Raw genomic sequence first — 144179 nt, 5'->3', positions numbered from 1 at the left:
ACCTACATTTCTAGCACTTGTAGACTTAGAGAAAGCTTTTGACAATGTTGACTGGAATACTCTCTTTCAAATTCTGAAGGTGGCAGGGGTAAAATACAGGGAGCGAAAGGCTATTTACAATTTGAACAGAAACCAGATGGCAGTTATAAGAGTCGCGGGGCATGAAAGGGAAGCAGTGGTTGGGAAAGGAGTGACAGAGGGTTGTAACGTCTCCCTGATGTTATTCAATCTGTATATTGAGCAAGCAATAAAGGAAACAAAAGAAAAATTTGGAGTAGGTATTAAAAGTCATGGAGAAGAAGTGAAAACTTTGAGGTTCGCCGATGACATTGTAATTCTGTCAGAGACAGTAAAGGACTTGGAAGAGCAGTTGAATGGAATGGATAGCGTCTTGAAAGGAGGATATAAGATGAACATCAACATAAGCAAAACGAGGATAATGGAATGTAGTCAAATTAAATCGGGTGATGCTGAGGGAATTACATTAGGAAATGAGACACTTAAAGTAGTAAAGGAGTTTTGCTATTTGGGGACCAAAATAATTGATGATGGTCGAAGTAGAGAGGATATAAAATGTAGACTGGCAATGGCAAGGAAAGCGTTTCTGAAGAAGAGAAATTTGTTAACATCGAGTATAGTTTTAAGTGTCAGGAAGTCGTTTCTCAAAGTATTTGTATGGAGTGTAGCCATGTATGGAAGTGAAACATGGACAATAAATAGTTTGGACAAGAAGAGAATAGAAGCTTTCAAAATGTGGTGCTACAGAAGAATGCTGAAGATAAGGTGGGTAGATCACATAACTAATGAGGATGTATTGAATAGAATTGGGGAGAAGAGAAGTTTGTGGCACAACTTGACTAGAAGAAGGGATCGGTTGGTAGGACATGTTTTGAGACATCATGGGATCACAAATTTAGCCTCGGAGGGCAGTGTGGAGGGTAAAAATCGTAGAGGGAGACCAAGAGATGAATACACTAAGCAGATTCAGAAGGATGTTGGTTGCAGTAGGTACTGGGAGATGAAGAAGCTTGCACAGGATAGAGTAGCATGGAGAGCTGCATCAAACCAGTCTCGGGACTGAAGACCACAACAACAACAACAACAACAACATTATTTCTGATGGAACCTGGCCAAAAATTTGTAGTATACTAATAAGAGTACAGTTGTTACAGTTCCCTACAGCCTACTTTTGATCATACGACTAGTTTTACCTCAACACATTTGAAACAAATTGTATTCTCTTGTACTTTCGTAATCATTCTCCTAATGCCATGAAGAATTCGCAGAAAAAATTTTGTGGGATAGGGCTGACAAAGATATAAAGCATGCCTAATCATAAAGCCACGTTTGTGAATTCTATTTACTAGGGTACCGCGCAATGCTTCATTTCATATAACAAAAGAGACATTGGGTGAATTTTCGTACTACGAAGTAGCGGGAACAAGAGGTAAGCTGATATAGAGCTTTAAATTAGCGACTTCTTTTTCCCTGCACTTGCGACGTAGTATTGGACTTACTAACAGTTGGATAGGACCGATTTAATGCTAATTACGAAAACAGGTGTTGAAACTCGATACCGCATCAAGAACTGCGATATTTGCTTTCGCTACTAATAAAGAATAGCAGGCAAAAAACTGTTGTGCTCCCAGCAGCAAATGCTTTTCGACTCATTTAGCTTTAATTTGTTGAGATTTTTTGTTGCAAAATATCCGACATGTTCCGCTTGTAGCCACTGATTAGTCTTAGCAGTGCAATGGAGAGCTGAGTGTACTCCTTCAGTAAACACTGCTAAACACGCTGCAGCAGTTAATGTATCGCAATTCCTGACTTGACCCGGGGTCTACCATTCCGTCTGAGCACCAAGCTAGCGACCAATGAGTGTTCAGAAGTGGGCGAAACCGAGTATCCAATCAGATAGCGCCTTATAAAAGCTGTATTGCCGGGCTGGGAACAGTCACCGCTTGGTGCAACCAGTGGTTCCTCCGTGTTAATCCCTCCAAGACCCAGGCGATCATCATAGGCCGCACCACCCGCTCCTTCCGCCTCCATGATTTCTACCTCACCATTTATGGCCGTCCTATCCACCTCACTCCTACCCTCAAATACCTTGGCCTCACACTCGACCGCCACCTCACCTGGACTCCCCATCTCATTACCATCCAAAACAAAGCTCACAACCACCTCCGCCTCCTGAAACTCCTGTCCGGCCGGACGTGGGGTCTGCATCCTTCCACCATCCTTCACACCTACAAATCCATGATCCACCCCATCCTTTGTTATGCCAGCATCGCTTGGATTTCCGCCCCTCCCCGGTTCTATAAAGCCCTCCAAATCCTCGAACGCCATGCACTCCGCCTCGCCTTCCGCATCCGCCTTCCGTCCCCCATGCGCATCCTCTATGACCTCATCCCCTTCCCCCACCTTCTCCTTTTCCTTGAACATATCCGCACACTATATATTGTCCGCCGCCTTGATCCCCCTCACCCCCCGGTGTCTCCCTTCCTCTCCACTCCCAACCAGTTGCCGCGCCTTTACCGTTGAGTCCCTCCCTCTCTCCATCTCCACACCCTCCATCTCCTTTCCCAACACAACTTCCGCCGTCTACCACTCCCGGATGATGAGCTTCGCCCTGACATCTACCCTTCCTACCAACTCTAACCCCCTCTTCCTGCCTCCTCCTCAGGGCTCCCTCTCCTCCCCCTCCCTCCTTCTGAGCGGATTTCCCCTCCTACTCCCCGTCCATCTCTTGTGCCTTCTTTCGGTGTCTCTGCGCTTCCTCCTGCCCTGTCTTCCCTTTTCCTCTCCCGCCCCATGTGTCTCCTGCCTCTTCGTGAACCCACAGTTGCCCCTCCTCTCTTCCTCCCACCGCTTCCCCAGCTGCCCCATGCTCTCCCCTCCTTTTCCATCCTCTCTGCCCTTTCCCTCGGCAGGTCCCGCCTGGTAGTTTTACTCTTCGTCGTGTGTGCTCCAAGTGGGTTTTAAGTGTGTTGTCTTCGGAGTGTTTTTAATACTGTGGCCAACTTTTAAACTGTGCATGTGCATCCAGTGTCTTCTCCGTGTTTTAAGAATCGCCAACTGTGTTTTTTAACTTTCTGGTGACTATTTTAACTGTCCCCAATGAACTTCTACATGTAAGTGATTTTTACCTCCATTTTCTCCCCTTACTCTGTTTTATGTTCCCCTTTTTTTACCTCCTTATGTATGTATTATTTTATTCTTGTTTTAGTTGTCATGTCACTCGGCTGAAGAGCGGCTGATTGTGCTACTGACAGCCCTCCCCTGCCCATATGGGGCAGGGGCATGAAATCACAATAAAGAAGAAAAAAAAAAGCTGGGAACAGCTGATGTTTGTTGTAGCCTAGTAGGAAAGTACATACAAAGGCGTGGATATTTATATTTAGTTGTGAAAACTTGTTTTTTTTCTGTGAAAGTTATATTTCTTCGCGGAAATTGTACGTGCTTCTTTATGAATAGTGTGCTAAGATTACAAGTACGAATATGTTGTGCCTTAGTGATGATTATCCGCCGTAAAATCGGAGAACTGTCGATTTATCGCGTAGAAAGTAAAGCTTTTGGTGTGGTTGTTACTATAAACCATGAATGTAATTTACTCTTGATTTTGTATTAACACAGTGAAATATAATAATCATTCTACTATAGAACAATAAAACTGTCAGCTTAAGAAAACGTGACAAATCACAAATTTTGTTGCGCTAAGAGTTTGTTTATAAATAACTAAGCTACCAGTCACAATTTTTTCTGTTCTTTATATTTTGCACGAAGCGTTGTGCTAAATAATAACCATTATCAATTGCATTCTTCACCATCCTGTGCCATTTTTTCGTGGTGTTTTCGCTTGTAACCATATATGTGCGTTTGTTATTTTTTTTTACGTATGCCTGAATTGTGCTCAGAAAATTGGACCACAGAAGAATTTAAGGACAACAGAAGAACCAGAACCCCACACAAACACCACGAAAAAATGGCATAGTATACAGAACAATGCACTTCAAAATGAGAATTATTTCTCGAAACGCGTCGTGAAAAATATAAATAAAAGTAAAAATCGTGTGGTAGCAGTTATTTATAAACAAAGCCATTGTTTCCACAGTCGTTGCTGGCTTTCACACGCCATGTCTAATGCATAAAATCAAATTATTGCGGTATTTTTAATAATTTTTAAAATTTATGTGTCCGCAGAGAAATATTAATTAAATGGTACGTGTTTATTTTTTAAATTACACATATTACTAGTTTTGAGTCTATAAGAGTGCAAAGGATGCCACAGAACATTATTGGTGTAAATGATTCCCACACATTTGGTCAAAGGTATACAACAAATTTATTAACTAACATTTGGGCTACTGCACTGTAAATGAGTATTTGAAATACCTGTGGGCAACCACATATTCATCAGTACTATGTAACAACATGTGCCATAGTCAGGAATGCCAGCCTAATTACAGAAAACCGAAAACTGTAAGAAACTAGAGTCGATGGAAGCGTCCGATCCCACCTGTGCGCCTTCACTCGCAACATAAGGGTGTTGTGGTGTGACACGTCATTATGGCACAGAGTTATGAGCTGGTTTATTATGAGAAAACTAAGACATCCGGATCTATAAGAACATCATTCTATTGTCAGACATTTATGAAATATGGTCAAAGTTTTCTTAAATTTACTTTCTTTTTTTTAGGTGCCCATTTAAAAAAGTATTTTTCGAAGTTGCGTTTGTATTGCAGATGTTTTGATCTTATGACTCAACTTTTTACTGTGCAAAAGTAATCTCTTCAGAAAAGACTGACCAAGGCTGAATAAAACCATACATAGAGTTTCACAGCTGCTGACCAGTATTTTGGTGTATTACTCATACATTTTTTATTATTATTATTATGAATTTGGCCAGTTATGGGCCGCATACAACTTAAGACTTATGGTGTTTCTTTTTCTTCCGTTCTTCCCAGTACTTCTTCATTTTCTCGCCAACTGCTAGTCTCTGCTCATCTGTCCACACTCTCTTGGGTCGAGGTTTTGGCGCATCTTCTTCATAGTTTGCGTTTTCTATAAGTGGCCTAAAGTTATTCCTTTCATGTATTATTTCTTCTGTAACACTTATTTTGTTGGCGTCTTTCTTTACTGCTTCTATCCACCCTACACAAAAAAAATTTTTTTCCGAAGCACACACAACATATGTATGAGAGGTCAACATATGTAAGTATGCAACAGTACCTATGGGGATTTTTGGGGCATTATCCTGGATAAAAACGAGTAGAATATAATACAATACTTTTTATCCCAATTTTGCTAAAAATGATTCCATGGCAGCATCTAATTAGTGTATTGCTCTTTCATGACCTTTTTACAGTATTAAATGTTACTATTTAACTGTCTCTTTCCTCTTTAATTGTTTCTAGGACTGTACATCATTTTCATGCACGTGGGATGAAACGTGGACACATTAACAAATGTATTAATCTTCCAGTTTGTTAATATATCTGTTTGCCCCAATAGAAGTTGAATGTAACACAGTCAGCCATGATACATTAGGTAAATTGCCAGTACCAGACCTCAAAGGCTTTTAAGGCACAGTAAAATATGCTTACTATAGGCGTGTTGTGATGGAATCATTATAAAGAAGCGTAGAATGTACTTACCTTCAATACATTTTTTTTAGTCGAATCAGAAAATGACATGTGCTCATGTAATAGTTCAGGCTAAGCTCATAAAACTACATTCATACGGGTCCAAAAGTCTTACTTGTGTTATTTTTATACAAATTAAAGAATTTTACTAAATTAGTTTAAGTGTAAAGAAACGTGTTACGATAACACCAGTTACCTTGGATCTTAGCAAAACAAAATAGGCTAAGACTTTTCAAATGGTAACAACTTTGATTTAAAAATAAATATGCCAGACTGAGTGTGCAGTACAGATTAAGGTGTTGGGTGTCAGCTTTTTGTATACCCCCATTGCTGTTAAATGATATGGAGGTTTTACATCTGTCCATCTTTTGTCTTCCACTTTCTATTTTTACCTCAACTTTGAATCTAAAATTGGGCCCTAATATTTGTTTTCACTGTATTATACTACATATAATTTTAAGAACAACAGAAAATGTGGAAATATACTTTCAGTTGCTTGTTCCACATATTGTCTCAGATTTAAAAATTACATCTATCTGGAAAAAATTGTCTAGTATTACTCCATACAGTTAAAGATTTTTCTGTGGGCAATAGTGCTTTTTTCTGTTTGTGTATGCCTTGAAGACAATCTATACATTCCAAGCTCTGGTATCCTAAAATATTATCACATAACTGATGTTTGAATGTTTATTTACATAGTAGATCACTTTGAGAATTCTCAGAGTAGTGTAACATGTGCTCTGCTAAAATTTTCACATGTTCTCCTTGTTCCAGCTGGCAACACATTAATGCCCACAAATTTACTCTCACATGTTTTAATCGATCTTTGTTAACTATTAGTCAAACCTCACTATGGTTTTTATTTGAATGGAAGTTCGTACAGTTAGTTTTCTTTATGTTTAGGGCCACTTTGTCTTTATGTGATGAATTTTAACCATCTTTGAGACATTTATTTGATTTCTCTGTCAGCTGACTTGGATTTTTATTTGGAATTACTTAGTACCATTGTTAGTGAATGGAATTTATCCTCCATGCATGATAGAGTTTGTGGGAAACATTCATGAAGAAAAAGACTCTGTATAATATGGTCCCCTGAGTGACACACACCTATTTAGGTTATGCTAAATGTTTTACTAAGTTTTTTTTGAAGTGAGATATCTCAACAACTTGAAGCACCCTGTTTGACAAGTGTGATGGAGGAGTTTCATTAGGAAGACAGTGACCGAGACTTAATGGTGTAAGGCATAAGTCTTAAAAGTGAAGCTGATATAATATTAGTTATGGTTAATGCATTTTCCTGGGCAAGCTGGTATACCCCCTGTTGTAACTCATTCCAGTTTCTTTCCTGATACATACTGTTGTTTCCTGTGCACCTTAATGTCACAAGATAATGACTGAAGATTGTATATGTATATACATAAAGGAAATGCAGTGCGTCACTTACCTGAAAGCTGATATCTGGCAGTGGTGGAGAAGCATGATCTCCTCCTCAGATATGGATCACACAAACAGCATGCAATCCGTAAATGTGTGGTGTGCGTCTCTCTCTCTCTCTCTCTCTCTCTCTCTCTCTCTCTCTCTCTCTCTCTCTCTCTCTCTGTGTGTGTGTGTGTGTGTGTGTGTGTGTGTGTGTGTGTGTGTGTGTGTGTGTGTGTGTGTAAGTAATTGCAAAATTAGAAAATCAAAGTTACTTAGACATTACATGGCTCAGTTTTTAGTCCTTAATAGGCAATCTTTATGAAAAGAGCAATTAAAACAAAATTTGACTATGCTGAAGTCCTGAAGGACTATCTTGTGAACTAAATAGCCTGACAGTTTGTTAGTAATATGTTCCAGGGATTAATTTGCATTATAGATTGTAGTGATGTGCAACAAATCACAAATTAATTTGGACATATGATTGCATTCTCAACATTTTTAATTTTGCATTTTTGTTGATGGTAATACCACTAAAGTTGAACATAACTCCACTAGTCAAATGGCAGTGAGAGATGTACGTATACGCTTGCTGGCAATTTGAAGGCAGCACTGAGTGGGGTTTTAAGAGCACCAGACATCTAGGTCTAAGTGAGCTTGGTATGGGTTAGGACAGAAACACTACAGTACATTACATGAAATCCCAATTAGTTTAAATAACACAACAGTCTGTATAGCAATACAGTATCATTTTTTAAAAATGCTGTAATGTGAATAACCCCAAATTGTGTTTTACTGCCAGTGTTGTTTTGTGGCAGTTGTGTACAAATTGTAATCATTATAGTCAATACCTTTCTTAAATTGGTTTCTTGAATTTAGTAAATGTGTGCCAGTGCTATATCTATATTCTTAGTCTTTGTCATCGATGCATGCAGTTGGACATTAATACATATACAAAATTAAACAAATCATTGCTCTCTCCTGTCCAGTTAATAGCTCTCTGTAGACTAGGCAGTGATTTGAAACACACAGTTAAATTACAAGAATCTGGCTTTCATCCACCTACTCATGCCAACCCTCATCTGCAGGTTCTTTACCACACAAGCATAGGTCTCTTTGGACCCTGATTCTGTCTTATTACTTTCTCACATATTTCACAATTTTTCCACACTCCTTTGCTTTTCCCCTTTGTCTTCACTTACCAGAAGCAGAACATTGCGTCACCAAAAGCTGGACGTAAACATTCATGGCGAGTACACTTACCTAGTTCAGCTTTCTATCTGCTATTCAAATAAAAGTTTAAAGTGATTCATTGTCCTTTCATTTTCAGAATGAAGTCACAAACTGTGATATGAAGACATGCAGTCTGACTAGTTGGCTTGGCATTTAATGAAAAAATTAAGTTTTTTACAACATTAATGCATTTTTTGTTTAGTATAGGATGGTTGCCTGAAAGTGTGTTCTCCCAGCAAAAAAATAATTTACTTCCCTTTTAGTTAATTTGAGATGGAAAATTTTTGTTTAGACTCTACATGCCAGAGGAAGCTATCGTCATATGCAATTCCTTTATGCCAACCTTGGTGTAAATGGGGGCAATCTGTTCATAATTCCTATTTAAATGTGATGCTTATATTAACATTGCAATATATCTTCACTTAATCTTCTAAAATAAAGTTTTAATACCAATTAATTTTATAACACTTCGTTCCTGCCAATATTACAGTTTATTATTGCCAATATATATTAAAACGCAGGAAACATTTTTCATTATCAGCTGACAGAACTACTTCAGAAAGCAGACATAATATGACAAATTAAATAAGCTACATGTAACCTGAAGGAACAGATGTAAATAAAAAAGAGTCATATGCAGAATATAAAATGTAGTTTACATTTTAAAAAAAGATAATTCACATTTCCCTGAAACTTGTGCAACATACACAATAAGTATCCACATTGTTGGGATATCCCAATTTAAAGAAGAACTTCTATATTTCAATAGTAAGTTTGGTCTGAGCTTCAAGAAAAAACTTATTTCAATAATCGGGTTAGAAAATGGCTCTGAGCACTACGGGACTTAACATCTATGGTCATCAGTCCCCTAGAACTCAGAACTACTTAAACCCAACTAACCTAAGGACATCACACAACACCCAGTCATCACGAGGCAGAGAAAATCCCTGACCCCACTGGGAATAATCGGGTCAGACCCTAGCTACAACAAAAAAACTTAATATATTTCAGCAGTCAGGCTAGGCCTGAGCTTTAAGAAAAAACTTACTAGAATCATTCCCTTAATAGTTCCATTACGTTGGATCTCAGATTAAGAAAATCCTACACACTATGCTGCAGTAAACAGTCGCGCACCTTCAAAAGTCTGAAGCTGACTGGGATGACTGCGTAGCTGGTGGTGGAAAGGTAGCCTGAAAAGAAATTAAAATCCACATTAACATTACTGTAAACCTTTATTTCTAAATTATGGATTACTAAGTTTGTTGCACTAATACTGGGTTAATGTTGGGGAAAAATGTTTATGTAACATGGCTTTTCTTATCCATTTCTGTACCGAAATATTCAATGACGGAATGAAACTCAAAGTGGCTCCACATTTGTGTGTATTTACATCTTTATATTGTAATTAGCTACTTAAAGTCATAATATGTATATGCCACACCTTAAAAAAACAATTAGATAACTAATAATAAAAAATATAGGCCTAGTTAATTGTTACAATTTAGATGTCATGTAATGAGAATTTTACTGCACATGCAAGACATACTGGACCAAAGAAACGAAATGCCATGATGTTAATAACCTAACATCTAAACAAGATTAGCAAACAGTTTGAACGTGAGTATATTAATATGGGTGATAATACCAGATGTAATTTTTCTGCCTAGATGGTGTTATAGTCAGGACTGAGATTTTAAGCTATTGGGGAACTTGAGGCAACTGTCAATCAGGAAGTTGTGTTAACACAAGATATGAGCACTTTTACCCATCAGCAATTATTCCATAATGTACTAATGCCACTGCTTTGGAACAAGACGTGTTGTGAACTATGTTGGAACATTCACATTTGCATGAGAAAGTCACAAGCCAATGGAAATATGCAATGCTGCTGTACATACATCAATTTTTTTTTCGAATGAAACAGAATGTGTAAACACTTTATGACTGATTTGCAGTGTATCATTCAGCTGGCTTGCTGTGTAATGGAATTATCCACACCAAGTTCAAGGTGTGGAGTGACTTCAGTTTTTTCAATAGCAATGTCTACAAATTATTCCACGTGACAGTCACATCAAATCATAATTAAGTATTTTCTTTAATTATACTAACAGAGCTACCTTCAGATAAAATAAGAATTATTTTAAAAATGGTGCCAGAAACTTGCATGCCATAGCCTTTATCAATACTGGATGTGAGGTCAGTCTGGAGGCAGTTTTCAGTTGCAATTTCTTATTTCTTTTGTGGATTGTTTCGGTCTTTACGCCACCATCAGCACACAGTATTAAATTTATGCAAGTTAGCCAATAGCACTGTATGTCCAGCAGTGCTCCCTCAAACTTAAAAATGTTAAATAAATAATAATTACTTTATTCCTTAATACGCCCTTTGGGGAAAGGAAAGTTGCTAGATAAATTTCAAAATGCCATACATGACTTTAGACATGTAATACTTACCATTTCAGAAATTTCTACTGTCTTTACAAATTCCTCGCTTTGCTTAGAGTGTGGTGTTTGTCTTCCCCCCGGATGACATCTGCGACCTGCCAACTTGTTTTTTCTTCTGCTTATTGCAGTAGACTGAACGGGAATATAGTTACCGCGATTTTTTCTAGATTTTCCTGTAACAAAAATTAGAATTCATACAATATTGAATTACTTGCCATAACATTTATATAAAAGTATGTTTTACTTACCTTCACCAAAATTTGCCAAATAAGATGCAAGCTTTCTCAATTTTTCGCACATGACTTCAAGGCCTTTCCTCATTTCCTCAGGGGATGTATTTGAAAAATCTATGAGACGAGCTTTTATCTCGTCGATTAAATCATTATTTGTATTGTCTGGAACTGTCTCCATGTGAAGTGTCTCTGGCATCTCTTCTTGGCTTTCACAGAGCAAACCTGTGTCCGTTTGCTCCAAACGTTCCGAAGAACTTGAAGCCCCTGCATTCTGAGAGCAATACAGAGGCTCTAGCCACCCTTCAGGAGGCTCCTCATCTGTAGCAATAAAATAATACAGTCTACGTACACTGTCACTATCCGTCACCTCCCTGTAGTTCCCCAGTCTATATGTTTGCAGATCTTCCCTGTATTGCCTTGGCAACAAGTGCAAACAAGAACAGCCATATTAACAATGTAATAATGATTCTCCCTTTCTTCACTGGGAATGAGCAGAACATCCTCATTGACTTGTCTGATTTTTGCTAGAATCTCCTGTGAAGGAGCCTTTGTAGGCCTACAGAAAGACTTAGGACTTGCTCCATTAGCAGCATCAAGAAGTCTCCTCTGAAAATACAAATTCACCTTTGTGAGAAAAAAGTCCACCATCTGAACCACATTGAAGGCACGCACCCTCTCAAAAATCCTGTCCTTTAAAATTCTCGTGAAGGCCTCAGTTATATTATTTGTGTTGTGCCCTTCTATAAGCATACCTCGCTGATGTGAAAGGGTCCACAGTCCTCTCCTATCCCAATACCCTTCCAAGTATTTCAATAAATTTTGATTATTTTCACCGATGTTCGCTCTTGTTACATTATAGTTTACCACTGCTTCATTTTTTGTTTGCGCAAACATTATTTTTTTGAAATTCTGTAAGAACTCGCACTGTTTTTGCTGTGGTATAGCATTTTTTGCTTTGAGAAGCCAGCGCCACACTGCCTGCAGGACATGGAATATACACAACAAAGCTTTTGTGTTTGGGAAGCATCTTCTAATTGCATTTTGTTCTGACTGGCTGCCGTCAGTCAGAAACACACTTGGGCCATTGATGTTTCCCCCAAAATATTTTCCCCCACTATCTCTTTCAGCAACTCTAGTCCCATTTCTATAACTCCGCAGCTTTCTGAAGACATAATCAGAACTCCCAGTGGTAAACCTCCACACTCACTGTGAGTAAGTAAAACGAACACTCTGCTGCTGTCATGATCCAGAGAACCAGTGGAATCCATAAATACAAGTTTGGAAGCAGCTTTTACACGAGTATGGACTTTTTGCATCAGTGGTGAGCAAATGCTGAAAAACAATTATACAAATATTAATAGTAGCTAAATGTATATGCATAAAGTTTTCATCAGACTACAAATTTGTAAATATACTCTTACCATACTATATAATCATCATCTTACTGAATCATCTTGGCACACACAGCTCCAACTTCGCTGTTGTATTCCTCTAACCTCTGTTGTAACAGCTGCTTTCCATCTTTGTTCAAGTATGTTGGCCCATACTTTTTCTTAAAAACTTTGTTGAACAAATAGTGGCAAAAGTTGTAATCAGGACACCTGCTTCTGTCTGCAAGGACTAAAGGGTAATCTGAACAATTCAGCTGAATTTCAACCTTTATTGACTCAAGAGCAGTGGCTGGTGAATGACCTCTTTCAAACAGGGATATTAATTTTTCTTTGACATCACTTGATGGTTGTCTAAATCTTAAAGCAGCAGCACTGTCAACACTGCGGTTATGACCCAACACCAAGTTAACCTCACACGGCATTTCCTTGTAGAGCATTGCTTTCTCTACAGACTTACCTCTGTATCTATCATGCACGGCATGAATTGTCACTGTCATTTTTGATGGACAGTTAGTGTTTTTTGTTGCCCTTTGCACTGAACCATGAACTTTTATACTGCGAGTATTGTGGTGACAGACCAGCCTTTGTTTGCAAACAACATACTTTCCTGATGCAGGTTCAGTGCACCTTATTGTATAAGTTGTTTTTGTTATGTTTTCAAACTGTGCCAACCACTGTCCAAACTCCTCCCTTGATTTAACATCAACAAGGATGTTTAAAGATTTAATTTCTTGCACATTACAATCATTTCTGTGCAGCTCCAACACACGTGCTTTCCACTGCGGGAGAATTTCCTGTTAAGAGAGAAGAACATGTATTACTATCACTTCTGTACTTGGCTTCATTTAAATTATGTCAGAATTTTCCTCCCTACAGTAACATACATTTGATATAAGAAGTGCAGCAGGTATGTAGACACATGGTTGACCAGACCACAATTTCATAAAAACCACCAATAAGTACACATTTTACCTTGGGTAGGGAGTGGTAAAAACAAAATAATATTTAAACTTTCGAAATTTTGGGTGAAAAGCTTTTGTACTCGTCAGAATATGGTTAAAAATGTTTCATATTCACACAAACATTTCCCTGAAAAAAGAAAAAATACTTGGGGGGCACAAAAAAAGACCTAGTGACTAAACTGAAGAAAGTGCCTACACAGGTGACAGGACAATAAAAGTATGAGGCAAGATAAAAAGAATTCATATGATGGTCTATTAGACATATCTATGTCAAACAAATTAATGTAGTATAAGCTTTGAGGAAAAGGGTAGATTTTTATACATAGGAAATATTAACTATGTCCATTAATGTTACAAACAGTATTTAAACTAATAGTTTTGGCCTAAACAAATTTTTCTAGACACTTCAGTCTGATGGTTCCAATTCCAAATCTTAAGGGAAATGTTTTTAAGGGAAAGACAAATGGACATGTTGGTGTGCTCCTATAGATTATTTAAAATTTCTGAAGTTTCTGGGTGATTAGAGCTGGGTGTTTGGTAAAATCTGAAAACCAATCCTTACTGCAAAACTTCTTTTCACTGGTAAATATGCTTTCTGTAGTACCTGAACAAACTCAGCAACAAACTGTTTTACCTTGAATGAAGTTACAGGAAGGCCCATGTAGCCAAGCAAGTATATTCATCTTTACTGAGAACAGATCTTTGTGTATTCAGAACTTTTTAGTATTACTCTCAGATACCAGTGGTATGTTTAAATTACAGTTGAGTAACAGCATTTATTTACACCTGGCATTAATTTTAAACTACCACAGCATACTCTGTGTCTTTCTCTTAAAGGTTGCAGTTTAATGTAATTTCTAGGCATTCAACACCACTGACAGTCTAATGATTTCCAAATTGAAATACAGGGAGTAAACAAAAAAGTTACTAATTAAAAAAAAAAAAGCAAACACTATTTGTAATTAATCTGAACTTAGGACGCAGTCAGCTGTTCAAGATATGATTGCCTTCTGTTTACTCCACTTTTCCTCCACCTTTCCAAACAATGGAAAAAACAACTCACAATTTAGTATACAAATGTGTTTTATAATTCCAGTACACAATGTTAATAAGTTTTAGCTGATTATGAAACTTCTTACACATACACATGTTTCACATATATGTGAAACGTAAAGAAAAAAATGGCCTACGAAAAAAGCCTTCTTTTAAAGGATCACTAAAAGTCTATGTGGGTAACAAGAAACATAAAAACCAAATTCGTACAGAAACATGTATTAAATGGTAATTTTCCAGTACCGAGAAATGAAAATCTGTCAAAATAGGTATACCGCTGTTTTATATTACAATGTGCGCGCGCTGTTTCATACAGTTATTAAATCTCCTGCTTACTATCACACCATTTAAATTACTGGAGTCCACAGCAAGATTTTTAAATGAGGATTTCTGATCAGGTAAACAAGTTGGCTGTACCTTCATCTTATTTCCTTCCATAATGTACTCTAGTAATAGCTATTTTTACCCGATCGTGCTTATTTTATTTTTACCCTACCAATACCCTTATCTTTCATGTTTTATTTGATCCCCGTAATTCTATAATCTTAAGTAGCCAACATTACCAAGTTGCCAATAACAACTGTCAAGTGAGCAGTCTGGATTAATAGCTTCAAAAAGCAAGCAGAGAATACACCCACTTGAGAAATAGTATTAACTATTTCACTCTGCCTTTCGTTCGCCGACAGCATTATCATTGAAAGCAATGAATTTCAACGCTTAAAAAAAACATTAAGTGCAGAAAATTCATACTAGATATGGTAGTTACAAATACTTCAGCCTTTCGCTTGTACACAACACTATCTTCGAACGAAATCATTTCCAAAATACAGTACGGAGGACACGCTGACGCAGGAAACGCATACACATACAAACCGAGGCCAACGGGCTCGTTGGCCTCGATACAAACACAATAGTGAGTAGTGACTAACACAAAATTTCGCGCGCGCGCGCCTGATGCACAGCACTTTTTCATTGGTAGTCGTCTGGTGGCTCCTTATTGGTCGCTAGCTACAGTGCTCAGACAGTGTGGAGGGGAGATGGCTAGACCCCGGGTCAAGTCAGTACTCGCTTAAAGTATCACCATCGGCGCAGTCGTTCGAAAATGTCGCTCACTGGCAAGTTGGCCATAATTTCCCTTTACACAGATTTATGCACTGCAGTTCCACCTGTCATCTGTCGGTGGTAGTCCGTACTACGCGGGTCCGGCTACTCTGCTGCCCTCTCGCGTCACGACTCTACACTACGTGCAGCTGGCTGGGTTAGCATCGCCATTACATCTCTTGCCGTCTTCTGCTTGCCTGGACTTCCACTGGGTAATACGAAACGTGGGAAGAGTTTTTACGTGAAGCACATAAACCTGGAGACACTCGAAGTAAGACCCTATAACAGTAAGTTGGAAAGTATGCTTGAAATTCGATACAAAAACTCAGCTAATATGCAGCGAACAAATCGATAAAGTTGCGGGTTGGGCAGAGAAGAAATGTAAACGGGAAAATGGGCTGCTTTACTGTAAACTCGATATAGGTTTTCCATAACGGATTTTCCTGCTGCTTCGAAAGGCGAAGTTAAGAAATGTTAACCGTTTTGAGTTTCGTGTATGTATGTGTGTGTGTAGCCAAGCACATAGATGATAGATCATTTATCAACCGAGGAAGTTCCAGGCTGTAGTCGCAAGTACGGCTAACGAATGGAAAATTATGGGCACAGCAATTCCGGTGACGTATCAATTCCAACTGCGCGCTGTGCTGTTAAAACACGAACCCTTACGCCGCCGATACTATTGCATTTAGAGCATGTGCTCGGAGAATACTTCTCCGAGCCATTCAAAAATTGATTCCATCTCTTACCCAAATGATAATACACATCATTTTTTTTTCTTTATTGTAATTTTAATCACCTATACAGGCGGGCTGTCAGCAGCATAGTACGCTGCTCTTCAGCCTTAAGTGGAACAATAACATGACAGAGGTGATACAGACAATACAAAAAACGGCGGGCAAAAAATGGAGATACAAAAAACAATAAACAAGAAGCCGTTCACGTTGGACGATAAAAACGCTAACACTTGTAGACACGGCGCACAAAACACGGAGAACGGTGACGGCACATGTGAACAGTTGAGTTGTAACTGCACGAAACACAAAACGAAGCACACACACTAGACACTGATGGCGATGATCTCCGGCGCGCGAATGTTCACTGAGAGTGTACGAGTCCGGGGACCTGCCAAGAGAGGAGGTGGAGGAGGAGGAAGGGGAAATGGGAGAGGGGAGAGCAGAGATGCCATGGGCAAAGGAGGGTGGGGGAGGGAGGAAGGGGGAGGGGAAGCCCGGGGGAGAGGGTAGGAGGGAGGGGGGAAAGGAAAGAGAAGGGAAGGGAAAGGGGTGGAGGGAGGGTGCCTAAAGGAAAGGACGCAGGAGGTGGGGAGGGAGGATCAAAGTTGATAGGAGGGGTAGATGCAGGGGAGGGAGGGTGCCTAAAGGAAAGGACGCAGGAGGTGGGGAGGGAGGATCAAAGTTGATAGGAGGGGTAGATGCAGGGGAGAAGGACATCATCAGGGAGGGGGAGCTGGCGGAAGCCACCTTGGGAGAGGGTAAGGAGGGTTGAGAGATGGAGACCGGGTGGGACGTGGGAATACAGGCGCGGCAGCGGGCGGGGGTGGGTGAGGATCGGGGAGACGAGCGGGTGAGGAGGGTCGAGTTTACGGGAGGTGTACAGGATCCGTATCCTTTCAAGGAAAAGGAGGAGGTGGGGGAAGGGGATGAGATCATACAGGATCCGCGTGGGGGAGGGGAGACTGATGCGATAGGCGAGGCGGAGAGCATGGCGTTCAAGGATTTGGAGGGATTTATGAAAGGGAGGGGGGGCGGAGATCCAAGCCGGATGGGCTTAACAAAGGATAGGGGGGATGAGGGATTTATAGGTGTGGAGGATGGTGGAGGGGTCAAGACCCCACGTACGGCCAGAGAGGAGCTTGAGGAGACTGAGTCGGGAGCATGCCTTGGCTTGGATTGTCCGGAGGTGGGGAGTCCAGGAGAGGCGACGGTCGAGGGTGACGCCAAGGTACTTAAGGGTGGGAGTGAGGGCGATAGGACGGCCATAGATGGTGATACACATCATTCCAAGTTATCATATCTAAAGAACGCCTTACCAAGAAACTTTGTGGGTATGAAATATATCCTTCACAAATAATGAAAAGACGTTGGCACTTATTCCTATTTTGTTAGCAAACTGTAAATAAGAAATTGATATACCTGCAAAGATGTGTCTTACTTCCAACGTTTTCATGCTAAACTTGTCAATGCGAAGTAAAATACGCAGCGCTTGAGTAATGTAGTGTTGCTCGGTGTTGCCAACAGATGTCAGCTCAACACGCTGCCTCAGAACTGGGCTAGTTCGTTCAGGCGAAAACAAGGTCTCCCATCTTTTACCGCCATCTACAGTTCGTGATTGGCTGAAAACTTGTTGGATTGGCGGCGTACGGTCAGGTTCGTTCGAGCAGTCGCTGGCGGTCCCACGTGCTAGCGCAGAGCTGAGGTGAAATTTACAGAATGCTATTCTTTGTTAAATTACGGACTAGCAGCACACCGATTTTTTTTTGTCATTGTAGCTCCTCACACGACTTTACGTTGATACCTACAAAAGGGTATCCATATTCGGGGAAATATAACGTAGTCGCGTGCATTTCTTTAATGAAAATCATTTAAAAGGCGTTATTGTGCAGGTTTATTTACAGGACAGTGAGTGGAAGCCTTTATGGCTACTTACAAGACGCCATTTATATTCGAAGATACTACAAGTATTCCATACACCAAGGTCTACCCCCCTCCCCCCAAACTGTCATAAATAACTTATTATCCTTTGTTTTGGTATACATGAGCAACTGCTTTATTACATTGTTAATTATTGCTAGAATTTCGTATTCCTTCTTACTAGATTTTTGTAGCGTTGCGTAGACATCAACCCGACGGGTATTGCTACATAACAGTACTACACAGTAAGAATTTAAATAAAAGTCTATGTTAAAGTGAGCACAAAGCAAAATACTAGCGTACCCTGAGCAGTAGAGTAGGCGATGAATAGGAAGAAGAAACACGTAATGCTCGGAAACAGAATTAATAGTGTCCTGCTTGACACAGTCAAATCGTTTAAATATCTGGGCGAAAGCCGGTATGGAATGGAACGAGCATGTGGGAACTGTGGTAGGGAAGGCTGATGGTCGTCTTTGGTTAATTGGGAGAATTTTAGAGAAGTGTAAAGGAGACCTCATATAGAACACTGGTGCGACCAATTCCCTAGTACTGGTCGGGTGTTTGGGATCCGTATGAGGTCAGGTTAAAGGAAGACTTCTAAGCAACTCAGAGGCGGGCTGTTAGATTTCTTACCGGTGGGTTAGAACGACGTGCAAACGTTATGCAGATGCTTCAGGAATCCAAATAGGAACCACTGGAAGGAAGCCGATGTTCTTTTTGAGAGCACTGTTGAGAAAACTTAAGTACCTGCACTAGAGTCTGGCTGACGAAAGATTATAGTTCTGCCCACATACATTTCACAGAGGGAGCACGAGGATAAGATTAGAGAGGCTCGTACAGAGGCACATAGACAGCCGCTTTTCCTTTGTTCCATTTGCGAGTGGAACGGGAAAGGACATGGCTAGTAGTGGTACAGGGTACCCTCTGCTACACACTGCACAGTGGCTTTCGAAGTATCCATGTACATGTAGTGTTTGTGACGAAACTTCAGCTACAATGAAACACGTTGTTCACAGGTGTTAACCACATCCAGTAGAAGCCGTTGTGAGTATTATTTTTGAAGGCGAAATTTGTGGCGGGCAGAATGATCCGTGAAACTTCCTGGCAGATTAAAACTGTGTGCCAGACCGAGACTCAAACTCGGGACCTTTGCCTTTCGCGGGCAAGTGCTCGGTCCGGCACACAGTTTTAATCTGCCAGGAAGTTTCATATCAGCGCACACTCTCCTGCAGAGTGAAAATCTCATTCTGGAAACATTCCCCAGGCTGTGGCTATGCCATGTCTCCGCAATATCCTTTCTTTCAGGAGTGCTAGTTCTGCAAGGTTCGCAGGAGAGCTTCTGTTATCTTTGGAAGGTAGGAGACGAGGTACTGGCAGAAGTAAAGCTGTGAGGATGGGGCGTGAGTCGTGCTTGGGTGGCTCAGTTGGTAGAGCACTTGCCCGCGAGAAGCAAATGTCCCGAGTTCGAGTCTCGGTCCGGCACGCAGATTTAATCTGCCAGGAAGTTTCATATCAGCGCACACTCCACTGCAGAGTGAAAATCTCATTCTGGAAACATTCCCCAGGCTGTGGCTATGCCATGTCTCCACAATATCCTTTCTTTCAGGAGTGCTAGTACTGCAAGGTTCGCAGGAGAGCTTCTGTTATCTTTGGAAGGTAGGAGACGAGGTACTGGCAGAAGTAAAGCCGTGAGGATGGGGCGTGAGTCGTGCTTGGGTGGCTCAGTTGGTAGAGCACTTGCCCGCGAGAGGCAAAGGTCCCGAGTTCGTGTCTCGGTCCGGCACGCAGTTTTAATCTGCCAAGAAGTTTCATATCAGCGCACACTCCGCTGCAGAGTGAAAATCTCATTCTGGAAACATTCCCCAGGCTGTGGCTATGCCATGTGTCCGCAATATCCTTTCTTTCAGGAGTGCTAGTTCTGCAAGGTTCGCAGGAGAGCTTCTGTTAACTTTGGAAGGTAGGAGACGAGGTACTGGCAGAAATAAAGCTGTGAGCATGGGGCGTGAGTTGTGCTTGGGTGGCTCGGTTGGTAGAGCACTTGCCCGCGAGAGGCAAAGGTCCCGATTCAAGTCTCGGTCCGGCACACAGTTTTAATCTGCTAGGAAGTTTCATATCATCGCACACTCCGCTGCAGAGTGAAAAACTCATTCTGGAGTATGATCCGTGTTTGTTGATGTTCTCATCAAGGTAAGTAGATGCTGCGTTGAACTGTAGTAGTAGCACAGCAACAGGCTTAGCGCTGTTCCGATTTCTAAGACACGAAAAGCGGAATGCAAAATAGTTGGAGAGAGAATAAAAAATGTAATATACATTCATGTTCGGGATCCAAATTAGTTGATCGGTTAAAGTGGCTGTGGTTAGAAAATCGTATTTTGCCGTAGAATATAAATGCATAGCATTTATGTAACACTGTGACGTATGTACTCAAGCTGCAAGTGTAGTGTTGTACTGATGGACGTCATAAACTGCAGATTTTGTTTCGTAATTGTGTGCATATATGAAAGCTGTGTTGTATGCAATGTAGTACTGCTTTAAAGAGTGTGCAAGGCTTCTTGAAAGTTGTCTCTCACTTAAACATTCTGACTTGTTAAGTAATGGAGTTATTGAACTTCATTCACCAAGTATTTAACGATGAAACTCGCCAACAGTAGAAGGAGAGATGCAGCAGAACTGGAGATACTGTAGGAAATTTGCATTTTCAAAACAAGATGCTGAAGAAATAGCAGGTAAGTCTTCATACGAATGTCTCGACTGACATTCTGAAAATTCGTAAATCAAATCAGTGTGTAGTAAACGCACTCATTATTAATAACAATTACGATTAGGGAGTGAATGGTTTAGGGTGTAAGTATAAAAATTTCAGTGTTATAATGTACAATTTTGCATCCTAACTGTGGCACATAAAGAGAAAATGCCATAGGACAGATTGAATAAAATTATGCTGTCAGTCATGTTTGTGGGCCGTCATATATAGTTAAAAAAATATGGCTTCCCGGCCATCGACCTTCTTGTGCAAACGCACACGCTATGCCCGAACTCGTACGGGACTTGGTAGATTAATCTGCCACAAGTAATGAGAATGATGGGCAAACATCTATTATGCACACTACAAATGTAGTGGTGTGGACATGTTGGGAATGTGCATCTCATGGGGAGCATGCAAGGGATAAGTCCCTGCAGTCGCACTATCCTCTGTACCCGCGGTGGCTCAGATGGATAGAGCGTCTGCCATGTAAGCAGGAGATCCCGGGTTCGAGTCCCGGTCGGCGCACACAATTTCAACATGTCCCCAATGAAGTACATCAACGCCTGTTTGCAGCTAGGGTGTCCATTTAATTGTCATTTTATTTGATTTAACCAAAGCATTTGACACTGCCTCACATAGCATATTAATTAATAAACTAGAAAAATATGGAATAACTGAAACAGAACTATTACTGCTGAAATCATATTTGACAAACACAAACCAAATGATCTATATAAATTCAAACAACAAATCTGACCTTCTCAAGGTAAAATATGGAGTCCCACAAGGGTCTGGACTGGGACCTTTCTTATTCATTGTGTATGTGAATGACTTGCCCAACACATTACCATATAAATCTGTAATGTATGCTGATGACACAACTTTTATCATGTCACATAATGATGTGGATGTTGTCAAACAAATGAACAAATCTATGAAGGAAATGGCAGCTCACTTGTTCCATGAAAATAGGCTGTCGTTAAATAGAGATATTAATGATGTACCTAATGAAATCAGACATTCAGTAAAATTGCTAGGCATTTGTCTTGATACCAAATTGTGCTGGAATACTCAAACAGAAAAGCTGTGCAGTAGGTTGGCAAGATTTCTATATCTCCTTAGGAAACTGAAGCATTGTGTCAGTAAGGAGAGCATACTTATGGCATACCATGCCTATTTTCATACCCATCTGCATTACGGAATACTTCTTTGGGGAAACTCTGCTGGGGCAAAAGATGTTTTCCTCTAGCAGAAGAAAGCCATTAGATGTATTTTTGGTGTGAGCAATTTAACTTCTTGCGGACAGTGCTTCATTGAGCACAAAATTCTTTCAGTTCCCAGTCTATACATACTTAAAGCACTTATGCATGCCAAAGAGAATTCCCACATGTAGGAAAGCAGGTCAGATGTGCGCTCATATGAAACCAGACACAGGAACTTATTAGACATTCCTTGGACACGTTTGAGTTAAATCCAAAATAATTTTTTACATGCTGGCAAAACATTTTACAAAAATACATCACATGGAATGAGGGAATTGCATGAGAATAGATTTAAAATGGTAGTAGAGACATGGTTGAAAGGGAAAGCATTCTATAGCATAAGTGAATTCCTACATGATGAAAAAATATGATTCTCTATTATTATAAATGTGATTGTGATCAAAGGAACTGTAATTTATGTCATACAACCACACTGACCTTTTGTATAATCATATACCATATGTTAACTTTTGTGTAATCTTTAGTACCACAATCTGTATAACTATGTAACTACAGACCTTATGTATAATCATTTGTATAACCATCTGATGATGCCTACACAACACAACAGTTGTCTACAGCCAAATAAATAAAATAAATAAACACATTTAAGTTTCTTAATGACTGCATATGAGCAGTAACCACTTATGTAGTGGAGTACAGGCAACACATACTCATCCAATTCCTGTATATCAACATCTTCCACAACTACATTTAACTCTTCATTATATGTCACTCCTGGAAGGTTATGTATGTCTGTCTCGGTAGAAAAAATGTCATCCTTGGCAATTACAACACCACCCATTTTTGGGACTTTAATATTAATGATACATAGCTTCATACCTTCAGTTTCTTTCTGTCTCAAAAATCTGTCTAATTGACACATGGTAATTACCACCACTCATCTGATAAAATTTACCAAACCTGCTTTCCAGGTCATCAGTTGGAACCTTGCCTGTTAGAATGTATTGCTTCTTCTTCTCATTGAGCCAATACCTAGCCAGATCCACCAATGTGAGAGTGGTATGCCTAAGAGCTAAATGTGTTATCCTACTAAGACCAATTAAACCCTTAGAAATTTCCTTTATTAACCAATTTGCAAACTGATGTAGGAACTCCAGTATGTGCTTAGAATTCCTGGTTATTGGCTGTTGAATCCTATTTAATAACCTTTGACCTTTTAATAATGTTTTTACATTAACTGCATCCACCACTTGCAAATGATCTCAATGAAAGTTGCAGTATTCAATATTGTGTTTAGAGCCTAATTCTCTGAGAGCAATAGCTGTTGTATGGTCAAAAATATGGAGAGCAAGTTTTACATTCTGCCTTTCTATGGTTCAGGGATACAGTGATTTAAGACATAGCTTGTTTGCAAATGTCAATAAATTCGCCTTTTCCAGCAAATGAAGAGATTTCAAGCTGCTGAAAGACGCAAAACCATCACCCAGCTCATAATTAAAATCCGGAAGCTCTATAATCTCTTCTTTCTGATTCAGCCAGTTGTTTCTTATGCATTTTGATGGGCGCACACTATCGATTAGAAAATAATACGTAGGCTGCAGATGCAAATTCACTACTATTGTAGGCCTGGCCAACTATGTTTCCCCCTTTGTGACTTTAAATGGATTTCATGCACCGAGAGGAGACTGCCCGGTCTTCTTCAGTTAAAAATCTCACTGTCCTAGTTATATATCCCAGAAAATGTGCAGGAACTTGTTCAAGAGCAGTATTACTAGCAAATCCACCACATATTCTAGTCAGAGTAGCAGGGTTAGACATAGTTATTATACCACTGCTTCTTAAAAACTTGTAACACTGAGGAGAAATAGAATGAACTAATGACCACAAAACTAAAATATCCCACGAATATCTTGCATTTTAGCAATGGAATCTATTTTTCCATAAAGTTTATAATTTCATGTTTATCTGGCAAGTTTTCAGATAAATTATTCAAAATAGAGGTTATGAAATCAATACTCTCATTAGGTTCCTGATCTTCTCTGTTGCTAAATTTTAACTCGACAATATTAAGAATATTAGCTAACTGTGTTTTGGTACTTACGGTTACTAGAAACTTTATGTTCCCTATTTGACCAAGCTGTTAATCACTGACATGGACAGTGAAAGTTAGATTTGCGTTAATTGTAACATACCACAGAACTCTCAAAAATGGCATTTCACTAATTAAAAGAAAATACACACTACTCAACTTTTTGACACAGGTCCACTCATTCGAATGGCTACTATTAATTTTATCACATAATACCTTCAACGAAAAGAATGATATTTTCCTTCTTGTGGTGTAGATAAATAATCAGGACATTCTGGCAATAGTGCTGGTATTGCACCTATAAACAAATATTAATTCTCAGTACCTTACCATATAAACCAGGAGTGTAAGAGATTCATCCAATAATTATATAACCTAACTCAAAGTCCGTAAACGACCAACTTACCTTTCCTTAAACGTGGACGATCAAGAGGCGTGTAATTAATCTTCCAGTCTTAGCATCATATGACGATGTACTTCTTTCTATTTCGTGTGCATGGAAATACAGCTCACAAATCTGTTAAAAATAATGGATTACGTTACGTTAATATGAGAAAAGTTTGGCCTATGTATACATTTTATGTTTATAAATCACAATTAACACTCGGACCAAACAGAACCATTTCATAGGTTTATTTACTAAAGCTGCTACTTACCACACAGTGATCTGAAGGGATGAAATTATCACGGTGAACTGCTCTTATCCATTCTCTCCATGCATCTTCATCACGAGGGAAATGGAATGTACTGACTCTTTCCCGAGCAGTATAATTGCCTCTACAAGCAGGCATAAAGTCTTCTTTTTTCCTTTACTGCATTTCGATTCCCCCCCCCCCCCCCCTTCACCATCGTACGCTGCTCTGCAGCCTACAGACGTTAAAAACGTAAGAAGAAAAGAAACAAGAAAAACAGGTGATACAATGGTGACTTAAATTGTAAAACGGCGGAAAATTGTGGAAAGTAGTCATACAGCATCTACGTGGCACGTTTATATGTTGAAGTACTATGAACACTATTACACTAACATTTCAATTCACAATCATATAACGTCTACACAGGCGAATCAACCACGACAGCACATGTTGCCTTGTGTTTGTTATGACCCGAGTGCTTACATCACGAGCGACTCCAAAGACAGTGTAGCGGCCTTGTTCCTAGCAAAGCCATATCTTCTGTAGCAGCGTCTTGGGCTGACATCTGTTGGCGACACCGAGCAACACTGCAGTATTCAAGCGCTGCTAATTTTACTTCGCATTGACAAGTTTAGCAGGAAAATATTGGAAGTAACATACATTATCGCAGGAATATCATTTAGTTATTTTTAATTTTCTAGCAGAATTGCAATAAGTGGCCACATATTTTAATTATCTGTAAATGATGTACTTCATACCCATAAAGTTTAGTGGTAAGGTGCTCGTTAGATATGGTAACGTTACAGTTTTAGTTGCATGCGGCAGTAGCGATGATAATAGTTAAGAATTTTTGGAAGGCTCGGATACGTTAATTCGTGCCTAAGAATTGGTCTATACGAATAGTTTCGTCATCAGAGTTATTGCAGGTGAAGTACACAGCGTGGAGAGATGTACTCATAGTTTTCCGTATTTTCAACTACAGCCAGGAACCTTCTAGGTCGATCTATCGACCACGGCTTGGCTACACATACATATCTTTCTTCCAACGCATCTCCATCACAGCTGCAAATTGCGTCTTTCGCTTGTTGCATCTTGTTTATTTTTTTGTATCGAATTTCAAGCATACTTTCAAACTTGCTATTTTAGATCCTTACTTCGACTATTCTCCAGGTTTAGGTGGACTATATGTAAACAGCACGATGCTGTCAGCCCAAGCAGGGGGATTCACTCAAAAATTCTTCCCGCGTTTCGTCTCATCCAGTGGAACTATCGAATTATGACTCAAAATTCCACGGAAATGCCAAGAATATCAGCTTTCGTACCAACTGGGTCCGTATTAGTCTTCCCTCGCTCCTGTACTGAAATGACAATTTTTTCTTTCGCCTACGGCGCCAGTCTGTTCGTTGAGCACAGCTTTGGAAATCCAGCCAGGCAGAAGACTGTGATTCTAACTCGGCCAGCTGCACGTAGTGTAGAGGAGTGACGCGAGAGAGCAGCAGCCACCTGCTATGGAGAAAAGCCGGACTCGAGTAGTACGGATTGTCGCCGACAGATGGCATGCGAGAGCTGCAGAGAATAAATCTCTGTGTAGGTAGAGTAAAGCCAACTTTCGGCCCACTGCGAGTTGATAATGCATTGACTTCCGCTGTACATTTACCGTGTCTAATAAAGAAGTACACTCAACCGTCTAATGCACTGCTAAAACTGATCAGTGGCTTCATATGGAACATGCAACATATTTTGCAACAAAGAATTCTTTTTTTCTTTATTGTTATTTTAAACACCTTGTACAAAGGTGGGTTGCCAGCAGCATAGTACGCTGCTCTTCAGCCGTGAGTGATACAAAATATGACATAAAGGAGGTACAGATAATACAATAAAAATGGCGGACAAAAACTGTAGACACGGAAAACAATATACTCCAAGCCATTCACACTAGAAAAGAAAAAACACAAAAACCTGTTGACACGGCGCACGAAACACAGACGACTGCGACGGCACAGGTGAACGGTGGTGGCGTGACGGCGAAAGAACACTAAACACAAACACAAAGGCACACAAACGAGATGATCTACGGCGCGTGAATGTCCACTGAGCGTGTACGAGTCCGGGTACCTGCCAAGAGAGGAGGAGGTGGCTGGGAGAGGGAGAGGGGAGAGCAGAGATGCCAAGGGCAGCGGTGATGGGGGGGAGGAAGTAAGGGAGGAAGGGGGAGGGGAAGCCCGGGGGAAGAGGTGTGGAGGATCTGTATCCGTTCGAGGAAAAGGAGGAGGTGGGGGAACGAAATTAGGTCGTACAGGATCCGTGTGGGGGAGGGGAGACGGATGCGATAGGCAAGGCGGAGAGCATGGTGTTCAAGGATCTGAAGGGATTTGTAAAAGGTAGGGAGGGTGGAGATTCAGGGTGGGTGTGCGTAACAGAGGATAGGGCGAATGACGGATTTCTAGGTGTGGAGGATGGTGGAGGGGTCCAGACCCCACGTATGGCCGGAAAGGAGCTTGAGGAGACGGAGTCGGGAGCGTGCCTTGACATGGATTGTCCGGAGATGGGGGGTCCAGGAGAGGCGACGGTCGAGGGTGACGCCAAGGTACTTAAGGGTGGGGGTGAGGGCCATACGACTGCCATAGATGGTTAGATATAAACCGAGGAGGCGGAAGGAAGGGGTGGTTTTGCCTACAATGATCGCCTGGGATTTGGACGGATCGGCCTTAAGCAACCACTGGGTTGACCAAGCGGTGAACCAGTCAAGATAGGATTGGAGAAGGTGTTGAAACACTGCAGTGTGGGGTCGAGGGCAAGGAAGGCGGTTTCATCGGCAAACTGGAGAAGGTGTAGGGGGGTGCTGGCAGCGGCATGTCCGCCATATACAAAAGGTACAGAAGGAGGGAGAGGACGGAGCACACCAGCAGAGGGAGAAAAGGTGTAGGAATATGTGTTATGGATGGTGACATAGGAAGGACGGTGGGAGAGAAAGGAGCCGATCAGACGGACGTAGTTAATGGGAAGGGTGAAGGGTTGGAGCTTGAAGAGGAGACCGGAATGCCATACGCGGTCAAAGGCACGTTCGAGGTCCAGGGAGAGGAAGATTGTGGACCGACGGGAATTAAGCTGTTCGGAAAGGAGACGAGTGAGGTGAAGGAGAAGGTCATCGGAAGAAAAGGACGGCCGAAAGCCACACTGGGTAACGGGAAGGAGGCGGTACTGGCGGAGATGCTGGTGGATGTGTCGGGTGAGGATAGATTCCAGGACCTTGCTGAAGACCGAGGTAAGGCTGTTGGGACGGTAGGAGGAGATGGCGGACAGTGGTTTGCCAGGTTTAAGGAACATCAGGATACAGGAGGTTTTCCACAGGTCGGGGTAGTAACCGGTGGACAGGAGTAAGGAGTACATTGTAGAGCCTGGCCAGGGTGGAGAGAAAAGAGACAGGAGCTTCACGAAGGTGGAGGAAGGTGACACGACCGTGACCAGGAGTGGTGTTGCATTTTGTGTGGAGTGTAGCAATGAGATCCTGTGTAGTGATAGGGGCATTGAGTTCCGTGTGTGCAATGTTGTCCAAGTACTGGAAACCAGGTGCGAGGGGAGGGACACAGGTGTCACTTCGATCGCGGACATCTGGTAAGAGGGAGTAATCGAACTGGGAATCATTGGGGATGGAAAATACATCGGAGAGGTAGGAGGCAAAGTGATTGGCCTTACTAAGGGTGTCAGGGAAGGTGTGGTCATCATGGAGAAGAGGATAGTAGGGCGAGGGTTTATTTCCGGTAAGGCGACGGAAGGCTGACCAGAACTTGGACCAGTTTATAGGAAGGGTAGCATTTAAACAGGTGGATGTCTGTCGCCAGTCCCAGCATTTCTTAGCCGCGAGCAAGTTACGGATGTGTCGCTGGAGTTGCCGGTGGCTGCATAGTGTGTCCGGGTCACGTGTGTGGCCGAAGGCACGGTAGAGATGGCAGGATTCACGGAGGAGGAGGGCAGCCTGTGGGGGTAAGGTAGGATGGTGGGGGTGGATGGGGACAGTAGGGACGTGGGCCTCCATGGCCTCAGACAAGGTCTGCTGGAGAAAGGAGGCAGCATCGGTAACGTCATCAGGGTGGTGGTAGGTGAAAGGGTGGCTATCGACCTGGGTGGAGAGGGTATCCCGGCAGACATTACAGTCGGCATGGGAATAATCATTGACTTACTTCGGGGGAGTGTCATTACGAGGGTCGGGGCGGGGGTGACGACCGTCTGAAACGGTGAGGAGGACAGGGAGATGGTCACTACCAATGGGGTCCAGGACATCCACCGCTATGCAGCCAAGGAGGTTAGGGGAGAATTGGAGTTGGATTTGGGGCGGGTGTTTTGGGGAATGGAGATGACGTCGCCTTGGAGGGAGGAGAGGAACTGATGCCACCGCCGTAACTGGGCGGTGGAACGACTATGGATGTTGAGGTCAGCGGCGATCACATAGGAGGAGAAGGTACGGTCAATGTGGGAGAGGAAGTCGAAAGAAATAGGGGCGTTAGGGCGGACATAGATGGTCGCACAGGTGACGGTAAGGCCGGGGAAGAAGAGACTAAGGATCAGGTGTTCGGTGGGGTCGGGAAGGAGAGGTTGGAGCCGAACGGGGATCTGGCGGTGGTGACCAATGGCAACTCCGCCACGCGCAATCGGGAGGGGATTATCAGAGCATTGAAGGAGGTAGGGCGATGTGTGGATGGTGTGGTGGGGTTGGAGGAAGGTTTCATTTGGGAGGAAGGCACCCACGTGGTGGGTGGCAAGGGTGTGCAGGAAGAGGTTCTTGTTGGGAGGAAGGGAGTGGATGTTGTCGAACAGGATATGGTGCTGTCACGCTATGACAAGGATTTAAACGAGGGTGTCGAGACGGGAAAAGGTGAAATGGGCCTGGTTGTGAGAGTAGGTGGCATACATCTTTAGGTGGAAGATGGAACAGGCGGCAAGGGATATCTGTTGGAGGGTGTGGGGGTGCTGGAAAGGGTGAACATTTTGGAGGACGATGGTAAGGAATCTGATGATGTCCTCAGAGGAAGGGGGGGGGGGTGAAGGGAATTGCCAGGAGGGGTGAGGGCGTCCATAGGGCAGACAGGGACTGTGAGTTCAGGAGTGGCAGGAGGGGGTCAGGCCTTACATTTTTGGGAGTACATAGGATCAGGGAGGTTACAGGTGTTACAGGAGGGAGGGGCTGAAGGTTAGGGCACTGCCGTAGGAAGTGTGCTTGCTTACAGTGCAGGCAGGTGGGGGCATGGCGGCACTCAAATGTCGGTTGTGCATTATACCACAAGCACCTCTGGCAGCAGAGGGATCGAGGAGGGGAACGGGAGGGGCCAACTTCGTAATGTTGGTTGAAGAGGAGGGCACCCTCCTTCAGGAGATGGTCTATGGAGGGGGCGTGTTTGGAAAAAACCCGCATAAGGCAGGTAGGGCCAGCGGATTTGTGAATGCGCCGAAGTGCACCCGCATGCAAATGGGGATGCGCCTCGAGCTCCGCAAACATCTCCTCCTCTGTGATCGTCGGACGGAGCCGAGTGATCACGGCGGTGAGGGTCGGCGGGAGGGAGGTGGGGAAGGGGCAGGGGTGAGGGAGGCATTAGGGCCAAAGCGGGTGACGGGGATGCGGGAAAGGATATCGGTGTGAAGGGTAGGGCTGGAGGAGGAGATAAGGACCGAGTCACGGTGAGGAGTGAGGAGGGAGATGGGGGCACCAGGAAAATGTTGGCGAATGAAGAGGGTGAGGTTCCGGGCCTCAAGAAGGGAGGGATCAGGACGGGAGAGGAGATAGTGGTAGGAGGAGGGGGTAGAGGAGGAGGAGGAGGAGGAGGGGGCAGGGACAGGTGGGGAGACACGCATGGTATCACGGGCTCGGCACGGGGACGGGGCGGAGCCTTTTTAGTTGCAGAGTAGACAGGGGTGGCACTGGGGCGTTTGACGGTGGCAGAGGCGGTGTGGGGGCCTGGAGCAACTGGAAGGTGGCGTGGAGTGGCAGGTCCCGGTGCTGGAGTCGGCGCCGGATATGGTGAGGGCGAAGGCGATGGCGATGACGATGACGTAGATGACGAAGAGGGCGAAGGGGAGAGTGGAGCGCGGGCCGTAGCCCACCGGGCGACCACCCTGGCGGGGGCCGCAGAAACGGAAGGAGAAGAGGGAGGGAGTGGAGGGGAGGGATCAGAGGGCACGGGAAGGAGGAGCTGGGGATGGGGGGACAAAAAGTGAGGGAGATGGGAGAGTGAGGAGTGGGGGGATGGACTGAGGGGGGAGTGATGCGGCACACCACGTGATAGTGGCGGCGGCGGCGGAGGGGGTTGTGTAGATGATGGCAGTGGTGGTGGCTGTTGTAGTAGTGGTGGGTGTCGACATTGTGACGAGGAGAAAGACACAGGACAGGACAAAAGAACAGTGGCGAACAAGGGACGGGTAAGCGGACGAAAAACAGAAGGAAAAGGATAGAGAGGCAACGAAGAAGACTGGGGCCAAAGCCCCACTCTGCTGCTGCTAGCTGGCAGGCACCTGCAAAACCTATCGCTTCGATTAGTGAACCGAATGTCACAATCGAAGGGCGGTATTCTTTCGTATTACCGGAGGAGATGCAACAAAGAATCTGAACAAATTAGGGTAAATGAGTCGAAAAGCATTTGTTGTGGCGAGCATGAAACATAGTTTTTCACGTGCTCTCCTTTATTAATAGCGAAAGGAGATTTCAAAGTTCTTGATGCAGTATTGAGTTTGGGCACCTTTTTTCGTAATTAGCATTAAATTGGTCCTATCCAATAGTCAGCAGGACAAGAGGGAACCAATATTAGTTCGCAAGTGAAGAGAAAAATCAGTCACTAATTTAAAGCTTCATATCGGCTTACTTCTTGTTCCTGCTTGTCGATACTACGAAAATTCGCCCAATGCCTCCTTTGTTATAGAAAATAAAGTATTGCAGTTCAATTATATATACGCAGTCTCTTAGTGGCCTGCGGCTCTAGGTGCTGCAGTCTGGAACCGCGAGACCGCTAAGGTCGCAGGTTCGAATCATGCCTTGCACATGGATGTGTGTGATGTCCTTAGGTTAGTCAGGTTTGACAAAGTTCTAAGCTCTAGGGGACTAATGATCTCAGAAGTTGAGTCCCGTAGTGCTCAGAGCCAGTATCTTAGTAAATGGAACTGGTAAACTTGCCTATACGATTACGCATGCTTTATATTTTTTTTGTCAAGTCTATCCCATAAACTTTTTCTGCAAATTCTTCCATGGCATTAGGAGAATGATTACGAAAGTACAAGACTACACAATATGTTTAAAATGTGTTAAAATAAAATATTGTGTGGAACAAAGCAGATTTTATTATTGTGAGCATCCTAAGTATAAGTCTGAACTTCTCTCCACAGTCAATCACGTCAAAGTTCTTAACAGTCATGATAATTTTGTACTGTACCACTCACTATTTTTCGTTTTATGTGGTAACAGTGGCAGTTTTGTCTCTAAGATTTCTCATCCTATTAGCTCTTCTGACTTTTTGCCGTTTAAATGGATTGGAAACTAAGTAACAGAACTGTAAAAAAAATTAAAAAAACGACAAAGGGTCAGAAATGAATAAAATTAACTGAATGGTTAAGTCGAGTTCCTGCAACCTTTCCATTGTGATCAAGATAAATCCAAAAACAAGGAATTATAAACATCATTTCTGTCTCTACCAATAAGGGAACATGGTTCTAGGTCCCCTAATGAATTTGTCACCAAATTTACATTAATTTTTGAATGTTGTTGTTGTTATGGTCTTCAGTCCTGGGACTGGTTTGATGCAGCTCTCCATGCTACTCTATCCTGTGCAAGCTTTTTCATCTCCCAGTACCTACTGCAACCTACATCCTTCTGAATCTGCTTAGTGTATTCATCTCTTGGTCTCCCTCTACGATTTTTACCCTCCACGCTGCCCTCCAATACTAAATTGGTGATCCCTTGATGCCTCAGAACATGTCCTACCAACCGATCCCTTCTTCTGGTCAAGTTGTGCCACAAACTTCTCTCCTCCCCAATCCTATTCAATACCTCCTCATTAGTTATGTGATCTACCCATCTAATCTTCAGCATTCTTCTGTAGCACCACATTTCGAAAGCTTCTATTCTCTTCTTGTCCAAACTATTTATCGTCCATGTTTCACTTCCATACACGGCTACACTCCATACGAATACTTTCAGAAATGACTTCCTGACACTTAAATCAATACTGGATGTTAACAAATTTCTCTTCTTCAGAAACGCTTTCCTTGCCACTGCCAGCCTACATTTTATATCCTCTCTACTTCGACCATCATCAGTTATTTTGCTCCCCAAAATTTTTGAATATGGCTTGCAAATAAATATGTCATTAAACTGTATGAAGGTAAATCATATGCTAAGAAGTCACTGCAGGAGGTACATAAAGCAAGTACATCTCATTTAAAATAAGTTGCAATTGCAGGACCAGGAAAGGAAAAAAGAAATAGGTTTTGGCTTGCAAGCTAACACGGAGTTTTGTACTGTGAAGACAGTATAATAATACAAAAGATGAATCTTTCCCAATATTTGTTAACAGAAAGAGGCACGGTCCATAACAGCAGTGTACATCTGCACTCAAGATTTGAAAATGTTCGAGGGAATGTATTTACTATATGGTACTACTGAAACTGTTGTTGTACTTGAAGACAATATGTGCACTATCATTTGTAATACGTTTTATTAAAAATATCCTGAAGGAATCTCTTATTGTTCATTTACACCCCCTTAGCTTAAAAACTGTTAATCTCAGGTCTATATAAATATCTTTCAATTTCAAAGTAAACCTGCGTTTCTGAACTAGATCAATTTTTTAGGCTTCTTATGAACCACTGATTTACTTTTGAAATGGCTAAAAGTTACCAAGAGCATTCTATGTAGGTAAAATCGTGTGTTGTCTACGACTGACCTAAACTTAGACAGAATGGCAGTGTAATTTTATCAGTTTAAATATTAAAATATTATAGCAAAGGGTCAATTTGCATATATTTTTACTGTCAAGATTACTGAATAACTCTAACTACACTATGTGCCCCAGTTGACTGCATTTCCATTCACATATTCATGGTTTTCAATATAAATTCTTAGAGTATGAAGACAATTACAAATAGCAGTTACAGTACAAAATGTGCATGACATTTCCATGAAATTACCCTCACATACCGATGACATTGTAATTCTGTCAGAGACAGCAAAGGACTTGGAAGAGCAGCTGAACAGAATGAACAGTGTCTTGAAAGGAGGATAAGATGAACATCAACAAAAGCAAAACGAGGATAATGGAATGTAGTCGAATTAAATCGGGTGATGCTGAGGAAATTAGATTAGGAAATAAGACACTTAAAGTAGTAAAGGAGTTTTGCTATTTGGGGAGCAAAATAAGTGATGATGGTCGAATTAGAGAGGATATAAAATGTAGACTGGCAATGGCAAGGAAAGCGTTTCTGAAGAAGAGATATTTCTTAACATAGAGTATAGATTTAAGTGTCAGGAAGGCGTTTCTGGAAGTATTTGTATGGAGTGTAGCCATGTATGGGAATCGAAGCTTCTGAAATGTGGTGCTACAGAAGAATGCTGAAATTAGATGGGTAAATCACGCAACTAGTGAGGAGGTAGTGAACAGAATTGGGGAGAAGAAGAGTTTGTAGCACAACTTGACAAGAAGAAGGGACCGGTTGGTAGGACATGTTCTGAGGCATCAAGGGATCACAAATTTAGCACTGGAGGTCAGTGTGGGTGTAAAAGTCGTAGAGGGAGACCAAGAGATGAATACACTAAGCAGATTCAGAAGGATGTAGGTTGCAGTAAGTGCTGGGAGATGAAGAAGCTTGCACAGCATAGAGTAGCATGGAAAGCTGCATCAAACCAGACTCAGGACTGAAGACCACAACAACAACAATAACAACAACAACCTTCACATTTAACCATGTCTGAACAGAAGTATTCCTCAAAAAGTGTTGGCCTACCTGTCAAGCACCACCAGATTTTGTAACTAGGAAAGAGTATAGAGTACAAGCTAATGTTCTTCCTGGAAGAATAAATACTTTATCCCTATCTGCAATATTAAATGAAATGTAGATACACCATGCGTATAAAAAATATTATAATCCTGACAAAGAAATTAAAGAAAGCAAATGAAGCACAAGGAAGAAACAAGGTGATGGCAAATCACAAAAATCAAATATGGATACAGGCTGAAGGAGAACTTTTTATTTATATATTCATCATTCTGAACCCTTGACAGGGACATAATGTACTTGCAAAATGTAACAAATATTACATGAGATAATAAAAACACTCCACACTCGGAAAAAGAAACTTTGAACAAAAGTATTATAAAAATCATTGTAAGTATAACAAAAATGAGGCCATTTGAAGAGAAAATGTTAACACAGATTTTGTGTCTCAAGACGTTACTGATAACAAAAAAAGTTTGAATGTCAATTTTTCAAATCATTTACTGAGAAGTGATTTCGGAAGTCACAGTTTCTGCACTAATTTCCTCGTGGCCATGCTTCTACTGCCTTGTGTCCCTACACCTTGATATCTTTTATTTCCTCCCTTAGAAGCAGGTGAACTGTTGTTGCCAAGAAACCGAATTACTTTCTCCTTTACACTGTGGCAGGCTGGGAAAACGCCGCTGTGGCTGAGCGGTTCTAGGCACTTTAGTCCGGAACCGCGCCGCTGCTACAGTCGCAGGTTCGAATCCTGCCTCGGGCATGGACGTTTGTGATGTCCTTAGGTTAGTTAGAGTTAAGTAGTTCTAAATCTAGGGGACTTATGACCTCACATGTAAAGTCCCATAGTGCTTAGAACCATTTGAACCATTTTTTTTGAACAATTCACCTTTGAGTTATTTCTCCTTGTTGCTTCTCAAATACGAGGATGGTTTGAAAAGTTCTCGGAATGGAATAGAAAGTAAGTAGTTACATCACGGACACTTTTTTTTCTATTTTTCAATGTAGTCTCCTTGTAGACTAATGCACTTGATTCAACAATGTTCCAGTGCTCTGATCCTATCTCGAAAATGTGTTTCCTCCAGGCTTGCAAAATAGTTGTCAACTCCAGCTATCACTTCTTCGTTTCAAGATTCGTCCACTGAGAAAAATTTTCGGTTTAGGGAAGAAATGGAAGTCTGATGGAGCCATATCAGGTGGATAAGGTAGGTGTGGCGACAATTCATGCCTCGGTTCGTGTAATTTTGCCACGGCGACGGCACACGTGTGGGGGCGCGCGTTGTCTTGATGAAAGATGACTTTCTTCCTTGCTAAACCTGGGCTTTTTCAGCGTATCTTTTGTTGCAGCTTGTCCAGGAGGCTAGTATAAAATTTTCCAGTCATTGTTTGCCCTGTGGGGTGATGATCTACAAACAGAATCCCCTTTGCATCCCAGAACACTGATGCTATAACCTTCTTCCGCCGAACGACCTGTCTTTGCTTTCTTTGGTGGTGGAGAATCGGCATGTTTCCACTGCTTTGACTGTTCTTTTGTCTCTGTGGTATAGTAGAGCACACAAGTTTCATCTGTGGTCATAAGCCAGTGCAAACAAAATCTTGTTCGTTTCTCCTAAAACGGGCCAAACATTGTCCCGATATGTCCATTCTCGTGCATTTCAGATCGAGCGTCAAGAGTCGTGGCACTAGTCTTCCAGATATTTTTTTCATTTCTATTTCTTCAGTTAAAATGTGATATACCCTTTCAGATGACATCTGGCAAGCGTGAGCTATTTCACACACTTTCCGTTGGTGATCCTCCGTGACAATTTTCTGCACTTTTGCAATGATTTCTGGAGTAGTGACACATCTTGGCCGACCATCACTAAGCTCTGCCTACCAAATTTAAATTCATTTGTCCACTTGGGAACAGTTGAATGTGAAGGGGCAGAGTCCGCCAGTGTATTCTAGAAATCGGCATGAGTGTGTTTTGCATTCATAGCTTTCTTTTCGAAGTACTTAATCACTGCTCGAATCCCGATTTTTTTTCCATCTTCGTAAATCACAACGCGGGAGCAACAGAGCCGCGTCACCGCCACAGCTCTCTTCCAAGAGCGATGACGTGGCACGTGTTTACAGCCAACAGTCGAAGAATATCACCGAGCGAGGTGGCGCAGTGGTTAGCACACTGGACTCGCATTCGGGAGGACGATGGTTCAATCCCGTCTCCAGCCATCCTGATTTAGGTTTTCCGTGATTTCCCTAAATCGCTTCAGGCAAATGCCGGGATGGATCCTTTGAAAGGGCACAGCCGATTTCCTTCCCCATCCTTCCCTAACCTGAGCTTGTGCTTTGTCTCTAATGACCTCGTTGTCGACGGGACGATAAACACTGAATCTTCTCCTCCAACAAATATCACGTGACCAACTCTCTGCGCTTGCGCTGACCTCTCGTGGCGATTCCGACAACTTTCCAAACCACCCTCGTACACCTCTGCCCTTTGCAACACACTAAAAACCTCACTTGATGGCTCAATAAGTGAGGCCTCTGTAAGAGACTTCAGATGTAAAAGCAAGCTCACAGACAAACAGAGACTTCCTCTGCATGCTATTGGGCTCTCTAAGAAAAATTTGCAAAGTTCATGATGTTTCATAACTTGCCTAACAGTGTGGCCAGGTAAATAATACAGAGAGAGACTGGTGCTCACCATCTCAGCCCACTTATCCACACCTTCCCCACCAATGTTGCCAGGAAACTGCTGTCTTCATTTTCATTATTATCAGTGGCAGTAGTATAGAACTGAGAAAGAGTCGTAACCCAGAGTGCTGATTTCAATTCTCGTGGTGTTGGTACGGGATTTTTGAAGCTGACCATTGAAAACAGATCTTCTAAGGCATCTTACGCAAATCGACGTGTCAGCAAAAATTTAAATTGCTTCTAATTCAGGAATGTGTCCTAAAATTGCAAAATACCTACAGCAGTCAAAACTACACCAGACTGGTTTCCAGGCACTGTTCAGGCCAGTTTTCATGTTTTGAAATAATCACAGAGTGTCGTAAAAATGAAAGAGAGCCGCACTGTATGTTTGTTCATCAGAACGACTCAGAGCTCTGGATGTCATGAGGCAAGACCACTCACGAACGTGCTTTAGAAACCGTGCTGTGGTTAAAGTATTTTTCTGCAGTCTATCTGTCTTGACAGCATACTCACTGGCTGCTGCAGTCTGGCTGTTAATTAGGGCAGTAGCCAAGCCAACTTTCATTTTCTTGTAATGGTTTCGCCGCAGACACCCCTCACCCCTCACACAGTTTTGGTGCCAGTTTAAGACTTAAACCATTGTCTATCTCAAGCCACTGTTCTACACGATTTATTTGTACCTCACTACAAGGCAGATCACGTTCCTCGACAACATTTTCTCAAAGGGAGACTCATTGCCCATTGAATAAGTGGTTCCTCATATTTTTCAAAATGTGTGGTGTATCTGCGAGGAAAATTAGTTTCCTATTATCACTGATTGATTGATTGATTGATTATGTTGTAGAGACCTCAGAGATCATCTGAGACATTACAAAAGTCAATATTACGCAGTATAAATGTTACACAAATAATTACAAAAACAAGAAAAAAATTACACAATATAAATATTACACAAATAATTGTGGTAGCTTCACACAAATACAAAACAGAGAAACTTCTGGTACAAATTGATATTGCATAGTAAATTTAGCCAATTACAGACTTCCTCATATACAGAAGCATATAAAAACTGATTACAAAGTGTAGTCATACCCTATTCTTTGCCTCCCTTAAATATTCGTCAGTTTCATAAATGCCGAGCTCAAGAAGAAATTCTTTTACTTTTTTTTTTTTTAATTGCTGAATTGGAAGATCCCTGACATGTTGGGGTATGGCATTAAAAATTTTGATGGACTTGTATAAGAAGCACTTTTGTGTTTTCTTATAGTTACAAGTCCATAAAATTTTTTAATGCCATACCCCAACATATCACGGATCTTCCAATTCAACAATTCAAAAAAAAGGATACTGGTAGAAACTAATTTTGGAAACCTCTCGACAACAATTCCAAATTCTCGCCACTCAGCTCGATTTTGCCCTGTCGTATCTGACACGGTGCAGTGAACATTGTTCGAGTGCCCGAGATTCTCTAATAACGTTTATAATGATGTCTTTGACATAAGAACTGGAAAAAAGATGGCCACGTGTAATGGTAAAATGGCTCTAAGCACTATGTGAACTAACATCTGAGGTAATGGTAACCTATGATTTGTTTCCATCTTGAGGTGATACCACCCAGCATAAAAACTAATACATGAGAAGCTATAGTAGTTGCAAGGGCAAGATTTGATGGAGGTGTGCCATATCATTACCAATGAAGCAGCCGTTGCTTCAATCGTATTCGAATGATGGAGTGATACTAACTTCATCCATTGTGGGAGCACGATGCTTCTCCACCGGTAACTTGAGGGCAAGCTCGACTTTCAGGGAACTCATTAGCTCCTTCAGCACACCAGGTCTAAATTTTACATTCAGTAGTGAACTTCTCAGGGTTCTGTCTGAAGGAAATGGAAATTTATTTTCTAGCAGGACTTTGTACCCCATACTACCACAAGCTAGTCCAATATTTAGCCCTTTCTGCAGTGTTTCCACTGACCATTTGCTACCTTTATCTGTCCCCTTTGTTCATACTGCAAACTGATCTGCACCGAATAAACCATGCACACTGACGAGGAGGTTGTCTTTTTCTCAACACACTCCTCTTTCCCTTTTCTGAGAGAGGATGAGTTTTCTCTTTAAAGCTTCAATTCCAGCCTGAAGCTGTTGTACTAGGTTCTTCAGGATGCTGACTTCATCTTCTGTTGTGTCCAAGTTCTCTGTAGGACTGATGTCATTGGGCACATTTGAAGGCTGTCCAACATCTGGAACATAAATCTGCAATATTGCAATCTTCAAAAATAAAAAGTATTTAATACTATAATATGTTTTTAAGTAGCCAGTAATTGATTCTCTGTAGGCTGTGATATACGACTTGAAGATTCATAAGGTGTGAAAACTTAGTTTCGAAGGACAGAAGCAAATTATGAAAATCTGAGTGGTAATATTCCAGGTGTCCTCTTACTACGTTGTAATGTGTTGTGAATCCCTTGCACAACGAACCTACATCCTCTACCACCTGGCTAAGACTTACACTTGGCTTGAAAAAGTTTGTGGCCTGGTACCTGTCACATAATTTTTCCTGCAACATCTGGCCCACACCTCTTCCAAGGCTGCTACCTAGCAACAGAACTTTCCTCTTACTTTGTACTTTTTTTTTCTTAGTGAGATTCTGTTGCATCCTAACTACATCTACTTCTACTGGAGCCTCTTCCTTACTTAACTGTGGCAGCAAGGCAAATCTATCGGTTGTGCCAATTGGGAAACTGTCAGACACTCTCCTCTTTCTGTAGCCCCTGTTCCCAGCTACCACTTCCCACTGCTGTTTACCCTCCTCTCCCCTTAACCTCTTCAGTTCCCCCCTCGCTCTGTCCAAATCAGCCTGAAGGGCTCTAATTTTCTCCTCCTGTTCAGCTATAATCCTATCTCTTGAGCAAACGCTGCAAAAGAATGGAAGAGTCTCGTTTGCTTCCCCAATTCCCACGCCGCTACAATTTCCCCAATGAAACCACCAATACTCGGTGCGGAATCTTAAATTTTCTAATCCACGTTAATGCTTGAAAATTGCACTTACTTTACATAAAAGCAGTTGCTTTTCTATTTTGCCAGTTTGCTCTGCAGATGTTCATCAGCCGTATTATTCTTCATGCTGCATCCCTCTCTTCTTGCCTTCAAAAGTACAACTAAAAGCACAGCATTGTTGGTTCATTCAAGACGAAAATACCCAATATCTCCTACTTTAAACGAACATGTCACTAACTGCAGTCAGCTGTAACCTGTGTGGATGTGATGACGGCCATACTTTTGCTGGCAGGGACTCGACCTGCCATCTGTCTGCGGCAGTTGGTACTGCGGCCGGCAACTCCTGCCCTCTCGCGGCTCTCCGGTACACTACGTGCAGCCGGCCAAGTGTATTTTCCGCCATTACACCTCGTGCCGTCTTCTCCAGACCTGGTCCCGCAACGTACCAAATTCGGAAGATTAACTTATTATAAGACCAATTAAAGGCTGTTGATTGTTAGAACTGTTTCCCAAATCAATTACACATCAAAATGTGCTTCAGATTCAAATAGAGCAACTCTACAGTTATGCATAAGCAACAAACAAATAAAACTCATTGAACCTAAGGATGAGTTTTTTCATTTGTGGGATTTGAAGATAATTACTATCGACTGGATGGGCAGGACCGCCTCCGACTCCTCAAACTTCTCTCTCGCCAGACATGGGGGTTGCCCGCCTCTACCATCCTCCACACCTACAAATCCTTAATCCGTCCCATCCTCTGTTATGCCAGACCTGCCTGGATATCTGCCCCCCCCCCCAAATTCTATAAGTCCCTCCAGATCCTCGAGCGTCATGCACTCCGCTTCGCCTTCCGTATACGCCTCCGTCCCCCACGAGGATCCTGTATGACCTCATTCCTTTCCCCAATCTGCTCCTATTCCTCGAACATATCCACATCCTCTACACCTCCCGCCGCCTCGATCCCCCTCACCCCCTGGTTGCTCCTCTCCTCTCCCATCCCCGCCCCCTCCCACGCCTTCACTGCTGTGTCCCCCCTACCCTCCACCTCTACACTCTTCATCTCCTTTCCTGGGGTGCCTTCCATCAACTCCCCCTCCCGGATGATGTCCTCTCTCCCTCCATTTATCCCTCCTATCAACTCTGATCCTCACTCCCCCTCCTTTCCTCTGTCCTTTTCCGGGCTCCCTCTCCCCCCCTTCCATTTTCTTTTTTCCCCACCTCCCTTCTCTCCCCCAAGTCCTTTTGCATTTCCCTCCTCTGCCTCCTCTCATTCCCTCTCGCGTCTGCCCTGCCCCTCCCCCCCTTTATTAGTCCTCTCCCTCCTTGGTTCCTCCCCTTTTCGTTTTTTTTTCCTTCCTCCCTCCTTGTTCTTCCCCCTCCTCCAGGTCCCCCACCCCCCATCTGCCTTTGGCTCGGGAGTGTCATCTTTGTGCCGCCCTTTTCGTGCAGTGTTTTACAGTGAGTGTTCCGTGTTGTGTTTTTTTTGGGAAGTGTTGCGAACGGCCATCATACTGTCGCCGGGTGTGCTTTTTATCTCTTGCGAACAGAAACCAGACTGTCGCCGTGTTTCTGTTTTCTTTTTTTTTTTTTTTTTTAATTGCGTATGTACTATGTTACTTGTCTGATTCCTGTGTCTTTTATTAACATTGCCAACCCCTTTTACTTTCTGTTTTAACTTTCCACATTTTACACTTTATGTCACCGTTTTATCGCCTGTTTTTCTTGTTTCTTTTCTTCTAAGCTGCTGCCAGCCCATCCCCTTCGGGGGGGGGAATTGAAAATCAATAAAGGAAAGGAAATATGGGCGGGGAATGAAATAAATAGGAGAGCGAAAATAACCTGGCCTACTCGGCAGTGTTTGCATCACTAAGCGAGTATACTGAGCCTCCGATTTGTGCGAAAAAGTAAGTTGGGAAGCACTACGATTAACGCTTATGACTTAGTATCGAGATATGCTGGTCAACATTAACTGCGAGAACTGGTCAGGAGCTGAAGGTTGGTCTCACAGCAATGTGGAAATGCGCACTGTCAGCTGCCGTATTAAGACAGGGAGCTGCAGCAATTACGCACGGCTGCACATTCAAATCCAATAAGCAAGATCATTCGCGCAATCGCAAATAGCGGAAGCATCGGTATAGTGCTACGAAGTGCGGCACGCACCGATTTGTGTCGTGTTCCGGCTACAACGTTTGACGCGATTTCACAAACCACGCCATCCACAAATTTGAGAATATAATTACGCTTCACTGTAACTTCCCACTTGAGTTGACCGAATATGTAGAATAGACTACCAAACTTGTACCTGGGTGTAAAAAATTCTCGCCACAAACATTGTACAGAGAGAGGCACGTACAGCAGTTTTATTAGTAAAAAAGCTACAACTAAACATTAGGACACACCAAGCAATTGTTTATTACCTCTAAGAGTTTCCTGTCAATGTTCTAAATTGGAAATGAGGTGAAGAAATATGAGTGATGCTCCCGAGTGCACTGTTGCTCATCGTCGCCGATAGATGGCACACCGGCATGCTGCCCTGGTAAACACACCGCAAATGCAGCGCCGCAGAGCGGAGAGCATCTCAACTCACTGTGCTGGCAACACGGCTGCTTCACGGAAAACGAATAAACGAATTTTTAACACTAAACTTTTAGGCGTGAGCCATTACACACTGTGGTTAATATTCATTAGGCTTTGCATGCTGTGCTAATTCTTGGTCCAAGTATGCGGATGTGTTAACACCATTTTAATAGTTGATCGACATGGATACCTAAGAATTATGTGCCAACTACACAGTCTATGGTTTCACCAGAGTCTTTAAGTTTTGTTATATTATCTTTCGTATTTGTGTAGAAGTTTATTGTTATCTGACCAGTTACACAACGACTCGAGTCCTTTTCATTTTTTACTTCTAATATTTCTGGTGTCCTATCTGTAATTACTGTAATGCTATCAGCAGCAAGTAACACAGTTTATCCTAGTGGGACCAACAGTGAGAAGTCATAATGGAAATGAGAAACAGTGTTTGGCCTGACACACTCTGTTGTTGACATATTGGTGATCTGAAAGATGTTTCACCATATATTTAGGGCCACTTGAAATCTGGGATATCTCTGTACTCTTTCTGCTAGGTAAGACCAAATCATTCATTAATCACTAGTGTTTCAATTTTACCTTGAAGTATTTAATGATCAATCGTGTCAAATGCTTCACTGAGGTCTAGGAAAATATCTGTTACTTGTTCTCCTTTACCTAGAGCTACTAAAACTACTTTTGTAAATTTTGTTATAGCTTCTACTGTTCACTCTCCAGACCTAAAGCCAACTTCAGAAAGTGAATCACATAAAATTTTTAGGATTATGGGTGGATGAGCATCTAAGATGGGAAAAACATGAAGAGATGCTTGACAAAATATTAAGCAAGTACTGTTACATATTAAGAATGCTTAAAGATTGCTGCAATACCGAAACAGTGTTACGTGCTCATTACTCATAGATGCATAGTCTACTGAAGTATGGTATACTGTTCTGGAGAAATACCTCTTTTGCAAAGCAGTCTTAGAGCTCCAAAAGAAAGCTGTAAGATTAATAAGTGATACAGCTTACGGAGCACCATGAAGAGGTATCTTCAAGGAATTAAAAATCATGACCTTACCATTTATATTTATATTCTGAATTTTCTGCTACATTAAAAACCATCAAGTTTCAGCTTTGAATAGTGAGATCCACAATTACCAAACAAGAAACAGTGATGACTCTCATAGCGATGTGCACAGAAAATCAATATATCAGGACAGTGCTGTTTACAAACCTAAAATTCCTTTCAGTGCATCGCCAGATAGCATCAAAACATGCCAAACATTCAAAAAATAACCAAAAAATCTACCAATATACAACAGCTTCTACAGCATTAATGAATACCTGAAATTTTGCTCAAATCTGTAGGTCTGCTTCAAACCTCTCGAAACAGAAATTGATTATTATCAAGCATTTCCTAGATAAAACCAAATTTCTTTTATCTATGCATGTATCTAATTATGTACCTGACTTTTGTGCCATAAATTACTATGCCTAGTTAACTAAAGTACCGGTATTTAATAGTTTTAGTGAAATCAACCACATTGTTTAACTAGCTTTTATGTTATCTATATGCACATATAAAATCTTTTAATCGAATCAAGCAGAATAATGTTTTTGTTATAAAGGTGTGTTGATAAGCTTTTATACATGATGCAAATATGTAATATTTTATACTGTTCTCTACTTTGGTAAGTCCAATATCATGAATGTGATAATAAGGGCAGTAAATAAATAAAAATACTAGAATATTTGCAGTTATTAAAATATTTCGAGAATATCCAAGAGGTTAGTAACCCAGATAACATCAAGCACCACTAAGACCATACCAACAGGTTCTTACGTAGCACTTCCATTTCCTCATAGCTAATGAGGCTACCATGGGGATGAGTATTTGGAAAGCAAATATTTACTTCTTCATAGCAGTAAACTTCAGGTGCAATATACATATATCTCATAATTCAGGAGTACACAGACAAAAACTTTCACACCAGTTTAATATTTTGTGTGTGTGTGTGTGTGTGTGTGTGTGTGTGTGTGTGTGTGTGTGTGTATTTTTGGTCACGGCTATTATATATGAACATACTTTGTTTCCAAGACCCCTAAAAGCGATTCCTTTCCAACATTGTAAAAATTAAGACTAAGAAAGCAAGCAAAATAAAATTTACGGGAATATTGTAACACAATGAAAAAAATAGTAACAGAATAAGCAATTTTCATGTACGTTCACCAAGCTAATTTTGCTTTTTGATTCAATGAATTCTTTTGCCACAACTGACTACTAAAAGTGCATACTGGAGGACTTTGGTGAATACTCATACTTTACCTGTGCAGTGCAGCGTAGTCGTCGTAAATTACACACCCAGTCCAATTGATGTTTAAAGAATCAGCCGGACATTTGAGTTGAATTTTGTTAATTATATCTAGCAGGATAATGGAATCAACAGGAACAGGTACACACTGAATTATTTTCGTTATTAATAATACTTGTACATCACCACAGATGTGCTAAGCGTGTACATTACTCATTTTTTTAACTTGGTGTGTTCCCCAGTAGGCCTGTATACCATGATGCACACGTAAATCAGAGGCAGATCCATCTAATAACAATATGCCCAATGCCGAGACCATCCCCCCGTCCTCATCTGTGAAGTATATTCTCTAATGTCATCATCCTCTTTTTGTTCTCTCTTAAACCACTGTAGCAGCTCACCAGACTTTTATATGTCTGCTTCTTCTAGCAGTTATGTTAAGTTGTACCATGATGCAAATTATTTTCTGACATGCCTATTACACATGTCATTGCACATAAGAAAGTGTTAGTGTTATCAGACAAATTCAAATGCTTTAATTACTCCTACTTTCTTCGTGACTGAAGTTAAAAACTGTGTCTTTATATCAGTGCTTTCTTCGTTTGAAATGCAACATAATGCCTGGATACCACCTTCAAACTCACCTACAACCAACAATGTGGTCACTAATAATCTGCAAATGTTTACCATGTGTCTAGTCCACACAAATAAAACTGGGAAAAAAATTTCTGAGCAATTCATATTGCAGATCTGTTAACACTGTCATTGTGTCTTCACCGAGAGATTGTCCATGTCATCATCATCTTGTTCATATGTTACAAAACAGTCCAATTCTTTCTAAAAAAGAAAAATGATGACACCAATTTCATCACTGGCATGGTACTGTTTAACACCACTTCCAAATTCTTTTTTGATACCGTGGAGGTCCTTCTGAGTAAGAATGTGCAGTCTCTCTAGTTCCTTGAAATGTATGGAATCTCTCACAACATCCAAAATAATTTGGAATATCACATGCTCCGCTATTTTAACTGTAACTAATAAAACTACAGACATATCACTTAAACACTACTGCCTATACTTAGTGTTTCACTGTTTACGTAATTCTGTCAGGACAAAGACTGGGTGACAGCAAATGGCGTAAAGAGTTAACAAAATGCGTTACTGCTGCGAGGTATGAAGCTTACTGGAGTTCATCGAAGATGGCAGAGGCAGTCACTTTAAATCAAGTATACAGATAATGTATCTTTCGTGGAACTAAACTGTATTTCTATTTTTACTTTAAATCTGTAAGAGATCCAGACAGCACCAATGTGTTTGTGTCTGTACAATGAGCCAGGTGAAATCTGCGTATTAAAACTGGCTAAACAACAGTATGTAATGAGACACACACATACTAAAAACACATCAGACAGGAGTAGCAAATTTAATTTTGTCTGTTGTCAGTGTGGCTGCCACGACTGTTACTTTCATAAGAAGAAGACAAAACACGTTAACTCATAAATCGTCAGTTTCATTCCAATGCATAATTTGTTGTACTCACATACTTAGTTTGCTATTTAGTACATAGTCTACAGTACACAGTATATATATTTAGTATGTATATTTAGTACAACAGGTGAGCAAAGCTGAGGTAGTAACAACACCTAATTAGTACAGGGTAGCCAAGCCAAATATGTCCTGAGACCGGGATTTGGTGACAAATTTGATTACATTTGCACAACATGAACAGTAGCAATTTCCGTCATGTACTCTGCAGGGCAGTTCCATTCATTAACAAGAGCAATGTATTTTGTGTCATCCCCAAAAATTTTCCAGTCGTAATTTTATTCTGGTGACCCTGTATCTTCTCAGAATTTTAGGCAACAATACTTCACCAACATTTTACTACGCACTTTTTAGGCACAGAATGAAGTAAAATAATATTGGAAGATTAAGGAAATAGGGAAGAAAAGGATCAAAAAATAGAAATTTATCAGTGAATTTATTGTTCTATTCGACATGATTTTCCACAGATATTTTAATTATTGGAATACATTCACCAACAAATAATAGAAAAGGGCAGGAGAAAGATGTTTTATGGACAACTCTCCAAGAACACACAGAAAAAGTCCCAAGGAGGAGTTCCTCGATATGGGAGACACGACTGCAAGAGGACGAACTAGGTAATCACATACTGTGGTGCAGAGGGGAAAAACAGAGAAGCAGTTTAAAATGATAATGGAGAGTGACTGATTGAAATTTGTGGCATATTTGATCTAAAAATTATCAACATATTTTATGAACACAAAGACATTCACAGATATACTTTGCAGCACAATACCAAAGAACTTCAGTCTGTAATAGATTCTTGTGCTATTAGACAAATAAGTACTCTCAATATAGTCAATTAAAGTGCTTACAGCTTATTTTTACTAAAAATGAAATTTGCCGGCAGTGGAAAACACCAAGGAAAAATAATAATTGTACTATAAAAATGAACTAAAGTGAGGATCGATATTATTACCGAAGAAATATTAGATGAAAGTATAAGAATATTATTAGCAATAGGCTGGAGAAGATACTGGGTGAATTGTTTGAACAAAATAGAGAAGAAGTGTACGTATACATAAAGACCAATTTTAAAAACGGCAGCTGAGGTTCTGTGCATAGAGGGAAACTCCAAATATACAGCAGAACATTGGTTGGGAGAAACTGAGGTAGCAACGAAAGAAAAAAGAAATTTAATCATTCAGTGGGTGGATGATGAATGAGCAGAAATAATGCCACTCTACAAAGAAGAAAAGAATGAAGTGGGGAAAACAATAAGCACAGGAAACTCCCACCCATTACTCTGGCACCTTTGTGTTCCTTATAAAATGCACACGACTCGTCGTAAAGGATTTGCCGCTACTAAAGTCAACACCTTATCTTTGAACCACAAATAAGACTTGGTATTTCAAAAGAGGTAGACCGTCACAACAAAGGCGAACAGTTCCGAGAGACTTGTTCGGTAAACTCTCAGCATAGGCACAATCGTACCTTAATTCAAAAGTCGGCTTCATTATGTTCTTGCGTTTCCACAAATGCAGTTATCACACATTGTGATCAAGCACTGATACGTACACAACAACACGGCTCGAGCAGGGCACCGAGCAAACCATTTGTCCATTTCCAGTTCTCTCAGCTCACCAGCCAAATCTCGCCCGCCGCACTTCCAGCTCCACACCACTCCAGCCGACTACCACTTCACGTGTGGCCGAACACCACAAAAGAGATGATCTGGCACATCCCATCCTGAAATTAGATCACAGCCCCTCGATGTGACTATCGATAAGTGCACACGTGATACGTATTCCTCTTTTTGATTTTGGCCATCGTTGAAGGGCCTATACTTGCCCGCAGGACCCGGGTTTATCCGGGGAGAGTTGAGCTCTAATCTGTCTGCAGTCCCGAGGTGCCGCAAGTTCACCGTAACAGGTGTAAGAAGTCCGACGGCCACCGGGAGCCTCTCAAAATGCCACAGCAACCGCGATGTGCTGCCGGGGTCTTATAAAGCAGTGGAGCAGATTTGCCGAGTATACAATACAGTGCCAAACTGATTGATCAAATTACGCAGTAGTGACATTGGGCGTAAATAGCATAACTAGCATCCTGACAGCAAGTAAATATACGAACAACTAACAGGACAAAACTACAAAAAGTTGAACTGTTGCATCAAAATCTTATCAAAAACAGTTGCCAACCTTTAACTTTCATAACATAATTTCTGATTACCAAACTTAACAGACTGTTACCAAGTCTTCAAAACAACAGGTACAAAATTCAAAATTATTATTATAAAACTAGAATACATTCATTTTGATTGATCCCCTTAATCAAACAACCATAATCCTGGAACCTACTGGTCTTTCAATTCAGGTTAGAACATAGTAGATGAACACTTTTTTTGCAGCATTATTTACAGAAATACAGGAAACTACAATTAATACAACACATGTGATAGATTATGCACCAGCACTAAGAGCAAATTAAGATTGCGAGAGCAAAAGAAGGATGGTCAGTATTCAAAAGATCCTGACGAGAAACGAAAGCTAAAGCCAATCTCCAGTTGATAACACAAAGGGGATTGGCAGAATATTTGAAGTACGTTATTAAATGAAGGTAGAAAATATCTGGAGGAAGGAATAATAACTGAAAGAAAAACAAAGATGAGGATCCAAATTTCAGACAGGGAAATACTTGGCACATTAAGAACAGAACTGACAACTTGAAACAGGTGTTATCAACCTGGAGTTTTTGAAATATGGGAATAAGGTTGTGAAACTATTAACACAGTTAATCAACACAATTTTACATGGAGATGTAATACCTAAAGAAATGGAGTTTGGTTAAATTACTGCCATGTTTAAGAAAGGAGTTACAATATGTGTTTGAAATAGAAAGAAATTTTTATTACAAGCACATTAATAATAATTTTGAAGATAGTAATAAAAAGGGTGAAAACTGCTTTTAGGACTCAAGAACAATGTGGTTTAACAAGTGTCAGATCATGTACAGAGCACATTTTAACAGATTTTAGAAAAAATCAAATCCAATTGGATTAGTTTCCATAGATTCTGCAAAAGCATATGAGTCCAGCCCAAGGACACTGCTAAGGAATGCACTGCACATGATAGGCATAGAGGATTCTTTAATCAACGATAACATATGCCAAATGAAAACTGGCAATACCCTTTCACAGAAAAGTTTAGAACAAGCAAAGGGCTATTACAAGGCTGCCCCACGCCACCAGTGCAATCCAAAATATTCGTGGGTATTAGTCTCAAAAAATAGTCTCAGAAATGCAAGAGTATGAGGTTACACATTGCAGATCGAATACACATACACCATCTACTATCCACTGATGGCCAAGTCGTCATAGCACAGGACAGTGAGGATGCAAATTACATATGTAATCAGCTAGTTATAGAGGTATAAATCTGAGTTTGTAGATTAATTATTAAAAAAACAATATTTTACTAATGAACTATATATGAGGGGGAAAATCAGATGGTTCGTTTTTGTTACCTGAAGCGACATTCATCATTAAGATGCTCAACTCATCTCTTTGGAGTAGGAATGTGATGAACAGACCAAACAGACTCAAACTAAATAGAAGGTATAAAGAGAAATATTCGATCCCACTAGCTGGCTTTGAGTACATCTACATCTACATCTACATTGATACTCCGCAAGCCACCCAACGGTGTGTGGCGGAGGGCACTTTACGTGCCACTGTCATTACCTCCCTTTCCTGTTCCAGTCGCGTATGGTTCGCGGGAAGAACGACTGTCTGAAAGCCTCCGTGCGCGCTCTAATCTCTCTAATTTTACATTCGTGATCTCCTCGGGAAGTGTAAGTAGGGGGAAGCAATATATTCGATACCTCATCCAGAAACGCACCCTCTCGAAACCTGGCGAGCAAGCTACACCGCGATGCAGAGCGCCTCTCTTGCAGAGTCTGCCACTTGAGTTTATTAAGCATCCCCGTAACGCTATCACGGTTACCAAATAACCCAGTGACGAAACGCGCCGCTCTTCTTTGGATCTTCTCTATCTCCTCCGTCAACCCGACCTGGTACGGATCCCACACTGATGAGCAATACTCAAGTATAGGTCGAACGAGTGTTTTGTAAGCCACCTCCTTTGTTGATGGACTACATTTTCTAAGCACTCTCCCAATGAATCTCAACCTGGTACCCGCCTTACCAACAATTAGTTTTATATGATCATTCCACTTCAAATCGTTCCGTACGCATACTCCCAGATATTTTACAGAAGTAACTGCTACCAGTGTTTGTTCCGCTATCATATAATCATACAATAAAGGATCCTTCTTTCTATGTATTCGCAATACATTACATTTGTCTATGTTAAGGGTCAGTTGCCACTCCCTGCACCAAGTGCCTATCCGCTGCAGATCTTCCTGTATTTCGCTACAATTTTCTAATGCAGCAACTTCTCTGTATACTACAGCATCATCCGCGAAAAGCCGCATGGAACTTCCGACACTATCTACTAAGTCATTTATATATATTGTGAAAAGCAAAGGTCCCATAACACCCCCCTGTGGCACGCCAGAGGTTACTTTAACGTCTGTAGACGTCTCTCCATTGATAACAACATGCTGTGTTCTGTTTGCTAAAAACTCTTCAATCCAGCCACACAGCTGGTCTGATATTCCGTAGGCTCTTACTTTGTTTATCAGGCGACAGTGCGGAACTGTATCGAACGCCTTCCGGAAGTCAAGAAAAATAGCATCTACCTGGGAGCCTGTATCTAATATTTTCTGGGTCTCATGAACAAATAAGGCGAGTTGGGTCTCACACGATCGCTGTTTCCGGAATCCATGTTGATTCCTACATAGTAGATTCTGGGTTTCCAGAAATGACATGATACGCGAGCAAAAAACATGTTCTAAAATTCTACAAGAGATCGACGTAAGAGATATAGGTCTATAGTTTTGCGCATCTGCTCGACGACCCTTCTTGAAGACTGGGACTATCTGTGCTCTTTTCCAATCATTTGGAACCCTCCGTTCCTCTAGAGACTTGCGGTACACGGCTGTTAGAAGGGGGGCAAGTTCTTTCGCGTACTCTGTGTAGAATCGAATTGGTATCCCGTCAGGTCCAGTGGACCTTCCTCTATTGAGTGATTCCAGTTGCTTTTCTATTCCTTGGACACTTATTTCGATGTCAGTATTGACATAGGAACCAAGTGACAAATGCCATAATTAATTTGGCGACAGTAATGCATTTCAAACGAGCTAAGCTACAGATTAGTCTGTCACCTAAACCAGATTTTCTGCTTCCAAATTCATTGGCTTCGCCAGCTCACAACTAAACTGTCAAATTATGAACCAGAGTGTATAGTCTTCTGTGGAGCAGAGACTAGATGTTGAAGGCATTGCGAGTATTAACTTTGAAGACGAAATTTTTGGCGGGCAGAAAGATCTGTGTTTGTTATTGTTTTCGTCGAAGTGGTAGATGCCGCGTGGAACTTTCGTAGTAACTCTGTAATAGGCTTTGTGGTATTGTGATTTCTAAGTGATGAAAAGCGGAACACAAAATTGTTGGAGAGAAAACAGGCAACATGATATACATTCGCATTCTGGCAGGCAAACAAGCTGACTGGTTAAAATGATTGTGGTTAGAATATCGTATTTTCCCATAGAATATAGGTGTATAGCATTTATTTAATACTGTGACGTATGTACTCAAACTGCACGTGTAGTGTCGTACTCATGAACGTTACAAATGGCAGATTAGTTTAATAGCTGTGTTGGGGTCAAGGGAAGTGTTCGATTCCAATTTATGGGATCGAGAGTTGCTGTTTAGGTACACAGGTCAAGGGAAGGGGTAGATTCTAACTTGTGATATCGGGAGCTGCTACTGAGCTATATAGGTCAAGGGAAGTGTTCGATTCCAATTTATGGGATTGGGAGATGCTGTTGAGCTACGTAGGTCTAGGGAAGTGTCAGATCCCAGATGATATTGTGTTTAGTGGAATTTAGGGAGTTTTGTGTTGTCGGTTTTTTTCGTCATTTTGTGTGGTTTTGTATGGGGGTGCGTGTCTAAATTTTTTAATATTTAGTTTGCCCCCACCCAGAAACCCCAAATTTCCGGTGCTTGTCCCATTAGTGTCATTAGGCTTTTTGTGGAATGTGTGTCCGTTTGTTTTTCGATGTATTTTCGTCTTTATAATGTGTACATAATGACGTCATAGGCGCCATATTGGATTCGTGGTTTACCGTAGTTTCCGCCATATTTGTGAAGTCATGGGTCAAAGCAGACGGGTGGAATCGGTTGCTTCCGTATTTCGGTAAGTGGAACTACCCAGTATTATGTATGTAAAAAAAAAATTGACCGGTATATGAAAAATTCTTTAGTAGACAGCTATGAAACTAGAAACCAATACAATCTGCATGTAGAGAGGAAAAATAAAGTTAAAACTCAGCAGAGCTTGTTGTACAATGCTGTTAAATTATATGATAAATTACCCCAAAAAATAAAAGATATTGACACAATTGGACAGTTCAAAACAAAACTAAAAATTTTTTTTATTAAATAAAAGTTATTACGCAATAACGGACTATCTGAATTAAAACATGTAGTGTAATTAATGTAGCCTGCATTGTAATACATGAGGAAATAATTATAATATGAAATCCAGAATTTATAGTACTATAAGAAAATTACAAATTACATAAGGATATAAAACTAATTTAAGATACCTCAAAAACATGTGTAAATACTGATTTTATGTGTATAATTGTAGGTATATTGTACTGTAGACGATTTTGCTGACGAAATCCACACAATGTAAATTGTTACATGGTTTAACAAAGAAATCAATCAATCGATCAAACCTCTCTGCACACCTGAAGGAAGTTTTTTTTTCGAGAGCGAGGGGGTTCGTAAAATAAATTCAGCCACAGTGCAGGGTGGCACAGTGGTTAATGTGTCTTCCCGGTGAGCGGGACTGGAGAACCAGGTTCGAATCCCAGCCTAGGTACTAATTTTCAGTCATCGCTTCAGTCTGCACAAAATCGTAGATGTTCGATGCTCGGAAAGGTGTCTGGAGCCGCATACTTCCGTTAGAGTAAGTTAATAATTTCTTTGACATTCTGGAAGGTTCGTTTAGAAAACACAAATACCCAGCTAATCTCACCTACAACGTGGACAAAACTAGATTTTCAGTCTTACAAAGTAAAATTCCTCGTTACTGGTCTCGTAGGCAAGAGGCAGGTAGCATCTTTAACATCGGCAGCAAGTGGGTCAGCTTTGACTGCCACTGCCCGTACGAGCACCAGGGGTCATCTCGTTCCTCCTCTCGCAATGTTTTCCTCGCGAAAAACACGAAAGAGTAACTCCCCGAGGTGTTCCTCCGAGTGTTACCACTCGGTGCCACTCGTCCGGACGGCTTCAGAGTAACGCTTTTACTGGACGGTTCGGACAACACCGATCCACCAAAGGTATCTGCTCGCACTCGACGGCCCTACTAGGCACAGACGGTATACGCGGTGACTCTACTCTCGAGCCACAGAGTACCGCACCACTATTGACGAGCCACGCTCGAAACAGTTGTCGTGCAGCAGTGTACGGGTCGGCATTACGAGCTGTACAGAGGTCTGCCAGGGGCCACAGCTGCCGACCTCTGGGTGTGACGTGTCGACAGCGATCGCTCGATGCCCCGTTAAATATCGGAGCACCGAGCGACGGCCGACAGTTCCCTTCGGTGCGCCGATTCGTGCGCAGCCTCCAGTTACCGCTAACTCTACGAGCCGCAGTGTTCGTCCGTAGTCTCCGAGACTTACGGACACTGTAGGCGTGGCCACTTCTGGACTTCACGTAGGTGTCACTCGGAGGTACAGTAACGGGACTTTAATATTTTAGAGGACTCTTAATACTTTCGAACATCTAATTGTGCCGGACATTTACAAGAAGCAGCATCATTCGAGTATTTCTTCGTATATAATAAACATCATTTTATTACTAATTGTCGGGAATCTTTCCGATTAGAGACAGCCTACGCCACTGTCGTTCATTCCTGACACTATACCGTTAGCCGGAGAGAAACATGTCACCACTGCTCGCTTACTACCTCACTGCTCGTACGAAGTGCAGCCTTCGGATCGGATGTCGACATCCGCTCTCGTCGCAGCGAGGAAGTGAGACCTCTTTCGAGACACAGTTCGCATTCTCCGACCGTATTGGACACGACGGAACCCGTCGGTCGAGCCCGGGGAAACATTCGGCGTGGCGACATTGCTGTAAATGGCTTCAGAGTGACTACGACTTTTCCTGTTAACAGGCACGTTTTCGGCACTGACGATTTCATTGCCTCCTCGTTCGCTCTCGATCCCGAGTATTCACAACCGACACGCGAAAAAGGTCTCTCTGAGGATCCCAAAAATTCCCACGGAACTGCACCAACTGTTACAGAGACAGCAAAGAGCACCAATTTCAAACCTGTCCACAGGAGTTCGACAGAGGTAGATATTAAACCCCTTCTTCAGACGTCGACAAATGCAGTACCGAAGCAGTTATTGCCTCTTCGTTGGACGTAAGCTATATTCTTTCTATTTATCACGACCACCGTCTAAAGCAGAATCCACTGGGGGACGAAATCTGGGAACATCTGCCATACTTATTGGATCACCTTACAAAAGCGCAGCCGGAAGCTGACAGTAAAGGAAAGCCGGGCTTCAAATACGATAAGCGACAGACAGCTCGTTTACAGAAAAGTAAAGACGACGTGCACCGACACCGGTTCTGGTAGCACGAGCAAACGAAAAAGGAAACGAGTGTTACAAATTGATGAAAAATCTAAATTAAATGAGAAATTAAAGTTTGTTCTGAAGGACGATTCCAATGAAAGTCATAAATCTTTTCACTCATACGTGTCAACGGGATTGAACTTTGTGTCACGTTCTGTGCCAAATGATGATGATGCAAAGTGTTTCTTTTGTGAAAGAAAGTTTTCACACTATGGGAAAGGAGATGTTCAGATTAGATGTGCGGCTTGTGACGCGGGGCCACCTCGACTGTGCAGAGCTGAAAGGGAATACACATTTGTGACTTTTGCAAACAGACAAACATAAATAGATTTGGCTTAACTATCTAACAAGTGTTTGTTTTAGAACTTTAAACAGAGTAAGAAGCTTTGTCATAAATTGTTCCTGACTCAATATTTTTTCATCTTTTACTAATATGTAATTCATTTAAGGATTTAAGTTAAGAACAACCTTAGAATTGCTTTTTGTACACTATATATATATTTTTTTAATTTACGTGATTATCTACTTTTTAAACACACTATTCCATTTTCCTATCCCATATTATCCTCCAAGTGAATGTCTTTAAAAAAAAAAACACTTTCTTTTCAGTGGAAAATTTTACGCGTTTTACTAACTCTAATATAAGTAATTCCTGGTAAATAGTTGAAGTTTTTGATAAACTGTGTATGAGAGCCAAGAGCAAGCTCCATACGGAGATACAACAACCAAAGTAAATGGTATTCTATAGTACCCAAAGTTCCCAGATATATCTTCCACAAAGACCACAAAGATAAAATACGATAGATTTGAGCAGACACAGAGGTTTACCGACAGCGGTTCTTCCCACACTCTATCTGCGTTTCGAGCAGAACAAGGGTGGGGACAGATATAGCAAACTACCCTCCACCACACACCGTTAGGAGACTCGCCGAGTGTGAACGTAGAAACGGTTTCCGATCAGCGACACAAGAAAGCACTTTCCTGCTGCCGGAGAGTTCACCAGATTTTTAGTGACCTGAGATTTTTATTACTCTTTGTGCGTCAATGGGCACATCTTTAGTTTGCATGCCATAACAGGACTTCATCTCTCCTTCCCCCCCAATTCCCTTTGTCTTCCAGAAATTAAAGTGGTAAACTAGCATTTGGGAGGGTACTTTATTTTTATCAACTATAATGCTGCTAACACTATGGCATAATCAATTAATAATGTCCAAGAAGGAAGACAAATGCTCAGTAGCACATCTCAGTGCTCCACTTGCTGCAAGTAATCGACATACTGCTAAGTTTACAAGTGGGGAATACGTGTGTTATGCTGCAGACACTGTACTCGCAGTCATTAAGCATTGTACCTGAGCATTGAAAGTGACTCAATTTCTATCGCTCGCTACAATGTGGAAAATTCGTCGGAGAATCGCGTGTAGCTCAAAATATTCAATAAACTGAATTTTCAGTGCCTTCAGTTAACTCGCACACTGTAAACACATTTTACGATGCCGAGCAAATTGTCTGTCGTCGTCGTGGTCTTCAGTCTGAAGAATGGCCCAGTGCTGCTCTCCGCGCCGACCTACCCTCTGCGATTCCCCGATGCGCCCTAAGTCTACTGGAAACTGCTCAGTACCTTCTCATTAGTTATTCGATTTACACATCTAATCTTCAGCATTTTTCTGCACCACCACATTTCTAAAGCTTCCACACGCTTCTCGTCTGCAGGATGTGACAAACATACGTGGAGTGATACAGATCAGGTCATTGCAGTCCGACTGCAGTTTCCAAACCTTATTCTCTTCTTCCAGAGAGGAGGAAAAATTATTTTTACTCAATATAATAGTGATGCCAAGCTATTATCTTAAAAGGTATAGCTTTGGACGTAGTTAATTCAAAGTGTCAGATAATTTTGTCACCAGAATCTCTGTTTACTTTTTTTTATCAGAGACCAAAAAGAACACTGAAACACATTATAATGCTAAAACTTCAATCTAATACGTTTTAACGATCGAGGAATTTCACGAATTGTGAGTCCGACGTTCGGCAGGGAGAACGGTACGGTCATTCGCCGCAAACGAGTTTCCCGTGCCTCGAGGCTCTTTTAAATTGCTGCAAACTGACGAGTGTTCAGAGCCTCGCCCCGTCCTACACTCGCAGAGCTCGTCGACCCCGTTACCCCACTCGTTCGGAGCGGTCCCGCGGCTCGTGCCCCCTCGACCTGCCGAGTATCTCCCGAATCCGGAAACGGGAGCCCGACGGTAGCTTCTCTTTCGGTGTCCGTGATACTCTGCACCTGTTTGGCGGACTTATGTACGAGTCGGAATCGGCGCTTCTGTAACGGAGAAGCTTTTTGCGGATTTTAGTCGCGGTGGGCGAGTTCCGAACAGGGGATGCCTCGGATCTGTTTCTCGCCGCTCCTTTTCGGTCTTTCTGTCTTAAGCACTACACCTGCGAGCGGACAGATTGTGTCGGCTGCCAGTGACTACGCAGTGAGTCTCACGGAGACCCCCGTTGACTGTTAGCGCGTCCCGAGTCCCCGCGGACCGGAGCAGCGTAGCTCTCGGCAGAGGAGCCCACGGCGAGGGTGGGTCTGTGGAGAACACCGAGACGCGTCGGCCCGCGTGGTGTTTGTCAGTTCGGAGTCGGGATTGTTCCCGGTGCTCACCTTTTGTCTGGCGTGTATGCAGTGTCGTCTGTCACTCGAGGTACTATCAAATTTCACCTCTCAGTATTCGGAGTGGAGACAGTGATTCTAATCGCATACTTTCCAGGTGACGTTCCGTTTACAGAGTTCGGAGCATAGCACTGAACCGGAAATTGGAACGAGCGAGTTGACATTAAAAAAAATACATTACGGTAACCTTGCATTTTAGTCAGGTCACCTACAGAATGAGAGTCAAAAAAATTAATTAATAAAATTTCTGTTGTGCACTTACCACCCTCAACAAGATAACAGTCTTTTATGCACATCACGCCAGTGTTACTTATACGTTTTTACTACGATGTCAGTCAAACGAAACTATTTTTTCGTGTGTCCACAGTGCAACCCTCCGATCACTGAAGTCGTGCACTGATAACGTTCATTTACTCGTACTGACCGGACTATTTTTGTGGGAGTGTAGCTGCTTCACCAACTGCACAAGATAAAAGCACGACAGGACCCTCTCAAATATTTTACTTCTTAAATGCCTCAGATAACTTTCGTGACTAAATATGTGAGAGATTTCTATATCTGGTAGAATTTCCGTTAAGAACTCACCGAGTTTACAGTTTCACTTTCCGCATCGTACAGCTTGTGGCTAGGGTTCCCACAATCTATTACAACAAACTGAGGTAATTTTGAAAATACTACAGAAAGAAACTCCAGTCAAGTGAGTAAAATCGGGACACGATCAAATTTTCATTTACAACAATGTACTACGTTAGAAGGACGTTCCTGAGCACACGACTTAGGTAACGACATAAGAATCACAAGTTTTGTACCACAGCTGGCGGAGTGGACTCTTACAATGAACTACAATACCTTCATCTGGACAATCAAAAAGAACAGCAACGAACTGGAAATCTACACGGCTGGAGGAATCAGTAATTACTGAAATAAACCGTACTGCTTTGTGATCACCGATCGACGGTTCCATAGCAAACGGGGCAGCTGCATCCGTGACAGTCTATTTTGTTTTAGTCCGAGAGCAAGAAAGCTGCTGGCCGAATAGCATTTCCACTGTATCGGCGGTGCAAACACTGGGCGAGTGCCGCAGTGTGGTTTGCCAGTTAAACAGCTCATCTTCCGTGTCTGAAACTGTTTTGTCTGCTTAAGTAGTTATGCATTTTTAAGTCTGGGCACGTTATTCTGTACACCAACCTCACGTTTGAATTTGCAGACTGGCAGTTTTTTTTTTTTTTCCTTGTTCCAGACTCCATTCAGATGGAAGCGTGCTTCACCTATGAGCCAAATGCAGCCACCACCCAGTCCTCCATCACTAACTGTGAGAATCCGGTTCACAAAGTCAGCTCTTTCTCACGGATCCTAAATGGAAACCTGTAGGCTCTGTCCCAGTATTTTCTGTGTGACTGAACGCATCAAACCAGATCTCCTCAGATTTTGCCGAATAATTCCAGAAATCGTACAGGCATCTTTGGAAGTAATTACAATTTAACGGTGGCCGGACATTCCGCACTAGATCCTGCGCTGTGCTGCCTGCCTGTTAAGAGTCCGGCAAAGAACTTACGAATGATTTTTCCACTCGAGTCCTCTTGGAACATTAAATTGTGTTTGAAAATTATACACCGTTTCCGTAGGACTGTGTTCTGGCCTTTGGTATTCAGTACCGGAAAAACACACTGCTCAACCAAGTGTAAGATTTCAATCTCCTCCAGCGGAACATTAAGCTTTCTCACATTTCAACAATGGAACTGATCACTCTGAACAGCAGTGCACTATTTATAGGCACTACGTACTGCAATGACAGTTCCATCTGTTAGCAGCTTTTCAAATCATTTAAAAATTTCTGTATAAAATTCTTACAGCTTTCACAATTAACATACTATTTGTTACACCCCTCAATTCATCTTATTTTTTGAGATATTTAATTTTGAAACTGGGAACTCCTTCGATGTACACCCCGTTATTACCTCTAACGTTAAAGGTTTCCGTCTCCAAAATGTCTCTTTCAATTACTCGTCCTCTATACTCGAATTTGATGTTACTCCTATTTTTCCGTACTTAGTTTTCATTACATCGAGGGTGGCCTCAATGTTTTGTCATAAATTTAGTTTTCGCAAAGGAGAATTGTAAGGCAGCTTTTCCAGATTGTTCTTTCAGCACTTCTATCTGTATAGTAGCTGTTTCTACTGAGCCTGAATGAAACAGCTAGGTTGTCTGAAAACACCAGACAGACTGTCTCCGTGCTGTCCCTTTGACAACAGTAAGACTTTTGCTTATTTATTTTTCCACTTTTCATTCTCTAGTCTGAGGGGCAGAGCGGGCTGTACGAGATCAGACCCACTAAAGAGCACTCGTGTGCATGACTGTGTTAATGGGAAAGGGTTGTGCCTAATAAGACAGGATTTCGTCATCTATATAAAAGGGTGTAGCACTTACGCACAATGAGAACACTGTGTCAAACGACATATATAAGCACTGATTCACTCTACATATTACAAACACATTACTTTGTGCAACAATACCTACTAAATTCCTGTCCTACTGCAGTCTTAATTTCCACACAGCACATGTGACATTTGAAAGCTCCACGGTGAGGCACGAACTGGCATAAAAATTAAATATAAATAAATAAAATGACATTTACAAATGTTTGAAAGCAGGGCGAATTATTTACTTATGACACGAGAATGGCAGAACAGCTGAGATCACGATTGTGAATAAATACATTTAACAACGAGACAGATGTAACTTATTTCTAAAATACTGCAGGATTGTGGCAGCAAGTGAACAGAAAATTTATAATGTCTGGGTGTCCTCCCTGTCCGTGGGTCAATTTTGTACCACAGTCAATATTCTCTCCTCGTCCTTAACAAGTAAAAAAAAAGTCTGAAAATAATTTACTATTTATTTTACACTGACATTTCCTCATTACAAATATAGAAAATATTACAACACCAAGTCACTAGTACTGAAACCAAATATGTATCTAACCGACGTGTGAAAATATACATAAACAAGCATACCAATACATCAGGTCACTGTCAAAATCTGTACATGACAAATTACGTTCAGGACGGCAACTCTTACGAACTTCTGGCGAAATAGATATTACAGTCCGTCAGACTCTAGGACTGACACAGCTTTTCTCAGAGAAGGGAGTGCAATGCCATAATTCTTCAGACCCGCACAACGAACGAAATAACGCAAGGGAAGTCGTGACCTCACGGTCTGAAAGAAAGCATCCTATAACGTAATACGATTAGCTGAAAAATCAAAAACAAAAGGCACTTTACTAAAGACGAAGATATGAGAATTTGCTCTTCCTAAAATACGTTCGGAGGCACTAGAACAATCTCTCAAATAACAGTTGTGGAGAAACTGAGGCAGCAGGAACGCTACTGGTGACCGGCCCTCGCAACAGGAGTCTGGCTGCAAAAGGGAGACACGGAAATAAAGAAACCGTACTAGCACACTCTTCTCTCACACACAACCTTTTATTGCAGCTCTTAACAAAAATATTGACACACAACGGACAGGAAACCTCATTTTCTACAATATACAGACCATCCACTCGTGTCGTACCTGTTTAGAATGCACCAGCCAATAAACACACTGCACACTACGAACCACCCTAACGACGTGTCCGTTCGGGAATATTACAGATAAATTCCGACACTGACATTCGAGAATTGACGTCCCCGGCAGTTCCGGATGGAGACACACAAATATACTTCACCACGTCAACAGCCACTTACACCCTCCTCCGAGACAGCTCCACGTAGTGTTTGCCGGTGGACTCTGCCCGTTCGCCAACCTGAAGATAAGGAGATAACGAAAACAAAATTGAATTAACACAGTACGGCACAGTGGTGAAAGCTCAATGCTTATATGCGAGAGAATTGTCAATTGTACAAACTAGAAGTATAAGAGGGGAAAAATATATGACCAATAAAAGACAAAGAAGCCTCCAAATTAGAAAGCGGCGATTAAATACAGTGAAGAGCCCCGGCATTACGACCGCCGCCCGCCACAACTCCGAGTGTCGACCGGCGGTGTCGCGAGCTCGAGTCGTGGTAAGTAGAGCGTGTAGGCAGAGCTGAGAATAGTGGGGTAGTGTTACAGCAACGACACGGACCGTAAATGTGGAAATCCGCGACACGAGCGACTTCGACAAACGGCAGGCTGTGTCGGAACGAGTGTGTCGGAAACGGTGAAGCCGGTCAATCACGTGCTACTCGTGCGACACGCACATCTCGTCACGAGACGTCCGGATCGGAAACTCGCACGACCTGTAAAGCGGGACCGGAGGTGATCTGTGGCAAATGTGATGACGAGAGTGCAATACTGACACGGGCACAAACGTTTCAGACCGCAAAGTCGGCACACCTTACCGATCGCGGGTACCTGCGGCACGTAGCACCACGCGTTCCCACTCGACGTCACCAATTAGGTCTGCCGCGGGCACCGGACCGTCGATATCGCGCCGTCGACCGGTGAAAAAGTATCACCCGATCGAACGAATGACGCTTCTCACAACACCGCGTCGACAGTCGCATCCACCTGTGCCGTCATCCGGGGAAACGGCACTCTGCCGTGGGTTCGGTATTATTCTACGTGGGACATCCGCCAGAGTTTGCACGGGACCTGCGCCAGTAATCGATGGCACTGTAACAGCTGCGGCCTTCGTGGACACTGCTGCGGGCTGCCCGGCACTCTTTCGCCCTCGAAGCCTTCCCCGGTGACAGCCCGTGTCGCGAGGCCGGACAGAGCTAGTGTCTCGAGGAGCACGGCAGTGGACTCACGCCATTGCGGGACGTGTACTTCAGTCGGGTGACCGTGTAGTTCAAGTTTTCTGAAACTACAGTTTTAAGTGCTACCACGAACTATTATCCACGACTGTATACGGAGGCTATCAAAATTTATAAACGTGAAGATAATTTTAATAGAAAAGAAGAGGCCTCGAAATTAAGCGAGATATGGACAGTGGCATTACAGAATCGATAACTGATTTTTATCTATGACGGACGATTATCGATAGTTACATTCTGTCTTTGACTAGTTTTCTCTCTGCTTCTACGTGCAAGCTAAACCGCGCCCACTTTCCTCGGTATTTAGGTCGCTATCCGGCGCCCGACTCGTCAGCCGGCAGGACTCGGCAGGACCAGCCATACCTCTGAAGATGTCCGACGTAGTATTGGACGAAACGTTAGGAATAGAATAATTACATGGACCACGGCCATATAACCCGGAAGAATTATCAACTACAGTACCATCCGGTCGTGACAGCCTTCATTGTACGACCCGAATTGAGCCCGATGGAGCACACCTGGGAGCCTATTGGGCACCAGCTCTGCACAGACAAAACATCTTCTCGTAAATTACGAGAGCTGTGACACTGCTACTACACGGCTCTGGAAATTTAGCACGAACTCGTGGAACCACTGCTGCACAGTGTTCCGACAACGGATCAAAATGCCAACAGGCGTGCGATCGTAGTATTACAGCTTATCGGTGCAGGGGACAGAACAGGAAATTCAATTCTGAAGCGCACACACACAGCTAATGTCACAATCGAAAGTAATACGAAATACGGATCACCTGTGATCAGAAACTGAATTCGGAGTGAATACTGTAACTGTTTACTACCTATAATGCTCCCCACAACTCTGCATATATTGGGCTTCACAAACACTCATCTCGACTAACACCTTCCGATATAATCTGAATCTTGGGCTACACTACAGATCAGTATGCCAGAAGAACCTACACTCCAAACAAAATTTTCTTCTTGCTGCCTTCAGCCTGAAGATTCGCATGCTACGGCTCTCCACCCTAGTCTACCCTGTGCAAGCCCCTCTCCACCTCTTGCTGCCGACACCCACTAGGAACTGCTTGCTTACTGTAGCCTAGCCTCGCCTACATCTATAATTTCTATCTCCCCCCCTCCCCACCCCCCCCCCCCACACTCTCTCTCTCTCTCTCTCTCTCTCTCTCTCTCTCTCTCTCTCTCTCTCTCTCCCCCCACCCCGCCCCTCCCTGAAATACCAAAGTTATACTTGATGCCTGAAGACTCTTCCTATCACCTGATCCGTTCTTTTGGTTGTGCCTAAACATCTTTTCTCTCCGAATCGATTCAGTACCTCTCCTCGCTGGTTACTCAATCTACCTGTCTAAGCTTCCGCATTCTACTGTAGCACCACATTTCAGAAGCTTGGTTGAACTGCTTATTGTGTATGTTTCACTTCTGTACAAGGCAACACCGTATTATCTGTTAAAAAAAAAAAAATCTCTTTTTCAGCAATTCTTTACTTGTCATAGGCAGTCCGCATTTTATATCCTATCTACTTAGCCAATCATCAGTTATTTTGCTGTCCAAACAAAAATTCTCATTCATTGGTTGCTTGTTGAGCCTTACCAGATTAGGCCCTCTCTTGCATATGACCAGCAACAACAGATTCAAGAAATATTACATAAGAAGAAACAACAACAATATTAATAATTTGCCTGGTGATACTAACAGAGGATGAGCAGACTGCAGTCAAACAGCTACAAATACTCAAAGAATGTGTGTCATTTGACAAAATTGAACTCTCTTGTTCAAAAACATATTACAAGCTTGAAAACAAAATATGGTAAAATTAACAGGGTCCCACACGTTAAACGGCTTGGAGAATTCATTGAACCGACAGGTACTGAAAAAATCTCATAGCATCATCGTCTCCAAAAAATTAATAAAGGATTAGGTTGTTGTTGTTGTGGTCTTCAGTCCTGAGACTGGTTTGATGCGGCTCTTCATGCTACTCTATCCTGTGCAAGCTTCTTCATCTCCCAGTACTTACTGCAACCTAAATCCTTCTGAATCTGCTTAGTGTATTCATCTCTTGGTCTCCCTCTTCGATTTTCACCCTCCACCCTGCCCTCCAGTACTAAATTGGTGATCCCTTGATGTCTCAGAACATGTCCTACCAACCGATCTCTTCTTCTAGTCACGTTGTGCCACAAACTCCTCTTTTCCCCAATCCTATTCAATACCTCCTCATTAGTTATGTGATCTACCCATCTAATCTTCAGCATTCCTCTGTAGCACCACATTCCGAAAGCTTCAATTGTCTTCTTGTCCAAACTATTTATCGCCCATGTTTCACTTCCATACATGGCTACCTTGCCACTGCCAGTCTACATTTTATATCCTCTCTACTTCGACCATCATCAGTTATTTTGCTCCCCAAATAGCAAAACTCCTTTACTACTTTAAGTGTCTCATATTCTAATCTAATTCCCTCAGCATCACCCCATTTAATTCGACTACATTCCATTATCCTCGTTTTGCTTTTGTTGATGTTCATCTTATACCCTCCTTTCACGACACTGTCCATTCCGTTCAACTGCTGTTCCAAGTCCTTTGCTGTCTCTGACAGAATTACAATGTCATCGGTAAACCTCAAAGTTTTTATTTCTTCTCCATGGATTTTAATACCTACTCCGAACTTTTCTTTTCTTTTCTTTACTGCTTGCCCAGTATAAAGATTGAATAACACCGGGGAGAGGCTACAACCCCATCTCACTCCCTTCCCAACCACTGCTTCCCTTTCGTGCCCCCCGACTCTTATAACTGCCATCTGGTTTCTGTACAAATTGTAAATAGCCTTTCGCTCCCTGTATTTTGCCCCTGCCACCTTCAGAATTTGGAAGAGAGTATTCCAGTTAACATTGTCAAAAGCTTTCTCTAAGTCTACAAATGCTAGAAACGTAGGTTTGCCTTTCCTTAATCTTCCTTCTAAGATAAGTCGTAAGGTCAGTATTGCCTCACGTGTTCCAATATTTCTACGCAATCCAAACTGATCTTCCCCGATGTGAGCTTCTACCAGTTTTTCCATTCGTCTGTAAAGAATTCGCGTTAGTATTTTGCAGGTGTGACTTATTAAACTGACAGTTCGGTAATTTTCACATCTGTCAACACCTGCTTTCTTTGGGATTGGAATTATTATATTCTTCTTCAAATCTGAGGGTATTTCGCCTGTCTCATACATCTTGCTCACCAGATGGTAGAGTTTTGTCAGGACTGGCTCTCCCAAGGCCATCAGTAGTCCTAATGGAATGTTGTCTACTCCCGGGGTTTTGTTTCGACTCAGGTCTTTCAGTGCTCTGTCAAACTCTTCACGCAATATCGTATCTCCCATTTCATCTTCATCTACATCCTCTTCCATTTCCATAATATTGTCCTCAAGTACATCGCCCTTGTATAGACCCTCTATATACTCCTTCCACCTTTCTGCTTTCCCTTCTTTCCTTAGAACTGGGTTTCCATCTCAGCTCTTGATATTCATACAAGTGGTTCTCTTTTCTCCAAAGGTCTCTTAAATTTTCCTGTAGGCAGTATTTATCTTAGCCCTAGTGAGAGAAGTCTCTCCATCATTACATTTGTCCTCTAGCCATCCCTGCTTAGCCATTTTGCACTTCCTGTCGATCTCATTTTTGGGACGTTTGTATTCCTTTTTGCATACTAGCCCTCGTCTTTTTACCTACTTGATCTTCTGCTGCCTTCACTACTTCATCCCTCAGAGCTACCAATTCTTCTTATACTGTATTTTTTCCCCCCCATTCCTGTCAATTGTTCCCTTATGCTCTCCCTGCAACTCTGTACAATCTCTGGTTTTGTCAGTTTATCCAGGCCCCATCTCCTTAAATTCCCACCTTTTTGCAGTTTCTTCAGTTTTAATCTACAGTTCATAACCAATAGATTGTGGTCAGAGTCCATATCTGCCCCTGGAAATGTCTTACAATTTAAAACCTGGTTCCTAAATCTCTGTCTTACCATTATACAATCTATCTGATACCTTCTAGTATCGCCAGGATTCTTCCATGTATACAGCCTTCTTTTATGATTCTTAAACCAAGTGTTAGCTATGATTAAGTTATGCTCTGTGCAAAATTCTACCAGACGGCTTCCTCTTTCATTTCTCTGCCCCAATCCATATTCACCCACTATGTTTCCTTCTCTCCCTTTTCCTACTCTCGAATTCCAGTCACCCAGAAATGTTAAATTTTCGTCTCCCTTCACTACCTGAATAATTCCTTTTATCTCATCATACATTTCATCAATTTCTTCATCATCTACAGAGCTAGATGGCATATAAACTTGTACTACTGTAGTAGGCAGGGGCTTTGTGTCGATCCTGGCCACAAGAATGCATTCACTATGCTGTTTGTAGTGGCTTACCCCTACTCCTATTTTTTTATTCATTATTAAACCTACTCCTGCATTACCCCTATTTGATTTTGTATTTATAACCCTGTATTCACGTGACCAAAAGTGTTTTTCCTCCTGCCACCGAACTTCACTAATTCCCACCATAATTTCCCTTTTTAAATTTTCTAACCTACCTGCCCGATTAAGGGACCTGACATTCCACGCTCCGATCCGTAAAACGCCAGTTTTCTTTTTCCTGATAACAACGTCCTCTCGAGTAGTCCCCGCCCGGAGATACGAATGGGTGACTATTTTACCTCTGGAATATTTTACCCAAGAGGACGCCATCATCTTTTATCCATACAGTAAAGCTGCATGCCCTCAGGGAAAATTACGGCCGTAGTTTCCCCTTGCTTTCAGCCGTTCGCAGTACCAGCACAGCAAGGCCGTTTTGGTTGAAGTTACAAGGCCAGATCAGTCAGTCAACCAGACTGTTGCCCCTGCAACTACTGAAAAGGCTGCTGCCCCTCTTCAGTAACCACACGTTTGTCTTGCCTCTCAACAGATACCCCTCCGTTGTGGTTGCACCTACGGTACGGCCATTGCAAGGCCCATGGTTCATGGGGGGTAAGAATGATATTGATTTGTTTAGCACTTCTGAAGCCTTGTTTGGTATCAGAAAAAGGGAAAGTCTTAAGACTGCAGCTGTGTTTTCAGCCCAGTCTTACTAATAAATGGACAAATGGGGTTTAAAATGTGCCAGTGGTGTAACTATAATTAATAAAAATTTATGTTCTTTGTCTTCAATATGTAATAATGGGATTATGATTAAATTCCGTGATTGAGAGATATAAGATACTGTTTTGGCCGTTTCTTTCCCGAAGTACGATAGAGACCTTTTGTGAATAGTCATTAAATGGGATTTTTCAGTATTGAATGATGATAGAAAGAGAGCTAAGATTCAGAAAGACTATTGCAACTGTAACAAAATGAAACATTTGTAACTGACTGAAAACTAGACTACAGCGTAAGTTACTGGAAATATTTTTATTCTTCCTCACTATTAGACTGCAACCTGTTACTCTACAAAAAACTCAGATAAACGAATACAATTACTGTAGCTTACTGTTAGTCTAAGTAATTAATTTCAAATAGGACCACATTCCACATATATGGGGCGAGAGGGATAGGCAATTACAACTTTTTCCGTGAAGAGGCATAGCTCGACACCTTCCACGCGAGCAAGTAAAAAGAAAACATCCCACTTCAGGAGATCTGATATCGAGAATGTTCTATATTGGGGCGCAAATGTGACAGATACACAGTAATTCTGGTCTCCCAGTGGGTAATGCAGGAGAGATCATAACATTCTTTAAGAATACGTATACATATTTTTTCATAAATTTGTGGACTGCAGCGAGCTACGCTACAATGCCGCCTTTGCAAATTTTTAAAACCCTCGCTCTCTTTCTCCCAAAAGCTTGATCTCGATTTGACCAAATGCTGTATCACTGGCAGTAAACTCACCTTATTTACTTTCGGGTACAGGTTGTTGGCCCAGTATCTTGGCAACTGTTTACTATATACATGGTGTGATCACGAAGTATGGAAATATTTGCTGTTCTTGAAGAATCTTTATTTATTCATCAACATCAACTTTGTTCCCTCAGATGCAATACATTTGTGCCAGTGCTTTTTCCAATCTCGGAAGCACTTCTGGAACTCACTTTCTGACACGGTGTTCAGCAATTCTGCTTTTATGTCACCAATGGTGGCACGATGAAGTCCTCTTCAGCCTTGTTGGGAATAGAAAAGGAACAAGCCGTGTTCGGTGAATACGGTGACTGAGGTTCACGATTTTTTTTTTTTTTTTTGCCAAAAAGTCACGAATGAGCATTGAGACGTGAGTGAACACACAACCGTGATGCATTTTCCACAAGTGGTTCTGCCACATTTCTGGTTGCTTTCTTTGGACAGCTTCGTGCAAATGGCACGTAACTTCCAGATTTGTTACTGACCTTATGACCGTAAGGCAGGAACACACGATGCACTATTCCATTGCAAATAGAAGTAAAGAGTGGGAAGAGTCTTCACATTGTACGTTTTCCAGACTTTTCGCACAGTTTCCACTGGGACCGCCGGGCCTCACTTTCGACGCCATATCGTGTACCCACGTTTTGTCACCTGCTATAATTTTCTTTAGAAGTTCTGGACGATTGTCAAATTCGTTAGCCAATTTCGAAACGTACTTTGCTGCGACACACTTCACGCCCGAAACATCTGAAAAAATTGCTCGGCTTGAGCCCGAGGGTATGCCGACGTCATTAGCAACCTCTCTGATGGTGATTTGGCAATTTTCCTGGACCATTTTCTTTATTTCTTCCACAGTGCCATCAGTAATTTATGTGCCACAGCATCCAGGGCACTCAAGAGCAGATATAACATTTCCATACGTCAAAAATGAAATAAATCTTCAAAACAGCAGAAAATGCAAACATACATCAAGAACATGTGAAACAACAAGATAAACAAAAGCTTGAAAATTAGACATACAGACCCCGCGAAATTAACAAATTTCTGTTCCTTTTGGAACACGCTTCTTACGTTACTCGGTTTGCCTAGGGACACAGACCGGAAGTGAATTTTTCTGCAACACGATCTAAGTAAATATATGGCACGCTCTACGGCAGCGAAAAATTCTAAGTCCGAATCAAGGTCACGTGCTTTACCAGGCGAACGGTCTACCCGACGGGAGGCCCTAGCCACACGACATTTCCATTTCCAACACGCGTAGAGCTACGAGTGGATTTCGAGGGGTTCCCAACAAAATTTTCTCGAGGACCCCCCCCCCCCCCCCACCCCCTCATCGAGCACGATCGGTACCTCGTCGTATCACAGTATGGAGCACCTAAAAAAGCCAAGTTAAGAGTCTTTTTATACGTTTTCTATTCTCGGTACTTAAAAAAAATCATTGACATATTCATTATTTAAAAAATATTGAGCTTAAAAATTTTCAATTTAGCCATCATTGTTATTGTTAAATTTCGATTATTGCTCAAAATCTTTGTCTTCATATCTGGGTGTTTAGTATAACAAACTCCTTAAAAAATAAAAATTGAGTATGAACTGAAAATGACAGGAAAAAAATTAAAACTGAGTGTATTGGTCTTTCAAGTGTATTACACTTGAGATTGCATTCAGTAGACGTGTGAAAAATATGAAAACACTAATTTCATAGAAGGTATTATTTATTTGAAAAAATACAGTTAATAACAGAGAACTCCATCAGTATATAATTAGTTTTAATTTTCAGTTCTTAATGAGATGAGTTCAATCTGACCTTTGAGTACAATATTTCTGATATATTAGGTTCCAAACTTTAAACTTTCACTCTGAAACCCGACCACATGTCGAGCCGCTTCCTATATTAGTTTTTCACGAAATGCAAGGAAGAAAATTCTTGCTCACGAAAGGGAACGGTCAGTAAATATCTGCTTCTCTAGCCAAACGGTCAGCCAGTTCATTCCCCGGGACGCCCGCACGACTCGGGACCCGGAGAAAGACGACCGAGCAGGCAGCACGACCGAGACAAGAGGGGTGGTCACGGACAGCGGAGACCGAAGAGTGACGAGAGTAGCACCGGTCGACAGCCCGCCGGCCGCTCGCCGGGGAGGGAAGCCCGAGTAATAAAATGGAGGGCCCCGTTAACGGCTGCCACCTCTGCCGTGGAGACACTACACGATCCCGGCAATAAGTGGCGTTCCGTGCCGGTAGGAGATGTAGAAGCGTGTCCCACTTTATTGACCATTTTAGAAGAATCGGTGTAGAAGGTGGTAAGCACCCCGGAGCTCTTCGAGGGGGGAACGTACAGAATGGCACAGTACTGTAGTGGTGACGAGAGACCTCGGAAGCACAGAACAGGTCGGTCCTAATCTGTGGAGAAAGTGGGTACACTTTCCCGGGAACGGAGACAGAGATCCCGACGGGGAAGTGAGGACGCATTCCGACCGGCAATCCCACCCGAGGACAGGTGTCGGGAGGGAGATAACCCTCGTCTGCAAAGACACGGGTCGGTCAGGGAATCGTCGAACGGAAATCGTGTGAGAAACCCCGAGTCGGCTCTAGTGTATCTGTAGAGGTGTAGAGGGCGAATCCCCACTCCCGCGAGGAGACTGTCGACGGGACTAGTACGGCAGGCACCGACAGCCAGACGTCTGCGGACGGGGTCGGGAAGTTTAGGAGCGGGCAGAGCCACCGAGCCGTAAACCTGACAACCGTAGTCCAGTCCGAGCAAAACCGGAGTGCAGTAAAAACGGAGATCATTAGCGCAGTCCGCAGCCCGAGACGTGTCAGCCAGCAGGCGGAGAGCAGTAAGCTTCCGCACGCACGTAGCCTTCGGGTGGCAAAGAAGGGGGAGCCGTGTCGTCCTTTTATCAAAAAGAAGGCCCGAGAAACGGGATCGCGCTACAACGTATAGACGACGCTCGCCCAAATCGAGTTCCGGATCGGGGCGTACTGCGGATCGACGGCAAAAATGCGGCACCAGTGCTCTGGACAAAATAAACTGGAAGCTACGGGAAAGGGACCGCGCACGGGCCCGTCACGCGACGGTCTCCTTACCTCGACCCGTCAGTGCGGACTCAGGCGCCCACCGACGGCGCGGCGTCGGTCAGCGTCTCGGCGCCCTCGCCGAGCAGCTCCTGCTGCGCTTCCAGCTGCCTCTCCTTGATGGCAGGCCGCACGACGGTGAAGTAGCGGAAGGTGTTCATGCCGAGGAGCCCGCAGCCGCCGATGGTGAGCGCGACGCAGCTCAGCACGAACCCCCTGTGTAGCTTGTTCAGCAGCTCATTCGCAGCCTTCTTCCGCAACATGTCCGCTCTGCGACCTTGAACGAAAGTGCGAGATAATAAGTCACACTACCCACTGTTGGGTTTGTGTGTTTTTTACTGTCTCTATCAACATACCAATGCTTTCGTTTGGTAAGTTACAGCATCTTTGTTTATATATACACAATACAGAGTTAAAGATTAATATTTCTATTATTTACCCCATTCCCTTAAATGGCACAAAACGCATATACTATATTTATAGATTTACACTCCTGGAAATGGAAAAAAGAACACATTGACACCGGTGTGTCAGACCCACCATACTTGCTCCGGACACTGCGAGAGGGCTGTACAAGCAATGATCACACGCACGGCACAGCGGACACACCAGGAACCGCGGTGATGGCCGTCGAATGGCGCTATCTGCGCAGCATTTGTGCACCGCCGCCGTCAGTGTCAGCCAGTTTGCCGTGGCATACGGAGCTCCATCGCAGTCTTTAACACTGGTAGCATGCCGCGACAGCGTGGACGTGAACCGTATGTGCAGTTGACGGACTTTGAGCGAGGGCGTATAGTGGGCATGCGGGAGGCCAGGTGGACGTACCGCCGAATTGCTCAACACGTGGGGCGTGAGGTCTCCACAGTACATCGATGTTGTCGCCAGTGGTCGGCGGAAGGTGCACGTGCCCGTCGACCTGGGACCGGACCGCAGCGACGCACGGATGCACGCCAAGACCGTAGGATCCTACGCAGTGCCGTAGGGGACCGCACCGCCACTTCCCAGCAAATTAGGGACACTGTTGCTCCTGGGGTATCGGCGAGGACCATTCACAACCGTCTCCATGAAGCTGGGCTACGGTCCCGCACACCGTTAGGCCGTCTTCCGCTCACGCCCCAACATCGTGCAGCCCGCCTCCAGTGGTGTCGCGACAGGCGTGAATGGAGGGACGAATGGAGACGTGTCGTCTTCAGCGATGAGAGTCGCTTCTGCCTTGGTGCCAATGATGGTCGTATGCGTGTTTGGCGCCGTGCAGGTGAGCGCCACAATCAGGACTGCATACGACCGAGGCACACAGGGCCAACACCCGGCATCATGGTGTGGGGAGCGATCTCCTACACTGGCCATACACCACTGGTGATCGTCGAGGGGACACTGAATAGTGCACGGTACATCCAAACCGTCATCGAACCCATCGTTCTACCATTCCTAGACCGGCAAGGGAACTTGCTGTTCCAACAGGACAATGCACGTCCGCATGTATCCCGTGCCACCCAACGTGCTCTAGAAGGTGTAAGTCAACTACCCTGGCCAGCAAGATCTCCGGATCTGTCCCCCATTGAGCATGTTTGGGACTGGATGAAGCGTCGTCTCACGCGGTCTGCACGTCCAGCACGAACGCTGGTCCAACTGAGGCACCAGGTGGAAATGGCATGGCAAGCCGTTCCACAGGACTACATCCAGCATCTCTACGATCGTCTCCATGGGAGAATAGCAGCCTGCATTGCTGCGAAAGGTGGATATACACTGTACTAGTGCCGACATTGTGCATGCTCTGTTGCCTGTGTCTATGTGCCTGTGGTTCTGTCAGTGTGATCATGTGATTTATCTGACCCCAGGAATGTGTCAATAAAGTTTCCCCTTCCTGGGACAATGAATTCACGGTGTTCTTATTTCAATTTCCAGGAGTGTATTTATTCCTATTCAAGAATTCATCTATGGTATAGAAGGAGTTGTCAAAGAGATATGATTTCAGTTTATTTTTGAAGCTATTGCTGCTGTCTGTCTGACACCTTATTTCATCCGATAATTTGTCGAAAAATTTTATAGCAGCATATTTTACCCCTTTCTGTGCCAAAGATAGGTCAAGTAATGGACAGTGTAGGTCTTTCTTTTTTCTGGTATTGTAATCACGAATGTCACTGTTGATTTTAAACTGGTCCATGTTGTTGGGAAAAAATTTCATTACTGAGTAAATATACTGTGAAGCAGTTGTAAGAATTCCTAACCTTTTAAACAGATGCCTACAAGATGTGTGACTATGAACCCCACACACTATTCTAACTACTTTCTATTGAGCAGTGAATACCTTTGGCCTAAGTGTTGAGTTACCCCAGAATATTATTCCTTACGACATCAGAGAGTGAAAGTTCGCAAAGTATGTTAGCTTACTAATTTCTACAGCCTCAGAATTGGCAATTATTCTGATTGCAAAAGTTGCTTTAGGAGATCCACAATATAAATTTTCCAATTAAGATTCTCATCTATATGTACACCCAAAAACTTAGTATGCTCTACCCTGGCTACTGACTTCTTTTGGTGTGTTATGGTTATTGAAGGAATTTTACTTTTTGCAGCAGAAAATTGGATGTACTGTATTTTTCAAAGTTCAGAGCAAGCCCATTCGCAGAAAACCAATTAATAACTTTTCCAAAAACCTTATTTGTATCATTTTCTGTCAGACGTTCTTTTACTGGATTAATAATTATGCTTTTATCATCAGCAAACAGTGTCAGTTTAGGTTCTTGTTTGAGATAAGAAGGGAGGTCATTCACATAAATCAAGAACAGAAGGGGACCCATGATTGAACCTTGTAGAATACCCCAATTAGATGAAGTGGCAAACTTCTCTGAATCGCTTGAAGCACATAAAGAGACTTTTTGCTTCCTGTTCTGTAGATATCACTTAAACCACTCATATGCTGTTTCATTTATACCATAGAATCGTAATTTCTCTAACATAATGTCATGGTTCACACAATCAAATACTGTGGATAAGACACAGAATATTCCTACTGGCGACATTTTACTATTTAAAGACTATTATGTGGACAGTGAAATTGTATATTGCTGTCTCAGTGGAACAGCATTTCTGAAATCCGAACTGTGATTTACCAAGTATCCCATTACTGTTGAGATGGCTAACCACTCTTGAGTACATTACTTTCTCAAAGATTTTTTAAAATGCTGTAAGCAAGGATACTGGCCGGTAATTATTGACATCTGCGGTTTCCCTTTTTTGTAGAGACGCCTGACAATGGCATATTTTAACCTGTCTGCAAAAATATCCTGAGTCAATGATGCATTACATATGTGACACGAAACATCAGCTTTAATTGCTCCACATTGTTTTAATAACTTGTTAGAGATGTCATCTACTCCAACAGAACATTTACTTTTCAAAGATTTGATAATTTTTTTTATTTCACAAGAAGTTGTTAGATGAAACTTAATCTGACAAATTTTTTTTTTCAAAACTGACTTTTCCGTGTACTGCCTGGCTTTTTCTTTTGAACTTTTCTCACCAATTTTTTCTCCTATACTTAAGAAGTGATTGTTAAACACACTGACTACCTGTGTACTGTTGGTTAAGATGGTCTCATTCTCTTTAACAGTAATACTACCTACCCCAGTGGTTACTTTTCCTGTCTCTCTTCTAACAACATTCCCTATTGGTTTGATTTTATTGCTGGAGTTGTTAATTTCTTCTCTAACATACATATTTCTTGATTTCCTTACAACTTTTCTCAGTATGTTACAATAATTTTTATAGTGTAAAACAACTTCTGGATCTTTACTAATTCTTGCTGTCTCATACAGTTTTCTTTTTCTTTAATACCTGTAGTAATCCAAGGTTTCTTTGGAAAGTGTGTGGTCTTACACTTGGTAATTTTCTTTGAGAAACAATGTTCAAAGAGGGATATAAATTTATCTATTAGTGTGCTACTGTCCTGAGCTATACGTGCAGGGAAATTGATCACTGATTCTAAGTTATATGTTGTTAATAACACTTCTAGTTCATTTTTCCTATCAGAATTACTTAGAAAGTTTACATTGAAATCAGCACAGACTAACGACTTCTTCTTGTCCGACAGACAGCATAATAGGGAGTCAAACTTTTTTTATGAACAGCTCCCAGTCTCCTAATGGGGACCTGTACACTGTTGCTAATATCAATACTACATTATCTAGCTGAAGTTCACATGCACAAAACCTCAAAGCGCTGATCAACACAAAATTTGCTTACTTCTACAGTTTTGCATTTATACCCTTGTTTTATGAAAATGGCAACTCCTCCTTCAGCCATCCTAGATCTACAAGTGTAAGGTGCTAAATTATACCCACTTATACTGACACTATCCATGACCACAGTCACATGGTGTTCAGACAGACAGAGCATATCAATCTCATTCTTATTTTTGAGATCATCTAAACACACTAATAGCTCATCTACTTAATTTTTTATTCCCCTGACATTTTGATGAAGTATGTTGATACTGCCCTTGGCTTTACCCCTATTAACTCGATGTGAAGTTTCTTTTATTCTATTTACCTTGACTGTTATATGTCTGGAGTTTGCCTTCAACCTAAAAAACCTGCCTGCCTGGACCTGTTAACCACAGGGATCACCCCTTGTGTGACTGTGGTCCCCCCTTACAGTATCTGCTAATAGAGCAGCTAACTTATCTTCCCCCTTCCTACCAAGGTGCAGGCCGTGTGCAGTGTAACACCGCCTACCAAAAGCATCAACTGGGACAACACTCGTGTGAGACTTTGCCGGTGTCTGGAGCATCCCGTTCAGCTCAGTGTTAACGCGCCTTACAGCAGTGTTTACCCAGGGCTGGTCGTGGTGCTGAAAGACCTTCACAAACCCCACATTCGTGTGCTCAGTTTCTGCTCCTATTTTATCCAGGTCACTCCTAATACTATATCTTGGATTCGTAGCCAGGCTGTTTCCTGCTCCCGCAATTATAATTACCTGATCTTCCTTCTCAAACTCCCTGCATAGCTGACCTAATTTTTCTGTCAGACTAGCACTCAGTTTCACAGAACTTGTGACCTGGTACCCTGCACCTAATTTCTTCTGAAGCTGCTGGCCCACACCCCTCCCTGCCTATAAGCAGAATTCTTTTCCTATTCCGGTTTGATCCCGACCTGTCTTTTTTCTTCAAGCTAATATTCTGCTTCGACCTACTTTCGAGTACATCTGGATGAGGCCCTTCATCCACTTCAGATAGCAAGCCAAACTGATTTACTCACTGAATTTCTGGAGTTTTTCCAAATGTTTCCCTTTTTCACCCTCTGCTTGCTACCGTTTCCCAGTTCCCAGTCTCTTTTTCCTCCATTCACCTACACAATTCGAAGTTCCCGTTTTCTAATTCAGCCGTAAGGGCATAAATTTTTGCTTCCCGTTCTGCAATTTTTCTGTCCTTTCTACATAGCCTACACTGCCACGGAAGAGCCTCATTTTCTACCCTCGTTTCCTCGCTGCTGTAATCTTAAATTCATTAATCCTGTTTTTTTTTTATATTAATGTTTTTATGTATTATCAGTGAAATGTAGAACTGTTAATACTTCAGTTTTGTAATCTGATTAAGACAAAGTGTTTAATGGCAAATTATTTTGTTTTGATCAAGAATGTCATCTTTGAAGTTCTTTGACTCGTATTGCTATACATCACACGTCGTCCTTTGGTCAGTGGCCCATCGTATTTTAATATTGCTACATTTTATTGGCAATTATTGTTTACGGTGGTAATGTACGTCAGAACGTGTACGACGTGTGTCATACCTGCGATATGCCGCTGACGGCAGTTTGAGACCGAAACCGGTAGCTAAATGAATAACATTATCACAGACAGCACAGTGTTATTCATTTTGTAAAATTCTAGAATATTGCTCAAGTGCACGGGACGCATACCAAATAGGAATAACAGGGGATGTCGAACACATACAGAGAAGGGCAGCGCGAACGATCACAAGTTTGTTTCATCTGTGGGAGAGTGTCAGAGAGATACTAAAGGAACTGAACTGGCGGACTCTCCAAGATAGACATAAACTATCCAGAGAAAATCTATTAAGGAAGTTTCGAAAACCAGCTTTGATGATTCTAGGAGTATACTACAACCCGCTACACACTGTTTACGTAAGGCTCATCAGAACAGGATTAGACTAATTACTGAACACACACACAGAGGCATTCAAACAGTTGTTATTCCTGCGCTCCATAGAAGTTGGAACTCACGAGGTGGAAACACCATTTCACTGCAGCTGGAAGCCTTTAAAAATCCACGCTGCTTCCATTCAAAATTTATACTGTAGCAGCCGATCAGCACGGGTCACACGTACTCGTGAGTTATCAGTGCCGGAAGAAGAAGAACGAAACATTCCCCCCTCTCACATCCCCAAACCGTGCACCATCCGTGCTACCGACTCGTTGTTCCCGAGCTAAGTGGCCAGCTTTATTTAGCTCACAGCCAAATTTGACGACATCAGTTAAATTTGAGCACATCTTAAAATGTTACTGCTCCGTACGTACCTTTCTCGAAGAGCAGAAAGACTACGCTATACGCCTACGTGTTCGGTTGCCGGTTGCCAGATACATATTATTATAAGGTAAGTTTGGTGAATCGACACTGAAAATAAAACACACGAGTTACAAACAAAATACCTTTACCGGCCTTCAAGCCGATCACCGTTAGCTAGAGGGCACTTCCGCCACCAGTCGTAAGGTTGCCGGAAGCTACGAGTAAACGTTTCTCCTGGAACCGCTCGGAGCCCGACAGTTATCTGCGACGCGAGCTGACGGCTCTCCGACACCCGCTCCGTTCTCCAGGTTTGGCAGCCGCATACTTCTTTCGCTCCCTCGCTCAGATTACCTCCGGAAGGCTCACACTTCACAGACACTGCGTCACCGTCGTGCTCCGAGCAATTCCGCGAGAAGCGTTTGCCGACAGTTTCCCACCGGTATCGGAAGTGCCTTCTAGCTAACAGGATTACTTCGAAGGCCGGTAAAAGTATTTTGTCCGTAACTCTCGTTCCTATATTTTCCGAGACCGTTCGCCAAGCTTTCCGGACGCACCTCGCAAAATATTGTCGAAAACCGCGGGCTGCACAAATTGGCCGCAATCTGGTGACCGGTACTGCAGACAGATACCTTCGGTGACGATTTCCGAACACTTTAAATTTACGCTCTATGTTTACAATTCTCTCTCTTTCGGCGTGTCTCTTCTCGCTACTGCCAGTCTACATTTTGTATCCTCTCTGCTTCGGCCACCGTCTGTTACTTTTCTGACGAAATAGCAAAACTAATCTACTACTTCCGGTGTCTCATTTTGTCCTCTAACTCTTTCGGCATTGCTCAATTTAATTTGACTACATTCGATTACCCCCACCTCGCTTTTGTCGATTATCTTATAACCTCTTTTTGAGACAGTAAGTATCTGTTTTACTCCATTGATTTTCCGAGTGTTTTGTTATATCTAACAGAACAACAATGTCACTGGCAAAACCTCAAAGTTATTATTTCTTCTCCCTGAACAAGAAATACTAAAAATTCGAACACAAAATATTGATGTTCCAGAATAATACTTATGTTATATTCTATTATGTATTGGCTTTAAGCTTTCTAGGCTTGACTGAGCACACCACCACCACAGCTGTACAAAGGCCTTTTTTCCACAGACATGTGACAGTTTGAAGATCATGCATTGATACAAAATTGCAGTGCTTCAATTTGACACATGTACGAAAGAAGAAATATTGAATAATTATGTACTGAATGTTTTAGAATCTGAAGACAAAAAGAGTACAAATCCCTGAACCACAGCGTCTAGCTCACCTAAACATACTGTGCTACTCAAGTTATGCAGATACCGGTTAAAGTCTACAACATTTATAAACTGTCGTAAGCATACAGGAATACACACTGAAAAGGTACCCACAAATAAACCTAACAAGACGTGTGACAAAAAAATGAGACTGCCAATACTACGAGCGATCCGGCAATGCCGTGTCTTTCTCTTTGCGTACGCCGACGTGTTCTTCCCTTAAGCTCTGTATCGTCACGTGATTTTTGAGAGTGCTGTCAGCGTAGTTGTGTTTTCGCTGTGTGTTACGAAAATGGAACAGCAGAATTTAGAGAAATGTTACGATTTGTTAAATTTGGGTAATCGGTGAGTGTGATTTCGAAAAGTAAGATGTACTCAAAAGGTTCATAAAAAGGAGACTGGACAATGTAGACAAGTGGATGCTGCATTACGACAACACCCTGTGTCATACAGTCACTTCTGCCAGGGAACTTTTAACATCAAAAGGCATTCCTGTCGATCCACAGCTTCCCTCTACGTCCGTCTGAGTCCTTGTGACACTCTTCTTTTCGCAAAATTGAAAGATGGCTCGAAAGAACGTGACCGTCATGTAGAAGGCCGTACCGGGCAACGATGAGGCCGTCGGTATATAGCTGCCGAAAGGAACAACTTTGAAGTGGACAATACTGTTGTCTGTAAAAAATAAAAACTTTGACAGATCAAAAAATTACTCTCATTACTTTTCTCATACACCTCGTGTATCACACTGTACTCAAAGATTAATTGGTCGGTCGGGTGTAGAAGGGACCAAACCACGTGGCCATCAGTGCCTCCGAACTCTGATTATCTGAAACCGATAAAATCCCATATTTGAAGAGAGAACTACAGTGTCCGTAAAATGATAAACTATTGACAGGGAAGGAGGGAAAAGGGTGGAAGAAGAGATGAGGGAAAGAAAGTGACTAATGACAGGGGCACGAAGGAAGAAGTGCAGGAGACGAGACGTAACAGACCCCATAAGGAAAGGAGTGGGAAGGCACTCAAAGGTTAAAAGTTTATCACTGTGGAGACCAAAATAGGGGACTAAGTTAGTTGTGGCACGGATTACTGTGGTATACAGACAGAAATACTGTGGTCAGTGAACGAGTGTCGACTGCGATTGTGACGAACTGTTACAGAGGGACAGTGGAGCAGGGCAGCAGAGAGGACCTTGGAAACAATGCGAGATGGACAGTGAGAAGAGTTAATTTACAAGTGTATCACCTTAAGGCGAGAATAATGTTACTTTGCTGTTGCCGCTTTAGCGAGGGAGGGTTACGTAACTCTACTTTATCGTCAGTGATTGAGTCAGGACTTTGTTACTGGTGTTTACTGACAGCCAGAACTTCCAGTAACGATAGTTTTCTGCCTGTATTTCACCTACAGAGAACACTGCATTTGCTATTGCAAGAACAACATTTCTTCAAAGTACAGCAAGGTGGGATCTCTATTTTTCTTTTTTTTCTCCAACTCCTTTCAAGTACAGTCAGTCTGTTAATTATAGCACTATCTAACTGATCTACGCACATTTTTCCACACAACTTGGAGGAAGTCCTACATACTTCACTGTGTTCTTAAACACAGAATATTGTTTTTGCTGGTGAACAGAATGTGGTCAACAGGACTCCTAGTGCAGAAAGCAGGTGTTCATTTTCTAGAATTTTAGTTTGCTCACCAGTACCTGAGAAGTCCTGCCTGTCTTTCTACTATGTATAATTTCTTTAATCATTTTAATGCATTCTGAAAGACTTATTTACATCTACATCTACACGCATGCTTCACAACCACCGTAGTGTGTGTGCCCTAGGGTACCCTCTGCCACTACCAGTCACTTCTTTTCCTTTGCCACTCACAAATAGAGTGAGGAAAAAACGACTACCTATATGCCTCCACACGAGCCCTAATTTCTCGTAGGTTACCTTCGTGGTCCTCGTGCAAAACGTATGTCGGTGGGAAGTAGTAGACTCCTCCTGCAGTCAGCTTCAAATGCCGGTTCTCTGAATTTTCTCAACAGTGTTCCTCAAAAAGAAAGTCACACTCCCTCGAGGGATTTTCATTTGAGTTCCCAAAGCATTTCTGTAATACTTGTGTGTCACCTGAACCCACCGATAACAAATATAGCAGCAGTCTGCCTCTGAATTGCGTCAATGTCTTCTTTTGATTTGACCTGGTGTGCGTCCCGAACGCTGGAGAAGTACTCGAGAAGGGGTCAAAATAGTTGTTTTTTTTTTTTTTTTTTTTAGGGCACACAACTACAGTGGTCATTAGCGCCCAGGCTAAATTAGGAATGCACTGCGAGGCACAATGTTAAAACAGCAACTAGAAAGGACAACACTATAAAAGGCACATTAACAGGCAAGGGATTAAAAGAAAACAGCATAATCAAATGTCCTTAGACAGGTTTGTCAAGTGGATAAAACGAGGAACGCGAGCAGCTGCTCCTGGGTCATCCGCTAAAATGTCATCCAGAGTACGTGGCACGCCAAGATCAATGCACAGTGTATTAAAATTTGGACAGGACGTTAAAACGTGGCGTACCGTCAGCAATTGCCCACATAGGCAGAACAGCACCGGCGCAGCCGTCAGCAGATGGCAGTGGCCAATCCGTAACTGGGCCAAAACGACCTCCTACCGCCAAGAAGGGCGTGAAGAGGTCGTCCGAGCCGTGGGGAGAGGTTTCGAGGCCTGAAGCTCGTTTTCAGTAAATGTAGACCAATCGGCACGCCACAGCGATAAAATGCGCTGACAAATGACCCTGCTACAATCTGATGAAGGGACACGACGAGAAGCTGTCCGAAGCTGGAGGACCGCATCTTCGGACGCGGCATCTGCAGCTTCGTTCCCAGGGATACCGACATGGCCAGGAACCCACACAAAGGTAACCGGAGAACCGCCGTCCGCCAGCTGCCGAAGAGAGCGTCAGATCCGGTGCACGAAAGGGTGAACCGGATACATATCACCGAGGCTCTGGAGTGCGCTCAGGGAATCGGAGCAGATGACATAAGCAGAATGTTGATCGCGGCAGATGTAAAGAACAGCCCGGTAGAGGGCAAATAGCTCAGCTGTGAAGACCGAGCAATGGCCACGGAGCCGGTATTTGAAACTGCGTTCCCCGACAATAAAAGAACACCCTACACCGTCATCGATCTTAGAGCCATCTGTATAAATGAAGATCGTATGAATGAACTTCGAACGAAGTTCGACAAACCGCAAGTGGTATACCGAAGATGGGGAGCGAGCTGAAGTCGAGGTTAACACGAACCTGAGCCTGAAGCCGAGGTGGCGTTTGGCTCTCGCCCACAGGGAGAAGTTGCAGGGAGTGAAAAATCAAGCTGCTGAAGGAGGCGACGAAAGTGAACGCCAGGGGGTAGCAGGGCAGAGACATAAAACCCGTATTGACAGTCGAGAGAGTCGTCAAAAAAAGGAACGATAAGACGGGTGGTCGGGCATTGACAGTAGCCGACAGGCATACCGACAAAGCAGTATATCGTGCCGGTAGGTGAGTGGCAATTCACCGGCTTCAGCATGAAGACTCTCGACAGGATTAGTATAGAACGCTCCGATCGCAAGACGTAACCCTCAATGTCGTATAGAGTTGAGGCGACGTAAGATGGACGGCCGTGCAGAGGAGTATACAAAGCTCCCATAATCCAGCTTTGAGCGGACAATCGACCGATATAGGCGAAGTAGGACGGTTCGATCCACTCCCCACGACGTACCGCTGAGAACACAGAGGACATTTAGGGAATGGGTACAACGGACAGCCAAATATGACACATGTGGAGATCAGCTAAGTTTTCTGTCAAATGTAAGACCTAAAACTTTTGTTGTCTCCACGAATGGGAGAGCAACGGGACCGAGATGTAAGGACGGTGGGAGAAACTCTCTGTAGTGCCAGAAGTTAATACAGACGGTCTTCTCGGCAGAAAAACTGAAACCACTGGCGACACTCCAGGAGTAAAGACAGTCGAGACAATGCCGAAGACAGCGCTCCAGGAAACGTGTACGCTGCACGCTGCAGTAGATGGTAAAATCGTCCACAAAAAGGGAGACCGATACATCAGCTGGGCAGCAATCCATTATCGGATCGATCGCTACGGCGAAGAGAGCGACGCTCAAAACTGAGCCCTGTGGCACCCCATTCTCCTGGTGAAAGGCGTCGGACAGGACAGAACCCACCCCCGAACTTTCGATCCATTAAAAATGCACAAATAGAAAGAGGGAGGCGACCGCGAAGGTCCCACGTATGCACGGAGCGGAGAATGCCCGCCCTCCAACAGGTGTCATAAGCCTTCTCCAAATCAAAGAACACAGCCACTGTCTGGCACTTCCGCGAGAAGTTATTCATAATGAAAGTCGACAAGGTAACCAGATGGTCGACAGCAGAGCGGCGCCTACAAAATCCACACTGTACATCGGTAAGTAGGCGTCGAGATTCGAGCAGCCAAACCAAACGACAGTTAGCCATTCGTTCCGTCACCTAACAGACACAGCTGGTAAGGGAAATGGGTCGATAACTGGAAGGCAAGTGCTTGTCCTTCCCAGGGGATCACAATAGTGTCATATATGCAGTCTCCTTTACGGATGAATCATCATCATCATCATCATCATCATCATCATCGTCGTCGTCGTCGTCGTCGTCATCGTCCAACTCCAGCATCCCAGGTGTGGTGTACAACCTCTTACCATTTCCTCCTGTCTTCATACAGCTTCTGTTCCAGGACAGTTTCCCATCTGTGTCCTTTCCCCTCCAGATGTGATCTTACGGCCTCTATCTAGCATTTTCTTCATCTTCTTCCTACGACGTTCAGGTTGAAATACCTTTTGGATGACCTTTGGCTGCTCATTCTCATTATGTGCCCCTACTACTGAAGCCTGCGTTTCTTTACGGCACTGGTAACAGCAACCTCAATACCAGCCATTTTACACGTTTCTAAACCAATGCAGGGACTGGTACGAAACAGGTTACGTACACGATCACATTTGCTTTTCGTGGCATTTTATCGTCCCGGAGAAGATTTCCGATTTTACTGTGAAAATTGGATGCTTTCTGTGTCCTGCCGAGTATTTCCCGGTTAACGGTGTCGTCTTTCGAGACCACACTCCCTGCGAACTTGAAATTTGAAATAGATTCTACTCTGCCTCCTCTTAGAAATATATTTCAGGTTGTTCCTTGCCTGGTGACGGTCATTTCTACTGTTTTTGTTTTACTTATTTTTAGTCTGGAATTTTTGGGTGCGTTGTTCCAGTCATTAGGTTCCTTCAGTGCTTCACCTTCTGTCTCTCCCCATACTATCAAATTACGAATCTTACTTTACTAAAATTCTCCCAACGAACCAAAGTCGACCGCTCGCCTTCCCTACACGCTCGTTCCATTCTGTATTACTTTGCGACGTTACACCTAAATATTTAATCCGCACAGCAGGACTGTGAAGGGAAGATTGGAACAGCTGATTTGTGACAGTATACAGAGTGGATCTCGGGCCACACGTGGTCAAATACTTGTTGTCATAGGAAAGAAAGTAGGTCTTTTTTAGGATAAATCCAGACAACAGATTCCCCTGCCTAAAGCGGATCTCCAGCAGTTTAATAAATACTGAAACAATCACGCACAAGACAGATTTTAACACAAAAAAAACAAATCATTGCAAAGAGTAACATGGGGCATTTCACAGACTTAACAATCCTCCATCAAAACATGCAATCAATAAAAAATAAAATACAACTATTAGAGGTTGAGCTCCAATCTTTGAACCACTCAGTAGTTTGTATTACTGAGCACTGGCGTAGAGGCACTGAAATCCAACATGTAGTATTATCTTTGTAAGAAAGCGCAAACTCTTACTGCAGAACTACTTCAAGGGGTGGAGGATCATGAATTTATATCAGAAAAAGAACACATTTCAAGTCAAGACAGCCTCAGTACAGTAAGTGAAGACAAAAACTTTGAAATATCAGCTATTGAATTAACAGGGCTTGATATCATCAAGAAATTAATGATTTTGTGTGTGTGTATAGATCTTCCAGTGGTAGTGTGGACACTTTTTTCAATAAATTAACAGAAGTTCTAGATAAAGTCTCAACTACAAAGGTCAACATAATTCTGTGTGGGGACATTAACATCAACACAAATATCATAAATGAATCCAACAGCACCTTCATAAACATCCTTCAAAGTTTTGGCATGTCCCTATTTGTCAATAATGCAACAAGGGTTACTACAATGACTGCATCATTAATTGACCATGTGGCCACAAATACGGATAGGCAAAAACGTGACGTAGCTGTAAAAGATCTCAGACTATCAGACCATCTCTGTCAAATAACAAAAGTAAAGTCAGGCATCGAATCATTCCCTAAACTACAAGTCCCCGAATGACATCTATCAGAAATCAAAAGAAAAGATTTTTCAAAAGAACTAGAAAAACAAAGCTGGGATGAAGTGTATAAGGAAGACAATGTGAATATGAAATTCTCTAAATTCTCCATATTGTTTAAATTGAACTTTGAAAATACATTTCCAAAAATACGCATGTCTGTATCGACATCTCACAAAAACAGATGAATAACAGCAGGTATTAAGATGTCCTCCCAAACACCTCAGTTCCATGAAAAAAGATTCGCAATGATCCAGAATTCTTAAATTTCTATCACAGATACAAAAAGATCTATAGGAAGGTGCCGATTGCTGCAAAAAAGTCATTTAATGACAAAATAATATATACTGAAGAGAATAAAAGCAAAGCAGTCTGCGATGTTATAAAAAAGGAAATGGGGAGAGGTAAACAATTGCAGAATAACATATTGCTAAGGGAGGGGGATAAGGTAATAAATGGTCAACAACATTTAGCAAACTATGTAAACGAGCATCTTTCAAGTATTACAGAGAAGTTACAGCAAACACTCCCCAAAACAAATATAACACCTGTAAATAATGTTGCACTAAATACAATGATGCCACTTCTAACCACAGAGAATGAAGTCAATAAAACTGTTCAAAAATTAAAATATAAAAAGTCAGTAGGCTTAGACGAAGTACCAATGTGTGTACTGAAACAATGCATAGGGATTAACACATATAATAAATGAATCCTTCACATCAAGGACATTTCCAGAGCAGTTGAAACAGGCAAGAGTTGTACCTTTGCTTAAGAAAGGTAATGCAGAAGTCATAGAAAATTACCGGCCCATTTCCCTGCTGCCAGCATTCTCAAAAATAATAGAAGCAATTATGAAAGACAGGTTAATGAATTACCTGAATAAATACAATCTTTTAAGCGAATCACATTTCGGTTTCCGAAGTGGCAAAAATACAGAGTCAGCCACAGTAGAATTCACAAAAGTTGTACTTGATGCTCTCGATAAAGATGAGAGTGTCACAGGCATATTTTTGGATCTTTCTAAGGTGTTTGATACAGTCGGCCACAAGATTCTATTAAATAAATTAGAAGCATTAGGAATAAGAGGGGTAGCTAATGACTGGTTTCGATCATACCTAACAAATAGGGTACACACAGTAGATATAATACATACTTCAAATAGGTCCAAACATTTAGTAAAACACTTATCAGAACCAAAATACATTAATACAGGGATTCCACAAGGTAGCATATTAGGACCAATACTGTTCCTGATATACATCAATGACTTTCCCAGTAGTGTTACTCATGGTGAAAAAATTCTCTTCGCTGATGACAGCAATATTCTAGTCAGTGAGAAAACAAGAGAACTCCTTGCTGAGAAAGCAAACTAAACTCTGAAGGAAGTTTACGATTGGTCAATAAGCAATGAAGTGACATTGAACAGAAAAAACACTAATGACATGAATTTCAGTTTGAAAAGGAAAAATGACTGCTAAATTAAACGTAGGTGGCACCTCTACAGACTGTGTAACAAATGCAAAATTTCTAGGAATGAATATTGATTCTCAGTTGAAGTGGTGTGAACACACAAAGGTACTTTCAAACAGAATGGCGTCAGCATGTTATGCCCCCAGAATCCTATCATCATCAGTGTGTAACACGGAATGTCTCCTAGTTACATACTATTCATATGTGCACTCAATTCTTAGCTATGGCATTCTTTTTTGGGGAACAAATGCACAAAATATGAAAACAGTTTTCAAACCGCAGAAAAGAGCCATAAGAATAATAACCAAAAATACTCGTCGGGCTCATTGTAAAGATCTGTTAAAAACACTGGGTATTTTTTAACTGCTCCGTGTGAATACATTTACCAGTCAGTTGTACACACCAAAAATAGCATTGGTAATTACAGCACAAACAGCTCTGTCAGTGACCGTGCAACAAGAGATAGACTCAACTTACATCTACCGAGAAAAAATAAACATAAAACTGAAAACAGCATTTTCTACCAAGGAACAAAACTGTACAATAAATTACCAAAAGAGATTAAAGAAATTGCAAAAATACACTTACTTTAAAGGCAGCTAAAAAGTACCTGTTATGCAATACATTTTATACATTGAAGGATTACTTAGATAAAACAGAGCAGGGGTTTGATAAAATATGTTGTACAGATAAACAATAATTATGACTATAAAACATCCAACATTCCACATAACACCTTCACTTAATGTGTTTTTTTCCTTTCTAGAAATACTTCCCCCCCCCCCCCCCCCCCCCAAGCTATCCATAGCACAATACTAACACCTCTTCCTCTTTCCAAGCTCAACATCTCACCCATTACGGAGGGATGCCGACTCAGTTTTTCAGGGTAGCAAATGGGAAGTTGCGGTACAGGAAATGGCCCAGAGATCACCAGTGTGTGCAGTGACTGATGGTGAGATATGAGTGAACAGTGTGGCATTACATTATTTAATGAGTCATTTGTAAAAGAAGTATTGTATACCAGGAGTAAATCTAATGTTTGTCTCTAACTAGAAGTGCGTAAATGTATGTGTATATGAATTAGCTTATTTTAAATTGGTCTAAACTTGTAAATACTTTGACATGTCCTATATCCTTGTAGAAAGAGATCTACGGATGAATAAAGCTACAACTACAACTACAACTGTGTCGAGCAGCACACTACTGGTGCCGTATTCAAACATTACAGGTTCGGTTTTCCCAATCGTCTGCATTAACTTACATTTTTCCAAATTCAGATTACCTTCCGTTCATCACACCAACTAGGTATTTTGTGTAAGTCACCTCGTACCTTCCTACAGTCACTCAACTTCCACACCTCGCCCTACACCGCAGCACCGTCAGCAAACGACCACAGACTGCCACCCACGTACACCGCCAGATCATTTACGTACGTAGAGAACAACAGTGGTCGTGCCACGTCTCCCCGGGGCGCTCCGGAGGGTACCCTCGTCTCCGACAAACACTCACTGCCGAGGACGAGTTACCGAGTTCTGTTACTCGAGTAGTCTCTAAACCGCTCGCATACCTGGGAACCCGAGCCGTACGCTCGTACTTTTGTTAACAGTCCGTAATGGGGGCACCCTGTGAAGCACTTTTCACAGGTCCAGGAATACAGGATCTGCCCTCCGTGCACAGTTCGCAGGACGCGACGTGACGAAAGGGCGCGCCGTGGCGGAAGGCCGGACGTCCGCGGTAACGGGACGCGAGGAATTGACAGAATTTTTGTGAAAGCTACTGACCCGTTTGCGAAGAAGTTGTGCGAGACTGAGGCCTCCTCCGAGGTAAGACCGAGGAAAGTGAGCCGGTAGTCACGGCAGGGGGAAAGGCCGGACCCGTAGCAAACGCGGCACCGCGCGGGGAGCGGTGGAGACCGCCCGACCGCCGGGGGAGCTCTGCCCGTCGGTCCGTCCCGTGCGAGGCTCTCCGCCTCTGCTCGGCTACGGCTACTGCGGCCCACGCCCACTCGGACCCCCTTCCCGTACTCGAGCCTCGCTCTCCCTCAACAGTTTCTACCCCCGTCAGAATTTCACCGTCACCGAAGTGGGGAGTCCTTCCCGATTCTTATTACAATTCTAAAAAAGAGAAAGGGAACTGAGAGTTGTCATTACACGTTAACGGAACACGTTTATTTTCGCAACACGTTACAGGTGTGTCCCGTCACCAGACGGTCTACTAAATTAATAAAATTTTTAAAAGTCTCCTCAGGTTTGCTTCCGGTTCCCAAAATCAAATCAGTTCGATATTTCGGTGATCCGACTGTTTGATCTCTTTGGGAGAACGTCGCTGCTGCATCATCAAGGACTCAGGGCAGCGGCAGTCTCCTGAAAGTGGCAAACATCTGGATCGCCAAAATATCGAAAGCAGTCGATTTTGGGATCCGGCACCAAACCGGACGAGACTTTGGTGACTTATTACACCGGGAAGGCCTACGAAGTCGACACACGTATTTACATTACAAATGTGAATACCGGCACAAACTTATTTCCGTAGGCACAGTCGACTCTACTAAATTCGTATCTTTTTTTATAGAAATATGTATCCCAATGCAATACGAGTACAATACAGCGACACAGAAATCTCGGCTTATAAAACACGAATTATTACACTCACATAAGGACAGAAATACTGATACGACATATAGAAAGCTAGTAGACAAATATAGTGGTTCTTAATACCGCACGAGTAAATTCACTTGCAGTAAACGGCGTGCGAGTGGTGTTGCTGCAGCCTGCCAGTACAGGGTGGTAAACTGTTTATTTTCCCTAAAATTTATTTTATAATAGGAACACACATTGATACCAAAAGATAGCATGTATTTTTTGACAACATATAGGCAAAGTAAAACGTATTTAATAGCGAGAGACGTAATATTAAAGAAAAAACATTAAAAAAACTAAACATGAAATTGTAGGTACAAAGTAAAAATCCATCCTGGATTTTCCACTGTTTAGTTACAAAATAACTTATTTTATTAGACACTGCATATTTCACAAATAAAAAAAAAAGATGTAAAAGAGAAATTACACTAGCAATTCATCAAAAATGTTGAAAACCCACTGTCTATTCCTAGTTACTCGTTCATCAACTTCGTTACCTGGGTTAGTACGGCAAAGGGCACAAACTTCGAGGTCTTCTGAAACGTCCAAATCACTGTGTTTGCATTCCTCAGTACGATGTACCTGGTGGCCGTTTCCCCTCAAATGACAGCTCTGAGTACTGCAAATTACTTGCGTAATTGTGTTCCCCAAATCTTGTTTTAAAATCCATCCCTGTTTCGCCTACGTAAATACTGTCACAGGACCTGCAGCTAATCCTATAGATGACTGAATTTATCTAATTTTTCATCCATAAAAAGATCCAAATTTTTTCTTTGTGCAGGACCCAACCTGCACGTTAGCCTTCCAAAATGTGTTAGCAATTTTCTCGCACGAGGCGACAGAGGTATAGAAATACGAGTGACCTTGAAACTTCCTGGCAGATTAAAACTGTGTGCCGGACCGAGACTCTAACTCGGGACCTTTGCCTTTCGCGGGCAAGTGCTCTACCACTGAGCTACTCAAGCACGACTCACACCCCGACCTCACAGCTTTACTTCTGCCAGTACCTCGTCTCCTACCTTCCAAACTTTCCTGTGAACCTTGCAGAACTAGCACTCCTGAAAGAAAGGATATTGCGGAGACATGGCTTAGCCACTGGCAGAAGTAAAGCTGTGAGGTCGGGGCGTGAGTCGTGCTCGGGTAGCTCAGTGGTAGAGCACTTGCCCGCGAAAGGCAAGGGTCCCGAGTTCGAGTCTCGGTCCGGCACACAGTTTTAATCTGCTAGGAAGTTTCATATCAGCGCACACTCTGCTGCAGAGTGAAGATCTCGTTCTCGAGTGACCCTGTCTTTAAGTAAAACTAACTGCGTCTGTACTTTGTCAATAACCTTTTTCCCCAAATCTCTAATAACTCTGGACGTATCCTATCAATTGATCCTTTGTTTTAGTCACGTTGTGCCACAAATTTATTTTTTACCCCCAATTCAATTCAGTACCCCCCCCCCTCCTCCCTTGCATTAGTTATCCCCTCACTACGAAATTCAACCACAGTGTTCGTGGGGAGGTTTGTGTGTTTCAAAGATACCCTGAGCTATGCTATTGGAAGTGGTGCTTCTGGTGGGCTCACCTGTGCCAGACTGGTCAGCCGGTAGGATTCCAGACAAAGTGTAGCCCCCCAGCAGGACTCCCTTCTCGAGAGTACGTGGGTGGCAACCGTACGGGCCCTCAGCCGAGTCTGACACTATTTCCACTTACTTGCGTCAGGCTGCTTCCGCTTACTTTACTACGGGTCTCCCCCGACCAACTCTCCGCTTTTTCGACCCCGGCGGTATCGGGTTTTGTGGCCAGGGGTGGCTTCCACTATTCCTATTCTTTCTCAGTCAGGTACCAGCCTGTCGAGGGTAATAATAGGTACCTGCTGCCTCGCAGGGGAAGGAGGGATTCTCAAACGCCGAGGGAGCACTGCTGGCGGAAAACGGAACCACCCAACAGGCTGCAGGCGGGGCAGGGCAGAGGGGGGGGGGGGGGGGTCGGAAACCGCCTCCGCGTAGTCCGCGGGGACCACTTCCCTGCCACAGAAAATGTACGAGGTCACCAAGATGTCAAGCACGCGGGTACCAGCCTGTCGAGGGTAATAATAGGTACCTGCTGCCTCGCAGGGGAAGGATGGATTCTCAAACGCCGAGGGAGCACTGCTGGCGGAAAACGGAACCACCCACGACTGTAACAGAGCGATAGACACGGACCGGTCTAATTACGGCTACTCGGAGTGTGCCGAGTATCGATAGAGCAGGGGCACTCAGAAATTTGAAAGACCAACTGAAGACTTGCCAAACAGAAATAGTGTCAATACAGGAGATTAGGCGGAAGGAGACTTGCACGTCGGATCCCGGTGACTGCACAATGACAGTTTGCCACAGTAGTGTTACAGCCAATCTCAGAATCGGTTTCCTCGTACACGGGGCCTACGAGGTGGCGATATCACATTTTGAGATGGTAATTTTTTTATAAATTTCTCTCAGACAATCAGCGGTCTACCTAAAAAATAATTTAAAAAGGGATTAAAAACAGTCTCTAGCACAGTAAAGTATTTATTTGAAACGGTAATCGGTTTTATCGGCTGAAGTTGACATTTGCGGAGCCAGAGCACCTACTTCGTTCGCTACCGTCACAGTACAAACTGTCCGAAGACGGTCACATTCGGACCGAAACCGGTTACCGTTTCAAACAAATATTTTACCGAACTCGAGACTGCTTTTAATCCATTTTTAAAACATAAATGGGACCGTATGCACTCTGCTCCAACAGAAGATGCAGACGACGAGGCCAAAGACAGGTACAAACAGCTCGAAGGGACATAATGTGAAATAGTGGAAAATGGTGTGAAAGTGCTCCTAGAGATACGAAAGCAGAGGCGGGAAGAGAAACAGTGTTTAGTGCACGAGCGTGCACCCTGCGGCCCCCGTACGGCTCAAAGTGAGTACCAGTGCAGCCCGAGAAGTGAGCACCGGCCACACAGTCTGTGGAAAAAAATCATTTATGTAAAGTTATGACAAACTGAATGTTTTCAATTTGAAACTTCCACCACACAATGCCATTCTCTCGTTGGCCCATTCCGTGGCTTTTTCTTTTTTCCTCCCTCTCTCAGCATTACTGTTAGTGTCAACCGTATTACGTGAGGCTCAAAAGTACTCGGTCTTCTTCCAATGCGGCCCGGGTAAGTTAGCACATTGGACACTGCGGTTTAAACAAAATGTGGCAAAGTACAGCCTACACGAGGAGTGGACTGAGCACGGCCGATTTTGCCGTAAGCAAAAACCTGATCGTAACCAGCACCATATCCCACAAAATAATTTCTACAAAGGAACGTAGAAATCTCCAGGTGGAGACACAGTCAACCAGACAGATCACGTACTTGTCCGAAGAAGGCACAGCTCGGACAGACGTTAAGAATGCTAAGGTGAGTAGAGGAACTAATAAACACTCTGACCACTGTACGGTAACAGTCGAGTACAAGCAGACGACACTGACGAAAATTTATCACCATGAAGTAAGAGATTGGCAGCTAATAGAAAGAGCAAAGCGACATACGATGAAAGTCGAGCTGCAGCTGGAGAAAAAATAGAACCGGGAAGAAGACGCTCGGCCCACCCGACAAAATGACGAAGAAACAAGACGTAAAAAAAAGCTATTTGCAGAAGGCAAAACAAAGAATTAGAGAAAAAGAGAGAGAAAGACGAGAGAGTGTTAAATGAAAATGATATCAGAAGAACGTTTAAGGGAACAGAAGAGACAAAACGAAGCTGGTTGCCTCAGACAATGATATACTGGGATAAGGAAGGAACGTTTATTGGAAATGAAAGTAAAATCATAAAAAGATGGGAAGAATATTTTAAAAACTACTGAAATTCAGGAAAATCCAGGAATTTGAAGAAGAGGAACAGGTGGAACAATGTGGTAGCAATAATGAGGAAGAGGAACCACCATTGGTAGAAGTGATGGAAGCTGTTAAGGGCATCAGTTACTAGAGAGCTACATCTACCAGATTACTCTACTATTCACAATAACGTGACTGGCAGAACCACCGTTGAGCTGTCTCTCTACCGTTCCACTCTCGACCGGCGTGCAGAAAAAATGAGCAGTTAAACTTTTCTGTGCAAGTCCCGATTTCTCTTATATTATCGTAACGATCATTTCCCCGTACGCAGGCGGGTGCCGACAGAATGTTTTTACAATCGGAGCAGAAAACTAATGATCGAAATTTCACGAGAAGATCCTGTCCGAGCGAAAAACACCTCCGTTTTAACGATTGCCACTACAATTCGTGTATCCTGTTTGTGGCACTACCTATGTCGCTATGGGGGAAGATAAGATACTAAACAAAATTGTCAAGTATGGTGGTGTAGATATATTAGAAAAAATGCATAAACTGGTTTTAAAAATTATGGATATGTAAAAAAAATGTGGAACATATAAATCATTATACCAATATATAAGAAGAGCAATACAACAAATTACAATAACCGTAGAGGAATAGCACTGGTGAGTGCTGCCTACAAAATATTTGCTAGAATACTGAATAAGAAATTAAGACCGTATGCAGGAGCCACAATTTGAGAATATCAGTGCAGTTTCAGGAAGAAGAAAAACACCAACAGATCACATGTTCGCTCTTAGATTAATAATGGAAATGTGTTAAAAGTTGAATATAACTGTGCATCAATTGTGTGTGGATTTTAAAGCAGCTTATGACAGTGTCAACATAAACGGTTTTTTGAAAGTGTGACAGGAGACGGCACCAGCCATTGCAGTAAGTGCTCTGCCATATCTGACAATTACAATTTCACTGGCAAACCTCCACGTTTTAATTACTTCTCCTTGAACATTAATTCCCTCTCTAGTTACTCCTCACTTTCTGGTCGGTTCTGTAACTCACTTTGCCATCCAGTAGCATCTCGCAAACTGGACAGGTCAACCTGTCCAGAATAATCTGCTCCCTGTCAGAAAATGTGGTAACTTTGGGTGCGAGTAACAGAACCTTACAGGTCGCGGGCCTCAGTGAGCAGATTCACGTCTCGCGTGGAGATGCTGCGGCGAGCAGACGTACTCTCGACCAGTCTAGGGCCGCCGCTCGTGCGGACCTCGTGCAGCTCAGAAAGTATCCCAACGGCACCTCGCGCACTTTGTAATGTAACACTGGGTGGAAATTAGAGGAGGGCAACGAATCCTCTCGCACTATACACCCAAAAGTTGAATGTGCCGATGCCGGACCGGGGCCCGCAAGTGAACCGTCTACAGTTTCATTTACTGCTACCCCAATATACCGACCGAATAACATCGGGGAGAGACTACAGCCCTACAATGTTTAAGCAGTCATTCTTCCCACACTGCTATCCCAATCGATTTGAAGATATCCTAACATGTGGTCCTGTGCTGGTACCGTCCGCCATGTACTTTACACTGGTTTCCACAGCAGGTACGCCAATGTAAATAATGATATTTCTTAGATTAATTCAGGATAAATACTGGACATTCTGCCTGAAACACTAAAGAAATGTGAGGTAAAACACTTCCCTGAGTTTTCGAAATCATCTGATATCAATCGAAGTATTATTATTTCTTTACTTTCTCAGACGTTAAGTCTGGTTAAAAATGGGAAGTGACGCGGACCTTGATCAAGCGTCACTTCCTTTTAACTGTACGGTATATGTTATATTGCATTTAGGAACTTTCGGGTAATTCAACATTTATCAATAATTACGGATTTCTGTAGCTGTATATATATGTTTGGATGTAGCTGTATTGCATTGATGTACTGGTGGATATTGTGTGGTATGACTCCTGTAGTTGATAGTATAATTGGTATAATGTCAACTTTATCCTGATGCCACATGTCCTTGACTTCCTCAGCCAGTTGGATGTATTTTTCAATTTTTTCTCCTGTTTTTTTTGTATATTTGTTGTATTGGGTATGGATATTTCGATTAGTTGTGTTAATTTCTTCTTTTTATTGGTGAGTATGATGTCAGGTTTGTTATGTGGTGCTGTTTTATCTGTTATAATGGTTCTGTTCTAGTATAATTTGTATTCATCATTCTCCAGTACATTTTGTGGTGCATACTTGTATGTGGGAACGTGTTGTTTTATAAGTTTATGTTGTAAGGCAAGCTGTTGATGTATTATTTTTGCTACATTGTCATGTCTTCTGGGGTATTCTGTATTTGCTAGTATTGTACATCCACTTGTGATGTGATCTACTGTTTCTATTTGTTGCTTGCAAAGTCTGCATTTATCTGTTGTGGTATTGGGATCTTAAATAATATGCTTGCTGTAATATCTGGTGTTTATTGTTTGATCCTGTATTGCAATCATGAATCCTTCCGTCTCACTGTATATATTGCCTTTTCTTAGCCATGTGTTGGATGCGTCTTGATCGATGTGTGGCTGTGTTAGATGATACGGGTGCTTGCCATGTAGTGTTTTCTTTTTCCAATTTACTTTCTTCGTATCTGTTGATGTTACGTGATCTAAAGGGTTGTAGAGGTGGTTATGAAATTGCAGTGGTGTAGCCGATGTATTTATATGAGTGATTGCTTTGTGTATTTTTTTCTAGTTTCTGCTTGTTCTATGAAGAATTTTCTTAAATTGTCTACCTGTCCATAATGTAGGTTTTTTATGTCGATAAATCCCCTTCCTTTCTGCTTAATGTGAATCTTTCTGTTGCTGAATGTATGTGATGTATTCTGTATTTGTGGCATTGTGAACGTGTAAGTGTATTGAGTGCTTCTAGGTCTGTGTTACTCCATTTCACTACTCCAAATGAGTAGGTCAATATTGGTATAGCGTAAGTATTTATAGCTTTTGTCTTGTTTCTTGCTGTCAATTCTGTTTTCAGTATTTTTGTTAGTCTTTGTCTATATTTTTCTTTTAGTTCTTCTTTAATATTTGTATTATCTATTCCTATTTTTTGTCTGTATCCTAGATATTTATAGGCATCCGTTTTTTCCATCGCTTCTATGCAGTCGCTGTGGTTATCCAATATGTAATCTTCTTGTTTAGTGTGTTTTCCCTTGACTATGCTATTTTTCTTACATTTGTCTGTTCCAAAAGCCATCCTTATATCATTGCTGAATCCTTCTGTTATCTTTAGTAATTGGTTGAGTTGTTGATTTGTTGCTGCCAGTAGTTTTAGATCATCCATGTATAGCAAATGTGTGATTCTGTGTGGGTATGTTCCAGTAATATTGTATCCATAATTTGTATTATTTAGCATGTTGGATAGTGGGTTCAGAGCAAGGCAGAACCAGAAAGGACTTAATGAGTCTCCTTGGTATATTCCACGCTTAATCTGTATTGGCTGTGATGTGATATTATTTGAATTTGTTTGGATATTAAGTGTGGTTTTCCAATTTTTCATTACTATGTTCAGGAACTGTATCAATTTAGGATCTACTTTGTATATTTCCAATATTTGTAGTAACCATGAGTGGGGTACACTATCAAAAGCTTTTTGGTAATCAATGTATGCATAGTGTAGCGACCTTTGTTTAGTTTTAGCTTGATATGTCACCTCTGCATCTATTATCAGTTGCTCTTTACATCCTCGTGCTCCTTTGCAACAGCCTTTTTGTTCTTCATTTATAATTTTGTTCTGTGTTGTATGTGTCATTAATTTCTGTTTAATGACTGAAGTTAATATTTTGTATATTGTTGGTAGGCATGTTATGGGGCGATATTTAGCTGGGTTTGCTGTGTCTGCTTGATCTTTAGGTTTCAGATATGTTATTCCGTGTGTAAGTGTATCAGGGAATGTGTATGGGTCTGCAATGTAACTGTTAAATAATTTAGTTAGATGTGAATGTGTTGAGGTGAACTTCTTTAACCAGAAATTTGCTATTTTATCATTTCCAGGGGCTTTCCAATTGTGAGTAGAATTAATTGCTTGGGTGACTTCATGTTGCAAAATTATCACTTCAGGCATTTGTGGTATCATCTTGTATGTGTCTGTTTCTGCTTGTATCCATCGTGCATGCCTGTTATGTTGTACCGGGTTTGACCATATGTTGCTCCAGAAGTGTTCCATGTCTGTTATGTTTGGTGGATTGTTTATTTTAATGTGTGTGTTATCTATTGTCTGGTAAAATTTCTTTTGGTTTGTGTTGAATGTTTGGTTTTGTTTCCTTCTATTTTCACTTTTTTTGTATCTTCTAAGTCGTTTGGCCAATGCTCTTAATTTCTGCTTCTTTTCATCTAGTTGCTCTATCGCTTCTTGTTGTGAGTTTTTACCTAACCTTTTTCGTTTTTCTTATAAATTGTGTTAGCTGTCCGATGTCTTTTCTCAGTTTTTCTATTCTGGTCTATAGCCTGTGTTGCCATGCTGGTTTTGTGGGTTTCTTCTGTGTGTTGGTTGGTTCTGATCTCTGCCTAGTGTGTATATTTAGTGTAGTGAGTGCTCCTATATAAACCAGTAGTTGTAACTCTTCCATAGTTGTGTTTTCATTTATTTTGTTGTGTATGATTGTGTTGATAGTTGTTATTGTTGCTTCGAGTTGTGGGTTATTTGGTGGTCTATGCAAGAATGGTCTAATGTCTGTATTTGTGTCTTTGTATTCTATATATGTCAGCTGAAATTTTTCTTCTATATCTAACATGTGTGTCACTTCGTGTTCTATTTGTGCTTGTTCTGGTGGCTGTCTTAAGATTTTGTTTCCTCTGATTGTTTAATTGATGCGTGTTGTTCTTTGTTTGTTTGCTCTAGGATGTTTGAGCCCATTACTGTATTTTCTTCCTCTTCTGATTGCACATTATTTTGTTCTAGTATTTGTTGTACTTGTTGTTTGATGTTTTCTAATTCTGACTGGGGTATCCTGTTATTTTTGATTATTACACGGATCTGATCAGCTAGTCGTTCTGTTAAAATTTTAATTCTGGGTATCTGGTAATAAATGTTGTGTATACTTGTGATCTGTATCCAGTTGTGTTGGTTCCTAACTTTGTTGCTTGGTAATAACAGAACATGAGGTGTCTGTTAACTTCATCTGACCATCTCATCCTCTGTCTTTGTTTTTCTTCTAGAGTGGTTGCAGGAAGCATGTACTGCAAAACACCTCTATTTGGATTTAAATCATTTTCTGTGTGGCTAGCAGTGTCGTTACCATTGTGGGCGGGCATAGGGTTCAAGTGTCGTCCCCGACCATGACAGGGCTTGTCCGAGGCTTCATTAGTTCTGTCCTGAACCAACTAACCACACTAAAAGGGGGGTTAGCCCTATTAGTGGTTTGTTCTTTTCGTCACCTTTTATGATTGGCAGAACATACTGGGCCTCCACGGGGTTTATTATTATTTGTTTCATTCTTTTCTTTCTTAAAATGAGTTTCAAACCATCTAGATTAAGGTCTGTGACTCCATTCATTAGTGTTGCTGTATGGAACTTTGAAGATGCAGATGCTCCAAACAATTTATTACTTGGTGTAGAGCAGCCACATTACGCTGCAGACAAGCACAATTAAATTTCAACTCTGCCTGTCTGCAACTTAACACGTCTTCTTCACGTTAGGTAGTAATGTCTTTTTCTCCATTGCTGATATTCCTACCTGCAGTTTCCATTGTTTCTTTTATTGTTTAATGTGTTTGTCAGACCAATAAGAATTATTGGTCGCACCAGTTAACATTATCAATATGTTGTATACATCATTTATACTGATAAATGTTATTTCCACATTATTTAAACAATGTGTGCACAATTCCTAATACGTCATGAATTTAGCGGAACTATTTGTATTACTCAGTTTCACAGAAAACTTAAGTTGTTCTCAGGAACTGGCAAAGAAAGTTTCATTTTTGTCACACCCATAATTAAGAGGTATAATCTGTACACATTACATATCAGTGATTGTCAGTTCTTTGGGAGGTAGAACTGCTCAATGTTCATCAATACTGCGTATTAAATGGAATACATGTGATTCATTATTCAAAGCCTATCCTTGGAAGCCTGTTCACCTTTCACAACCACAAGAGTGCTGATTTTGAGAATGAAAATGTTAGGAAATAATGCCCATTCCTACCCCACGTTAAGTATGTCTAAATTAAACATAGAATAACACTGTAGGAGAGTTTAGGACTTGGAAAGAGAGTATTTACTGTAAAAAAAACAACAAGCATAACAGAGGATGATGATCGGTTTGTGAGCCGAACAACTGCGCAGTCATCAGCGCCCGTACAAAGCCCCACTTTTTACACAGTCCAATCTAGCCTCTGTCACGAATGATGATGATGATGATGATGATGATGATGATGATGACAACACAAACACCCAGTGCCCGTGCTGAGAAAAATCACCAACCCGGCGAGGAATTGAACCTGGAACCCCGTGATCCAGAGGCAGCAATGCTAGCCACAGCGTAACACGTGATTTCTGTAAACAAATATTCAACCACTAGTAATTTTCAGCATTGAGCAGACTAGTTAACATTTACAACAGAAGAAGAAGAAAAAATGATTTTGATAGAGAAACACTTACCAAGGACCTATACAGGACAGCTTTCAATAAACTTCCTCCAGTAATAAATAACATCAATGCATTATGTTCAATTACGAAAGAGTTGAAAAATATGCTAATATATAACAGTTCAGTTCATGTGACATTGAGCAATACACTAGTTATTCACAATGACATGTCTGCCACTTTGCTCAAGAATATGTATGACATGTTTATTATTTTTTTTTCACAGAAAGGATATTTCTGTAGCAGCTTCTTTGTTTTATTTGTGTCAGTATGTTCAAGTAGTCAGCAAGCTATTGAAATGAGACTGGATAAAGGACGTAATTAAAGACATTCCTTTTTTTCCATATGATATTACCTATATTTTGAGTATGCTATCTTAGTAGTTGTGTGTTTTGTGAGGTATTAAATACAATTCCTACCAGTCCTCACTAGCAACGCCAGAATATGAGGGGTAAAGAGAAGTTAGTACATCTATTAGACGAATACATAAGGGGGGGGGGAGGGGGGGGGAGGGGAGCCAAACCCACACTAAGACAAAACCCTGTGATTGCAGGGTCTGGTGAGACAGTGACTTTAGTCAAACTCAGAATGCAGGCAGAAGGTTTAAAGCAAATTAAATTGACATGTTCCCAGTTGATTTTGTAATAATAGAGGGATAGTTGAAATCAACTTGCTTTGTTAGACACTTGAGGGGGGGGGGGGGGTCAAAAATAAAGTAAATGAGTTGATAATTTACAATATAAGGAACACACACATTGAGTTGCAGACAAACACAACTAAAATATTGCTACACACAACTTTTGGCCAAGGCATTCTAGTCCGTGTGTGTGTGTGTGTGTGTGTGTGTGTGTGTGTGTGTGTGTGTGTGTGTCCTATTCTGAAGAAGGCCTTGGCTGAAAGCTAAATAGGTCTATGTAACTTGTCTTTTCATTTTATCTGTCTGCAACCCAATGTGTCATCTTTACAGTGAAAATCAATCTATCCTCTTCCTTATTCTGTTGACATTTCAACCTGGAGTTTCCACTGTTTGAGTTGTTAATTTGTTTGCAATGCCTTAGCAGTCGTAATGAAACTGATGTCATTTGTCTGCCTGATCACCAAATATGGACAGGGGCTTAATGTACATGGTTATAAATTAGTTGCACACTCATTTAAGTACAATACGGACAGAGGAGCAGTCATTATATATGTAAAAAACGTGTAAATGCGAAACACTGGCCTATGTAGATTCTGTAAAAGATCAGGATACAGAATCGTGTGCTTTTGAGTTAATATGAGGGACACGTAATTGTAGTTACGATGGTTACAGTATATAGGTCTCCCACAGATAACTGTTGGAATTATGATGGTTTAGTGTGCTGTCTGTCAGACAGAAAGAAGGGATTATTAATGACGAACTTAATGTACGTTTCTTGAAGGACCTGACAGGAAAAGACGTCCAGAGGTGCTACCAGTCACATATAAATGGGTCACCCGAAGTTTACGGTAACGAACGACTACTTTAATGTTTAACCCGTGATGTGACTCCGCTGTGTTGTGTTACAGACCTGAAACGGCTTGCAGAGGGTGTGCTGGAGTGTCCACTGTGGGGTCTTTAGTTCTGTAAACTGTTTGTTAGTGCTGTGTGTGACTCCCACGACTTCTCGAGTGCTGTTTGTGAGAATAAAATAGGAATAGTTTGTGGCAGTTTGCTGAAATGTTATTTTGACGTTGACAATCACGGACAATAGATTCCTTTTCAGGTTTGAGATGATCAGCATGTGTGTTGTTTATGGTCGGATATTTAATTTACTGTTTCATTTTTTGTCGGTTACGAATATGACAACAAAGTTCACGAGTAAGTCCCTGCATGGCACACTGGGGGCCACAACTAAATTCCTAGGGTTCAGTTTAATCGCCAAGTATGACAAATGGGTACATCTGTGGAGAAGGCGTGAGACTGACAACCAGTATGTGTAACAGTGTTGGCACGATGACATCTGGTTTGAAAAGTCTAATGTGACCATTTGAAAGATTGTGTTAATGACTTATTATTTTTGTTACTGCAAGATTGCTATATTTGCGTGTCGGCTGACTTAGGTCGATAAGTATGTTTCCGTGGTTTCATTTTTTACTGTAGTACGTACGGTATGTGTTTTTGTGTGTATATCCGTGTGTTTATTACATATCGAAACTGGTGTTAAAGCAGCGTTCGTTAGTTTCGAGTTACTCGGATCATTTTGCGCAATAAATCGCAATGGTGTGGAATGAGTCATTTTCCATTCACCCCCCAAATTAATTTATATTTATGGTTACATGCTGCACATTTCTAGTTAAAAAAAAAGTGCAGATGTGAGTTACTATTTGGTTTTACTTTGTTGTCTGTCAGACACTTTGTATCACGGGGTACATGATCAACAATTTTTGCTGCAGTATTGTCCACCCTTTTTTGTACTAAAGACAATCTTAACGAACGTCATTTTTCCTTCTGGTATTGTAATTATGTACATATTCTTCCTTTCGAACTGTAGTGGATTATTTACAACAAACTTCACGAGGAAATGAATATACTGGGAAGCAGTAGTCAGAATGCCCAACTCCTTAAACAGACGAGTTACCCAGAACAATATTCCACGACATTATCGAATTAAAACGTGTAAAGTACGTCGACCTACCGATTTGTCTTTTCCCTCGATTTGCAATGACTAAGTTCAAATGTAGTTCGACAAACTTGTTTTAGCAGTTCCAAAATGGGCTTTTTACCAGTTTAAATTCCCATCAATATGGTCACTTAAGGATTTTGAAGTTTCCACCCCATTTATCATTTCCTCACCATAAGTTACAGTTATCACTGATGTAGAAGCCCTACACGTGCAGTAATGCGTATGTTGTGTCTTTAAAATTGAGGCCGAGAGCATTTACAGACAACCCTTCAATGATAGTATTAAGAACTTTGTTTACCATTTCTTCTGTTTCTATATGGATGCTTTGATTGATTACAATACTTGTGTCATCTGCAAAAAGAACTGATTCTGTTTGTTGTATTGCTAAATGAAATATCGTTTACATACATCAGAAACAATAATAGACCTGAGCCTTAGGGAACCCCGTATGTGATTCCTCCCCAGTCAGAATGCTGATCCTAGAGTACATTTCTCGGATTATTAGGTACAACTTTCTGTATTCTTTTGTTAGACATGAAGACATTATCCACTGGTCGGCTATACTATCAATCCCGCAAAACTTCAAATTATCTACGAGATTTTATTATTTAATGCTTGTAAAATCTGACGACTGAACATGTAAATGGCATTCTCAGTAGACCAGCTCTTTTGAAACCCTAAACTACGATTTGCTGAGTATATTATTGTTACTAAGGTGAGATACTATTCCAGAATATTTTTTAAAGAACATATTCGCCAGTGACTGTAGAAGTTATTTCTTTCACTATTGCAATTTTGGCCTTTGGGCCATTTTTAAGTGATAATGCAAAAGATTTTGCTTCAGCACATGTCAGACTTTAAAATCCTCCAACATATATACACATCACCAGAAATAGGCCTTTTCACTGTATAGACACAGCATAATCATTTAAAGTCTGACATGTGCTGGACCAAATCTTTTGCGTTACCACATGAAAATGGCCCAAAGCCCGAAATTGCAATGATGAAATAAATAATTTCTACAGTCGACAGCAAATATGATGTCCTTTAAAAAATTCTACAGGTCTTTGAACCCCAATAGTGAGAAGTTATCCCCTTCTCAAAATCTTTGGACAATGATGTCAGCAGGGTTACTGGTAATAATGTTGTACTGTGATTGATAGGCAACACGGAGCTTGTTTTACCCATGCTGGTGAGATCAGGTTTTTGATATTAGTTATATGCGTGAATTTTAGTTTTTTGCTATTGCAGACTTCGTGTTATATAGGGCAAGTGAAGTATTAGGGAATAGATTTTTTTTTTTATTTGGTGTGGTTTTGTGGTATCATGGATTTCGTTCAGGTGTATAGGTCCAGTGGAATTTGCAGTAGCAGGTTTTGAAGCAATGTATGGGTTGGTGGTATAGTGGAATTAATTTGAGCTTTATAGGTCAAGTTAAATTTCCAATACCAGTTTTTTTCCGAGTCTTTTTATTGTCGTTACGTTGATTACTGAAGATTTCATTTGCTCGATTTTTGTTTTACTATGTCTTCGTTATTGAGACTCTCACATATTTAGTTTGACCCCACCCAAAATCCTGTAACTTTCACTGATGTCTCGTTAGTTTCACGTTATTTCTTCAATTCGGTATTTTTCATATTATTTGTGTCTGTTCACATGTGTAAAAAGTGATGTCATGCTAGCCTTATTGGATAAGCTTGAAATTTTGGTGTACACCATCTTGATGATGAACTGCTTTGACCATATGGATAGCATATTCGAACAACAAGCAGCTGTTAAAGAGAGACATGTTCACCCAGTCATAAAAGGATAGTCAGATCATGATGCACAGTTCAAAACTCAAAGAAACCAATCAGGCTGAATAACAACATGATTACTGAAGATTTTAAAGAAAGCTTAAAAAATATTGATTCCGGTGAAGTTTACAATTAATCTAATGCTAACTCCAAATCCAAAATATTTCTTAATGAGACTGAATCCATTTTTATAGTTATTATCCTAAAATAATATTTAAAAGTAATAATGGAAAATTGTTAAAGAAACTTTGCATGATTACAAGTATCAAAGTATTCACAATAAAGAAAAGAACTTGTACAAAATAGATAGAACAAGTTGTTGTTGTTGTTGTTGTTGTTGTTGTTGTTGTTGTTGTTGCCTTCAGTCCAGAGACTGGATTGATGCAGCTCTCCATGCTACTCTATCCTGTGCAAGCTGCTTCATCTTCCAGTACCTACTGAAGCCTACATCCTTTTGAATCTGTTTAGTGTGTTCATCTCTTGGTCTCCCTCTATGAATTTTACCCTCCACGCTGCCCTCCAATGCTAAATTTGTGAACCCCTGATGCCTCAGAACATGTCCTACCAACCGATCCCTTCTTCTAGTCAAGTTGTCCCACAAATTCCTCTTCTCGCCAATTCTATTTAGTACCTACTCATTAGTTACATGATCTACCCATCTAATCTTCAGCATTCTTCTGTGGCACCACATTTCAAAAGCTTCTATTCTCTTCTTGTCTAAATTATTTATTGTCCATGTTTCACTTCCATACATGGCTACATTCCATAGCAATACTTTCAGCAAAAACTTCCTGACACTTAAATGTGTTAGATGTTAACAAATTTCTCTTCTTCGGAAACGCTTTTCTTGCCATTGCCAGTCTACATTTTATATCCTCTCTACTTTGACCATCACCAATTATTTTGCTCCCCAAACAGAAAAACTCCTTTACTACTTTAAGTGTCTCATTTCCTAATCTAATTCCCTCAGCATCACCCGATTTAATTGGACTACATACCATTATCCTCGTTTTACTTTTGTTGATGTTCATCATATATCCTCCTTTCAAGACACTCCATTCCGTTCAACTGATCTTCCAGGTCCCTTGCTGTCTCTGACAGTATTACAATGACATCGGAAAACCTCAAAGTTTTTATTTCTTCTCCATGGATTTTAATTCCTACTCCGAACTTTTCTTTTGTTTCCTTTACTGGTTGCTCAATAAACAGATTGAATAACATCCGGGATAGGCTACAACCCTGTCTCACTCCCTTCCCAACCACTGCTTTCCTTTCATGCCCCTCGACTCTTTGTAACTGCCATCTAGTTTCTGTACAAATTTTAAATAGCCTTTTGTTCACTGTATTTGATCCCTGCCACCTTCAGAATTTGAAAGAGAGTATTCCAGTCACCATTGTCAAAAGCTTTCCCTAAGTCTACAAATGCTAGAAATGTAGGTTTGCCTTTCCTTAATCTATCTTCTAAGAACAAGTTATCATCCAGAAATACTTTCATTTTATAAACAGTACAGTAACTTTAAGAAATGCACAAAAATCCAGGAGTATGTACATCTTGTCTGAAACTGACAGATCAGACAGTAAAATCAAATCAATATGGAATGTTAAAAGAGTGAGACCAAAAGAGGCCATAGATGACCTTATTTCTGTAAAAGATAAGGTGAGGATTGTAAATGATGGTTCATGTGCAACAGATTATACAAATAATTAAGTTTTACAAAAATAGATGAGAAAATTGGTGCAAATAGCTCAGAATAGAAAGCAAAACAGTACACTAATGAAACAATACAAAGAAATTCAGTAAAGTAAAAAATAATCTCATATACCCTATAAAATAAGGAAGATCATGATGACTCCAGAAAGTGAAAGTTGATATGGAGTGGATTATGTTTCCAATAAGACGCTAAAATAACGTTGCCCTCTAATACGAAAGAGTTCTTTGTCACTTAAGTAATGCATCATTAATTCAGGGTGTGTTCCCAGACAGATTGATATATGCCACCACTGGACTTCTCTACAGTGATGATGACTAAAACAAATGGCTGTAGCTTGTGTCCAATGTCACTCCTTACATCAGTTTCTAAAATCCTTAGGTTCTAAAATTCTGAAGTTATTTGGTGTGCATTTTGATGAAAACAATCAGGAAAAATTCAATCATGAACTATTTTTTTTTTTTTCTTTATCAACAATCCATCCGTGTTTGTAAAGATATTCACATGGGCAGCACTTTAAGAAAAAATGATCTGCATTGACCTTTATCATATCAACTTTGGTATATAACGGGATGAAATGTGCAGCTATTAAATACTTTTTCAGTCTACCTATGGAAATAAAATACCTGACATACAGCAGTAGTGTTATCATACAGATATTAAAGAGGTTTCCCTTAACAACTCCTATACTATCGAGAAATTCTTGAATATAACTAACCCATAATTTTTTACAGGAAAAAAACTGTAAATTAACAGAATGAAGGCACAAAAAATTTTTTTATCCTCTAGATATAATACAGGTTGCTTCTGTAAACACGTACCACAATATAACATTCATCGTGAATGCAATCTATAGAACAGGTACCTAACTGGTCACAATCCACGCAACTGCAAGTACAGCTCCACAAGAATACAAGTTAGTATCTGAAAACGAAATGTGTTCGCTCGTTTTTTCTTCTTTTTTACGAATGTGCCGAGAAACGTGTAAGATCCACTATGGCGTCTATTGATTGTGGATACATTACGAATCATACTGCAGCTTCAAATTAATCCCTGTAATTGCACTATAAAAACTCACCTTTTCGTTGAACTAGTCAATCATGGGTAAAACTCAGTGGATCCCGTTCACTCTATACATTTAACTTGCACACTCAGTAGCTTGATAATACGACTTCTTACATGTTATGCAAGAAAACAATTCTATCTTCTTCAAATGTGTACATTTGAAGTGCAATACTAGAAACAAACCAGTTAACCTCAAAATTGTTACGCAATTCCATCCCAAATAGATTCCCTTTCTCGTTTTACGAGTGATGGCAACATGAAGTTTGGCATCTATCCCGTTCTTACTGAAATTATGTTATAACTACTGATTTGTTTAAAAAATTCACCAATACACAGCGTACCTTCCTTTTACAAATTAGTCTGCAACTACAATTCAACAGATGCCCACGAAGCCATGTATCGCTACTCGCTAGTCAGCTGTTTCGGTGGGCAAGGCTGCTCCCGCGTTGCAGTGGAGGATACATTACTAGTGCAATCACTGACATCAGTGGGGTCATCTTTGAAAAGTGTATAGATTTGTTGTGGTATTCGTGTGTTCTTGTGGTTTTTTAAACGAGCGTTTAACGTGCTTATTTCGAAGGAAAATGCAGATCAAAAGGTAAGATCTTGCACCTTCAGCGCAAATTCTTTATTCATTTGCCATACGTGTGAGCTATGGAGGGGCGTAGCTCACATCGTATTCCAGATGTCACTTCACATTGCAGTTTTCTCGCCAAATTGTAAGTTCCATGGAAAAAGAAGAATGTCGAAGTAAACATAATCACTCAGCATTGAGTATTAGTTCACACAGTGTAGTATTTACATTGCATTGTCACATTCTTATTGTCTTTGCTGAATGATACTTATTTCGAATTCTAACCTTACTTTTTCCCTGTATGAAAAAGCGTTCATTAGAGGCTTACAGAGAACGACAGACGGCGATTTTCAAATTTTTCAGGACGAGAGTAATCTTATGACAGATAACACGTGGAGAGGGTAGCCGTAATCTTATCACCGATCGCTCGCTTGGGATTACAGCAAGTAGTTGTACGACGTTATCTCTAGTTGTATTTTGCTATCGGTAGTGGAAAAGTTGAGTGTGTGTAAAAACAGTTTTGTGCCGAACAGTCTTTGGAACCAATAAAAATATCTGTAAGTATTTTTTTATGTTTGTGACAGATGTCAAAATTTCTCATTAGTTTTATTGTAGTATGCATATTGTGTGGTCTTTGACAAGTAGTTAAGCTGCATTATTCTTGCACCAAATTATTCCGGAAGCGGGATAAATTGCGCATCTTGAGAGCATAAAATAGCTATTCGCATCGTCGACTGCGTGTATTAATAGTTACTTGCACATACATGTTTGTACAGTTCACAATTTCTTTAGTAACAGTTATTGTTGTTCAGGAATGTATATGGTTCCTTTTTTCGAAATGAGCGTGTGTTTTGTGCGGTGTGTGATGGCCTTGACATAAATTGTGCCTGCGGACGCATACGACTTAATCGATTTCACTTAGAATGCCTGATTACCATGGAACTTGGTCGTTGATTGCTCAACAACATTTTAGTAGATCAGCGTGCCTTGCGACAATTTTTAAGACATTGCGGCAATTTTCTACAGAACTCTGGTGTTTGTTTTCAGAAAAGAACCTTTTATTCAAAATGTAATCGACACACATTAAGAATCGAGCCATTCCGTTGCTAAGTCATGTTTCCCATCATGAAAACAAGACGTTTTTAAAATGTTTTACTTCGGTATGATCTTACAGCGGAAGTAGTTTGTTTTGAAGTTGTCAACAAATAAAGTGAAATCAACATTAAAGATCCGTTGGAGGCTATTGAAACAATTGCCCGAATTGTTTTTATCAGATGTATGTCGTGCTTGTGTCGAATCCGCCTAAGTGAGCAAGGTGGACCAAGTAAAAAAATTACGTACAGGAGTTGTTCTTCAGTATGAAGGACTTCTTCCTGCCTTCTCAGTATATATTTATTTCATTTGCGCTATTGTTCTTGCTTACAACATTTAGCAGAAAAGTATCGCTCATGTCAGATGTATTATAGAAATAATGTAAACATATATGAGAGACACACACACAAAGCACGAAAGGATTAGGCGGTATAGGGCAAAAACTCTGCCATTGTCGTATCAGTGGAACCATTCCAGCATTCATCGTAACAGCATGGGAAAACCCAGGACGATCGTATGGGTTTTGAACCCCACTCCTCCAGAAAACACGCCCGCTTCATAATTTGGACTTAAACATGAAACTTTGTTCTATTAAACGTCTTTAAAAAATGTAAACACATTAACACTGCATCTATCACCGGTGAAAAGTACAAACACATGAATACAGAAACACCTGCCAATACTCCTGTGTAGCCATCACTAAATCGTAAAAACATCCCTTTTCCTGGGAGGTGTGTAGCATTGCATTTGAAACAGCAAACCAACAGCTGAAACATTCTTGTGGAAAGGCGAATACTGCGTTCTTTCGATCTGCTCTTGATTTTGTTTCCCTGTAACGTATCATTAATAAGTCCAAAACAAAAAGTTTATTATCTTTTGAATCTTTGTGTGGTATGTAACTGGATCTGTGATAAATAATCGTCAGGTGAAATTTCTAGGTTGTGCATTTACTGTCTGAAATAAGTCTTAATATATACCATTGTCCTCCGTCGAACGTACATTATCATCAGTTTTCTATAAGGAGTTTTCTGGTTTCCAGTCGGAAACAGTTGTTTCATGTTTTTTTTTTTTTTTCAAACGGTGAAAATAACAATTAAATCACTATGGCTCTCATATAAAATGTACAATACTAGCTCTGTCATACTGACAACACACAGTGCTGCCGAATTTAATTCGGGGAAAGAAGATCCGACTATTTTCATTGAAAGATTACTTAGGATCTGAAGGACTCTTCGTTCTGCTGGATATGAATGAATGCTCGATAGAAATCAAATCAGTGAACATATGTGAGGTATCATTTGTGGTCAACGACACAGCTACACTTGATGACAGTTCTCTGTTAATTGTTAGTAACAGGGCAGTTTGTTGGCTGAGTGCGTAAGTGCCGAGACTGTGAATCCATCTCTGCGGGTTTCAGTACCCAGTTGTACTAATTCTTTTATTTAATCATAGCCACATGATTACCACAGTAGATCACGCGGTAGTGTTTAGCAAACGGTTCATAGAACTACTTTCCGACGATTTCACGACCATTAACGAGAGAAGTGGCGCAGTGGTTAGCACACGGTTCGAACCTGCGTCCGACCACCCTGATTTAGGTTTTCCTTGATTTCCCTAAACCGCTTCCAGCAAATACCGGAATGGTTCCTTTGACAGTGCATGGCCGATTTCCTTCCCCATCCCTCCCTAACCCTTTGGAACCGATGACGTTGATATTATTTTGGTCCCCTCGCCCAAACCAGGCAACCAGTCACATCCAATCCATTCTCGAACAGCACATTGGAAAAATGAAACTCTAAATCTTTCAGCGCCAGCTCTCATTTCTCTCAGTTCATCACGATGGTCGAATCTCCCCATGTAGGTGGAAATCGATGAAATGTATTGGCATTCAGGGGAGAAAATTTGTGATTGAAATATCGTGACAAGATCTCGTCTTTGTTTTAGTGGCCGTCACACCAACTCGCTTCACATAAGCGCGGCATTCTCAGCCTTATTTCGCGGTAATAAAAAACGAACTGCTCTTCTTCGAACTTTTTCCATGCTCCGTCAGTTCTGTCTGTTACGGATCCCTCAACGCCCAGCAATACTCCAGACAAGGGTGGACACGCGAAGTTGTAGGAGTCTGTAGTAGATTTGTTGCACGCTCGAAGTGTTGTGACAGTAAAATGCAGTCTTTGATTCGGTATCTCTGCAACATTTTCAGTGTGATGGTTCTAATTTGAGATGTTCATTATTGCAACCACTGGGTATTTAGTTGAATCGGCAGCCTTTAAATTTGTGCGATTTATAGTGTAACCGGAGATAAATGGAATGTTTTTACCTTTCATGTGGAGGGTCTCATACTTTTAAGTATCCAAGGTCAACGGCGACATCTAGCACCGTATAGCTGCCTTGTCTAAATAATTTTGCAGTTAGTTCAAATCAGAAGAATTTCCAATACGTTAAACATCTTCATTTGTAAGCAATGTGCTCAGATTTGCGTCCTCAATTGTTAACGTAGATTGAGAACGCAGACAACACGTGTCGTTTCTGTTGCAATCGATGACTTCTCATCAATTACTACGAACTGTGAGATTTGTGAGTGGTACTTACGCATCCAGTCTCACAACTGAGAAAAATACATAGACGGGCAGTTTGATTAGAAGACCCTTTTGAGAGGAACGGTAGCAACAGACTTGGAAATCTAGAACTATGTTATCAATTTGCGATCCTCCGTCGATAGCACGCACCGATTCCTGTGAATAAAGAGCTAATTGTGTTTCACAAGAAAGATATTTTCTGAATCCGTGCTGACTGTGTCAGTTGATCGCCTTCTTCGATGTAGTTCTGATCGAACACAACATATGATCAAAAATCCTACTGCAAATCGACATCAGGCGTATGAAGTGTCTGTAAGTTCGTCTTTGTACAAGATAATTTAGGGACTTCGGCTGTTCAGTATAAAATGTAAAATTAAAAACACCATCAGTCGTCTCTGTTTTGAATGTAATTTATTTATGCTACCAGTTTCGGTGTTCCACTATGCCATCTTCAGGCCCGTGTAAAGACAAGACAATGAATTGTGGACCAAGTAATGAAAGGTCGGCGTTAAAGTTCAGAGATCAGTTATACCCGGTGGTGGTATGTTGTAAACATTTAACAAAAACCAAACTGTACAAATTGTTATATCAAAGTCAGTGATAAAACAAGAAGTAAAACGAGATGAGAGCTGCACCCCGTTTGAATATAAACCCGACTACAGTACATGTAGCCTAAACGTAAAGTGAAACTACTATTAGGTCAATATTAATCTCATTTTAGCTAATTATTGTGCCACATACTGACAAACAACTACAATATAATGCTAATGTCAGTGCCCGCGAATCAGCTGAAGCAAACCACACATGTTTGTATACTGAGGAGTACAATCAGAAAGTAAATTACTTATTTGCTGCCATATTTGTGTACTAGGAAACTATAAACCCATTGGTCAGCTCCACGTTACCTACCTGTACACCTTGTATCATATACTAACAAAAACAATAATTTAATGTTAAGTCAAAGTTTTGCCCTCACAAGCGGCTTGATATTCCCCCCCCCCGCCCCCCCCCCCCCCCACACACACACACGCACACACACACGCGCGCGCACAACGTAACCTGGTATTTACTACACGACAAGAATGTTCGTTGTGGTCCACTTTGCCGGTTTGTTTTTCTGGTCATACTATACTACCCTGCATAAGAGTTACGTGCCGTACAGAGGTACTTGTCTTAGGTTTTCTGACAGAATTGAATACGCTGTCTGTTTGTTCCTGTAAATTTCTGTAGAGTTACTTCGTAGTTTACAGTTCGCTTTTTCACATAGCCTCTCTACCAGCAGACGTACCACTTCTTGATCATTTCGGTTACGACCTTTTCCGTATGATATTCTGACACTTCCTAAATAGTGGAAATTCATTGTGATTTGCCGGGTCATTAAGACATTTTTATTCAACATGTAGGACCTTATGGATATGTGATTGATACATTATTTGACATAATAATAAATTCCTGTTTTTATTAGTGACACAGGCAGTTAAGGGAGGGGCGGGGGGGGGGGGGGGGGGGGTGTACTGCGATAAACGGATGTATATTTCATTAGCATGTGACATCATATAAATAATGTACCTTGAGCTTGTGTTCTTCAGTATATATTCAGGCGACAACAGTCTTGAAATAACTCCTCATATCGTGTGTACCACCTTCTAGCTGTCTACCGTTCCACTCTCGAACGACGCGCGGGGATATTCAGCACTTGAATTTTTCTGTGCGAGCCCTGCTTTCTCTTATTTTATCGTGATGATCATTTCTCCTATGTAGGTGGTTGCCGACAGAATGTTTCCGCAATCGGATGAGAAAACTGGTGACTGAAATTTCATGAGAAGGTCCCGAAGCAACGAAAAAACCTCTTTGTTTTAATGATTGCCACTGCAATTCGCGTATCATGTCTATGGCACTATCTCCCCAATTTCGGGATAATAAAAAACGAGCTGCCCTTCTTTGTGCTTTCTCTATGTCATCCGTCAGTCCCACCTGATGCGGATCCCACACCGCACAGCAATACTCCAGAATAGGGCGGACAAGCGTGGTGTAAGCGGTCTCTTTAGTACACCTGTTGCACCTCTTAAGTGTCCTGCCAAATAAATCGCAGTCTTTGGTTTGCTCTGCCCACAATATTATCCATGTGATCGTTCCAATTTAGATTATTCGTAATTGTAATCCCTAAGTATTTAGTCGAATTTGCGTAACTTACCGCGTAATCATAATTTAGCTGATTTCTTTTAGTACTCATGTGAATAACTTCAGACTTTTCTTTATTCAGTGTCAGTTGCCACTTTTCGCACCACACAGATATCTAAATCATTTTTCAATTCGTTTTGGTCATCTGATGACTTTACAAGACTGTAAATGACAGCATCTTCTGGAAATAGTCCAAGAGGGCTACTCAGATTGTCTCATATGTCGTTCATATAGATCAGGAACAATAGAGGACCTGTAACACTTCGTTGGGGAACGCCGGATATTACTTCTGTTTTACTCGATGACTTTCCGTCTATTAGTACGAACTGTGACATTTTCTGACAGGAACTCACGAATCCAGTCGCACAACTGAGGCGATACACCGTAGGCACGCAGTTTGGTTAGAAGACGCTTGTGAGAGACGGAAAGCCTTTTGGAAATCTAAAAATATGGAATCAATTTGACATCCCCTGATGTGAAATATAAAGTTTTCCCGGCGAACTAAATATTCAAAAAGATTTCGGGCATGCAGCCGGTCGTCGTTTTCAATATTCACATCCCCTGTCGACAGCACTCATTAATTCATGAGTATAAAGAGCTAGTTGTGTTCCGCAAGAACGGTATTTTCTGAATCCGTGCTGTGTATGTGTCAATAAATCGTTTCCTTCGAGGTAACTCATAATGATCGAATACAGTGTATGTTCAAAAACCCTACTGTAAATCGACGTTAGTGATATGGGTCTGTAATTCAGCGGGTTACTCCTACTTCCCTTTTTGGGTATTGGTGCAACTTTCCAGTCTTTAGACACGGAACTTCCTGTGAGCGAGCGGTGGTATGTGCTTGCTAAACATGGAACAATTGCATCAGCGTGCTCCGAGAAGAACCTGACTGGTATACAATCTGGACCGGAGGCCTTGCCTTAACTAAGTTGTGATTAACTATCGGTCGTTACGTCAAGTAGTCCGTAGTGACAAGTTGTTGTTGTTGTTGTTGTTGTTGTGGTGGTCTTCGGTCCTGACACTGGTTTGATGCAGCTCTCCATGCTACTCTATCCTATGCAAGCTTCTTCATCTCCCAGTACCTACTGCAACCTACATCCTTCTGAATTTGCTTAGTGTATTGATCTCTTGGTCTCCCTCTACGATTTTTACCCTCTACGCTGCCCTCCAATGCTAAATTTGTGATCCCTTGATGACTCAGAACATGTCCTACCAAACGATCCCTTCTTCTAATCAAGTAGTGCCACAAACTCCTCTTCTCCCCAATTTTATTCAATACCTCATCATTATTTATGTGATCTACCCATCTAATCTTCAGCATTCTTCTGTAGCACCACATTTCGAAAGCTTCTATTCTCTTCTTGTCTAAACTATTTATCGTCCATGTTTCACTTCCATACATGGCTACACTCCATACAAACACTTTCAGAAACGACTTCCTGACACTTAAATCTATACTCGATGTTAACAAATTTCTCTTCTTCAGAAACGCTTTCCTTGCCATTGTCAGTCTATATTTTATGTCCTCTCTACTTCGACCATCATCAGTTATTTTGCTCTCGAAATAGCAAAACTCCTTTACTACTTTGTCTCATTTCCTAATGTAATTCCCTCAGCATCACCCGACTTAATTTGACTACATTCCATTATCCTCGTTTTGCTTTTGTTGATGTTCATCTTATATCGTCCTTTCAAGACACTGTCCATTCCGTTCAACTGCTCTTCCAAGTCCTTTGCTGTCTGACAGAATTACAATGTCATCGGCGAACCTCAAAGTTTTTATTTCTTCTCCATGGATTTTAATACCTACTCGGAAGTTTTCTTTTGTTTCCTTTACTCATTGCTCCATATACAGATTGAATAACAACGGGGAGAGTCTACAACCCTGTCTCACTCCCTTCCCAACCACTGCTTCCCTTTCATGCCCCTCGACAAGTAACTGCCATCTGGTTTCTGTACAAATTGTAAATGGCCTTTCGCTCCCCGTATTTTACCCCAGCCACCTTCAGAATTTGGAAGAGAGTATTCCAGTCAACATTGTCAAAAGCTTTCTCTAAGTCTACAAATGCTAGAAACGTAGGTTTGCCTTTCCTTAATCTATCTTCTAAGATAAGTCGTAGGGTCAGTATTTCCTCACGTGTTCCAACATTTCTACGGAATCCAAACTGATCTTCCCCGAGGTCGACTTCTGCCAGTTTTTCCATTCGTCTGTAAAGAATTCGCGTTAGTGTTTAGCAGCTGTGACTTATTAAACTGATAGTTTGGTAATTTTCTTATGTCAACAGCTGCTTTCTTTGGGATTGGAATTATTATATTCTTCTTGAAGTCTGAGGAAATCTCGCCCGTCTCATACATCTTGCTCACCAGACAAGTGACAAGTAATGCCTTTTCTTTGCTATTCTCGGTACAGTCCTGACACTGGGGATCTCGGAATATTGAATTCCCAAACGATTTCCGAAATTGAATGTGCCGTGTGAGTAGCTCCGGCTACCATTCCGCGTTCAAAGTCAATCAATACCCCTCGTGGGGCTATAATGACGTTAGAAACCATCTCACACGAATCACCCGAGTACAAACAACAGCTCCACCGATACACCTCCCTTTTATATGATGTGAACGCGATACTACCGCGAGCTGTGTATGCGCACAGCGGTAGCCGATGAGTTTCGTTACCTCATTGTGCAACTGTTGCATTTTCGCTTCCATTGATTCACGGCCATTGAAATTAGCATTATATTCTAGTTGTTTGTAAGCAAGTGACACAACAATTACCCAAGAATCACGTGTAATGTTGGCCTCGAAATAGTAATTCCACTTTACTGTTATATGGCAAATGTATATTTTATTCCATGGTTTGTATTCCAACAGAGAGTGGGTATTCTCCAGCTTTGTTTTTTAGTGTGTCGTTGACTTTGACGTCACTTCTTGTACAGTTTGGTTTTGGTTAACTGTTTACTCCATACACTGGGTATAACTGATCTCTTATCTTGTACACCGGCCCTTTATTACTTAGCACACAGTCACTGTTTTTGTCTTTACACAGGGGCATGAAGATGGCGTAATGGAACACCGAAACTGGTGCACTCAAAATACAGACTGCTGAAGGTGTTTTTAATTTTACATTTCAGCGAGACAGGTCTGCAATTCAGCGGATTACTCCTACGTCCTTTCTTGCGTATTGGTGTGACCTATGCAGCTTTCCAGTCATTAGGTACTAACCTTTGTCGAGCTACCGTGGTATCTAGAAATGTGGCTTTGTCATCAACAGTTTACTTGCTCCGAAAATATCCCCTTCCTTTAGCGGGCTCTGCAGCGTAATCCCGTAAAGTTGTAGTCGAGTCAAAGCATATACTATATTCGGATATCACGTTGCTTTACTCTTCCGCTTTTCCTCTGTCATTTGAACTGACTTGGGCCGCGCGGGATTAGCCGAGCGGTCTAAGGCGCTGCAGTCATGGACGGTGCGGCTGGTCCCGGCGGAGGTTCGAGTCCTCCCTTGGGCATGTGTGTGTGTGTGTGTCCTTAGGATACTTTAGGTTAAGTAGTGTGTAACCTTAGGGACTGCATACCTGCCAACTCTCCTGATTTAGGCGGGAGACTCCCGATTTTCCACTTTTTCTCCCGGCTCGCGATTATTCCAGTATTTCTCCCGATTTTTACTAGTTATCGGCAAATTTGCATTTGTTTTGAACACCCGCCATTTCAGGTTTTTTGTTGTGTTTTCGCCAGTTGCCGGAATTCGTTGCGTATTAGTCGACCTTAATCGATACGTATCGAAGTTTATAGAAATCAGGAAGTCGCGCGCGATTTATATATCTGTAGTTATTTTTCCTCTTTCCCGCGCATTTTGTCGAAGATATACCGCTGTCCCGTAGTGCACATATAGTAACCTCGGTATTGCACAGTGTTCTGCTTGGACGTGTGTTGATGCATATTGTCGTAGTGTTTTGATTCGGGGCTTTGTTTTTAAACATGGCCAAAAAATATAACTCCTTCTTAAAACAATTTTCGAAACACTTTCCATGCATTATCGAGTCGAGGAAAGGCCTGTTGTTCGCTTTTTGTACCGTTTGCCGATGTGATATTTGTGTATCACATGGTGGAAAAAGTGATGTTTCCAAACATGTGGAAACAAAAAAGGACCAATACAATTTGAAGTGCGTCGATAACAATAAAAAACTGGAATTCAGCGACAAAAGTGAAAGTGATGGAGTGATAAAAGCTGAATGTTTATTTACATCTTTTATTTTAGAACATAATTTGCCGATCAATTGCGCTGACCATGCGAGTCACCTGTTCCGGAAAAAGTTCCCGGATTGCAGTATAGAGACAAAATACAGTTGCGAAAGGACAAAAACTGACGCAATTATCGGGGAAATGGCAAAAAAGGAAAAAGAAGAAATCGTAGACATTTTGTTTTACGGCAATCATAGTTTTTTTTCCCAATGCCAAAAAAACATCCCAACCTCACAGCAATTAGCTGGGCGAAACTACAAATAAGGGTTACGGAATCAACATTTTGAGTATTTCCAATGTTTCTATACGTTATTTTTAGCCATTATATAGCTTTGTGGCCCCTTAAAGGAAAACTTTTCAGTTGTCTTAGGTGTATACGAAAATGAGCCACACATTTTTGATCTTTCATATCTCCTGATTTTTAAAACTGAATCTCCTAATTTTTGGTTTTTGAAGGTTGGCAGGTGTGGGACTGATAAACCTTAGGAGTTAAGTCCCATAAGATTTCACACACATTTTTTTGAACTGGCTTGGGGTGTTTTTAGGAGGAACAGTAAACAATTTGGAAAGTGGTAGTTTCTATGGACTGACTCGAGTACAACATTTTGAACTTCCAGCTGCGTCAGTACTCGGGGTGTGTGTGTGTGTGTGTGTGTGTGTGTGTGTGTGTGTGTGTGTGTGTGTGTGGGGAGGGTACCTTTGCTATCACACACAGATTCCCCATACTCTGTTCCACTCGGAGATGGCGCGAGTGGAGAATGCTTGTCGATGAGCCTCTGTATCTGCTCTAATTTCTCGAATTTTCTCGCGGTGCTCATTTCGCGAGGTGTATGCTGGGCGGAGCACCTATCAGAAGGCTGAACTACTGCCTTTTGCAGAGCGGTCCGCCCCCAGAGGTGCAGCTGGTGTCGGTGAGGTTCTGGAGGGATGTGGTCCCATAGATTGTCGGTCACGTTTAAATCCGGCTAGTTTTGTGGCCAGAGCAGTGCGGCAAAGTCGGCCTGGTGGTGTTCGAACCACGCACGCAACATTGCGAGTTGTGAGGCGTTGCGTTGTCCTGCTGGTAGCTGCCATCGCGTGGGTGGACGTGGTCCCCGAGACCAATGGAAAATGGAAATGAGCGTTTGGCGCCCCTGCGGGGCAGGTTCGGCCACATTGGGTGACCTGCGCGCCGGAAGGGCACGAAATGATGACGAAGACAGCACAATACCCCGTCCCTGAGCGGAGAAAATCCCAGACCCAACCGGGAATCGAACCGGGCCCGTAGGACGGCAATCCGTCACGCTGGCCACTCGGCTATCGGGGTGGACCCCAAGACCAGATGAATGTAGGTGGATTCTTACAAAGAAGGCAGCAAACAGCCACTATTAATATTGCTATTTATTTAAGTAAATAGCGTCGTAACCGGTTTCGAACTGACAACTTCATCGTCAGACGGCTGTTCACAAGATGCGCTTCACATAATCGTCAGTTTTCGATTTTTATTCTCGCACTGTATCTGCATCTACATCTACATCCATACTCCGCAAGCCACCTGACGGTGCTTGGCGGGAGGGTACCTCGAGTACCTCTATCGGTTCTCCCTTCTATTCCAGTCTCGTATCGTTCGTGGAAAGAAGGATTGTCGGTATGCCTCTGTGTGGGCTCTAATCTCCCTGGTTTTATCCTCACGGTCTCTTAGCGAGATATACGTAGGAGGGAGCAATATACTGCTTGACTCCTCGGTGAAGGTATGTTCTCGAAACTTCAGCAAAAGCCCGTACCGAGCTACTGAGCGTCTCTCCTGCAGAGTCTTCCACTGGAGTTTATCTATCATCTGCGTAACGCTTTCGCGATTACTGAATGATCCTGTAACGAAGCGCGCTGCTCTCCGTTGGATCTTCTCTATCTCTTACATCAACCCCATCTGGTACGGATCCCACACAGCTGAGCAGTATTCGAGCAGTGGGCGAACAAGCGTACTGTAACCTATTTCCTTTCTTTTCGGATTGCATTTCCTTAGGAGTCTTCCAATGAATCTCAGTCTGGCATCTGCTTTACCGACGATCAACTTTACATGATCATTCCATTTTAAATCACTCCTAATGCCTACTCCCAGATAATTTATGGAATTAACTGCTTCCAGTTGCTGACCTGCTATATTGTAGCTAAAAGATAAGCGATCTTTCTTTCTATGTATTCGCAGCACATTACACTTGTCTAGATTGAGATTCAATTGCCATTCCTTGCACCATGCGTCAATTCGCTGCAGATCCTCCTGCATTTCAGTACAATTTTCCATTGTTACAACCTCTCGATACACCACAGCATCATCTGCAAAAAGCCTCAGTGAACTTCCGATGTCATCCACAAGGTCATTTATGTATGTTGTGAACAGCAACGGTCCTATGACACTCCCCTGCGGCACACCTGAAATCACTCTTATTTCAGAAGACTTCTCTCCATTGAGATTGACATGCTGTAACGAAATATTCTTGGTGTGTTGCTGCCCTACGGTAGAAAACAATGTCAGAAGCGCCCTATGTGAACATAACTAACCTCCAAACGATGTAATAAAGAGTAAACAAATACGTGAGGTTAAGTGGTTATAGTACTTCCATCGAAAATTCCGCGAAATCGCGTTGTAAAGTTGCAGGATTGTATTTTTGAAATATTGCAAAGTATATGCAACACTTCTAAGGACACACACACACACACACACACACACACACACACACACACACACACACACACACACACACACACACGCGCGCGCGCAAATACACCAGTGCCAGAGATCCAGAGATGTTCTCTCTCACAGATATTACAAGAAATAGATTACTTTGATTTCACAGTATGAATGTTTATAAATAATAAACATAAGATCACAAACAATTAAAACAGAGATAAACATCAGGTTAGCCTCCATTGAGAGGCTGTTGCACGCAGCGGCCGTTACTTTGATTTGTAAATAATAGATTTCAGCTATCAGTCGTCCTTTGGAATATTCATTGGCAGATCTAGATTTCGGCTAGCAACTAGCCATTCTCAATGCACTATCCTTTTTTGGTCAATGCATGTAATGCCTGTTGGTCTGGCTTTGTACAGACTTCATGGATTCCATGAAGTCTGTACAAAGCCAGACCAACAGGCATTACATGCATTGACCAAAAAAGGATAGTGCATTGAGAATGGCTAGTTGCTAGCCGAAATCTAGATCTGCCAATGAATATTCCAAAGGACGACTGATAGCTGAAATCTATTATTTAGAGATAAACCTTACATTATGAGCATATAATATTACAGATGAAGTTCACAGGTGTTGTAACCAGTTTGTATGAATGCTACTTACGCGGTGTTATGTAAATACTGTGCTATATACAGGGACTAACGTAGAGGTGAGATAAAATGAATAATATGACAGTAAAATAATATTAAAATATTATAGCGCACTGGAATCAATTTTACAGTTGCAATAATGAGAGACTGAGCAGGCAGCCCTATTTTGGTGTAAAACAGTGCCAAATAAGTTGATGTGTTACAATATATACATTGCTTTGATTTGAAAGTACAATTTTTTACAAAGAACCAAGGTAACATTGTGAGCATTAATTAAAAATAAATTCGGAGAATGTAGTAGCTGACGATTATATGAAGTGAAGTGCGTCCTGTGAACTTAATTCTACACACCCAAGGTCTCACCATGACAGCTTTAGACAGATACATGAATGCTTGTGTTGATGCAATATCACTTTCAGAACGTCGCAGGGAATGGCACGAAAACAGTTCTCAGACAGTAATGGAGAAGAAATAAAAACTTTGAGGTTCGCCGATGACATTGTAATTTTACCAGAGACAGCAAAGGACTTGGAAGAGCAGTTGAACGGAATGTACAGTGTGTTGAAAGGAGGATATAAGATGAACATCAACAAAAGCAAAACGGGGATGATGGAATGTAGTCGAATTAAATCGGGTGATGCTGAGGGAATTAGATTAGGAAATGAGGCACTTAAAGTAGTAAAGGAGTTTTGCTATTTGGGGAGCAAAATAACTGATGATGGTGGAAGTAGAGAGTATATAAAATGTACACTTGCGATGGCAAGGAAAGCGTTTGTGAAGAAGAAACACTGCGAAACACAACTAGCTCTTTATAGTCATGAAGTAATGAATGCTATCGACAGGGGATGTCCTATTGATTCTATATTTCTAGTTTTGTGCCACTGATTGCCGTGCGCTGTGTGATGTCGATCCGTCCTGTTGAAACCAGGTTTCTTGGACGTTTGGAAAATTGTTCAGTGCAGGTGCCACGGAAGTTCCTAACATCTGCACGTAACGATCGGCACTGACAGTTATTGTGTTTCCGTGTTCATTTGCGAAGAAAGACGGCCCGATAATACCGTGTGATCAAACACCACACCATACTCTCACTTTACTAGCTCTTTATGCCCATGAAGTAATGAGTGCTATCGACAGGGGATGTCAAATTGATTCCATATTTTTAGCTTTCCAGAAGGCTTTCGACACCGTTCCTCTCAAGCGTTTTCTAACCAAACTGCGTGCCTACGGAGTATCGCCCCAGTTGTGCGACTGCATTCGTGATTTCCTGTCCAGAAAGGTCTCATTTCGTACTAATAGACGGAAAGAGATCGAGTAAAACAGAAGTAATATCCGGCGTTCCCCAAGGTATTGTTATAGGCGCTCTGTTGTTCTTGATCTATGTTAACGACATCTGAGTAGCCGTCTTAGATTGTTTGCAGATGATGGTGTCATTTACCGTCTTGCAAAGTCATCAGATGATCAAAATGAATTGCAAAATGATTTAGATAAGATATCTGTGTGGTGCGGAAAGCGGCATTTGGCCCTGAATAAAGGAAAGTGTGAAGTTATTCACATGAGTACTAAAAGAAATGCGCTAAGTTTCGATGACGTTCTAAGTCACACAAATTTGAAGACTGTAAATTCAACTAATTAGTTAGGGATTACAATTACAAATAACCTAAATTGGAACGATCATATAGATAATATTATGGGTAGAGCAAACCACAGCCGGCCGAAGTGGCCGTGCGGTTAAAGGCGCTGCAGTCTGGAACCGCAAGACCGGTACGGTCGCAGGTTCGAATCCTGCCTCCGGCATGGATGTTTGTGATGTCCTTAGGTTAGTTAGGTTTAACTAGTTCGAAGTTCTAGGGGACTGATGACCTCAGCAGTTGAGTCCCATGGTGCCCAGAGCCATTTGAACCATTTTTTAGAGCAAACCACAGACTGCGATTCACTGGCAGAACACTTGGAAGGTGCAACAGGTGTACCAAAGAGACCCCTTACACCACGCTTGTCCGCCCTATTCTGGAGTACTGCTGTGCGGTGTGGGATCCGCAACAGGTGGGACTGACGGATGACATCGAAAAAGTACAAAGAAGGGCCGCTTGTTTTTTTTTTTTTTATTATCGCGCAGTAGGGAAGATGGCGCCACAGACATGATACGTGGATTGCAGTGGCAATCACTAAAACAAGGGCGTTTTCCGTTGCTCTCATGAAATTTCAGTCACCAGTTTTCTCATCCGATTGCGAAAACATTGTGTTGCCACCCACCTACATAGGGAGAAATGATCATCACGATAAAATAAGAGAAATCAGGGCTCGCACAGAAAAATTTAAGTGCTCGTTTTTCCCGCGCGCCGTTCGAGAGTGGAGCGGTAGAGAGGCAGCTTGAAGGTGGTTCATTGAACCCTCTGCCGGGCACTTTATTCTGAATAGCAGAGTAATCACGTAGATGTGGATGTAGAAGAGAAATTTGTTAACATCGAGTATAGATTTGTCAGCGAGCCTTTTGTGAAAGTATTTGTGTGGAGTGTGGTCATGCATTGCATGGAAGTGGAAGATGGACGATAAATAGTTTAGACAAGAATAGAAATGTGGTGCTCCAGGAGAATGCTGAAGATTAGGCTGGTAGATCACGTAACTGACGAGGAGGTAGTGACTAGTTTTAACCACGGCGGGACGCGCACCGTTTGGAAACGTAGCCGCCTCGGAAATGCTTTCACATTTCGCCGAAGAGTCATTCGACGTGCCCTTTTGGACGACATATAAATCGTTCCGCTTCCACCTGACGACATCGACTGCACTGTTTTCGGCGTCCCTCCCTCCCTGACACGCATCGTTTATTCCCCGATGCTGGTGCTTCCATCTGTGAGTGGTCATCGCACGCCGACGCCGAACGCAGGCGCTGGTCAGTAGAGATGGGCAGACTGGTTCATCCTTGGGAACTAGTTCACTGCTGATCGTTCTTTTTTGGGAAGCGTTCATTTTCACTCGTTTACCGTTCATTTGTGCTTGGTATATGGTTGTTATGAAAAACTGAGAACTAGTAGTGTAGGTGACTGAAGTATGGAGGGCACCAAGAGGGGGCACTTGCCTCCCCCCTGGAGTATAGTTTTCATTCATTACAGAATTCTTACACACTTTTACAAGTAATTTCTGTGATTCTGCAGAACCTCTCGTTCAGCCAGCCGTAGCCTTGTGTGGCTGATCGCAGGGAAATAATTCAGGGTGGCGCACGGAAAACCGGCCCCGAGTACAGACTGCTCGCCAATTACGGACGATGTGTTGCCCGTTACGAGCAGATACATCAGACAGACAATTTGTACCGGGTCTCGTGCTTACTAGGCAGGAGCGCTAGCAGCTAAGGCCGGTATTACACTAGCAAATTTCTTTGTCAAAGATTTGATCAAAGATGTAATTAAATACTCCGTCAAAGATCTTTGACGTAGCGCTAGAAGGGGTATTACACTGTCATCGCTTTTTTCGTCAAAGTTCAAGATGGCTGACAACAACAACTTGTTATTAACCGCAGCAGTTGCATGTACTACAATTGCACTGTGTGCACATGCGGAAGATAAGTGGGGGGGAAAAAAAGGAAACAGCTGGTTGAAGCCGTGGGTTTTACGACAAAACGATAAAAGCATTCGACAAAACTTGTTACGTGAGCTTATAGTGGAGGACGTAAAGTCGTATATAAATTACTTAACAATGGATGATCATACATTTCTGTATGTGTTCAGTGAAGTGTATCCTCATATCACAAAGCACAATAAAGAACTGCTACATCTGCAGAAGGCAGGCTCACTGTAACACTCCGATTCCTTGCTACAGGAGAGGGTTGGGTTGGGTTAGGTCTCCAATCTTCTTAATCTATTTTTGTATTCAGCGTGCCTCAAGTTGTAAAGCGCCTCACCAGCTTCAGACATATCTTTGTAGTTGTCGGCACACACCAATTGTATTTACCGGCAATGTTTATAAAAACACTACAGACGACAGAATGCTGCAGCGATGCTAGCGCTCCATGTGGTAACATGTCACACTGCAGTGAACAGAAGACAAGCGACTTCTTTGATCAAATCTGCAGCGAGGCCCTAGATTTGATCAATTATTGGACGACATTTGACAAAGTCCCTATTACACCATCAAATATCCTTGACAAAGTTATTTGACAAAGAAATTTGATATTACAGGGTGATTCAAAAAGAATACCACAACTTTAGGAATTTAAAACTCTGCAACGACAAAAGGCAGAGCTAAGCACTATCTGTCGGCGAATTAAGGGAGCTATAAAGTTTCATTTAGTTGTACATTTGTTCGCTTGAGGCGCTGTTGACTAGACGTCAGCGTCAGACCGCTCAACAGAAAGCTTTTTGTGTTATTGAGTGGCAGAAGTGAATCGACGACAGTTGTTCAGCGTGCATTTCGAACGAAGTATGGTGTTAAACCTCCTGATAGGTGGTGTATTAAACGTTGGTATAAAAAGTTTACAGAGAATGGGTGTTTGTGCAGAGGGAAAAGTTCTGGACGGCCGAGAACGAGTGATGAAAATGTAGCACGCCTCCAGCAAGCATTTGTTCGCAGCCCAGGAAAATCGACTCGCAGAGCTAGCAGAGAGCTGCAAATTCCACAATCAACTGTATGGAGAGTCCTACGAAAAAGTTAGTTATGAAACCTGAACGTCAACTACCCGAGGCGATGGATCGGCCGCCAGGCAGCCCGTGACAGAGCACTTCATCACTGGCCTCAAAGAAGCCCTGATCTTACCCCCTGCGATTTTTTCTTACGAGGGTATGTTAAGGATATGGCGTTTCGGCCACCTCTACCAGCCACCATTGATGATTTGAAACGAGAAATAACAGCAGCTATCCAAACTGTTACGCCTGATATGCTACAGAGAGTGTGGAACGAGTTGGAGTATCGGGTTGATATTGCTCGAGTGTCTGGAGGGGGCCATATTGAACATCTCTGAACTTGTTTTTGAGTGAAAAAAAAAACCTTTTTAAATACTCTTTGTAATGATGTATAACAGAAGGTTATATTATGTTTCTTTCATTAAAAACACATTTTTAAAGTTGTGGTATTCTTTTTGAATCACCCTGTATAATACCGGCCAAAGCCACCTCGTTGCAGCGGTTCAAACAACTGTACGGATCACGTTTGCGCCCCCCCCCCCCCCTTCCCTCGATACAAATTCTCAGTGCCGCCCCAATCTCCTGCAAATTCCCCCCTCGCGCACGAAGACATTTGCCGAGTCTCTCCACGTTGTGGAACAGCACGTCAGTATGGGACGTAAAAGGGAGATCGAGCCAGAAGCGCAGGTACTTGGAGGAATGAAGCAACACAATTTCACACACTTTACTGGTCTCATACAGATACGATTGTATGTCCTGTTCGTGTGGGGGCAGTTTACAGTATACTGGGCCGGCAGCGAGAAGTTGTATCGAGTTGCGTGAACCACTGTGGTTTAGTGGCTGGCCTTTCTGTCTAGATTCCCGGCCTCAGTACAAATTTCCTCTCGCCGCTTCAATCTGTGACCGTGTAGGACCCCCGCGAGCATGCAGAAGTGCCGCAACACTCTGAGGCGTGGACTCGACTAATATCTGAAGTAATGCAGCAATCACATACAACCGCTCCTCACCGATAGATCTGTACCTACAGATTGGAAAATTGCGCAGGTCGCACCAGTGTTTAAGAAGGGTAGTAGGGTGTAGTCGAACTACAGACCTATATCATTGACGTCGGTTTACAGTAGGATTTTGGGGCATATATTGTACTCAAACATTATGAATCACCTCGAAGGGAACGATCTATTGATAGGTAATCAGCACGGTTTCAGAAAACGTCGTTCTTGTGCAACGCAGCTAGCTCTTTATTCGCACGAAGTAATGGCCGCTATCGACAGGGGATCTCAAGTTGATTCCGTATTTCTGGATTTCCGAAAAGCTTTTGACACTGTTCCTCACAACCGACTTCTAATCAAGTTGCGGGCCTATGGGGTATAGTCTCGGTTGTGCGACTGGATTCGTGATTTCCTGTCAGGAAGGTCGCAGTTCGTAGTAATAGACGGCAAATCGTCGAGTAAAACTGAAGTGATATCGGATGTTCCCCAGGGAAGCGTCCTGGGACCTCTGCTGTTCCTGACCTATATAAATGACCTGGGTGACAATCTGAGCAGTTCTCTTAGGTTGTTCGCAGATGATGCTGTAATTTACCGTCTAGTAAGGTCATCCGAAGACCAGTATCAGTTGCAAAGCGATTTAGAAAATATTGCTGTATGGTGTGGCAGGTGGCAGTTGACGCTAAATAACGAAAAGTGTGATGTAATCCACACGAGTTCCAAAAGAAATCCGTTGGAATCCGATTACTCGATAAATAGTACAATTCTCGAGGCTGTCAATTCAACTAAGTACCTGGGTGTTAAAATTACGAACAACTTGAGTTGGAAAGACCACGTAGATAATATTGTGGGGAAGGCGAGCCAAAGGTTGCGTTTCATTGGCAGAACACTTGGAAGATGCAAAATGTCCACTAAAGAGACAGCTTACACTACACTCGTTCGTCCTCTGTCAGAATATTGTTGCGCGGTGTGGGATCCTTGCCGGGTGGGATTGACGGAGGACATCGAAAGGGTGCAGCTCGTTTTGTATTATCACGAAACAGGGGAGAGAGTGTGGCAGATATGATACGCGAGTTGGGATGGAAGTCATTAAAGCAAAGACGTTTTTCGTCGCGGCGAGATCTATTTACGAAATTTCAGTCACCAACTTTCTCTTCAGAGTGCGAAAATATTTTGTTGAGCCCAATCTACATGGGTAGGAATGATCATCAAAATAAAATAAGAGAAATCAGAGCTCGGACAGAAAGGTTTAGGTGTTCGTTTTTCCCGCGCGCTGTTCGGGAGTGGAATGGTAGAGAGAGAGTATGATTGTGGTTCGATGAACCCTCTGCCAAGCACTTAAATGTGAATTGCAGAGTAATCACGTAGATGTAGAACTGACACCGGGAATCCTGGAGGGCTGTCCATAAAACCCTAAGAGTATGAGGGGGTGGAGATACCTTCTGAACAGCACGTTGCAAGCCATCCCAGATTTGCTCAATGATGCTCATGTCTGGGGAGTTTGGTGGCCAGTGGAAGCGTTCGAACTCAGAAGGGTGTTCCTGGTGCCACTCTGTAGCAATTCTGGACGTGTGGGGTGCCGCATTGTCCTGTTGGATTTTCCCAAGTCCGTCGGCGTGCACAATGGACACGAATATATGCAGGTGATCAGACAGGACGCTTGCGGACGTGTCACATGTCAGAGTCGTATCTAGACGTACATCACTCCGACTGCCCACGCCCCACACCATCACAGAGCCTCTACCAGCTTCAACAGTCCCCTGCTGACGTGCAGGGTCCGTGGATTGGTGAGGTTGTCTCGATACCCATGCGCGTTCATCCGCTCGACACAATTCGAAACGAGACTCGTCCGACCAGGCAACATGTTTCCTGTCAACAACAGTCCAATGTCGGTGTTGACAGGCCCCGGCCGAGGCGTAAATCTTAGTGTCGTGCAGTCATCGAGGGTACACGGGTGGGCCTTCGGCTACGAGACCCCATATCGATGATGTTTAGTCGACTGGTTCGCACGCTGACACTTGTTGATGGCCCAGCGTTCAAATCTGCTGCAGTTTGCGGAAGGGTCGCACTTCTGTCACGTTGAAAGATTCTGTTCGGTCGTCACTGGTGCCGTTCCTGCAGGATCTTTTTCCGGCCGCAGCGATGTCGGAGATTCGATGTATCACCGGACTCCTGATATTCACGGCACACTCGCGAAACGGTCATACGGGAAAGTCCCCACTTCGTCGCTACCTCTCTCCCATCGCTCGTGCGCCGCCTATTAACACCACGTCCATCATCCTCATCAAGGCTGAGAATGCCTTTCAGCGTTCGGTCTGGAGCACAGTCCCCCTTATACAGTTCCTCCATGATCCCCTATTCAGTGCTCTTCTGATGTTAAGCATTTTTTTTATTTTGGTCGTCAGTCTACTGACTGGTTTGATGCGGCCCGCCACGAATTCCTTTCCTGTGCTAACCTCCTCATCTCAGAGTAGCACTTGCAACCTACGTCCTCAATTATTTGCTTGGCGCATTCCAATCTCTGTCTTCCTCTACAGTTTTTGCCCTCTACAGCTCCCTCTAGTACCATGGAAGTCATTCCCTCATGTCTTAGCAGATGTCCTATCATCCTGTCCCTTCTCCTTATCAGTGTTTTCCACATATTCTTTTCCTCTCCGATTCCGCGTAGAACCTCCTCATTCCTTACCTTATCAGTCCACCTAATTTTCAACATTCGTCTATAGCACCACATCTCGAATGCTTCGATTCTCTTCTGTTCCGGTTTTCCCACAGTCAATGTTTCACTACCATACAATGCTGTACTCCAGACGTACATCCTCAGAAATTTCTTCCTCAAATTAAGGCCGGTATTTGATACTAGTAGACTTCTCTTGGCCAGAAATGCCTTTTTTGCCATAGCGAGTCTGCTTTTGATGTCCTCCATGCTTCATCCGTCATTGGTTATTTTACTGCCTAGGTAGCAGAATTCCTTAACTTCATTGACTTCGTGACCATCAATCCTGATGTTAAGTTTCTCGCTGTTCTCATTTCTACTACTTCTCATTACCTTCGTCTTTCTTCGATTTACTCTCAAACCATCCTGTGTACTCATTAGACTGTTCATTCCGTTCAGCAGATCATTTAATTCTTCTTCACTTTCACTCAGTATAGCAATGTCATCAGCGAATCGTATCATTGATATCCTTTCACCTTGTATTTTAATTCCACTCCTGAACCTTTCTTTTATTTCCATCATTGCTTCCTCGATGTGCAGATTGAAGAGTAGGGGCGAAAGGCTACATCCTTGTCTTACACCCTTCTTAATACGAGCTCTTCGTTCTTGATCGTCCACTCTTATTATTCCCTCTTGGTTGTTGTACATATTGTATATGACCCGTCTCTCCTTATAGCTTACCCCTACTTTTTTCAGAATCTCGAACAGCTTGCACCATTTTATATTGTCGAACGCTTTTTCCAGGTCGACAAATCCTATGAAAGTGTCTTGATTTTTCTTTAGCCTTGCTTCCATTATTAGCCGTAACGTCAGAATTGCCTCTCTCGACCCTTTACTTTTCCTAAAGCCAAATTGATCGTCACCTAGCGCATTTTCAATTTTGTTTTCCATTCTTCTGTATATTATTCTTGTAATCAGCTTCGATGCATGAGCTGTTAAGCTGATTGTGCGATAATTCTCGCACTTGTCAGATCTTGCCGCCTTCGGAATTGTGTGGATGATGCTCTTCCGAAAGTCAGATGGTATGTCGCCAGACTCATATATTCTACACACCAACGTGAATAGTCGTTTTGTTGCCACTTCCCCCAATGATTTTAGAAATTCTGATGGAATGTTATCTATCCCTTCTGCCTTATTTGACCGTAAGTCCTCCAAAGCTCTTTTAAATTCCGATTCTAATACTGGATCCCCTATCTCTTCTAAATCGACTCCTGTTTCTTCTTCTATCACATCAGACAAATCTTCACACTCATAGAGGCTTTCAATGTATTCTTTCCACCTATCTGCTCTCTCCTCTGCATTTAACAGTGGAATTCCCGTTGCACTCTTAATGTTACCACCGTTGCTTTTAATGTCACCAAAGGTTGTTTTGACTTTCCTGTATGCTGAGTCTGTCCTTCCGACAATCATATCTTTTTCGATGTCTTCACATTTTTCCTGCAGCCATTTCGTCTTAGCTTCCCTCCACTTCCTCTTACTTCAAATACCTTCTCCTTGGTCTGCCCCGACTCCTACCCTCTACTGCTGAACCCACGAGTCTCTTGGGTAACCTTGCTTCTTCCATGCGTGTAACATGACCCCACCATCTAAGCCTGTTCGCCCTGACTGCTACATCTATAGAGTTCATTCCCAGTTTTTCTTTGATTTCCTCATTGTGGACACCCTCCTGCCATTGTTCCCATCTACTAGTACCTGCAGTCATCCTAGCTACTTTCATATCCGTAACCTCAACCTTATTGATAAGGTAACCTGAATGCACCCAGCTTTCGCTCCCATACAACAAAGTTGGTCGAAAGATTGAACGGTGCACAGATAACTTAGTCTCGGTACTGACTTCCTTCTTGCAGAAGAGAGTAGATCGTAGCTGAGTGCTCACTGCATTAGCTTTTGCTACACCTCGCTTCCAGTTCTTTCACTACCTTGCCATCCTGTCTGAATATGCATCCTAAGTACTTGAAACCGTCCACCTGTTCTAACTTTGTTCCTCCTATTTGGCACTCGATCCGTTTATATCTCTTTCCCACTGACATTACTTTCGTTTTGGAGATGCTAATCTTGATACCATCGTCCTTACATTTCTGATGTAGATCTGAAATATTACTTTGCAAACTTTCAATCGAATCTGCCATCACAACTGAGTCATCCACCACGTTCAAACTGACTTAAATCTCGATAACCTTCCATTGTAGCAGCAGTAACGGATCTGTAGCAGTAACGCCAGACACTTGTCTTATATAGGCGTTGCCGCCCGCGGCGTCGTATTCCGCCTTTGTGCAGATCTCCGTGTTTGAACTCGCACGCCTATACGAGTTTCTTTGGGGCTTGAGGGTAGAAAATGAGTATGAAGGTAGTTCGGTGAACCCTCTGCCAGCAGAGTTTAAATTTCAGCAGGAGAGTAGTCGTGCAGATGTAGACGTAGTGTTTCAGAACTGCTGCGGGACTGGCGGAAATTGCGTTGATCTGGGGCGACGGAAATCCAGCCTTCCTGCGTTCCGCCTTTGCGACACTTTATTGCGGTCGTCTCTCTCTCTCTCTCTCTCTCTCTCTCTCTCTCTCTCTGTGTGTGTGTGTGTGTGTGTGTGTGTGTGTGTGTGTGTGTGTGTGTGTGTGTGAGAGAGAGAGAGAGAACATGACATGCGCCCATATTTCCCGGATGTGATTACAACAGGGATCAGCGTTCTCGCTCTTCCTGTCTGTTGCAAGCTTCGGTTTCGATTATAGCGAAGTGTTTCCGTTAGGCCGGTATTACCACAGTCTAACATAACAGTCGCGACGCTTCGCCTCGATTTTGTTGCCTACAGCGCCAGCAGCACCCCAAGCGGTAGGTAGGTTGAACTGTGAGTTCGGCGCGATCGTCAAAGCGAATAGTGATTGTTTATTTTGATTTACACAATGGTTTATACCATCGGGAGTGTTTGTAGCGCAATAAATTGCAGCAACAACAGGAAGAAGACACCACAGCTGTCTATTTTTAGGTTTCCTAAGGATCCTGAGAGGTATATACCATCATGTTACTAAAGTGTATCGTCAGGATTCACTTGCAAACTATATGTGTATAAATGATGAATGTATCGTTTTAGGAGCAGAAAATGGCTAGTTAATAGCAGACGAGAAGACCTTATGAAGAAAGACCCAGTTTACCCGCATAATAATATTAGGTTTTGTCCGCTACATTTCGAAGAAAACCAGTTCATGAACGCAGACAATAACAAACTCGTGTGGAATACAGTACTCACACTGTTTGACATTCCAAATAAGCCACCTCAACTGACGGTGAAGAGGAAACTGCCACAAAGATTCGACAGTCAATCTAAAGCTGTAAAACAGTCCTATGACACAGAAGCAGCCAGTTCAGCTCTCCATGTATCAGTGCCAGATTCGTGCGAATCGTCAACACAGACGTGCTTTGACGATAAAGTGGTTAGATTAAGTGCAGCTGTTCGTGTCTTACAAAAGCGTGTGAAGTGTCAGAATGTGCAGATCGAGCGAAACTATTACGGGACAAGGAAAGTCCCAACAGACAGATTGTTTGAAAATTATTCAAATATTTGTTTTTTCGTGAAATGTAATGTAATCAGCTCATTATAATGTTTTCAGCATATTTCTGCCACTATTTGGCAGTTGTTTGTCCCACTTAGAATAATATAAAGATGAAGGTCGTGGAAACAAGTGACAATGACAAACACAGTAGGCCTACAGAACGATAAACGAGCTGTCGATCGCTTTTGCATGTAGAGGTACATGTCTGTGCTTCTTACATGTGAATCTGTGTGTTTATATTCTCTTGATATCAACGTGGTAAGTTGCAATTCTGTCCAATGTCACAAGTGTTTCATCACGAATGTGTTGTAGCTTGCCACTCTATTCATCGTTTTTGTCCATACTTGTGCTTTTTTTAGAAGAAACATATATGCCTTCCGATACTAAACAAACTCCTGGAGGCAAGAAAATAACTCGAATAATTCGGAAATTACGTAGGAAATGGATGTAAACAAACATTATGCTTACAACGCGTCTGACGTTCACCTTACCTGCCGCTTGGAGCGCTAGTGTCGCTCCATCTGTCAAACTGCAACTACTTTTACAGCAGTGTGTGTCGCGACTGTTATGTTAGACTGTGGTATTAAACTATCAAATTTCTTTGTCAAACTTTTGATCAAAGATGTAATCAAATACTCCGTCAAAGATCTTTGACGTAGTGCTAGAAGGCGTATTACACTGCCATCGTTTTTTTCGTCAAAGTTCAAGATGGCTGACAACAACAACTTGTTATTAACCGCAGCAGTTGCATGTACTACAATTGCACTGTGTGCACATGCGGAAGATAAGTGGGGGGGGGGGGGGGGAAGGAAACAGCTGGTTGAAGCCGTGGGTTTTACGACAACACGATAAAAGCATTCGACAAAACTTGTTACGTGAGCTTATAGTGGAGGACGTAAAGTCTTATATAAATTACTTAACAATGGATGATCATACACTTCTGTATGTGCTCAGTGAAGTGTGTCCTCATATCACAAAGCACAATAAAGAACTGCTACATCTGCAGAAGGCAGGCTCACTGTAACACTCCGATTCCTTGCTACAGGAGAGGGTTGGGTTAGGTTAGGTCTCCAATCTTCTTAATCTATTTTTGTATTCAGCGTGCCTCAAGTTGTAAAGCGCCTCACCAGCTTCAGACATCTCTATTAATTTTGTAGTTGTCGGCACACACTAATTGTATTTACTGGCAATGGTTATAAAAACACTACAGACGACAGAACGCTGCAGCGATCCTAGCGCTCCATGTGGTAACATGTCACGCTGCAGTGAACAGAAGACAAGCGACTTCTTTGATCAAATCTACGACATTCGACAAAGTTCCCTATTACACCATCAAATATCTTTGTCCAATATCTTTGTCAAAGATATTTGATAGTGTAATAGGGACTTTGTGAAATGTCGTCCAATATTTGATCAAATCTAGGGCCTCGCTGTATATTTTATCAAAGAAATCGCTTGTCTTCTGTTCACTGCAGTGTGACATGTTACCACATGGAGCGCTAGGATCGCTGCAGCGTTCTGTCGTCTGTAGTGTTTTTATAACCATTGCCAGTAAATACAATTAGTGTGTGCCGACAACTACAAAATTAATAGAGATGTCTGAAGCTGGTGAGGCGCTTTACAACTTGAGGCACGCTGAATACAAAAATAGATTAAGAAGATTGGAGACCTGACCTAACCTAACCCTTTTCTGTAGTAAGGAATCGGAGTGTTACAGTGAGCCTGCCTTCTGCAGATGTAGCAGTTCTTTATTGTGCTTTGTGATATGAGGACACACTTCACTGAGCACATACAGAAGTGTATGATCATCCATTGTTAAGTAATTTATATAAGACTTTACGTCCTCCACTATAAGCTCACGTAACAAGATTTTTCGAATGCTTTTATCGTGTCGTCGTAAAACCCACGGCTTCACCCAGCTGTTTCCTTTTTTCCCCCCACTTCTCTTCCGCTGGTGCACACAGTGCAACTGTGGTACATGCAACTGCTGCGGTTAATAACAAGTTGTTGTTGTCAGCCATCTTTAACTTTGACGAAAAAAACGATGGCAGTGTAATACGCCTTCTAGCACTACGTCAAAGATCTTTGACGGAGTATTTGATTACATCTTTCATCAAAAGTTTGACAAAGAAATTTGATAGTGTAATACCGGCGTTAGCGATGGGACAAGCGGCTGGTGTCGACGTATGGGTGTATTGCGGGGGGACTCTTAATGGGAAACGGGGTGATCTACCTGACGTCCGAAAGGGCGCCATCGTTGCTGTCGGACCGAGAGCGGAAACACTTCCCAAACGGCTATGTTTGTAAACCGCTCGCGTGCCGCCGTGGTTAAAGTGTAGCGTGCGTGGCAAATGGGCGAGGCGGGTTGGCGCACGGCCGACCGTAGTTGACTGCGGTGCGAACGACTGCCGCGATGTGTAGGGCGCACGCAGTGCCACAGTGGAGAGCCTGTACAGGGACAGAACCCAGGGACACAGAGGTCGCCACATCGGTACGCGCCGTTTTCACCGCGACGTCATCCAGCCAATGAGAAGCCGTCCACTGCTTATAAAACCGGAAACCTCACCGGCCCACGACAGTCAGTTTTGCCCCTGACGAAGATCACGGAGGTAGTCATCCAAAGCTCGGGATTTTATCCGAATTTGACGCGGCAAGTAGACCAAGAACTTTCCATGCATTAATTACGATTGGTAATACAAAACCATCGTATCTGAAGCAGTGGCCAGTCACACGTGTCGGCTCACACCGTCTTCGTAAAAGACTGCCGCAAGACGCTTCTGACAAGCAGATCTAAATAACTGTTTGGACAACGTTTAAGGACAAGTTAATTTCTTTTATCGTGAACGAACTTGCGCAAGAATACTGACTTGTATACTTGGAGAGAATCCTACACTTACGTTTATTGTCAACGGTCTGACTGGAACCGCATGATTATAACATTTCTTTATTTCAATATTCATCTCCGTAGAAATGTTGCAACACGTGAGGCAATACTAACCTTACGACTTATCTTAGAAAAAAGATTAAGGAAAGGCAAACCTACGCTTCTAGCATTTGCAGACTTTGAGAAATCATTTGACAATGTTTAGTGGAATACTCTTTCAAATTCTAAAGGTGGCAGGGGTAAAATATAGGGAGGGAAAGGCTATTTACAATTTGTACAGAAAGCAGATGGCAGTTACAAGAGTCGAGGGGCATGAAAGGGAAGCAGTGATTGGGAAGGGAGTGAGACAGGGTTGCAGCCTCTCCCTGATGTTGTTCAATCTGTATATTGAGAAAGTAATAAAGGAAACAAAAGAAAAATTTGGAGTAGGTATTAAAATCCATGGAGAAGGAATAGAAACTTTGACGTTCGCCGATGACATTCTAATTCTGTCAGAGACAGCAAAGGACTTGGAAGAGTAGTTGAACGGAATGGACAGTGTCTTGAAAGGAGGATATAAGATGAACATCAACAAAAGCAAAACGAGGATAATAAAATGTAGTCAAATTAAATCGGGTGATGCTGAGGGGATTAGATTAGGAAATGAGACACTTAAAGTAGTAAAGGAGTTTTGCTATTTAGGGAGTAAAATAACTGATGATGGTCGAAGTAGAGAGGATATAAAATGTAGACTGGCAATGGCAAGGAAATCGTTTCTGAAACTTGTTAACATCGAGTATAGATTTAAGTGTCAGGAAGTCGTTTCTGAAAGTATTTGTATGGAGTGTAGCCATGTATGGAAGTGAAACATGAACGATAACTAGTTTGGACAAGAAGAGAATAGAAGCTTTCGAAATGTGGTGCTACAGAAGAATGCTGAAGATTAGATGGGTAGATCACATAATTAATGAGGGGGTATTGAACAGAATTGGGGAGAATAGGAGTTTCTGGCACAACTTGACCAGAAGACGGGATCGGTTGGTCGGACATGTTCTGAGGCATCAAGGGATCACTGATGCGTACTCGCCTTTATATCAACGAGATTCTCAGCCAGGCTCTAGGTATTATACCAGTGGGAAAGAACACGAAACTTCATAGAAATGCACGCTACTCAGTACAATCCATCGACTCACAGCTGATTGTACGTAATGTGAAGGAGAACCAAACAATTTAGAATAAAGATGTTAAAAATAGTTTACGTTATACTGAATGAAAGCCCAAATCCGCAATAGCTGTTAGTTTCATTCGTGTATGACGGCCGGTTTTCCACCCTGGAGGTATATATCTTCAGGTCATATAGAATGAAACTACATAAGTAAAAGCGCTAATAATCAACGTAACCTGGCGAACAAAGTAGCCAGTAAAGCGATCTACTCACAAAAGCAATACCTCTAGTGACACGACTTCCAAGTAGCAAGTGCGCATAATGACGTCACTCGGCGGCAAAGCCGTGGCAGATGGGCATCCGACTGTGTCCACGTCTAACATGAGCGCAAAACGTTGCAGTGTGAACGTAACGTAAATTAAAACACAGCTCACGGTGTCGGTAGAGAATAAAGGAGGAGAAACCTATTAGCGTCAAACTCTACGGGCGAAACAAAGAATTAAGACACACAATCCTTGGGAGTCCTCAACATACACTACTGGCCATTAAAATCGCTACCCCGAGAAGAAACGCAGATGATAAACGGGTATTCATTGGACAAATATATTATACTAGAACTCACATGTAATTACATTTTCACGCCATTTCGGTGCATAGATCCTGAGAAATCAGTACCCTGAACAACCGCCTCTGGCCGTAATTACGGCCTCGATACGCCATTGAGTTCAAACAGAGCTCGGGTGGCGTGTACAGGTACAGCTGCCCGTGCAGCTTCAACACGATACCACACTTCATCGAGAGTAGTGACTGGCGTATTGTGACGAGCCAGTTGCTCGGCCACCATTGACCAGACGTTTTCAATGGCTCAGACATCTGGAGAATGTGCTGGCCAGGGCAGCAGTCGAACATTTTCTCTATTCAAAAAGGCCCGTACGGGACCTGCAACATGCGGTCGTGCATTATCCTGCTGAAATGTAGGGTTTCGCAGGGATCGAATGAAGAGTAGAGCCACGGGCCGTAACACATCTGAAATGTAACGTCCACTGTTCAAAGTGCCGTCAATGCGAACAAGAGGTGACAGAGACGTGTAACCAGTGGCACCCCATACCATCACGCCGGGCGATACGCCAGTATGGCGATGACGAATACAAGCTTCCGATGTGCGTTCACCGCGATGTCGTCAAACACGGATGCGATCATCGTGATGCTGTAAACAGAACCTGGATTCATCCGAAAAAATGACGTTTTGCCATTCGTGCATCCAGGTTCGTCGTCGAGTACACCATCGCAGGCGCTCCTGTCTGTGATGCAGCGTCAAGGGTAAGCGCAGCCACGGTCTCCGAGCTGGTAGTCCGTGCTGCTGCAAACGTCGTCGAACTGTTCGTGCAGATCGTTGTCGTCCTGCAAACGTCCCCATCTGTTGGCTCGGGGATCGAGACGTGGCTGCACGATCCGTTACAACCGTGCGGATAAGATGCCTGTCATCTCGACTGCTAGTGATGCGAGGCCGTTGGGATCCAGCACGGCGTTCCATAATACCCTCCTGAACGCACCGATTCCATATTCTGGTAACAGTCATTGGATCTCGACCGACGCGAGCAGCAATGTCGCGATACGACAAACCGCAATCGCGATAGGCTACAATCCGACCTTTATCAAAGTCGGAAACGTGATGGTATGCATTTCTCCTCCTTACACGAGGCATCACAACAACGATTCACCAGGCAATGCCGGTCAACTTCTCTTTGTGTATGAGAAATCGGAAACTTCGCTCATGTCAGCACGTTGTAGGTGTCGCCACCGGCGCCAACCTTGTGTGAATGCTCTGAGAAGCTAATCGTTTGCATATGCACATCTTCTTCCTGTCGGTTAAATTTTGCGGCTGTAGCACGTCATCTTCGTGGTGTAGCCATTTTAATGGCCAGTAGTGTACTAAAATATACTGAGAGGCGTGAGGTAGGACTGCACGTTACGGCGGTAGGGACATACTGAACACTGTACTGTTAAGGCGAGCACACGCAAACCCATCGCGGGTTGAAAAATCGCCCCGTGTAGCGGTGGAAACCAGATTAAAAGGACACGTAGGCCAGTATAAGACACTCTATTAACAATTGCACTTTTGAGAAGTAGGATACACCTAAAACTTCTTATGGCTAAGGAAACTGAACTAACCGAGCGAGGTGGCGCAGTGGTTAGCACACTGGACTCACATTCGGGAGGACGACGCTTCAATCCCGCGTCCGGCCGTCATGATTTAGGTTTTCCGTGATTTCCCTAAATCGCTCCAGGCAAATGCCGGGATGGTTCTTTTGAAAGGGCACGGCTGACTTCCTTCCCCGTCCTTCCCCTAATCCGATGAGACCGATGACCTCGCTGTTTGGTCTCTTCCCCCAAACAACCCAACCAACCAAGAAACTGAACTATGTGATTACATCCAAAACAAGATAACAGAACGGGACTAGCACTGGTCCTCGACAGCAAGGTATATTGAAAGAAGAAATTTTTTTTAAAAAAAAGTTACCGCCCGCAATAAGCTGGATACTCGGGTTAAAGTCTCGGTGCAGCACAAAATTTCACTGTCGTCAGGCCGTCATAGGGCCGTCGGTTGTCCCTGTATTACGGTCGCCTACCAGCTGAACTGGTACGAAATGAGCGTTTTTTGTGTGTGTGTGTGTGTGTGTGTGTGTGTGTGTGTGTGTGTGTGTGTGAAAACGAAACACTGAATAAAATGTTTTTACTTTTCAGTTCAAAATTAAAGTGCTGACCATTACTTTCTGTACATTTTGACCACCTTTCTGGCACCACGCCAATAGAAATGTTCGTCGACACAAAAGTTTTCTGGGTATAGTACCGCGTCATAATGTAAAAACTACTGCTGCTGGAGAAAAACCAACGTTTCGGCCACGATTACAGCGGCCTTCTTCTGGGTCTAGGAATCGTCGCCGAAACGTTGGTTTTTCTCCAGCAGCAGTAGTTTTTACATTATGACGCGGTACTATACCCAGAAAACTTTTATGTCGACTGACTCTGGCCGCGGAAGCCTATGCAATTATATCAGGAATGTTCGTCTTTTGAAGCAAACCAATCAGACACCCAATTTTCGACTTCTTCGTAGGAATCTAACTGTTCCTTAGCCATTGCGTGTCCAATTGATGAAAACAAATGGTAGTGGGAAGGGACCAAGTCTGGTGAATACGACGGGTGGGGTAGCAGCTCCCAGCCGAGTGTTTTGAATGTATCCTGAACCAGTTTTGCGTTGTGTGCAGGTGTTTTGTCGTGTAAAAAAACTTACTTTGCCATGTCTTCTAGCCCATTCTGGTCTTTTTTCGATCAGTGCATAGTTCAAAATTGATCATTTGTTGTCTTTAGCGATTAGTATTCAGTCTCATCTGGTTTTAGACGCTCATGATACACCACACCTTTCTCATCCCACCAAAAACAGAGCATTGTCTTCTTGCCGAATCGATCTGGTTTTGCAGTCGGTGTTGACGATTGTCCCGCATTAACTCACGATTTTTCCCGTTTAGGTTTCTTAAAATAAATCCATTTCTCATCGCCGGTAACAATTCGATGCAAAATTGATTTTCTTTCATGTCTTTGAATCAAAATTAGACAAATGGTTTTTCGGTTTTCCATCTGCCTTTCACTCAATTTATGTGGCACCCATTTTCCACACTTTTGGATCTTTCCCGTAGCTTTCGAAAGGTCAGAAAATGTTTGTTGTGCTTCTGACTCGTAGTATCATCTTCATCCAATATTGCTTGCAATTCGGCGTCTTAGAACTTGTTTGGTGGTCTTCCACGTTCTTCATTTCTTACATCGAAATCGTTATTTCTGAACCGTTGAAACCATCTTTTGCACGTTGCTTCTGACAGAGCACGATCACCGTATGCCTCGACAAGCATTCGATGCGACTCTGCAGCACTTTTTTACGAATGAAAACAAAAAATTAATGGTCTCTGCAAATCATCACTTTCTGGTAAAAAATTCGACATTGTTACCACGATGAAAACATATGACGTTTGTTCTGTGACTTGATGTATACCGATGTCATACCAACCAAACACAAAAAATTAAGACTCGTTCACAACAAATGTTCCTTATCGACACATTAGTATCTTAACGCTCATTTCATACCGGTACACCTGGTATATTCGCAACTGCGCATACTTTCCCTGCTGCAACATTGGTTGTATCCTGAACTTGGCGAAGATTCTAATGATTTCATTTTTACGGGTGAGGCGCCCCAATCCACTTTCACCTTGAGGTGCGGCATCGAATTAACAACGCCATCCCACATCGCTGACCGACCAGTGTTCTTTTCCTAGCTTGTGGATACACTTTCCAAGAATTTTGTACGCCGGTCGTAAATCTGCTCGCGCAGAGGCGGATTCTTGCCGAATGCACGTTGCGCTTGAACAATGGGATAGTCTTCGCGTCAACTCCAGCACGAAAAAAAAGATTTCTGTAGGAGGTGTAGTCGCCATATTGCTGCAAACATTTGCTGAGCTGTGTCAAAACTTTGAACGTTTTCTCTATGAAGTGACATGCTCAATTCGTTTGTATCTTTTACAGTCGTGTCTGTAAGAAACAAATACAGTCTGGTCTTTCTTTCTGAGTCACGCGGTATATAAATAACTTCAGGTTGAAATTTGAATGTGACTGTAGTATAATATTTTTCAATATCCCAGAGATGACGGTACAAAAATTGCTGAAACGTGTTTGGCAAAAGCAAGACAGACAGAGGCGGAATGTCTCCCCAGTGTTTGGTCCCCGGCAGTTTGAACGCTGCATCTGTACATCGCTGCCCGTGACGTCACTAGTGATAGCGGTTCGGTTTACTTCCTGATGCAAGCGAGCACTACGTTGCTTGCCGATGATTCGGGAGTTGCTGCCGGTGTCTCCAGTGAGGCCAGCGGGTGGCTAAACCAAACCACACGAAACCAACCTACTCCACCAGTGCATTGCAGCAGCAGAGGTAAGGGCACTCGCTGCCTGTTTATCCTACACGGCGATTACAAACAATTGATAGGTCTAAGCGACTGCGCTCTTCTCTCTTCTGAGCTATCACAGGCCCTGTAGACTAGAGATGTGGCGATTCGTGAATGAGTCGTTCATTTGAACGACTCTGAATAAAGAATCGTAAGAATCGAATCGTGATACGGACGAATCGTCGTTCAACGAATGTGTGTTTCCGATTCGTGACGATTCCAAGTTCCAACGATTCATCGATTCTTAGTACACTATGATTCTAAGGCAATTTCCGGATCATGCCGAGACGTGCGGAATGATTACGACCGCCAGATGGCAGTCAAGTGCAGGATGCGTGTGAACAAAGGAAGCTCGGAACGAACAAACGAAGTTCGTGGGCCGTAATATTACTCGTGAAAACCAAGCTATGAGCCAAACCACGTCTGCCTCACTGCTAGATTTTGTTACTATAAAACAGACGTCTGTAGTTAGTTACGTTCAAGCCACACGACCAGACTGGCGTACCACGTAATTTTGCACCACCTTTCGTACAAATCGACTACTCTTTCCTGGCATACTGAAATAAAACAGTAGATGCAATCAAATCAAACGTGACCTTTCATAAATTAAGGCATTACACGTATAAATCGAGAATCACACTTGTAACGTCATATGCATGTTTACTTATAAATAAACTATTTCTGGCGTATCTTATAATGACACAGTTCGATTCTAACCCCATTGACAATTTCGGACATGTCCTGCCATCTGTGAGTAAGATGTAGAACTTTTTGCATTCCGTAAGAATCGTGCCATCACAGACTAGAATGAATCGTGAACGAATCGTAGGAATCGATTCTCAATGTGAGATTGAATCGTAGGAATCGAATCGGGAAAAAGAATCGTGTTGCCCAACTTTACTGTAGACTAGAGGTGGCAAAAAATAACGTAACTGATAGAAATAACCGGTTACTGAGAAGTAACGGTTACTGCGATAACCGTTCCTCTGATTCTGGCAGTTATTTCAATAACTGTTTAGTGTCAACAGTGCCTCGCGCCATCTGTTGACCGAAGATCGTACTGCGCATTTGGAAGGCGTTCTATAGACCATGGGAATAACTGTGAGACTGCGCGCCATCTGTTGATAAGAACTGTGTACTATTTCGTGGGCCTTCGTTACTTTTAGCATAAACAATTAAATAAAGTTAATGTCCAAGCCGTGGCTGATAGGAGCTGCAGTACAGGTATTAACAAGTACGGTCGTTCCCT

The 144179-nt window shown here is 42.2% G+C and overlaps 1 protein-coding gene and 1 long non-coding RNA gene across 6 annotated transcripts; both read right to left on the bottom strand.

Annotated features, from left to right (window-relative positions):
- Positions 1 to 8823: 8823 nt before the first annotated feature.
- Positions 8824 to 24990, bottom strand: LOC126427258 (uncharacterized). 5 transcript variants are annotated; one of them, XR_007576609.1, is made up of 7 exons: positions 24844 to 24990; positions 24594 to 24704; positions 24404 to 24485; positions 12390 to 13153; positions 10984 to 12300; positions 10745 to 10908; positions 8824 to 9481 (listed from the first exon to the last, which is right to left on the bottom strand). XR_007576609.1 is itself a non-coding variant. In XM_050089514.1 (3 exons), the coding sequence occupies exons 1-3, from the start codon at positions 11162 to 11164 to the stop codon at positions 9428 to 9430; spliced, it is 399 nt and encodes a 132-aa protein (XP_049945471.1). In that variant the 5' UTR covers positions 11165 to 11416; the 3' UTR covers positions 8829 to 9427. The 5 variants fall into 5 exon arrangements, 1 of the variants encoding a protein (XP_049945471.1); XR_007576611.1 differs by having other exon boundaries at positions 8825 to 9481; positions 12817 to 13153; XR_007576608.1 differs by lacking the exon at positions 24404 to 24485 and having other exon boundaries at positions 10984 to 13153.
- Positions 24991 to 61770: 36780 nt separating this feature from the next.
- On the bottom strand, positions 61771 to 108536 carry LOC126427260 (uncharacterized). Its single transcript, XR_007576613.1, has 3 exons — positions 108424 to 108536; positions 72106 to 72370; positions 61771 to 62109 (listed from the first exon to the last, which is right to left on the bottom strand). It is a non-coding gene; the product is annotated as an uncharacterized LOC126427260 (long non-coding RNA).
- Between the last annotated feature and the right edge of the window lie 35643 nt (positions 108537 to 144179).

Source organism: Schistocerca serialis, chromosome 11, assembly GCF_023864345.2.
Source record: "Schistocerca serialis cubense isolate TAMUIC-IGC-003099 chromosome 11, iqSchSeri2.2, whole genome shotgun sequence".
In the NCBI taxonomy this organism is placed as follows: Eukaryota; Metazoa; Arthropoda; class Insecta; order Orthoptera; family Acrididae; genus Schistocerca; species Schistocerca serialis.
This window is presented reverse-complemented; position numbering and strand designations above follow the sequence as displayed.

Excerpts from the sequence above, each read along its gene's own strand:
- LOC126427258 (XM_050089514.1), bottom strand. The coding sequence starts at position 11,164 with ATGCCAGAGACACTTCACATGGAGACAGTTCCAGACAATACAAATAAT. Across the intron at positions 10,909-10,983 it reads TTTGGCAAATTTTGGTGAAG|GAAAATCTAGAAAAAATCGC; the intron begins GTAAGTAAAACA and ends TTTTTGTTACAG. Across the intron at positions 9,482-10,744 it reads CAGTAGAAATTTCTGAAATG|GCTACCTTTCCACCACCAGC; the intron begins GTAAGTATTACA and ends ATTTCTTTTCAG.